This window comes from Dysidea avara, chromosome 3, assembly GCF_963678975.1.
Source record: "Dysidea avara chromosome 3, odDysAvar1.4, whole genome shotgun sequence".
Taxonomy (NCBI): domain Eukaryota; kingdom Metazoa; phylum Porifera; class Demospongiae; order Dictyoceratida; family Dysideidae; genus Dysidea; species Dysidea avara.
This window is the reverse complement of record NC_089274.1, coordinates 34,092,422-34,214,317: the sequence shown is the minus strand read 5'-3', so window position 1 is coordinate 34,214,317 and position 121,896 is coordinate 34,092,422. Positions and strand designations below refer to the sequence as shown.

Sequence of the window (121,896 nt, the reverse complement as noted above, 5' to 3'; positions counted from 1 at the left end):
ATAGACCATTACAAATATTATATACTCATTTCATGAGGCAACCATCCCTTCATTGCTTATATTATAACATCTTATATTACTGTACATGTCCTGACATTGTGATTCATAATCACAAAATACAATTAACTAATGCAGTAGAGGGGTAGAGCTGACACTCTAGATCTAGAGACTACCCCGGTAATGAGAAGATTTACAAATTTATTTTACTGGACAGATTTAGGAACTCCCCATTAGCTAGCTACTACGATACCATTGAACTAAGTGTTCTTGGCCAGTCATGATCATATACATCTCTGTCATTATTGATTCAAGAGGCCACATCCCATGTACAGTGTTGTACTCTCATGTTCTGTCAGTGCAGGAAGCCGCGGCTATATACATGGTGCGTGCAATGCATGGAGCTGTTGGCTTAAATTACCGACTCTCCAATTGCTTTTATCTCCTTGCCATGCCACCTTTGATGGTCTTCCATCGTGTGTTAGTTAATGTAGCTAGACTATATGTATCTTGTATGATGTGTTTTCAGAATGCACGACTGATCCATAGACTCCGCCGCGGGGTTCTTATATGCGTCTGCGCGATAAATCAGATGCCCATAATTCCCTACCGTCGAGTTCAGTAGTCCAGGAATCAGACACGCCTTGTTCAAGGATGGCGTCTCTTTCCAGTGCGAACAGTGAGACTGAACACAGAAAAACGTGTGTAGCTGAGAACACCAAGGAATCTATTCAGTGAGCGATCCAACTGTTGTGTTGCTATATTAAACTACGCTCGAAACTACGTGCCCGTACGTGCCTATGTTTGCAGTAATCAGTTCCGTCAACGTACGAATGGTCCTGGAGGAGTCATAGCTAAATGGTCCCTGGACAGTTCTTGTCAAAATTGACGTTGGCTACTCAGTACCGCCTTGACGACTCCTTACCCCTGTGGCCTACCAGATCAATTTATCTTTATACTTTTTGTTGATCAAGGATATACTGGGGTCCCCAAATAATATTACATAAGATATACGTACGATTTGTTTAGGTTAATAGATGTACTTCTGTCAAAATGTTGGAAATATTTTGAATAAATAATTGCTAATTGTGTGAGTTTTGGGGCAGGCAGTTTCTTTCATGCCATACCCACTTATAATGTGTGATACTGCCATGCTAATTTATCAGTAAGGTGTGTTGAAGCATGTGTCTATAATCTATGGTTGAAGTTTGTAGGTATGCACGAAGCCACATCCACTTCTAGGAAGTATATTTTGCTATCTGCATTTACATGGAACCACATCCACTGACTGATTGTTAACTGTAAAACTTACCTCTTCATATGCTTGAATGGTGATAGTACAGTGGGTGGGATCCTAGAGCCTCATATCCATCAATCAGTTTGCAAGATTGACTATTGCATTTTTATTTCTTAATGTTTTTATTTTGTTTGAGTGTTTTAATGTGACTTGTGGATGCTTTGTAGTAGTGATCAGTTAGCTGAAACCATTACAGTGTAGACTTTAGTTGAGGTCTGATATTAATAAAGATATACCAGGAGAAAGAAAGGGACCATTTTGTAGTAAAGTATTAGTTAAACTTTATAGGTTTGTTGGAAATGGTGATGAGGCTAGTTTAATAAGTCAGGCTGTGTTGGCAAGTTGCATAAGTCAGACTATGGGCATTGGGTATGTAGTATTCAGAGTAGGGCTGAGTGATACTACCGTTTTAGCGATATATCGCGATATTTTGTTATTGACTATCGTGATACCATTCCTGTACATTATTATCATTAAAAATCCATTTGTTATGCTGTACTAGGCTCAACAATCCTTGTAAGTCATAACCTGGTTATCCCTGCAGAGAGGTGTGAACACCATAACATAACTTGTTACAATAACTGTTACTGTAAACAAGGTTGACAGTGGCTAGTTTGATGCTACTTTTGAAGACTTCCTACAGGAATACTGAGCAATACACTATGTTGCACCAGTAGCGTACTGGGCCCGGATGTCAGCAATCAAGTCACGCCCACGGAATTAGCAATAGAGTAGTAGAAAAGACTATTTCACCGAATAATCGATCGAGACCTTGACAACAGTACACATTTTTTGCTGCAAAACAGCTATATTACCTTTCGTTATTGTGAAATCACTTCAAACTGCCATAAGCGCCTCTAGAAATAGTTATCGCTTCGGTAATTTAGCTACTTTAATAGCTTTACTTGTGAATACGACTTCAACTTATTGCACTGGGCCCTGGTGTCGGTACAAGTCTAGTTATGCTACTATGTAGCACCAGCTATGATTGACATATTTGTAAGTATCATGAACTATTCAGTGTCGTGAATAGTGGCTTTTGTATCGATCGTAATACTAAAATGGCAGTATCGCTCAGCCCTACCTCAGAGTAGTGCTTTATGCACCTATCAATATTATTTTCCCTACAGTAGGGAAGATTATTCCCTATGGTAGGGAATAATATTCCCTACAACCATAGGGAATATAGGGAATAATTTTGATAGGTGCTTAAACACCCCCATGACTTCAAGTAAAAACCTAATTGTTTCTTTCGCCAAGATATTTACTTTGGGAACATGTTTTATCAAGTTAATTAAATCCCAGAAATGGAATGCCTATGGGCGTGTCCACTTTAGCACTAGCGCATCTCACTATTACATGCACTAAACAGTTTATAGTAGTGAAGCTAGATTTTATTTCCTACGTGATTTATAATGCCATGCCATCATATGGCGGCTACCGGCATTAATGGGTTAATGCCTCAGGGAGTTAAAGACAGAAATGCACATTTTTCTGTGCAAAAATGGCCACCAAAGACAATGGCATGCACTATATTTTCCCCACTCTGCCCATGGGAGCACAACTGTTGGTATGGCATGACTAATATGCACTTTAGGAGACAGGTTAATTTTTATGTAGCATGTAAGTTAAGTAAATGCCAAAAATTTTGAGCAGTCAAATGTCCAACTAATGGGAAGAATTTCAGTAAAATTGGCCCTACTAATGCCTAGAAGGAGTAGCGAGGTAGTCTCGTGCCCAGCCGGGTTCGCACTAATGCGCAAACACCGTCTGGTGACAATGCTTGAGTTTCTTGGGCCCAGAATTGCGATCCAGTCATAATATTGGCTGGCCAATCAGAATCGAGGAGTTGAATAATCATTTTAAAATGCTGAAATACCATTCGAAAATGACTAGGAATAAAGTTTGAAAACGGTGTTTACCAGCTCTTCATTTATCGTATTAGTAGAGGATTGTATTTCATTTCTGGTGAAACGTCGAGTCACGATTCATAAGGTGAGACCAGAAAAAACAACTTGACAACAAACTTCTTGACTAACCTAGGAGAGTAACTTCTAATAAACTGCTTTAAATAGTCTGCTTTTTAGTCTACTTCCAATACATTCATGCGATTGTGCAACTCCTCGATTCTGATTGGCCAGCCAATATTTTGGCTGGATTGCACTTCCTGGCCCAAGAAACTTGAGCATTGTCACCAGACAGTGTTTGCGCATTAACGCAAGCCCAGCTGGGCACGAGACTAGTGGTGGGGCTCCATATTGATAGATGCATTAAGATAGTAGTAAGCCATATTGTGGGTATCCTAACTAGGTCTTGACTGCATATGAAACTATATATATATTACTAAACTAAAAGTTGAATGCATTGGGTGCTACTGTTGTTACAAATTGTTGCTTGTAGTACTTTATCACTATATGGCTCCACTTGGTCTGACCACTAATTGTTTCAAAGTTGTCAGCACTAACCATACATTGTTCCACCACTGGAAGTCATGGTTACATAGCCAAAATATGTGATTGAGTTTTAATCACTTTTATTTTAGAGTGTTTTGTGCTAACCACTGGCATGACCATAACTAGTAATCTGATATCTCTTTTGTAACTTTTATTAACTGCAAAATTCTTGGATGTAAATCACCCGTGGGCAGATAAAGTAATAGGTAATAAAGAGGATCATAACTTAGGAAAGAATTCACCTGTTGACTTCAAATAAAAACCAAATTGTTTCTTTCAGGACAATATTTACTTTGGGAACATGTTTATCAAGTTAATTAATGCCTCAGGGAGTTAAAGACAGAAATGCACAATTTTCTGTGTAAAAATAGCCATAAAGTCACCAAAGGCCAATCTGCAATGACATGTACTATATCTAAAATACATGCTGTGAGCAGTACTGTATACACCATTATTAAAATTTATTATCATTGACATCATTTCAGCCATTTCACGGCTGCCACCTTTGATTTCACAATTTTTTCACCCAGGCTTTTTGAGCGGTTTAGTCCAAATCCCATGTCTTAACTCACTGTAGAAGGCGGGAGTTATAATTTTTCGCTTCAAACTAGAACTAGTCCCACAGTTTACACCCTAGAGACTTGATTCTTTAAAAATGCATTATTGAAAATTGTACAAGCAAACATGCGTTTCTATTTTTGTTCTCTGGCTTCTCAGTTATCAGATACTCTTCTTCCGCTTTTGTGCTGGCACTACCAGTCTTCTTTACTGCCACGCCATTCCTCGCCAGAAGAAGCTATCAAATAACCACCAACGCTCTTTTAATGCATAAATATCATGGTTGCCCATCTGAAACTTTCGTGCCTATTGGGTCTAAAATGACGGACTAGTTCTAATTTTAGTATCAAGGTGTAGAAACTGAGGTGCCTGCAGCTGTTCTATGGCCACAGTTGTTTCTTATTTGCATAACCGGAAGATAATCGATCAATTACAGATTGTTATATTCAGACCACGATGAAGAAGATACTATACAACACTTACTTTGCTTCCTTCATGTATATCCTCCTCTTTCTTCGTTTGTGGCAGGTTGTTTCATCATAAAAGACATTTTCTCGTTAGGCGCGCCAGCATTAAACAAGCCACAGAATAATTAGATAATTACTGGTGACCATGGGAATCCATTAGTGAACCCCAGCTATACTAACCTCAGAAGCTATACGCGGAACTGTACAGAGCACCCTTAATTAATGGTTATACCATGGCTGCGAGGGATTTTGCTGATATATACACCCAAAGCCCAAGGACCACAGGCCCGAGGGCTGCGGGTGTATATGTCAGCAAAATCCCAAGCAGCCGTGGTATAAGTGATATATATCACTTGGGGTGCACTCACCTAATAGGTGAAAGAACTAACGAGAACTCATCCCGTTTGTTTTATACAGTAGCATCTGAAAATCAATCGTGGCTTTAATAGCGTGGGCTAATAGCCATCAAAACGTTGTCCATATGTTAAAACATCATTAATGCGTTACTATGCTTCAACACGCTATGTTAGAAAACTTGCGATTGTGGGATTGAGTTTATATTGTTATCATTTTTGTACTAAGTTAAGCCAACTAACTTCGCTATTGGGACATTAAGTAAGTTATTATATTAAGGTAAGTACTTAGGACTGTAAGTTACTAACCTATTTCAATGTAGCAGTAGTAGCTTTGCTGTTCCGTGATCTGTTCAAAGGCTGATATGCGGTGGGTAGAAATACGCATCCACAATTGCCCAAACGATTATTTTATACCTTCTTTATCATTTAGTAACAACCAACTAGTCTATCTTAGCCTCTGTACTAAGCTAAGTAACTACTACAAAAACGAGTCCCACAATGCAAAGCTCTATTTGGCTGTATTTATTTGCAATAGTGTTTTATAACAAAGTAAATTCCTACCAAGTTAGGTATATATAATTGTTAAAGATTGTACTCATTGTTGATTAGGATTTTGCATTGACCGTTCTATTAGAGTATCTTGATTTTCATGTAAAATGTGATAAGTTGCAGTTACTCAATTTTTATCTGCACCTCTTATGCTAAAATATGACTAGAATATGATTTCCAGCCTGTTGTCACAAGTTTTATTAGCAAAGCACTTGTTATGATGATTATGTTGATGATGATGATTGGCGCAAGTAGATCTTAACAGTCTTAATAGTAGCCCACCAATCTGTACCAAAATGACTATAATATCGGCTTTGATTCGATGGAACACTAGAGAAATTGCAATAGTATTGTATTACAGAGTCTATTTAATTACTTTTGTAATGTTCTAATAGAGTGCACATTTCTTCGAGGATTTCAAATAGAACACACATATTATGTTCTAGAACAGTTTAAATTTTCCAGATCTACAAAATTATGAACTTTTACTATTGAATAGATTTTTGCTAGAATTTTCATTTATAAAGTAGAAACTAAATGAAGTGAACAGCTGTAATAGCAATGGCTCAGTGATTAAGGATTTGGGTATTCAATATGGAGGTCCCTGGTTTGAATGCCAGTAAGGTTTTTCGACGATTTTCCAGCAGTGAATTTTCTATAGAGTAATTCAAGAACCCCACCATTTACAGTTGTTTGGTTGCTGCTTTGTAACTCTGTAGCTGTTAATGCGACTTCTTTAAACCACAAAAGGTTTGAGATATGATGGTTAACCTATACTCATGCCAATTTTTTCATAAACAGTTTACCCTGTAGGTATGACAACAAGTTGGCCGTTTTTACTGTAAATAATTGTTCACAGCTCTATGACTATTAGTCAGATTTGTACCAAATTTGGTACATGATTGTGCTGCAGTACGTTCTCAAAGATCAAGAAAATATTTGCATTTTATTAAGGATTTTGTAAAGTGTACAAAAAGAATAATCTAAATCCCAAGCCCCCTAAATGAAGAAGGAGAGAAAAATGAAAAAAATTAGCAAAACCTTCAGGACTCATATTTCACAATTGCATTGGTATGTGGGGTGCTGAAGGTGGAGGGCATTTGCAGTATAAAAATGATTCTAATTTGAGAAGGCAGCATGGAGCTATGTTTGTGTGAGAATCACATTTAGTTTATTCCTGCATATTCACGGTGTGACATACTGGCTTTCTTGGCCGCACTACACACTACCATGCATGTGTCTAGATATGTGGAAAATTTTGAGGTTTTATGAATAAGTACATAATTTTTTGGTGGTGCCTCTGTGCTAAAGGATGTACGTATAACAGTGAATCCACATACCATAGGTGGTGCAAATGATTAATATTCATGGAATGTAATTGTCCATATGGAATAATTAACAGTCGCTTTGTAGATAGGTTAACCAGGGCCTTTAAACAATCTACTCCACAGCTATGGAGTTAAAAGACAAAAGCAAAACAAGTGGTAATATGCTGATAAATACATACATTTTTGGGATTAGCAGGGGCGTATTCAGGATTCTTTCAAGGGGGATTCCACGTTTAGTAGTGAGATATTGTATGATGCAGGGGTCCGGCACAGCCCATAGCAGCTGACAGATTTTGAACATCAAATGCTTCAAAATTTACTAGTTTGTGCTCTATGGATTATACAAGTAATTAATATCTTCAATGTATGCTTGGTTGCTTAGCTCCCTTTAAGTCCTGTCAACTATAGCTTTTATATGACTGCATGGCCAGGAGTATAGTGATCCAATAAGCTATAGCCATTCAAATTCTCCAGTTAAAACTCAAAATTTAATGCTTCAAGCTGGTTTTGCATTCACATTATATATATATCAAAACACATGGTAGTGTGTCGTGTGGCCCAAGAAGCCGGCGCACAACACCATCAATATATTGACAGGAAGAAAGAAAACGCGATTTTAACACCTCCGTAGCTTTGTGCTGCCTTAACGAAACAATACGATTTTTGCTGTGGACACACCTGCCAACTTCAATACTCCACATACCAAATTTGAGCGAAATCGTTTCTAGCATTGCCGAGATATGCGACTTCAAAAATTGGCTTAGTTTCTTAGTTTTTTTTTCATCTTTTTGTAATCTTACAAAAACTGCCATACAACACAAACTCCATATCCAATTGTCTTGAAATTTGGCACACAGAAGGGGAGTATAAAGGCGCATCTTAGTACCAAGTTTGGCTGGAATACGATAAACAGTCAAAGAGTTATTAGTGATTATTCACAAAAAATAACACCAATATGTTGTCACACCTACAAGGTAAACCGCTCATTGGAAGAAGCTGAAAATCGGTGGGTGAATAGGTTAACTATTGAACCTCAAACCTTTTGTGGTTTGAAAGTAATCGAGTTAAAGACCACAAAGATACAACAACAAAAAACCAACAGTGTGTAGCAATTATGCAATTGAGATTAGCTAATAAAAAACAACTACTTGCCACGCCTACCAGATGGAGTAATGCTTTGATAATTGCTGTACAGGTAGAGCAATCATCTTAGAAAGGCTCTTCAGTGGTGTAAAAAAATCAGACTTAAACCCACAGACTTGTAACGTAGCAAGTGTGAGATTGAGATACTCTAATAGAGCAGTCACCTAAAGAGAATTCAAGAGATCAGCTAGAAACAAATAACCCGTATAGATACCAGCTACAAACAAATCACCCTGCAGAGAGTTCAGCTACAAGAAGTCATCTTATAGAGAGTTCAGCTACAAAGAAACCACCATGTAGAGAGTTCAGCTGCAAACAAATCACCTATAGAGAATTCAGCTAGAAACAAATTACCCTGTAGAGAGATCAGCTAGAAAAAGTTACCTTGTAAAGAGTTCAGCTACAAAGAAACCATCATGTAGAGAGTTCAGCTGCAAGCAAATCGCCTGTAGAGAGTTCAGTTACAAACAAATCACCCCGTAGAGAGTTCAACTACAAACAGATAACCCTGCAGAGAGAGTTCAGCTAGAAACAAGTCACCCTGTAGAGAGTTCATCTACAAGTAGAGACTTCAGTTACATTTCAAGTCATCCAGTAGAGAGATCAGCTGCAGTCAAGTAATATATGTATTATATATATATATATATATATATAATTTGTAAATTTACTGATAAAATCAGAAATAGTTAAAGTATTTAAAATCTACTTCATCTTTCTCTTCTTCCTGAGGTAAAGAAAAAAATAGGTTAAAAAAAAGCCCAAAGCCAGCCTATGGCCGGCGTTGGGGTATACAAATACAAAAAGACTAATTCAAAACTGATGGCTGCACTCTTTTTTTACAGCTTGGCTGTTTTGGATCCAAATTTGTTTTGGATTAGATATATATAAAGCTGAAAAGTTGTCTAACTACTGTCTGTCACACTGTTTACAAAACTTGGCGACATTCGACACAAGTAGTGCTGATAACAAAGTGCTCATCATCCGGCTACTCTAAGTTTATTATCACAAGTTCATGCGTGCTTTCGTTTGTTCTCTACAACATGTAGAAAGCCAAGGTGTAGAGAGAACTTGAGCTACATTCCTTTGGAAGCCACAACACAAAATGTTCAAGTGGTAGAATGCCTAACTAGTGTGTAGGAGGTCGTGGGTTTGAATCCACATGCTGGTCTATATTTTCATTCTAAACGGTGCCTTTTTGTGAACACCTTATTAAACTCAACTTTTAGCTCACGGTATCCTGGCATGCAAAAGACATATCGATACAGGATTTTAGTGAAATTAAATGCCCATCAGCAACTCAAGTGTTGTTGTAGCAAATCAATATATGCTGTTAAATTTTTTTTTATAGAGTGATGAAGGAACTGGTGTAGGGAAGGATCACTGAAAAGTTGAGCTACACATTCCTGTCAAAACCACAGACAAACAGCTGTGGCAATTCCTCCCTTAACTCCAAGTTATTATAACCAACCTGGGTTCAATCCCTGCCTAGGTCATAACCTTTTTTCACTTCTTGATGCACCTTTTTGTTCTAGCTGTCTGTTCCATGCAAGTCTTCATCAGGTTTTCAGCACTGGCACATAACCGCCTTACTTCATAAGGACTCTTATAGCACTTTTGTGGTAGGGCAGGTGGATTGCCAACATATCTGTCCATGCATCTGTGTGTTGGTCCAGTGTTGTTCTAGGACAAGTTCCAAACTTTTGCTTGCCATGCAGTAGTAACTATAATTGCAAAATTGTGTTGGTTGCACGAGTCAATTTCTCTTTATTGACAGTAAGGCCAGTAAACATAACTGTACCAAGTATACTGTATATACAATTTCCTTAGCTCACATACAGTTTCACTAATTAACTATGCATTCTCATTATTTCACTACGTGTACTTAAAAGGATGGCATAAGGATCATGTACTTTAACAGGGTTATCAACATAGAATATAGCTTGGTTCCCAATATATTAATTATTATGCCACATTAGTTAGTCGCACTAGCAGGTACCAATGCTAGTTTTTAAACCAGGCGTGCGTCCACAGCCAGCTGAAGGCCAGCTGTGGGCACGCGCCTGGTTTAAAGTGTGTGTTTGTGTATGTATGTATGTTTCCATATTTGTTTGTCTTTCTGCACCCGCATGAGCAAACCTTGTTCACTAAAACAGCCTTTATGTGAGAAAGAAAGGCCATAATAGAGATAAACTTCCAGACAGGTAAGCTTTGGTTTAAGGCGATTAATGTACGCACCAGCGTGAAATACAGGTGAAGCAAGTTAATAAGGACATGGTGAAGGTCTTTCCCAGTGCTCTCTACGGACGTCAAACAACACAGCTGGCCTCCTAGGCTACTGGGTAATACAAATTCCTTTGAGTTGAAAAGGAGGCGGGCCCGTACATACGTGAATGTAGATTTGAGGCTTTTCCTAACGAATATACATAAATGCTATAGCCAAACTATAAAATCGTTAAGAAGATACTTCTGTGCATTATTAGTGGGTTAAAGTGGTTTGTTCAAGGTACACCTCCTTAGCAGTGCTTAGCAACATAATTACAAAATTATAAAATATTTCATCAATTACAAAATACAAATTACTATGATTCAATTGTTTAAGTAGCAACAAAGCAAAATCCAAGCTAAATATTAGTTCCAGTTAAGTTTGTTTGCTGCATGGTGCCTGGTTTTTAGAAGTAGCACAACATCAACTTGTTAGAAAACTTATACCAGTAATCCATTATGAATGTTCTATTAGAGTATTTTTGACTGCTCTACCAGAATACACTTATTAAGATACTGTAATTTCCAACTAAAGATGCTATCCACAAACCAGCACCTTTATAGGGACACAAAGAAGGAACAGTTAAGTCCATGATGCATGAATTATCATATGCCAGGACCAAATAACATCTAACTGTGAAAACAGTAAACCCATAGCATTACTGATTACCGAATTACATGTGTGCGAAGGAAAGAAACAGTCTGTCAGTCAGTTAGTCAGTAGAAAATCTGTGTTAAATTTCTTGGATACTTATTGGAACCATTTTTGGGTCACTTTGAAGGTGCACCCAACCAACACTACCAAAGTGCTATGAGGCCTCTAGTCAATATTTTGTGGGAAAACACATATGCATAAATTTTTGTGATCTCTGCTATTTAGCAATTTAAATAATGACACCTTTATATAAATGGCTTAGTGCTGCTGATGCATATAAAGAATCTCTTGGTAAATTACTAGATGACACTTCTAGTTAGATGATATAATTCCAGGATTTTTCTTATTAACTATTAGGAGCATTATGGATACTGAAGAGCAAGAAGATAAGCAAGTTAGACTAAGTGCTCGTGATACACTGGAGAGAGTGTGTGGTATAGAAAAGGTACTTTCATGTTGTATGCAGTGGATCCTTGAATATGCAAATACTGTTGTTCCCAGAGTTTGACAAATGTTCAGATAATTAGTTTGTTTAGATAATGATGACTGTCAATTTGTATATGTAATATAGTGTGTATTAATGTGCTAAGTGAAGCAAAACAAGGGACATGATTGTATACCATATCTATATAACTGGAATAATCCCTGCTTTGGCTTGTAGTTGTAGTTGACTTAACATATACAATCATGTCTTATTTCATTACATTTTAGCCCGCCATAGGTTGACTTACATAAGTACATGACACATATCTTTACCAAGCTGTAAAGAGAGGGTGCAGCCTTTAAAAATGCAGGGTTGTGAAATTGTGATATGGAACATGTCTTGGGAGCCACCTGTATGGAAAGACCATCTTTCTATAAATAGACCTTTGAGTAATAAATTAATGCACTCCATAGTAGGTGCCTGCCTATTAAAGTCAAGAAATTTTGGCTGAAAAGGGTAACTGTCTGAAACAGGTTCCACTATAAATTTTAATAATGACAGCTTGTTTATTTCGGGATTTCCTACTTATAATTAATTTTCTGGTGTCAATTGATCCAGTGATTTTATTTCAGCCCATGCGGGGGACTCCAGAAAATACGGAACAACGGAATAACGGAATAAGCGAAAATTACATTCTTAACATTTTACTACTATATATACAGTCTATAGCATTTATACAATACTCACCTCATAACAATTCCACAGAGAATCACTAAGACGATCCTCAGGGCAATCTTTAAATAGAACTAGCACAAAATTAACCACTCCAGAGTAATCTAACTAAGCTAAAATACTTTCTAATACACTTTACTACAAAATCGCTGCAACACTATAAGTTCTTTCTGCTACAGCTGCTTATATCAGCCATCACACACGAGTAACTGCCCGAATTTATTAGTGACAACACTCCATCCTAAGAAATCTTCTCTGAAATAATCTACTTTGGCTAACCTGTTATCGCCAAACAATCTTAATGTAAATTCAAAAGGTTAAGTGCTGACATCACTTTGTGCAGCTTGATTCTAATAAATTCGGGCAGTTACTCGTGTGTTACTGCTGGTATAAGTAGCTGTAGCAGAAAGAACTTATAGTGTTGTAGCGATTTTGTAGTAAAGTGTATTAGAAAGTATTTTAGCTTAGTTAGATTATTCTAGAGTGGTTAGTTTTGTGCTCGTTCTATTTAAAGATCGCCCTGAGGATTGCCTTAGTGGATTCTCTGTGGAATTGTTACAAGGTGAGTATTGTATAAATGCTATAGACTGTATATATGTAGTAAATTGTAAGAATGTAATTTTGTTATTCCGCTGTTCGTTATTCCGTATTCCGTGTTTTCTGGGGTCCCCCCATGCGGCAGGTATGTACTGGATAATTATAGAAGTGTACATGTTTTATTTTTGAGAATTCCTCTGCTGAAGTGATCAGAGCTTCTCTTTTGTGTATCTGACCATAAAAAGACATAATGTGTCTCGAAACATCTCAGAATACCATCAAAGCCATCAAAGTGTGAGGCTATGGTTATAACAAGTGATAATATCCATGAATATGTTTAGAACTATGTAGAACATTCCAGGTATCTATTAACAGTCAAAACAACAATTTAAACTAACCTATGATCTTTTACATTCAATAAAAACAGTTGATTTCCAAGTCCATAATTATGTAGCTTAACTTCATAGTAGTCAATAAAGTAAAATCCACAGTCAATCCTTTTATGTGTCACTGTATTATAGAAGATAACAAAGTTTCATCAAAGAAATCTGAGGAAATGCATTAATGAAGTATATCAAAAGTATGCTCCCTGTTATACTACTTCTGTTTCTCGTTAATACATTCCTGAGTACTGATAGCAGTGCTATGTGTCATATGTATACACCTTATCCTCCCTTTGGTGTGTGCACCAAAAGTAAATGTGTAAATTATGGTCTTATTACAGAAATTGATAAAGAAAATTAGCAAAAGAAGTCTTGGTCTGTTGGACACAATGTTACCACTTAACCCACATACTGATGTGTGGAGGGAAACTCAACCAGTTACAAAGATCACTGACTCACTGTACCCATTTGATATTGATGGGAAGAGACCAACAAAAGATGAAGTGAGAATATTCATATACACTGTAAATAAGTTGGATGCAGAATTATAAAGTTTTCTGTTTCTAAAAAGTATTATATAGCACAGCCATGTAGTAATAATCTGATACTACAGGAACCACAGTACAAAGTTACTGAATTTTCCAATCCATAAGCCAACTAATCTGCTAGCAATCGCCAGTTGCACAGCTATTATAGTATCGCTATCTGAGGTTGCACAGTCTACCAGGAATTAATTCCAGGTCTACAATAGCTCTTCAGTGTCATACATGAACAGGAATCTTTGGCTTACTAATACACTGTTGCCACACAATGTCCCATTTGGCTTATATCTGTGTTGTAAGGAGAGGGTCTTGGCCCAAAGGAAAATTATATACACATATATATATATATATATATATATATATATATATATATGTGACTGGATCTGCAAGAATCCTATATGTTTGTGCAAGCCTTATTTTACAGTAGAATGCAATAGGAGTATTTATGAAATTGTAAAAGAATTCCATAAACTTTTAAAGCGCTTGTTTCACAATGAAGGAAGGTGAGAATGCCAAAAACCTTGGTAGCATCGTGATCCCCAAAGTAGGAGGAGTTCCAAAATCTTTGTATCGTGCCAGTACTCCCAAGGAGGCGTAAGCTATGAGCATTAGTCTGCCTTGCATTGGACGAGCGGTTCACTATCATTTTTTCTCAAGTTTCACCTTTGCCCTGGTCATAAAAAGCACCTAGAAGACAAAAGTTACCCAGCAATGGATTCGCTTTTTTATGGAGAATCCAATGGTGTACGTTGCATCTTGGTGGAGGACTGCATTTGTAAGTTATGATCGTTGAATCAAGCTCCTGTAGTTTATTTTCCATATTGTCACTGTACAAATCAATTTTTCTGTTGTTGCCACTTTGTAGTGCTGTAACTTTGAAAGTTCTTGGTTTTGAGAGCTGAAACTTTGGTTGACCATCCCTTTGTCTATCTAGATAAAGAAAATGTAATTTGAAAATGCACTAACATATAGGGTTCTTGCAGATCCAGTCACATAAATATATCTAATCCAAAACAGCCAAGCTGTAAAAAAAGAGTGCGGCTCTGAGAAAGGCTATGGTGAAAAAAGATGTGAAATCCAAGGTGGCGGCCAAGAAATGACTGTGATGGTAGGTTAATGGTAAAAATTTTAATAACAACAATTCAAGTGAATTTTGTGCCAAGACCAAGCGGCACCAAATTCACTGAATTGTTGTTATTAAAATTTTTACCATTAACCTACCATCACAGTCATTTCTTGGCCGCCACCTTGGATTTCACATCTTTTTTCACCATAGCCTTTCTCAGGGCCGCACTCTTTTTTTACAGCTTGGCTGTTTTGGATTAGATTTCACTTCTTTTTGCATTTGTATACCTATGGCCGGCTTTAGGGCTTTTTAACCTGTCATTTTTTTCTTTACTACATGAAGAAGAAAAGATGAAGCAGAGTGATTTCTTTGTAGCTGACCTCTCTGCAAGGTGATCCTTCTAGCTGATCCCTCTACCGGATAACTTGTTTGTAGCTGAACTCTCTACAAGGTGATTTGTTTGTAGCTGAACTTTCTACAAGGTAACTTCTTCTAGCTGATCTTTCTACAGGGTGATTTGTTTGTAGCTGAATTCTCTACAGGGCGATTTGTTTGCAGCTGAACTCTCTACAAGGTAGCTTCTTTGTAGCTGAACTCTCTACAATGTAACTTCTTCTAGCTGAATTCTCTACGGGTGGCTTGTTTCTAGCTGATCTCTCTACAGGGTGACTTGTTTGTAGCTGAACTCTCTACAGAGTGATTTGTTTGTAGCTGAACTCTCTACAAGGTAACTTCTTCTAGCTGACCTTTCTATAGGGTGATTTGTTTGTAGCTAAATTCTCTACAGGGCGATTTGTTTGCAGCTGAACTCTCTACAAGGTAGTTTCTTTGTAGCTGAACTCTCTACAATGTAACTTCTTCTAGCTGAATTCTCTACGGGTGGCTTGTTTCTAGCTGATCTCTCTACAGGGTGACTTGTTTCTAGCTGAACTCTCTACAGGGTGATTTGTTTATAGCTGAACTCTCTACAAGGTAACTTCTTCTAGCTGACCTTTCTACAGGGTGATTTGTTTGTAGCTGAATTCTCTACATGGTAGTTTCTTTGTAGCTGAACTCTCTACAATGTAACTTCTTCTAGCTGAACTCTCTACAGGATGACTTGTTTCTAGCTGATCTCTCTACAGGGTGACTTGTTTGTAGCTGAACTGTCTACAGGGTGATTTGTTTGTAGCTGAACTCTCTACAAGGTAACTTCTTCTAGCTGAACTCTCTACAGGATGACTTGTTTCTAGCTGATCTCTCTACAGGGTGACTTGTTTGTAGTTGAACTTTTGTTTGTAGCTGAACTCTCTACAAGGTAACTTCTTCTAGCTGATCTTTCTACAGGGTGATTTGTTTGTAGTTGAATTCTCTACAGGTGATTTGTTTGCAGCTTAACTCTTTTACATGGTGGTTTCTTTGTAGCTGAACTCTCTACAAAGTGACTTCTTCTAGCTGATCTATCTACAGGATGACTTGTTTCTAACTGAACTCTCTACAGTGTGATCTGTTAATAGCAGAACTTTCTACTAGGTGATTTGTTTGCAGCTAAACTCTTTGCATGATTGTTTCTTTGTAACTGAACTCTCTACAAGGTGACTTCTTCTAGCTGATCTCTCTACAGGATGACTTGTTTCTAACTGAACTCTCTACAGTGTGATCTGTTCGTAGCAGAACTTTTTACTGGGTGATTTGTTTGTAGCTAAACTCTTTGCATGATTGTTTCTTTGTAACTGAACTCTCTACAAGGTAACTTCTTCTAGCTGATCTCTCTACAGGGCAATTTGTTTGTAGCTGAATTCTCTGCAGGGTGATTTATTTGAGCTGAACTCTCTACATGATGGCTTATTTGTAGCTGAACTGTCTATTTGGTACCTTCTTCTAGCTGATCTGACTACAGGGTGACTTGTTTGTAGCTGAATTTCCTACAGAATAACTTACAATGTAATATAACTGAGTAAATTATAAATGCAGCTGAATGCTTTATTAGGGTGACTGTTCTATTAGAGTATCTCGATCTCCCATTTGCTGCACCTAGTTGCCTTTCGAATCATAACTCAGTGATTTGTAATCCGATTCTTCTGTACTACTGCAAGGACTTTCTATGATGATTATTCCAGCTACATACTGATTTTCAGCTCGTTGCTCTAAGCGGTTTGCCTGGTAGATACGAAAACTAATAGTTTTTTTATTCATAAAAATCCATCGCGTAATTTTGACACAGGTTGGGTTTCGTGTCATATCTCCATGGTCTTTATCCTGATTCCTTTCAAACCACAAAAAGGCACTCCTACGATGGTTGCTCCATCTACATATCAATTTTCAACTGATTCCTCCAAGGCGTTTACCCTGTAGGCGTGACAGACCTTCGACCTTATTTTACGCAAATAATCGGTCATAACTCCGTGAATGTTCATCGGATTCCTACCAAAGTTGGTACGGAGATCCGCCTTAATGAGCCCTTTAAGTGTGCCAAATTTCAGCCAAATCCGAGCACGCATTCGTGTTTTATGGCGAATTTTGCGAAGTGTGCGAAATGAAGATGAAGAAGAAGAAAAAAACAAAGAAATTAAAACGAAATTTTGTTCGCTCGTATCTCGGAAATGGCTGGAGCGATTTTCTTTAAATTTGGTATGTAGACTCCCCTAGCTGGGCGGCATGTCTCCAGCAAATTTGGTTCCAATCGGATAAGGGATCACAGAGCTACATAGGTGTGAAAATTGCGTTTTCTTTCTTCCTGTTAATATACTCACGGTGTGGCGCGCCGGCTTCTTGGACCGCACAACACACTATCGTGTGTCTTGATACATCAAATCAGACACATGCTGTGAGGTCCATTATTCATCATTCATTTGTACAGTATCTCTTATTACTATATATGTGTGTTGGTATTTACATAGCTTGATCATGCATACAAGATGGCCCTTGGCGTTCTACTCAATCCCGCCAACAATGAATACCAGAAAGAACTGGAGCCATATGTAATCCAGGTACGTGGGTCTACCACATGCAGATATTCAGATATTGTACACCAACCACATTAAAAGTGTGAATATATTGAGTGCAATGTTTAGATGTTTGGCAAGACTATAAAAGAGCATAAAAGAATGAAACAAATTGTTACTCTGGATGATATGGTAAGTTGATTATGTGTGAAAGACTGGAAATTATTTATTACCATGAACATCTATATTTAAAAATATAGCTTCTGTGTTCTGAAACTCCTTTGGTTTATTCCCACTATACAGGGCCTGGAGCTAATTATCATAGCTAATCTATTCATTCATATCTACACATGATTGTGTTCAGTGCTGTAGCTGATTAGCTCACAAGTACACAAAAATTGGAATTTTCAACTAGAGTAGCACATCGATAAGAAGTACTGAAACAAGTTGGAGTAGTACATGATATTAAATCACAGTAATAAGAAGTATTATATCCCTGCTGTGTTCAAGATACCATAACAGAAATGCACAGTAGAAATATATATAATGCTTCTTATCGTTTTACTGTGATTTAATTTCATGCACTACTCCAGCTTGTTTCAATACTTTTTATCGATGTGTTACTCTAGTTGAAGATTCCAATTTTTTTTGTGTACTTGTTTGTCAACTTTTTTTGTAAATAATAATTATTGTGACTGGTGAACCCACGCATACTGCATCAAAAGAACGAAATGGTGCCAGTTATATCAATTATTGTCTGAAAAGTGAAAATTAATATCCATTATGCTTTGTTGTCAGTTATTTTCAACCTGTTACACAGTGGTACAAATCAATAACTGTTCTAAAAGCACCTCTGCAATCAAAGTAGTCGCTATGAAAAAATGCGGGTAATTTCCACTACAAAGGGAAGCCATCATGTGCTACCACCAAATCGACACTTTTTGCTGTCAGCAAAGATGTATGAGACACAAAGGAGAACACTAGTAAGTCCATGAGGAATGCATTGTATGTACTGCAGTATGTCAAAAGGCACCTGTCAGGCCAAAGCAACGTCAAACAGTGAAAAAATCAAGCCCATAGCCTTAGTCGTTATCGAGTTACGCTTGTCTGAAGGCATCAGTCATTTACTTGGTCAGTAGAAAATTCCGTTAATAAGTTTTTTGAAAAATCCATAGCAACTTGTTGGAAACATTTCAGGTCAATCTGAAGGCTTGTTTGGGCTTAGTTTTACCTAACCAATACTGCCTCATCATCAAAGAAAACACTTACAGGCAGCTGGATATAGAATGTTTTTAAATCACCGAAACTTGGGTTTTCATCTGCCTGCCTGCCTGCCTGCCTGCCCGCCCGCCCGCCTGCCCGCCCGCCCGCCTGCCTGCCTGACCACAATTGCAAGGCTGGAGTCCAGTGCACAGCCACCATTTGCGCCACATCGACAAACTCACCAGTGGGATGTACCTTTTGGGGTCCCAACAAATGAGTACTGTCTGTGCCTTGTCTTTCCTTTTATCTTGTCTTCATCCTTCTTCGTGCAATGAAACTATATTGAGGCATTGATTTTCCCTATCAAAACTTTTTTTGAGTAGCACATTTAGGTGCTGCAAACTTATTTAAACGCTTACGCTTGTAGATACCTGTAGCTTCATGATAGGTTCAAGACCCCACCTACTAACATGATCTTGGTTGATTAATAGCAATCGAGCACCGAGATCACACCTCTTAACTAGCTATCACAATGACACACCCTGTTATTATTGACCTAGCTGTATTCATAATGCTAGTACAATGAAAATGTGAAATAGTGGCACCCCCCTGGTAGACTCATAATCCTATAATACAGCAGTTACCCTAATATAACAGTCGCACGTGTATAGCTATCTATACGCTGCAAAAAAAAGCAACAACAAAAAACTAGTATGTTAAAATTATTAATTTAAAGGGATTCAAGCGATAAAAGGTAGTGAAACAAGAGATGAATGATAGTATTGCAGCATAGCTTGGTGGGAAATCCCTACATTGGCATCAGCATAGTTCAGTGGGAAAATCCCTACTTTTGCATTGAACAAAATGATTGTTATAACATGCCAATGTAGAGATTTTCCCACCAAGCTATGCTGGAATACCATCATTCATCTCTTGTTATTAGGGATCATAAAGGTTTGGACTTTTTTGGTCAAAAATGTCACCCTAAAACCAGCCTCACAATATCTTCATAGAACCTTAGTAGTAATGGTTAGGTATAACCAAGCCCAATGGTGCCTTCAGTATGATCTGAAACACTTCCTAAATGTTGCTACGAATTACAAAAAAATATTTAGTGGAATTTTCAACTGGCTGATGACTATCTGACTGCCTTCAGAGAAGTGTAACTCAATAATAGCTAAGACTACAGGCTTGATTTTTTCACTGTTCAATGTCACATCAAGTGCCTTTTGGCATGCCGCAGTGCATACAATGTATGCTTCATGGACCTACCTGTGTCCTCCTTTGTGTCCCATTTATCTTTGCTGACAGCACAAGGTGTGAATTCACGATAGTAACACATGATGGCTTCCCTATGTTTGATGGGAATCATCTAAGTTCTTTGATACAACTGGATTGATTGCAGAGGTCCTTCTCCTCATTTGTAATGCTGTGTAATGGGCTGAACAGAGCTGAAAATGAAGTGTAATGACCACTATTTCAGTAATTGATAGTTATGGTGTATTATTATCTAATCCAAAACAGCCAAGCTGTAAAAAAAGTGTGCGGCCCTCAAAAAGGCTATGGGGAAAAAAGATGTGAAATCCAAGGTGGGGGCCAAGAAATGGCTGTGATGGTAGGTTAATGGTAAAAATTTTAATAACGACAATTCAGGTGAATTTTGTGCCACTTGGTCTTGGCACAAAATTCACCTGAATTGTCATTATTAAAATTTTTACCATTAACCTACCATCACAGCCATTTCTTGGCCGCCACCTTGGATTTCACATCTTTTTTTCCCATAGCCTTTTTGAGGGCCGCACACTTTTTTTACAGCTTGGCTGTTTTGAATTAGATTTCATTTCTTTTTGTATTTGTATACCCCAAAGCCAGCCTATGGCCGGCTTTGGGACTTTTTTTAACCTATCTTTTTTTTACCACAGGAAGAAGAAAAGATGAAGTAGATGTACTTTAAAATATTTTATCAGTAAATGTACAAATTATATATATAATACATATATTGATTACAGAAATCTCCATGGTGGTTTCTTTGTAACTAAACACTCTACAATGTGACTTCTTCTAGATGCTCTCTCTACAGGGTGAATTGTTTGTAGCTGAACGATCTACAAGGTAACTTCTTCTAGCTGATCTCTCTACAGGGTGATTTGTTTGTAGCTGAATTCTGTACAGGCGATTTGTTTGCAGCTGAGCTCGTTACAGAATGGTTTCTTTGTAGCTGAACTCTCTACAAGGTAACTTCTTCTAACTGATCTTTCTACAGGGCAATTTGTGGCAGAATTTTCTACAGGGTGATTTCTTTGCAGCTAAACTCTCTACAGGGTGGTTTCTTTGTAGCTGAACTCTCTACAAGGTAACTTCTTCTAGCTGATCTCTCTACAGGGTGATTTGTTTGTAGCTGAACGATCTACAAGGTAACTTCTTCTAGCTGATCTCTCTACAGGGTGGTTTGTTTGTAGCTGAATTCTGTACAGGTGATTTGCTTGCAGCTGAGCTCTTTACAGAATGGTTTCTTTGTAGCTGAACTCTCTAAAAGGTAACTTCTTCTAACTGATCTTTCTACAGGACAATTTGTTTGTGGCTGAATTTTCTACAGGGTGATTTCTTTGCAGCTGAACTCTCTACATGGTGGTTTCTTTGTAGCTGAACTATCTACAAGGTAATTTCTTCTAGCTGACCTCTCTACAGGGTGATTTGTTTGTAGCTGAATTCTGTACAGGTGATTTGTTTGCAGCTGAGCTCTTTACAGAATGGTTTCTTTGTAGCTGAACTCTCTACAAGGTAACTTCTTCTAGCTGATGTCTCTACAAGGTCGCTAGTTTGTAGATGAACTCTCTCCATGATGATTTCTTTGTAACTGAACTCTCTACAAGGTGGCCTCTTCTAGCTGATCTTTCTACAGGGTGATTTGTTTGAAGCTGAACTCTCTACAAGGTAACCTCTTCTAGCTGATCTCTCTACAGGGAGATTTGTTTGTAGCTGAACTCTCTACATGATGGTTTCTTTGTAGCTGAACTCTCTACAAGGTAACTTCTTCTAGCTAATCTCTCTACAGGGAGATTTGTTTGTAGCTGAACTCTCTACATGATGGTTTCTTTGTAGCTTAACTCTCTGCAAGGTAACTTCTTGTATTGATCTCTCCACAGGGCGATTTGTTTGTAGCTGAACTCTCTACATGGTGGTTTCTTTGTAGCTGAACTCTACAAGGTGATTTCTTCTAGCTGAACTATCTCTTTCCATAGTTGCATGAACTCCCTACAAGGTAACTTCTTCTAGCTGATCTCTCTACAGGGTGACTTGTGTGTAGCTGATCTCTATACAGGTTTCTTGTTTCTAGCTGATCTCTTGAATTCTCTTCAGGGTGACTGCTCTATTAGGATGACTGCTCTATTAGAGTATCTCGATCTCGCACTTGCCGCACCAAGTTGGATTTCGTGTTATAACTCCGTGGCTTTAAGTCTGATTCTTCTACACCATTGATGAGCCTTTCTAAGATGATTACTCCATCTGTACAATGATTTTCAAAGCATTACCCCAAGTGGTTTATCTGGTAGGCGTGGCAAGCGGTCGTTTTTTTTATTTTATTAGCTAATCTCGATTGCGTAATTGTTACACACTGTTGGTTTTTTCATTGTATCTTCCTGTTTTGTAGCTCGATTTCTTTCAAACCACAAAAGGTTTGAGGTTCAATTGTTAACCTATTCACCCACCGATTTTCAGCTTCTTCCCATACGCGGTTTACCCTGTAGGCGTGACAATATGTTGGTGTTATTTTGCGTGAATAATCGCTCATAACTCTTTGCCTGTTTATCATATTTCAGCCAAAGTTGGTACCGAGATGCGCCTTTATATCCCCCTTCTGTGTGCCAAATTTCAAGGCAATCGGATATGGCGTTCGCGTTTTATAGTAGTTTTTGTAAGTGTGCCACAAGAAAAAGAAATATAAGAAGGAAAAAACCGAAGAAACTGAGCCAGTTTTTGAAGTCGCATATCTCAGGAACGCGTGAAGCAATTTCGCTCAAATTTGGAATGTGAAGTGCTGCAGTTGGCGGGCCTGTCCACAGCAAAAATCGTCTTGTTTCATCAAGGAAGCACAGAGCTACGGAAGTGCGAAAATTGCATTTTATTTCTTCCTGTCAATATACTCACGGGTGTTACATGCTGGCTTCTTGGGCCGCACGACACACTACCGTGTGTCTTGATTTATTTTATTTATTATTAGCGCTTTACAGTGACCAGCACTGAAGGTCTGACAGCAACATTATGTTAGTTTAGGTGAAAAATTAAGCCTGGCACCATTCTTTCTTGGTATGCATGAGTTCAAAAGTAAGCAAACAAGTATAGGGAAAAATTAAGAATTTTGAGTCCGATTAGGGATCATAGAAATAAAAATTATGAAACAAGGGAGGCCGCGTGCACCTGAAGATATACTAGTGGACATATGTAATCCCTACTTCAGTCTATACCAAGACTGAATTAGGGATGGAATGTCCACTAGTATATCTTCAGGTGTAGGCAACTTCCCTTCACTACTTTTTATTTCTATGATCTCTAATTAATCATAAATATTAATTTATCACTGGCCTGTTCAGTGGTCATCTGCTTCATATATATATGTTGTGTGTGTTGTGTGTGTGTGTGTGTGTGTGTGTGTGTGTGTGTGTGTGTGTTAGTTTTTAATTTTCAGCAATGTACAGTTGCTACTAAGAAGAATTATTTTGTTCTAACTTTATATTTGCTGTTTTTGTTTTTTTAGCAAAGTCATCATAAACTGCATCTTACATGTAAGTTGCAGAACAGACTACATTAAAACAATTAGCTGAAATTCTGTTCGAAATAATCCTATAAGAGTGTTTAAACTATAGTATAGTACTCAGGTAATAATTCTAATTGTGCAAATACAAATCATGTAAATACCAGGTCAGGATCCTCCCCTATTCTTGTATGGCCAGGCTGTATAGTTTTTCAGCATGAGGGCTTACCACTTTTAGTATAAATACTGGTGTCTAAAAAGCAGTCTGCCATATTTTCAGCATCAAAATTGTTCTGAAAAGTCATACAAATAATAGTGTAACTTGCTGTGTCTCCAAACAATACTTCATGGTGGTACTCCTTACTGCATGCACGTATGTATACAGCTATATGCCTGTGATTGATAGGAAGCTAATAACCACCTAGGTATTGAACTCCACATACTAAGGCAGCTTCTTTGATATCCTGTTTAACTTTAACAGCATTGGTTGCCTCTCTATTTGAGTGTAACAGTGAGCACGTGTGCCTGATTTTTTGGGATTCCTCAACTTTGGTACTGCCAAACCAAATTTATTTAGGCATGGGTGCGTAATTGAAGCAGTAAGCCAAAAAATATGGTCTGGTCATGTGAGACTAGTGGTCCCCAGGTATTCAGATAACTGAGATTTGGCTGTGCAAAAGATGCACTGTTAAATAATTGTGTGCACTCACTTGTATTGACTTGAAAGTGATGGTACTGCACTTTTCCTGTAAAATAATCATATCATCATTTTTTCTTGTATTTTTGCACATGTGATGTAGTGATCAAAGGAAAAGACATGATTGCACGACATTCTTGTGGTACGTGTAGTGATATCTGTACAAGGTTGTACATACTGTATGTACTGTATGCTTTGAGTGTTTATGTTCACAGTTTTACATTGTGTAAAAGCACTATGCCCTTTTAGACTAAGGTTTCCCCATGCTTTATGATATAATGTACTATGAAACCACCTAACTTCAAAGGCAAATCCCAGGTTACATATCTTATAAACCCTGGTTGGCCATGGTACATTTAAGTTAAACCATGGCTGGCTATGGTACATTTAAAATAAACCATGGCTGGCCATGGTACATATAAATGTACCATGGCCTTAATATCTGATGAGGCAACGTTGTTTGTTTTTATAAGAATCCTGGCAGTATTTGATTGTGGGAGTTTATTATTACTCACGTGATGAAAACCATGAACCCGATTTTGCATTTTACAGCACTCATACGAAGGCGATTCGACACCCTTACCACCACCCTATGAGTTGACAAACGGAAGTTTAAGGTGAGAACTAGTGTCATGGTTAATTTACAATCACGTGTCCACATGTTTAATTACATACCACGCCCACTTTTCATATATCACGAGGTAACCACTCTACAGCGAAGCTTTGTAAACAGTGGTTAAACGATGTAGCTACTTTGAAACACTTGTTAAATCGCAAAATTGAGTGTTTCTGTGATATCCATAGAATTTGCCAGTTTATGTTAACAAACGTAACTGCAATGTTACGTGCTGCTGGCCCATAATCGAATTTTACAAGACTCTCTATATAATAAATCCAGCAGGTTGCCTCGTATTGGCTTGGGTGATTAGTTGCCCACCACAGTAGGCTATTAGCCTACATGGTACATATCAGTTGTATCACGTGCCCTCATGATTTGCCTGATATGTACACCCACGCTCTCGGGCCTAACTGATATGTACACCCACGCTCTCAAGCCTAACGGCCCGGCCCAAGAGCGTGGGTGTACATATCAGGAAAATCACTTGGGTACATGATACAACTATTACATAAATAATAGTTTGAGTAAATATTTTTCAGGCAAGAGTGACCCTTACTGCTTCATCACTATTGTCAAATCTGAACATGTTGATATGTTCAGTTCAGCTAAACCTGATGTGGTCAATATTAATGAAATAAAGCAACTAGGACTGTGCATTGCAAAAAGTAGGGTCATTCCAAAGACACTTTGTCCAACATGGAATCAGGAGTTTGTATTGTAAGTTCATCTGTGAAGTAAATATGTTTTAATACTACATACCACATATATGTGCAGTCCACTAGGACAATATCCTAAACATGATATGGTTCTCATTGAAGCATGGTAAGTTCATCAGTGTGTACTGTATGTATGTAAGGACTTGCCTACATCTATGTATTAACAGAAACAGCTAAGCTGTGAAACATAGTGCTGTCTTTAAGTAAAATTATCCAAGATTTAAAATGTGAAATCAAATGTAGAGGTCAAGAAAAGGCTGCAGTGATGTTAATGTCTATCAATATCAATAATGACAGCTTCTGCCATGTTATTGTATTAAGATTATTGCAGCTGTTCCCATCTTACAGTACCACCGTACTGTATAGTAGGAATTGTGGAGGTTTGGGATTTTTCCCAAAAAGATCATCCAAAAACCAGCATTTTTTTCCTCCATAACAGCTTGGCAGTATTGGTAAGGCATAACCAAGCCCATAAATGTCTTCAGAGTGATCCTAAACCCTTTCAACAAAATTCTATAAATTTTTAAAATGAATTTTCTACTGACTGACTGACTAGCTAACTGACTGACCGACTGATGCCTCCAGCCAAGCATAATTAAGACTATGGGCCTGATTTCTTCACTGTGTGATGTCGCTTTGACCAATCGCAGCAGCTACAATGCATGCACGCAACATGGATTTACATTTGTTCTCCTTTGTGTCCCATTTCTTTCTCTACGACTGCATAGGTGTTGATTGGCAGTAACACACCATTTACTTATTATTTTAATTTCTGTGGATTATCAGAAGCACTCCTCATACTGCACTTTGTTTGTAATGCTGTGGAACATGGCTTAACTAAACTGGAATGGCCACTTTGTGTTTCAGTTATTGACAGTCGGGCACATGTTCAGTAAAGTGGTCGCCCACAATTGTAATGATTTTTTAGAAGCTATCTTTGTCTCCATTCAGGTTTTTGAGGAAGACTATCAGCAAGTTTATTCACTAACACCTACCTCTAATCACTCCATCGTTAGGGAAATGATGTTCATATCAACCTTCATGTAGCTGTGTATAATGGTCATCATCAATGCTATGATACCCACAGAATTTGCACTAAGAACCATGAAAGCAGTCAATATAAGCTGACTCACAGTGCAATGAATATACACATACTCTACTACATTTGTTAGACCATCAGCAATTGTCATTCAAATTTTTAGCCTCTTACGATTAACCATCACAGAAAAATCTGTTCAGAAGGTACATACATGCTCAAATGCACTAATCATACAGTACGATAGTACTGTATAGTAGGAACCACAAAGGAGTAGGTGTGGCCCATGAAATAACATCACCCAAAAACCAGCCTCAACTTTCCCTGATGACGATGAGGCAGTATTGGTTAGGTAAAACTAAGCCCAAACAAGCTTTCAGATTGACCTAAAACACTTTCAACAAGTTGCTATGGAATTTTTTAAAATTATTATTATTTAACAGAATTTTCTACTGACTGAGTAAATGACTGACAGATGCCTTCAGACAAGCATAACTTGATAATGGCTAAGGATACAGGTTTGATTTTTCACTGTTCGACGTCGCTGCAGCCAGAGAGGTGCCTTTTTGGCATACCGAATGTGCACAATGCATTCTTCATGGACTTACCAGTGTCCTCCTTTGTGTCCCATTCATCTTTGCTGACAGCAAAAAGTGTTGATTTGGTGGTAGCATGTGAGGCTTCCCTTCATAACGGAAATTGTCCATATTTTCATAGTGGCCACTTTGATTACATAGGTGCTTTTCGAACAGTTCTTGATTCGTACTGCTGTGTAACAGGTTGAACATAGCCGACAACAAATCGTAATGGATACTTCACTTTTCGGACGATACTTGATATATCTGGGGCACACAGCACCATTTCTTTCTTTTGGTATGAGTGGATTGTAGAGGTGCTTTTCGAACAGTTCTTGATTTGAAATGCTGTGTGACGAGTTGAACAAAGCTGACAGTGAAGCGTAATGGATACTTCACTTTTCAGATGTAGCTGGGGCGTGCGGCGCCATTTCAGGTGCGGTATGCATGGGTTCACCAGTCATAATAATTATTTACAAAGAAGTTTACAAACAAGTACACAAAAGAATTTGGAATTTTCGACTAGATTATAACACATCGATAAAAAGTACGGAAACAAGCTGGAGTAGTGCACGATATTAAATCACAGTAAAACAATAAAAAGTGTTATATCCTTACTGTGCTCAAGATACCATAATGGAAATGCACAGTAAGCTTTTTAAGGCCGCACCATTTTTTCACAGCTTGGCTGTTTTTATGTGGATTTCACTTCTTTTTGTACTTATAAGGCCCCAAAACCAGCCTATGGCTGACTTTGAAGTTTGTTTTTACTCACATTTCTTTTTTTTTTTTTTCTATGTAGATACAATGATGATTATTGAAGACAGACGTATAAATGTATTTCATTGCATGATTTAATTCAATATTTGATAATATTATTCCAATACTCTAATAAAGTGCACATTTTTTTGAGGACTTCTAATAGAATATACATAGAATGTTCTAGAACAATCTAGTACTTCTATTGGTATTCTATGAAAAATTACAATTGTTTGATTATAGTTAGATTTCAACTAGAAATTTCATTTATAAAGCAGAAATTAAGTGAGGTGATCAGCCAAGGTAGCAGTGGTTCAGTGGTTAAGGATGCAGGTGTTAGGAGGTCCCTGGTTTGAATTCTGGTAAGTTTCTTTTTTTTCGACATTTTTTGCACACCTTTTTTACCTCGCGGTGAATGCTCTATTAGAGCATCTTGATCCCGCGATTTTACACTTGCTTGGTTTTTGCTTTATACCTTTGTCGCTGTAACTCTATTGCTATTCAAACTATCAAAAGGCACTGCTATGGTGATCAGCCCATCTACACACCAATTTTCAAGTTATTTCTATAGTCGGTTTACCCTGTAGCCGTGACAAAAGTTTGATCTTTTTTTACTTGAATAAATGCTCATAACTCCTTAAATATTCCTCAGATTCACAACAAACTTGGTATGTGAATCCACCATTACATGCTCTTCATTTGTGCCCAAGATCGAGACAATCGAGTTACACTTTTGCATTTTATAGCAGTATTTGCAAAGTGTACAAAAAGAAACCGAAGCCTCTGTACAGCATAAGAAGAAAAAAACGAAGAAATTAAAATGATATTTTGAATGCCCATATCTTGCAAATGGCTGTTGCAAATTTAATCAAATTTGCTGTGTGGCGTACCCTACCTGGGGGACAGCTATAATGCAAAAATGGTGTGCTTTGGAGAAGGGGCCATGGAGCTACGCACGCATGAAAAAGCTGTTTTCTTTCTTCCTGCAAATATACTCATGGTGTGGTCACCGGCTTTCTTGGCCGCACGACACACTACCATGTGTCTTGATGATCCCTACTTGAATGTAAATCTAAAATTTTTGATTTTCCTTCCACTTGTAATAATCAGTTTTATGCAATAAATATACATTTGACAAATCTAGCAAGAGCACCAGCTATGCACCTTGTAGAATTAATTCCCATCAACTCGTTTAATCTGATCATTATTCAAAGAATCGATCTCACCGAATAATTTACATAGGAGCTGGGGTGGTGGAGCAGTGAGGGGGCCAGGCCATCTGTAAGTTGAAGACCAAAAAAAAGGTCACAGTCTGCTGACAGTAGCTGCTCTCCACCAATTATATCTCCTTATTTATAACTACACATATGTAGCTAAGTAACTTGCTACACTGCTTCTCTGAATACTGTGACTGCTCTATTAGAGTATCCAGATCCTGACTGTTCTATTAGAGTATCTCGATCTTTTCTTGCAAACAGTGTCCCATAAAAGTGGGGGGGCCCTGGTCCCTCCGTCTCCACCGCCTATGCATAGGAGTGTGTTATCAACACCTGTAATATGAACGGAAGCAAGCTGATTAATTTTTAACACAAAAGTACAATTAGCGTTATACACCAGTTTCAGTACATATGTCACTTATCAAGTGGATATATATATATATAGTACTTTGGTGAGGATCTATGTTCAATAATTTCCACACTGACAATGTTAACCATTATCTTTGAATCGTGTGTCGTGCAGCCCAAGAAGCCGGCGTGCCACCCGTGAGTATATTAACAGGAAGAAAGAAAACGCAATTTTCACACCTATGTAGCTCTGTGATCCCTTATCCGATTGGAACCAAATTTGCTACAGACGTGCCGGCCAGCTAGGGGAGTCTACACACCAAATTTGAAGAAAATCACTCCAGCCATTTCCGAGATACGAGCGAACAAACTTTTGTTTTAATTTCTTCGTTTTTTTCTTCTACTTCTTCATTTTGCACACTTCGCAAAATCCGCATAAAACCCGAATGCATGCTCGGATTGGGCTGAAATTTGGCACACTTAAAGGGCTCATTAAGGCAGATCGCTGTACCAACTTTGGTAGGAATCCGATGAACATTCACGGAGTTATGAACGATTATTTGCGTAAAATAAGGTAGAAGGTCTATCACACCTACAGGGTAAACTCCTTTGAGGAATCAGTTGAAAATTGATATGTAGATGGAGCAACCATCATAGGAGTGCCTTTTTGTGGTTTGAAAGGAATCGGGATAAAGACCATGGAGATATGACACAAAACCCCACCTGTGTCAAAATTACGCGATCGATTTTTATGAATAAAAAACTATTAGTTTTCGTGTCTACCAGGCAAACCGCTTAGAACAACGAGCTGAAAATCAGTATGTAGCTGGAATAATCATCATAGAAAGTCCTTGCAGTAGTACAGAAGAATCGGAGTACAAACCACTGAGTTATGATTTGAAAGACAACTATGTGTAACAAATGCGAGATCAAGATACTCCAATAGAACAGTCACCCTAATAGAACAGTCACCCTAATAAAGTATTCAGCTGCATTTATAATTTACTCAATTATATTACATTGCAAGTTATTCTGTAGGGAATTCAGCTACAAACAAGTCACCCTGTAGTCAGATCAGCCAGAAGAAGGTACCTAATAGAGAGTTCAGCTACAAAGAAACCATCATGTAGAGAGTTCAGCTCAAACAAATTGCCCTGTAGAGAGATCAGCTAGAAGAAGTTACCTTGTAGAGAGATCAGCTAGAAGAAGTTACCTTGTAGAGAGTTCAGTTACAAAGAAACAATCGTGCAAAGAGTTCAGCTGCAAACAAATCACCCAGTAGAAAGTTCCGCTATGAACAGATCACACTGTAGAGAGTTCAGTTAGAAACAAGTCATCTTGTAGAGAGATCAGCCAGAAGAAGTCACATTGTAGAGAGTTCAGCTACAAAGAAACTACCATGTAGAGAGTTCAGCTACAAACAAATCACCCTGTAGAGAACTCAGCTACAAACAAATATGCCCTGTAGAAAGATCAGCTAGAAGAAGTTACCTTGTAGGGAGTTCAGCTACAAACAGATCACCCTGTAGAGAGTTCAGCTACAAACAAATCACCCTGTAGAGAGTTCAGTTACAAAGAAACCACCATGTAGAGAGTTCAGCTGCAAAAAAATCAATCACTCTGTAGAGAGTTCAGCTAGAAGAAGTCACCTTGTAGAGGGTTCAGCTGCAAATAAATCACCTTGTAGAGAATTCAGCTACAAACAAATCACCCTGTAGAAAGATCAGCTAGAAGAAGTTACCTTGTAGAGAGTTCAGCTACAAAGAAACCACCATGTAGAGAGTTCAGCTGCAAACAAATCACCCTGTAGAGAACTCAGCTACAAACAAATCGCCTGTAGAAAGATTAGCTAGAAGAAGTTACCTTGTAGGGAGTTCAGCTACAAACAAATCACCCTTTAGAGAGTTCAGCTACAAAGAAATCATCATGTAGAGAGTTCAGCTGCAAACAAATCATCCTGTAGAGAGTTCAGCTATGAAAAGATCACCCTGTAGAGAGTTCAGCTAGAAGAAGTCACCTTGTAGAGAGTTCAGCTGCAAATATATCACCCTGTAGAGAATCCAGCTACAAACAAATCACCCTGTAGAAAGATCAGCTAGAAGAAGTTACCTTGTAGAGAGTTCAGCTACAAAGAAACCACCATGTAGAGAGTTCAGCTGCAAACAAATCACCTGTAGAGAGTTCAGCTAGAAACAAGTCACCCTGTAGAGAGATCAGCTAGAAACAAGTCACCTTGTAGAGAGTTCAGCTAGAAGAAATCACATTGTAGAGAGTTCAGCTACAAGGAAACTCCCATGTAGAGAGTTCAGCTAGAAGAAATCTCATTGTAGAGAGTTCAGCTACAATGAAACTCCCATGTAGAGAGTTCAGCTGCAAACAAATCACCCTGTAGAGAACTCAGCTACAAACAAATCGCCTGTAGAAAGATTAGCTAGAAGAAGTTACCTTGTAGGGAGTTCAGCTACAAACAAATCACCCTTTAGAGAGTTCAGCTACAAAGAAATCATCATGTAGAGAGTTCAGCTGCAAACAAATCATCCTGTAGAGAGTTCAGCTATGAAAAGATCACCCTGTAGAGAGTTCAGCTATAAGAAGTCACCTTTTAGGGAGTTCAGCTACAAAGCAACCACCATGTAGAGAGTTCAGCTGCAAACAAATCACCCTGTAGAGAATTCAGCTACAATAAAATCTCCCTGTAGAGAGACCAGCTAGAAACAAGTCACCCTGTAGACAGATCAGCTAGAAGAAGTTACCTTGTAGAGAGTTCAGCTGCAAACAAATCACCCTGTAGAGAATTCAACTACAAACAGATAATCCTGCAGAGAGTTCAGCTAGAGTCAAGTCACCCTGTAGAGAGAATCCTGTAAAGAGTTCATCTACGTACAAGCAGTTCACCCTGTAGAGAGTTCAGCTACATTTCAAGTCACCCTGTAGAGAGAATCCTGTAAAGAGTTCATCTACGTACAAGCAGATCACCCTGTAGAGAGTTCAGCTACATTTCAAGTCACCCAGTAGAGAGATCAGCTGCAAATCATCCTGTGGGGATTAATTGACATGTAATAAATACATGCAAGAGTTCATAATGAACTCTTGATATATGCATTATATATATATAATTTGTACATTTACTGATAAAATCAGAATGAGTTAAAGTATTTATAAAATCTGCTTCATCTTTTTCTTTTTCCTGTGGTAAAGAAAAATATATAGGTTAAAAAGCCCCAAAGCTGGCCATAGGCCGGCTTTGGGATATACAAATACAAAAAGAAGTGAAATCTAATCAAAAACAGCCAAGCTGTAAAAAAAGGAGTGCAGCCCTTGAAAAGGCTATGGTGAAAAAAGATGTGAAATCCAAGGTGGCGGCCAAGAAATGGCTGTGATGGTAGGTTAACGGTAAAAATTTTAATAACGACAATTCAGGTGAATTTTGTGCCAATTGACCAAGCGGCACCAAATTCACTGAATTGTCGTTATTAAAATTTTTACCATTAACCTACCATCACAGCCATTTCTTGGCCGCCACCTTGGATTTCACATCTTTTTTCACCGTAGCCTTTTCAAGGGCCGCACTCCTTTTTTTACAGCTTGGCTGTTTTTGATTAGATAGTAATTTCTTTAGTATATACAACATGATATGGCTTTTAGTATGTATGTATACAATGTATTAATGTGTGTGCTGGTACTGTAGGGATGGTGAAGAGACTGTAGTAAAATTACAGGATTTACACTTGGGTAATGTTGGAAGGTAATGCAAACATTGACTTTCACAATGCATCCATCTTTAGTTATGCTTGCATATGGTAAATTTGAGATATTTCATTTTTACTACTTAAGTGTACAGTATGTGTTAAAGCTTATTAATTAAATAGTAGTAGAGATTTATTCCCTAAAAGGTAGTGAAACAAATACAGATAGCGTTGTGGCGGTATAAAATAGCTGTGTAGAAAGATTCTTGTTTGACCTACAGATGTAGCCCCCTATATATAGGGATAAGTCTATTTTGCTTTTTTGCTTTTTTTCCAGCAATTCTTTAATTATTCACGTATTATTCTCCATATTTTGCTCAAGAATTATCTATGTGCAATGTTACAATTTCACCTTAAAGTGACTATTCTATTAGAGTATTTCGATCTGCACTTGCTCTTACCAAGAAGTTAGTGATATACATATATATATCTAATCCAAAACAGCCAAGCTGTAAAAAAAGTGTGCGGCCCTCAGAAAGGCTATGGTGAAAAAAGATGTGAAATCCAAGGTGGCGGCCAAGAAATGGCTGTGATGGTAGGTTAATGGTAAAAATTTTAATAATGACAATTCAGGTAAATTTTGTGAAGCGGCACAAAAATTCACCTGAATTGTCGTTATTAAAATTTTTACCATTAATCTACCATCACAGCCATTTCTTGGCCGCCACCTTGGATTTCACATCTTTTTTCACCATAGCCTTTCTGAGGGCCGCACACTTTTTTTACAGCTTGGCTGTTTTGGATTAGATTTCATTTCTTTTTGTATTTGTATACCCCAAAGCCGGCCTATGGCCAGCTTTGGGACTTTTTAACCTATGTTTTTTTTCTTTACTACAGGAAGAAGAAAAGATGAAGTAGATGTACTTTAAATATTTTATCAGTAAATGTACAAATTATATATATAATACATATGGGACCGGATTTGCGAAAAGGGGCCTTCCACACACATCCAATTTGCCAGCTTTGACAATTGATAACTTCAGATTGGAAAGAGCTATTGCCTTGAAGTTTGGGCAGTGGTGATTTCTTTGCAGCTGAACTCTCCACATGATGATTTCTTTGTAGCTGAACTCTCTACAAAGTAACTTCTTCTAACTGATCTTTCTACAGGGTGATTTGTTTGTAGCTGAACTATCTACAATGTAATTTCTTCTAGCTGATCTCTCTACAGGGTGATTTGTTTGTAGCTGAATTCTGTACAGGTGATTTGTTTGCAGCTGAGCTCTTTACAGAATGGTTTCTTTGTAGCTGAACTCTCTACAAAGTAACTTCTTCTAACTGATCTTCCTACAGGGTGATTTGTTTGTAGCTGAACTATCTACAAGGTAATTTCTTCTAGCTGATCTCTCTACAGGGTGATTTGTTTGTAGCTGAATTCTGTACAGGTGATTTGTTTGCAGCTGAGCTCTTTACAGAATGGTTTCTTTGTAGCTGAACTCTCTAAAAGGTAACTTCTTCTAACTGATCTTTCTACAGGGCAATTTGTTTGTGGCAGAATTTTATACAGGGTGATTTCTTTGCAGCTGAACTCTCTACATGGTGGTTTCTTTGTAGCTGAACTCTCTACAAAGTAATTTCTTCTAGCTGATCTCTCTACAGGGTGATTTGTTTGTAGCTGAATTCTGTACAGGTGATTTGTTTGCAGCTGAGCTATTTACAGAATAGTTTCTTTGTAGCTGAACTCTCTACAAGGTAACTTCTTCTAACTGATCTTTCTACAAGGTGATTTGTTTGTAGCTGAACTATCTACAAGATAATTTCTTCTAGCTGATCTCTCTGCAGGGTGATTTGTTTGTAGCTGAATTCTGTACAGGTGATTTGTTTGCAGCTGAGCTCTTTACAGAATAGTTTCTTTGTAGCTGAACTCTCTACAAGGTAACTTTTCTAGCTGATGTCTCTACAAGGTGGCTAGTTTGTAGCTGAACTCTCTACATGGTGGTTTCTTTGTAACTGAACTTTCTACAAGGTGACTTCTTCTAGCTGATTTTTCAATAGGGTGATTTGTTTGTAGCTTCACTCTCTACAAGGTAACTTCTTCTAGCTGATCTCTCTACAGGGAGATTTGTTTGTAGCTGAACTCTCTACAGGTGATTTGTTTGAAGCTGAACTTTCTAAATGATGGTTTCTTTGTAGCTGAACTCTCTACAAGGTAACTTCTTCTAGCTAATCTCTCTACAGGGAGATTTGTTTGTAGCTGATCTTTCTACAGGGTGATTTGTTTGAAGCTGAACTCTCTACAAGGTAACTTCTTCTAGCTGATCTCTCTACAGGGAGATTTGTTTGTAGCTGAACTCTCTACATGATGGTTTCTTTGTAGCTGAACTATCAACATGGTAATCTTCTAGCTGATCTCTCTACAGGGTGATTTGTTTGTAGCTGAATTCTGTACAGGTGATTTGTTTGCAGCTGAGCTCTTTACAGAATGGTTTCTATGTAGCTGAACTCTTTACAAGGTAACTTCTTCTAGCTGATGTCTCTACAGGGTCACTAGTTTGTGAATGAATTCTCTACATGGTGGTTTCTTTGTAACTGAACTCTCTACGAGGTAACTTCTTCTAGCTGATCTTTCTATAGGGTGACTTGTTTGTAAACGAATTCTCTACATGGTGGTTTCTTTGTAGCTGAACTCTCTACATTGTGGTTTCTTTGTAGCTGAACTCTACAAGGTGATTTCTTCTAGCTGAATTATCTCTTTCTATAGTTGCATGAATTCCCTACAAGGTAACTTCTTCTAGCTGATCTCTCTACAGGGTGAATTGTTTGTGGCTGATCTCTCTACAGGGTGACTTGTTTGTAGCTGATCTCTATACAGGTTACTTGTTTCTAGCTGATCTCTTGAATTCTCTTCGGGTGACTGCTCTATTAGGATGACTGCTCTATTAGGATGACTGCTCTATTAGAGTATCTCAATCTCGCACTTGCTACACTAAGTTGGATTTCATGTTATAACTCCGTGGTTTTAAGTCTGATTCTTCTACACCATTGAAGAGCCTTTCTAAGATGATAACTCCATCTGTACAGCGATTTTCAAAGCATTACCCCTAGCGGTTTACCTGGTAGGCGTGGCAAGCAGTCATTTTTTATTAGCTAATCTCGATTACGTAATTGTTACACACTGTTGGTTTTTTTGTTGTATCTTCCTGGTTTTTAGCTCGATTTCTTTCAAACCACAAAAGGTTTGAGGTTCAATAGTTAACCTATTCACCCACCGATTTTCAGCTTCTTCCCATACGCGGTTTACCCTGTAGGCGTGACAACATATTGGTGTTAATTTTTGTGAATAATCGCTCATAACTCTTTGCCTGTTTATCGTATTCCAGCGAAAGTTGGTACCGAGATGCGCCTTTATATCCCCCTTCTGTGTGCCAAAGTTCAAGGCAATCGGATATGGCGTGCGAGTTTTATAGCAGTTTTTGTAAGTGTGCGACAAGAAAAAGAAAAATAAGAAGAAAAAAAAACGAAGAAACTGAGCCAATCTTTGAAGTCGCATATCTCAGGAACGCGCGAAGCGATTTCGCTCAAATTTGGAATGTAGAGTGCTGCAGTTGGGGGGCATATCCACAGCAAAAATCGTCTTGTTTCATCAAGGAAGCACAGAGCTACGGAGGTGCGAAAATTGCGTTTTCTTTCTTCCTGTCAATATACTCACGGGTGTTACGCGCCGGCTTCTTGGGCCGCACGACACACTACCGTGTGTCTTGATATTGCTTAACATTATTTTTGTGAGTGTTGTATTAGGGTATCTTGATTACCACTTGCCCTTCCTGTAACAATTAAATATGTATTGTTGATATTTTATCACACGTGACTGTTCTACTAGAATACCTTAATTTTTTGTGCAATGTTTATGTACACTTCACAAAAATTGCACCTACTATTACAACATTTTGCTTATTGCTTTTACCCACCCAGTATGCCAAAAGTTTTGCTGATGAAATCAACTCGTCTCTAGTTACATACTGTTTTGCTACTTTGGATTCCCATTCATTAATAATTTAGAGTTTGTTTACTTTTTCCTATAGTTTATCAATGGTAGATACACAGGTGACAGTTCCGTAAGAATGCCACTGCCTGGCTATTAAGGTGACTGCTTTATTAGAGTATCTCAATGTTGCTGTTTGCAACTGGCGTAAGGTGAATCTATCCCATGCAATGAATTGTTGAGGCGGTATTACCACTGGTTGCACCTACTGTGATACCCTTGATTACAGTCCATTCTTTTTACCCATGCACAGATTTTGAGATACTCATACATGTGGAAAGCCACTATTCCTTGCTCATAGAGAATTTACATCACAACAACAGCAAGCAATCTGGTACTGTATAGTAAAAAACTTTGGCAGTAAAAAAGTTTGGCGAAAACCCACTGTTGCAAAATTGACCGGAAAACTTCGACAAATGGGGCTTCACCTGAAATTTTTTTAGCTACCATGTGCTGCACTGCCCGAATGCAAAATCACTACACATGAGTGCGAGTGATAAACAACTTGCCAATTAAGGGGCATAGCCATTTCAATTGCAAGTCTTTATCCCTCACATTGCGGGATGATGACTCACAATGGAAACAGCTGCCACACCCCTTAATTAGCAAGTCTTAGTCACTTGCGTTTAGCGACATTGCATTCAAGTGGTAGTACTGTACAAGTGTAAGCATTGTTTGCTGGTTCTTGTAATGTCGAGAGCAATGTTTGGATTTTTGTGAACTCTAACCTGGCGACAATCAAAGGTAATGTTTGGAAATACCCACAATACCTGTCACGATACTTTGATACCCATACTTTCAACATGGCTAATCTGTTCATGTGATTGCTAAAAATAATTGGCGGATAAAATTGTAATGCTATTTGCCAAAGTTTTTTACTGTCTAAGTTTTTTACTATACAGTATCTCGTTTACTGGCTTTCTTGCATGGCAAAGTATGTTTCAATGTTGCAAAACAATCCTACTTTTAATTATAATGAAGTGCAGATACATGGTGTGAAAAACAATGTTAATAAAGAGAGGTATTTATAGACCTATGCTGGGTGCTTCTTTTCACTGAATGTGTATTATATAATTATGTTCTGTTTTTAGTTTCCTAAAAGATCTTGGTGAGCACAATAGTTTCATGGGAAGAGCATTCATGCCATTATCGGTTAGTGTATGTATGTACACATGCATACAGTAGTTCTATCTTACATCAAAGTAAAAAAACTAGGAGTATATGGTAAGTAGTTGAACGCTGGGAATTGAAGTTAAACCCCAGTAGGTAAGTATCATAAATATCAAGACAGCTTGATTTATACATTCAGTTGGATCAAAGGCAGCATGAATCCATAAACTAATAGCACAACAAAATTATATCCAACTTGAAGGCATGTTATAACAAGCATGATATCACTATTTCAACAACTGTCACATTGTTTAAAAGTCATGTACTTCAAAGTGTGGGATAGAAGCCAGTTGTACCACACCTGCACTCATAGGATATCTTTGTTATCAACACCTCGACTTCAGCTTGGCCTTGGGTTGATAACAACAATATCCTAGCCTGAGGGCCTATTTGTATAGGATCAAAATGCTGAAGTGCACTGTAGTTTACAATTGTAACAGATCTTTTGTAATCTATATTTTTGTATAATCAACACTTTTTATATAGGTGATTGACATATTATAGGAATCATTAGTCATTGTACCCTTTGAAACAGTCTGGTGTACGTGAATAGTGTATTACTGGTGGCTTGAGTACTATTGATCATGAACCTGTTTTGTTACATTGGTTGGTGTAGTTGGCAGGATTAAGCCGGGGTCACGCCAGTAGACTCGCGATTTACTAACCCAGAGTGTAAAGGCTGTGGTACCGTGGCATTGTCTCATTTTTAACGGTATCTGGAAAAAGTCGAGTCTCGTATCATAGTGGCTTGCTGTTTCTGTTTATTTTATTACAGTTTTCACATCGTTGGTGAGGAATTGGAGCTGCGTGATGCAAAGTGACGGATGCCAGAGTGATCAAAATGAAGTTAGGAGTGTTTGGCCGGTTGAGAGACCACTTATTCTGCCTGGGGTGTTTACCAGAGATGGAGATTTCTGTGAATGGTACCAGCACTTTGAGAGTATAGCAATTGTCAATTTGTGGGACGACATTAGCAAATTACAGTGGCTGCACATGTGTGACACTGGAAGAGCACGTGTGGCGCTCACCCGAGCTATGTGTGTGTCTTACAAACGGACCAAGGAAGCTCTTTGAGCCACCTAGTAAGAAGGAACTGTATAAGAATGAACTACAGCTTTGTGTAAAATGAGAAACGGAAAGCTGGAGTGATTTCGTGGATGAGGTTAGTCCACTGACAGAGAAGGTGTACCCGGAACTACAAGAGGAAGCCAGGGAACAATTAACTTTGCGCCGTTACTTTGATCAGCTGGAAGACTCCAGAATTGCCTTGGGAGTGCATGAGGCAATGCCACCCTAAGACTTTGTCAGAAGCTGTTGCTGTGACTCTTGAGCGTGAATCCTACCTACATGCAACACCTGCACAAGATCATGAAGGGCCACAGGAGCACAAAATTATGCAACCCGATCTCTTTGCAATGATTAGTACATTAATGGAAAAGCTAAGAAGATTAGAATGTGAAGTAAACCAGAGACCAAGTAACAGCATAGAGAAGACACATACCAACAAAAACGAAGGAGCAAATATCAGGAAGAAATCTTGGGGAAGAAAAATTTCACCCATGAGTCAGGTATGTGACAGTAACTGTCCTTCACAAAACGATGATGTGTACACAATTGCTGTAAATAGTATATCTAACTATACTATGTGTGCATGTGTGTTTGGTAATGAGATATCATTCCTGGTGGATACTGATGCAGCTGTGTCACTTGTGTCTAGTAAAGTGTGGAACTGCATTAAGCCAACTCCAGCTCCAAGAATGAACCCAGTTGGCCTGCGGCTGGTTGGTGTTGATGGTGCTCCCTTACATGTACAGGGATCGGTAACAGTTGAGCTAAACATTTTGGGCAAACATTCCAGCAAGAATTAATAGTTGTCAGAGGGCATCCGTGGTTGAACTTCCTCAAAGCTAATAACTGTGTCTTGGATCTAGCACGAGGGGGACCCTATTCACATGGGGCATGGATATCTTAGCATGCGAAAAGATTGCACAAGAATAGTATGGCTCACGTAGAGGTTGTCATACCAGAAACAGTTACAATTGCTGCTGCCAGTGAAATTGAAATTGTGGGAAGGCTGCCCCTAACCTGTGAAGGCACTTGGATGGTGGAAGACAAGCCAGTGAAAAGCCCCCGGTACTTGTAGCCAGAGCCATTGTAATACCTCAGAGTGGGCTTGTGCCTATCCGCATAATAAAACCTTGATTGTAAACCTACCACTATACACAAGGGCACTAAAATGGCAAGTGCAGAGGTTATAGATGACATAATATGGGATGTATCATCAGTAGGCAAAACTAATGGTCTACCAAGGATTGATGACACCCTTGACACCCTGGCAATTTGCAAATGTTTTCCCACTTTAGACTTAAAGAGTGGATACTGGCAAGTACAGGTTGACCCACAGCACAGAGAAAAAACAGCTTTCTGTACTCATGAAGGCCTGTTTCAATTTAATGTAATGCCTTTTGGATTATGCAATGCACCTGCAACTTTTCAATGGCTTATGGATATGGTGCTAACAGGGCTGCAATGGAACAGCTGCATAGTCTATATTGATCATACAATTGTGGTAGGAAGGACTTTTGAGGAGCGCCTGTGTAATTTGAAACATGTGTTTGAACGGTTAGATAAGGCTCATCAAAGACCAGTCGGGTGAAACAGTGGCCAACACCTACTTCAGTGAAAGAAACCCAACAATTTTTAGGATTGGCTAACTATTATAGAAGATTTATTAAAGATTTTGCTTTGATAGCATCACCAACTCACAGAGAAGAAATCTGATTTTCGATGGACAAGCCAATGTCAAGAAGCATTTGATTGTTTGAAAAGCCAGTTGGTGTCATCTCCCATCCTAGCTTTACCGGATTGGTCTAATGCCTTCCTCCTGGATACCTATGCCAGCGATACAGGAATCGGAGCTGTCTTGTCACAGGTCCAGGGTGGCCGGGAATGTGTGATAGCATATGCAAGTAGAAGTCTGACGAAACCGGAACACAATTATTATGTGACACGAAGAGAGCTTTTGGCAGTGATTACTTTTGTGCAACACTTTCGCCCTTTGATCAAAAAATGCTTGGGCCATCTTCTCCGCAAACAATTCGTACGTCTGGTTTCTTATGTGAAGGGTACATATTACCTTCTTGGAGCACCCTTCACAATACTCACAGACCATGGTGCACTCTCTTGGATACACAAGTTTAAGGAGCCAGAAGGTCAGATTGCTCAGTGGGTGCAGAAATTACAGGAGTACGAATTTTCAATTATTCATTGCCCTGGTGCCTGTCACCAGAATGCTGATGCAATGTCTCGCATACCTTGCAAACAGTGTGGTATTGTACCAGCTGATGAGGTCATAGCTTTAGCTGCTGTGACAACCCCAAACTTAGCTTTACTTTGTGAATATTCCCCTGAAGAACTGCGAGCTTCCCAGTTGAATGACCCTTGTATTTGCTTAGTGTTGACTTACAAAGAAGCTAACCAGCGCCTTAACAGATTGCCAAATACCAGCTTAGAGGACAAACGACTATGGCAGTCATGGGACCAACTTACTGTTGTTAACGGACTTCTCTACAGAATATGTAATGAACCAAAACAGAATCGACACTGGTTCAACTAGTAGTCCCCCAAGAGCACCGATCTAGAATTTTGGCAGCACTACATGAAGGGGTGGTAGGAGGCTGCTTAGGACAGGAGAAAACCTTCAGCAGGGTCAAAGAACGCTTTATTGGCCCAAGTATTTTGCAATTGGTTCCAAACCTGTGCTAGTTGTGCAACTAGAAACCCCTCCAGAAGAGCACTGCTGGGAACTGTAGCAGCTAGTCACCCTGGAGAGGTAATTGCTATGGATATTGTTGGACCATTCCCAGAGAGTGACAGCAAAAATTCGTACGTATTAGTTGTTGCAGATTTATTTACAAGATGGATGGAGGCATTCCCCATCCCAAACCACTCACAGTTGCAGAGAAATTAGTCAATGAAGTCTTTATGCGATTTGGTGTCCCACTCAGACCAAGGTCCACAGTTTGAATCAAAGTTGCTGCCTGAAGTGTGCAAGCTGTTGGGAATTCAGAAGAGTAGAACTACACCATATCATCCTCAATGTGATGGTATGCTGGAGAGATTCACCAGGACCCTACTAAACATGCTGGCTACTCATTGTAAGAACAATCCATAGAACTGGGAAGAACACTTGCATAAAGTGTGTTTTGCATACAACACGAGCATTCACACGTCAACTGGCTACTCACCATAATTATTACACTTAATCTTTGGTCGTCAACTAGTTTTGCCTATTGATGTGCAGTATGGCACTACCCAGCCACATCAACAACCACCCATAAATAAGTATGCAGCTGAGTTAGATCAAAGACTAACATCAGCCTTTGAGCTTGCTCGCAAGACATCTGGAATTCAACATGAACAACAAAAGCAGTACTATGACACAAACACAAAGACACATGGTGAAACTTATGCTGTAGGTGACTTGGTCTGGCTCCACAACCCCAAGGTACCCAAAAACAGTAGTAAGATGCATGGACTGGACCCTTCAAGGTAGTCAAAAAACTGTCCGAGTATGCTTACAGGATACACAAACAGGAAGGCCGCAGACTGAGGCAAGTAGTTTATTTTGATCGATTAAAACCATGCCCAAGAGATATCAGATTAGACAGCAGTAGTAATCAGCAAACCACAGAGAAGGATGATAACACATCAACACCAAGACATAATGATGTACCGTCAGCAGCCCCACCACCAATAGGGACTAATTTAGAAGTAGTGGATACTGATGACGATGACTTTATTTCAGCACATAACCAATGGAATGTGGGTGAAGCTCAGAACACTGACAATGTACAGACTTCCACTGAGTTGAGACGTTACCCTGCGAGGCAGCACAGACCCCCAGCAAGTTCCAAGGCTATGTCAGGTCATAATGATGAGGACATCTTCTTAGTAGAAGGGGCAGTGTAACAGATCTTTTGTGATCTATATTTTGTATAATCAACACTTGCGATTGACACATTATAGGAATTATTAGTCATTGTACCCTTTGAAACAGTCTGGTGTGTGAATAGTGTAGTACTGGTGGCTTGAGTACTATTGATCGAGAACCTGTTTCGTTACACAATGGCATCATAACTGTACTGTATCTGCCCATACAGTACATTTATGTAAATACTTGGGCAGACACTGTACAGTTAAGCAGAAAATGTAGTACAATATATGACAAAAGGGATGTTATAAAACAACCCCCACTCAGGCAGCAAGGTTGATCAAGGTTGTGTGACATCATAAAACTAGCTGTACTAGCTTGTTCTAAAAATAGAAATACTGTATATAAACACTCTGATATAGTACGATGGGCAAATACTGTAGTGGTTTTAGTGCTCGAGATGAACAGACAACTAACACCATATGTACAAAAATGCAGCAGTTGAGGGTGCCATGAAATTAATATAGCACTTGGCTTCACCTCATGCTGTATTAGCCTCATGACACTCACCCCTTCTGCTGTATTTTCTGTACACACGCACTGTAATGCTTTTACTAAAATGCATTTGCATATTATATGGACCACATATATACTGTATATACTGTACATATGTCTGCTACAGCATATGTGTAGGGTTGGGTGATATACATAAAGCTAACACTGCCATGTTTTAGAAAAACCACCATACACTATACACAGTTATTGCCATATCAAAGCACAGAGATACAGCTGCTTCTGGTTGTAGGTATATACACACTTTCACATGTTGACAATCCTATAGTGTTGTCCATCAGTGTTCCAATCTCATTGTACATACTAGTAAACAAGCCATTCTGATGTACTACTACACGAAACATTAGAGTACACATAGCTTACCAGCTGGATACATCAGGCTTGCGGGATAATGGCTTCACATAGATAAGCCTTTACAACTATATAGTCAACATTCCTATTAGATTTATATTACACTCCCTTGCATATTTCAGGTTGGCATCTTTATAGGTTAGGCTAGATTTTCCATCTTCCTTGTGCTAGTAAACTAACGTCACCCATGCAAATATATTATGAATGATTTTTAGTGGACTTGGAATGATTCATTTACGTTTGTATCACTGTCATGATATTTGCAACAATCATGATAATAAGCTCTACAGTATCAATGGAAGGAGATTTTCAGTATTTCACAACCCTCCGTATATGTCCTGCATTTTTTTTCTTTCTTTCAAGAAAATTGTATGTAATTAGTATAAATTTTTTCAACTTTTGTGTGAATATCTGTTTTCACACACTGTTTACTCATATGATGTATATGTTTTTGCCTTAGACTGTCAGCACTCTCCCAAGGGAAACCACATTGACATTTCATAGTCGCCATAATAAGCACAGATATGGACATGTTACAATAAAAGTACACCTTGTTAAGGTAAGGAAATTGTGAGTATAAATTACTGTAAATTACCTCTATACACTAGGATACAGTAGAGGAAGCTAAAGTGTTGAAGGATCATAGTCTACTTGCTGCAACTGTACTGGATTTTGAATCACACATGGTATGAGTGTAGTGACTTCTAGTTGTACATGTATGTGTTACAAGCATGCTATCAATGTTCATTAAAAATTCTTTGTTACTACACATAAAAGGTAACTGCTCAAAGAAACTAGTTTGTAATCACTGTTGAAGTGCTTTTCAGTATATAGTTCAATAAGAACGGGAATAAACCTCGGAGAGCTATAGTGTACAGTGAAACCTCATTTAGCAGCTGCTTTGTTGCAGTGACCAGGTCTAGTACATACAGATATATTTTTCAATTTTGTTTGTAAGGTCAGTGGTTACATTGTACTGGACCAAACCAATTTATTACTAATGCAATCGCTCCTTCAATAAAGCAACCAGACAGTAACTTAAGGTCATGCAAGATGCCTGCATGAGTCCAAATTAGCTACCAAAATTGTATCGAATATCATGCTCAATGCTTGAAGCAGTTTGTTGATATTACTATAGGTGTAATTGTTGGTATATGCCTATACTTTGCTTTCACTGAGGTATCCATCTACTAGCCACAGTGTACAGGACAGTAAAGTCTAAGATCAATATACGTATGTTTTGAATGCGTAAACACACTTATAAATCAAATGTTACAGCAACTAGTTACCTAGGGCAAGGGTAATAACCCACATGAGGGTTGTCCAGGTCTCATGAAGACAGGCCGTGGGACCCAAAGAATACACAATAATACTTGCACTAATTTTAGGAAACTGTATATGCACAATGTACAAAAAGTGTTAACCCATTAACGGCGGTAGCCGCCATATGGCGGCATGGCATTATAAATCACACTGGAAATAAAATCTAGCTTTGCTATAAACTGTTTAGTGTGTGTAATAGTAAGATGCGCTAGTGCTAAAGTGGACACACCCATATGGGTCCCATTTCTGGGATAACCGGATCCTTCCCGGACTAGTGCGCGTTTGTTATGTAATAGCGTAAAGTGTAACCTTTCATAATAGGCGAATTAAATCGTACTTTGAGTTGAAAACAAGTTGTTAATAACAAAGAAAGTGTTATGCATCAGGTAAAGTCAACAGTTGGCTGCTTTATCCCAGATGTGGCGTGGTGGTCACGAGTGAAGATACGCATGCACAACAGCAAAAATGGGACAAATCACGAAGAAACCAGTTGTGGAATGGATCGCACTAGAAGTAAGCTGTGTAGAATAGTTCTTTGGAGTGTAAGGCACCTTTGTAGGTAGTTAGTTGGGATTCCATTGTTTGTTTGGGCTGGTTTTTACCTATGTTTAGACTTTGCTGAGTAATAACGTCATTGCGGTTAGTATTATGTAAACAAAAACAACACAATTGAGTTCCTTATTTCATAGCGAGTATTTAGATGTATGGTTACTAAGTAGTTCCGTGTATGGTAAGGGTAATATGATGCAATTCAGCAATTTGGCTTGTAGTTGCCAGGGATTCAGCTGGCTTATTATTAATCATGTATAATGAATCTAATTCAAAACAGCCAAGCTGTAAAAAAAGAGTGCAGCAGTCAAGTGGCACCAAAATTCACCTGAATTGTCGTTATTAAAATTTTTACTATTAACTTACCATCACAGCCATTTCTTGGCCACCACCTTAGATTTCACATCTTTTTTCACCATAGCCTTTGATGGCCGCACTCTTTTTTTACAGCTTGGCTGTTTTGGATTAGATTTCACTTCTTTTTGTATTTGTATACTCCAAAGCCAGCCTATGGCCGGCTTTGGGACTTTTTTATCATATCTTTTTTCTTTACCACAGGAAGAAGAAAAGATGAAGCAGATGTACTTTAAATATTTCTGATTTTATCAGTAAATGTACAAATTATATATATATAATACATATATTTATTACAGAACTCTCCATGGTGGTTTCTTTGTAACTGAACACTCTACAAGGTGACTTCTTCTAGCTTCTCTCTCTACAGGGTGAATTGTTTGTAGCTGAACGATCTACAAGGTAACTTCTTCTAGCTGATCTCTCTACATGGTGATTTGTTTGTAGCTGAACTATCTACAAGGTAACTTCTTCTAGCTGATCTCTTTACAGAGTAATTTGTTTGTAGCTGAATTCTGTACAGGTGATTTGTTTGCAGCTGAGCTCTTTACAGAATGGTTTCTTTGTAGCTGAACTATCTACAAGGTAACTTCTAACTGATCTTTCTACAGGGCAATTTGTTTGTAGCTGAATTTTCTACAGGGTGATTTCTTTGCAGCTGAACTCTCTACATGGTGGTTTCTTTGTAGCTGAACTCTCTACAAGGTAATTTCTTCTAGCTGATCTCTCTACAGGGTGATTTGTTTTTAGCTGAATTCTCTACATGGTGGTTTCTTTGTAACTGAACTCTCTACAAGGTAATTTCTTCTAGCTGATCTCTCTACAGGGTGATTTGTTTGTAGCTGAATTCTCTACATGGTGGTTTCTTTGTAACTGAACTCTCTACAAGGTAACTTCTTCTAGCTGATCTTTCTACAGGGTGATTTGTTTGTAGCTGAACTATCTACAAGGTAACTCCTTCTAGCTGATCTCTCTACAGGGTAATTTGTTTGTAGCTGAATTCTGTATAGGTGATTTGTTTGCAGCTGAGCTCTTTACAGAATGGTTTCTTTGTAGCTGAACTCTCTACAAGTTGACTTCCTCTAGCTGATCTTTCTACAGGGTGAATTGTTTGTAGTTGAACTATCTACAAGGTAACTCCTTCTAGCTGATCTCTCTACAGGGTGATTTGTTTGTAGCTGAATTCTGTATGGGTGATGTGTTTGCAGCTGAGCTCTTTACAGAATGGTTTCTTTGTAGCTGAACTCTCTACAAGGTAACTTCTTCTAACTGATGTCTCTACAAGGTCACTAGTTTAAAGCTGAACTCTATACATGGTGGTTTCTTTGTAAGTGAACTCTCTACAAGGTGACTTCTTCTAGCTGATCTTTCTACAGGGTGATTTGTTTGTAGCTGAACTCTCTACAATGAAACTTCTTCTAGCTGATCTCTCTACAGGGAGATTTGTTTGTAGCTGAACTCTCTACAGGTGATTTGTTTGCAGCTGAACTCTCTACATGATGGTTTCTTTGTAGCTGAACTCTCTACAAGTTAACTTCTTCTAGCTGATCTCTCTACAGGGTGATTTGTTTGCAGCTGAGCTCTTTACAGAATGGTTTCTTTGTAGCTGAACTCTCTATAAGGCAACTTCTTCAAGCTGATGTCTCTACAGGGTCACTAGTTTGTAGCTGATTTCTCTACATGGTGGTTTCTTCGTAACTGAACTCTCTACAAGGTAACTACTTCTAGCTGATCTTTGTACAGGGTGATTTGTTTGCAGCTGAGCTTCTTACAGAATGGTTTCTTTGTAGTTGAACTCTCTACAAGGAAACTTCTTCTAGCTGATGTCTCTACAAGGTCACTAGTTTGTAGCTGAACTCTCTACATGGTGGTTTTTTTGTAAGTGTACTCTCTACAAGGTGACTTCTTCTAGCTGATCTTTTTACACGGTGATTTGTTTGTAGCTGAACTCTCTAAGAGGAAACTTCTTCTAGCTGATCTCTCTACAGGGAGATTTGTTTGTAGCTGAACTCTCTACATGTGGTTTGTTTGCAGCTGAACTCTCTACACTATGGTTTCTTTGTAGCTGAACTCTCTACAAGGTAGCTTCTTCTAGCTGATCTCTCTACAGGGCGATTTGTTTGTAGCTGAACTCTCTACATGATGGTTTCTTTGTAGCTGAACTCTCTACAAGGTAACTTCTTCTAGCTGATCTCTCTACAGGGCGATTTGTTTGTAGCTGAACTCTCTACATGATGGTTTCTTTGTAGCTGAACTCTCTGCAAGGTAACTTCTTCTAGCTGATCTCTCTACAGGGCGATTTGTTTGTAGCTGAACTCTCTACATGGTGGTTTCTTTGTAGCTGATCTCTATACAGGTTACTTGTTTCTAGCTGATCTCTTGACTCTCTTCAGGGTGACTGCTCTATTAGGATGACTGTTCTATTAGAGTATCTCGATCTCGCACTTGCTACACCAAGATGGATTTTGTGTTATAACTCCGTGGCTTTATGTCTGATTCTTCTACACCAGGGCTTTATGTCTGATTCTTCTACACCTGGACCCCCAGGATCCCCTGTATGCCAACAAAACTTAGACTCCATGCTCCAGCTTTGCCACCGCATCAATGCTCCCATTAAGCTGGAGAAGGTGGTAAGCCCCACCACACAGATAACATTTTTAGGCATTGTTATAGACACGTCATCTATGACCGCTAGCATTTCTGAGGAGCGAAAATCTGCCATTTTAACTGAACTTCAATCCTTCACCGATTCCAAGAAACACAAAAGAACAAAACGCCAACTGCTGTCACTAATTGGCAAATTGTCATTTGCCTGCAAGGTTGTCCCTGCTGGGAGAATTTTCTTACGTCGTCTGATAGACCTCAGCATGACAGTTCAGCACCTTCATCACCGGTTACCAATCACACAAGAAGCCCGTCAAGACCTGGCCTGGTGGCAGGAGTTCCTACCCACTTGGTCAGGTACATCCCTAATTTTAGATGACCACTGGACACCAAGTCCAGAAATGGAACTCTTCACTGATGCTTCAGGTACACAAGGCTGGGGTGCCTTCTGGAATGGCCGCTGGTTGCAATCCCAGTGGACAGTATGCCAATCCGCCATGCCCATTGTTTGGAAGGAGCTTTATGCCATCGTTTGTGCAGTCCACTCTTGGGGTCACCTTTGGACCAAACAAAAGATCCTATTCCACTGTGACAATGCAGCAGTGGTCGACATCTGGTGTAAAGGCTCAACACGCGACCAGGAGACTATGGCATTGGTGCGCATGCTATATTTAAGGGCAGCACATCACCACATCAACATCGTAATCACACACACATCTGGTACTGACAACTGTATAGCTGACTCCCTCTCTCTTTTCCAGGTAAACAGATTTCGAGCCCTGGCACCATCTGCTCACCAGAATCCAGATCACATCCCTGCATGGCCAACCCCATCCTTTGTTCAACCCTCCGTCAACTTATTTACCTCAGTGTAGCACCATCGACTAGACGCACTTACAAATCCGGAGAAACCTCATTCCTCAATTTCTTTACCACCTACAACATCCCCCCTTACCCTGCTTCTCTCTTAACACTCCAATTCTTTTGTGCTCACTTAGCAACTAATGTATCCTATAAAACTATCAAGGTGTATTTAGCAGGAATACGTTTGGCTCACCTAGAAAGAGGACACGCAGATCTAACTGATAATGAGCCTCTTCGGTTACTAATTAGAGGTGTACGTCATCTACAAGGTGAATCATCCCGCCATCGTTTACCCATCACTATTGCAGTGCTTCACTCACTTAAACATCAACTCCGTATCAGCAACCTTCCACTTCTGGAACAGCGTCTTCTCTGGGCAGCATTTACAATAGCATTTTATAGCTTCCTTCGCGTGAGCGAGTTTACTAGCTCATCACTACAGTGGTCAGACATCCAATTCACCCCTAAAATTATATCGGTGACCATCAGGCAATCCAAAACCGACCCCTTTCGTAAAGGCCATATTCTAAACCTCACGCCAACAGGAACATCAACTTGCCCTGTCAAGGCATTCCAACAGTTTGCAACTATGATCCCATTGCATCGACAAACTGGACCACTATTCTCAGCAGGGAGGTTCAATCCATTAACTAGGCTTCAGCTATCCAGAACACTCAGACAGTTACTACAACAAGCCGGTTACAACCCACAGATTTATTGCACACACAGCTTTAGAATAGGTGCGACAACCACCTCAGCAGCAGCGGGTATACCCCCTTGGCTCATCAAGACGCTGGGTCGGTGGAACAGTGACGCTTATCTGACTTATGTGCAGACTCCCACGGCTTTGATCCGAATGATACCAATCATTTTGGCACGAACCAACATACCAGAAGAAACCATCCCTTGGAACCCTGATAGTCACTATTACCCTTATTATGCTTGAACACTTTAAGATGATTCCTAATAGTCACTAACATTTCATTAAATTCAAACACTTTATACTGTGCATCATTCTGATATGTCATCAGCACACATTATCACATGGTACAGCAGCATTATCACATGGTACTAGCGCTCTTATTTTAATGTCTTATATTTCATTTGTAGTACTTGTTATTGTCATGCACATTCACATATATTTCATACTGTGCATTAACCTATAGTGTGTGTTCATGTGCATATCGTGACAGCCACTGAGGTTAGTCATGTAGTTTCATCATACAATACAGGGTATCAAGACACACAGTAGTGTGTCGTGCGGCCCAAGAAGCCGGCGCGTAACACCCGTGAGTATATTGACAGGAAGAAAGAAAACGCAATTTTCGCACCTCCGTAGCTCTGTGCTTCCTTGATGAAACAAGACGATTTTTGCTGTGGACATGCCCCCCAACTGCAGCACTCTACATTCCAAATTTGAGCGAAATCGCTTCGCGCGTTCCCGAGATATGCGACTTCAAAAATTGGCTGAGTTTCTTCGTTTTTTTTTCTTCTTCTTCTTCTTCTTCTTCTTATTTTTCTTTTTCTTGTCGCACACTTACAAAAACTGCTATAAAACTCGAACGCGTTATCCGATTGCCTTGAAATTTGGCACACAGAAGGGGGGTATAAAGGCGCATCTTGGTACCAACTTTGGCTGGAATACCATAAACAGACAAAGAGTTATGAGCGATTATGCACGAAAAATAACACCAATATGTTGTCACGCCTACAGGGTAAACCGCGTATGGGAAGAAGCTGAAAATCGGTGGGTGAATAGGTTAACTATTGAACCTCAAACCTTTTGTGGTTTGAAAGAAATCGAGCTAAAAACCAGGAAGATACAGCGAAAAAATCAACAGTGTGTAACAATTACGCAATCGAGATTAGCTAATTTTTAATATTTTTATTTTATTATTATTATTATTATTATGCTTGCCACGCCTACCAGGTAAACCGCTTGGGGTAATGCTTTCAAAATCGCTGTACAGATGGAGTTATCATCTTAGAAAGGCTCTTCAATGGTGTAGAAGAATCAGACTTAAATCCACGGAGTTATAACACGAAATCCAACTTGGTGTAGCAAGTGCGAGATCGAGATACTCTAATAGAGCAGTCATCCTAATAGAGCAGTCACCCTGAACAGAATTAAAGAGATCAGTTAGAAATAAGTAACCTGTATAGAGATCAGCTACAAACAAATCACCCTGTAGAGAGTTCAGCTACAAACAATTCACCCTGTTAAAACATCAGTTAGAAGAAGATTTCTTGTAGAGAGTTCAAATACAAACAAATCACCCTGTTGAAAGATCAGCTAGAAGATGTCACCTTGTAGATAGTTCAGTTACAAAGAAACCACCATGTAGAGAATTCAGCTACAAACTAGTGACCCTGTAGATACATCAGCTAGAAGAAGTTACCTTGTAGAGAGTTCAGCTACAAAGAAACCATTCTGTAAAGAGCTCAGCTGCAAACAAATCACCTATACAGAATTCAGCTACAAACAAATCACCCTGTAGAGAGATCAGCTAGAAGAAGTTACCTTGTAGATAGTTCAGCTACAAACAAATCATCCTGTAGAGAGATCAGCTAGAAGAAGTTACCTTGTAGATAGTTCAGCTACAAACAATTCACCCTGTACAGAGCTCAGTTAAAAGAGGTTTCCTTGTAAAAAGTTCAGCTACAAACAAATCACCCTGTAGAGAGATAAGTAAGAAGAAGTTACCTTGTAGATCGTTCTGCTACAAACAATTCACCCTGTAAAGAGATCAGCTAGAAGAAGTTACCTTGTAGAGAGTTCAGCTACAAAGAAACCATCATGTAGAGAATTCAGCCGCAAACAAATCATGTATAGAGAGTTCAGCTACAAACAAATCTCCCTGTAGAGAGATCAGCTAGAAGAAGTTTCCTTGTAGAGAGTTCTGCTACAAACAAATCACCCTGTAGAAAGATCAGCTAGAAGAAATCACCTCGTAGAGAGTTCAGCTTCAAAGAAACAATCATGTGAGAGTTCAGGTACAAACAAATTGTCCTGTAGAGAGATCAGCTAGAAGAAGTTACCTTGTAGAGAGTTCAGCTACAAAGAAACCATCATGTAGATAGTTCAGGTACAAACAAATCACCCTGTAGAAAGATCAACTATAGAAGAAATCACCTTGTAGAGAGTTCAGCTACAAAGAATCTATCGTGTAGAGAGTTTAACTACAAACAAATCACCCTGTAGAAAGATCAGCTATAGAAGAAATCACCTTGTAGAGAGTTCAGCTACAAAGAAACCATCATGTAGAGAGTTCAGCTACAAACAAATCGGCCTGTAGAGAGATCAGCTAGAAGAAATTACCTTGTAGAGAGTTCAGCTACAAAGAAACAATCATGTAGAGAGTTCAGCTGCAAACAAATCACCTGTAGAGAGTTCAGCTAGAAACAAGTCACCCTGTAGAGAGATCAGCTAGAAACAAGTCACCTTGTAGAGAGTTCAGCTAGAAGAAGTAACATTGTAGAGCTACAAAGAAGCTACCATGTAGAGTTCAGCTGCAAACAAATCACCCTGTAGAGAACTCAGCTACAAACAAATCGCCCTGTAGAAAGATTAGCTAGAAGAAGTTACTTTATAGGGAGTTCAGCTATGAACAGATCACCCTGTAGAAAGTTCAGCTACAAACAAATCACCCTGTAGAGAGTTAAGTTACAAAGAAACCACCATGTAGAGAGTTCAGCTGCAAAAAAAATCAATCACTCTGTAGAGAGTTCAGCTAGAAGAAGTCACCTTGTAGAGAGTTAAGCTGCAAATAAATCACCCTGTAGAGAATTCAGCTACAAACAAATCACCCTGTAGAAAGATCAGCTAGAAGAAGTTACCTTGTAGAGAGTTCAGCTACAAAGAAACCACCATGTAGAGAGTTCAGCTGCAAACAAATCACCTGTAGAGAATTCAGCTAGAAACAAGTCACCCTGTAGAGAGATCAGCTAGAAACAAGTCACCCTGTAGAGAGTTCAGCTAGAAGAAGTCACATTGTAGAGAGTTCAGCTACAAAGAAACTACCACGTAGAGAATCCAGCTGCAAACAAATCATCCTGTAGAGAGTTCAGCTAGAAGAAGTCACCTTTTAGAGAGTTCAGCTACAAAGCAACCACCATGTAAAGAGTTCAGCTGCAAAAAACTCAATCACCTTGTACAAAGATCGGCTAGAAGAAGTTACCTTGTAGAGAGTTCAGCTACAAAGAAACCACCATGTAGAGAGTTCAGCTGCAAACAAATCACCTGTAGAGAGTTCAGCTAGAAACAAGTCACCCTGTAGAGAGTTCAGCTAGAAGAAGTCACATTGTAGAGAGTTCAGCTACAATGAAACTCCCATGTAGAGAGTTCAGCTGCAAACAAATCACCCTGTAGAGAACTCAGCTACAAACAAATATGCAGTGAAAAAGATAAGCTAGAAGAAGTTACCTTGTAGAGAGTTCAGCTACAACGAAACCACCATGTAGAGAGTTCAGCTACAAACAAATCACCTGTAGAGAGTTCAGCTAGAAACAAGTCACCCTGTAGAGAGATCAGCTAGAAACAAGTCACCTTGTAGAGAGTTCAGCTAGAAGAAGTCACATTGTAGAGAGTTCAGCTACAAAGAAACCACCATTTAGAGAGTTCAGCTGCAAACAAATCACCCAGTAGAAAGTTCAGCTATGAACAGATCACCCTGTTGAGAGTTCAGTTAGAAACAAGGAATCCTGTAGAGAAATCACCTAGAAGTATCGCCTTGTAGAGTTCAGCTACAAACAAATCACCTGTAGAGAGTTCAGCTACAAACAAATCACCCTGTAGAGAGATCAGCTAGAAGAAGTTACCTTGTAGGGATTTCAGCTACAAACAAATCACCCTGTAGAGAGTTCAGCTACAAAGAAACTATTCTGTAAAGAGCTCAGCTGCAAACAAATCACTTGTACAGAATTCAGCTACAAACAAATCGCCCTGTAGAGAGATCAGCTAGAAGAAATTACCTTGTAGATAGTTCAGCTACAAACAAATCACCCTGTAGAGAGTTCAGCTACAAAGAAACTATTCTGTAAAGAGCTCAGCTGCAAACAAATCACTTGTACAGAATTCAGCTACAAACAAATCGCCCTGTAGAGAGATCAGCTAGAAGAAATTACCTTGTAGATAGTTCAGCTACAAACAAATCACCCTGTAGAAAGATCAGTTAGAAGAACTTACCTTGGAGAAAGTTCAGCTACAAAGAAACCATTTTGTAAAGAGCTCAGCTGCAAACAAATCACCTGTACAGAATTCAACTACGAACAAATCACCCTGTAGAGATCAGCTATAAGAAGTTACCTTGTAGATAGTTCAGCTACAAACAAATCTCCCTGTACAGAGATCAGCTAGAAGAAATTACCTTGTAGAGAGTTCAGCTACAAAGAAACCACCATGTAGAGAGTTCAGCTGCAAAGAAATCACCCTGTAGAAAATTCTGCCAGAAACAAATTGCCCTGTAGAAAGATCAGTTAGAAGAAGTTACCTTTTAGAGAGTTCAGCTACAAAGAAACCATTCTGTAAAGAGCTCAGCTGCAAACAAATCACCTATACAAAATTCAGCTACAAACACATCACCTGTAGAGAGATCAGCTAGAAGAAGTTACCTTGTAGATCGTTCAGCTACAAACAATTCACCCTGTAGAGAGAGCAATTAGAAGAAGTCACCTTGTAGAGTGTTCAGTTACAAAGAAACCACCATGGAGATTTCTGTAATCAATATATGTGACCGGATTTGCGAAAAGGGGTCTTCCACACACATCCAATTCCGTAAATGTTGGAGACCATAACTCAGTGTTCAAGTAACATAATTATTAACCTGAACATTTCACCATGTATTCAGCTATAGTGGTGCTCACCACTGCCCAAATATCAAAGCAATAGCTCTTTCCAATCTGAAGTTATCAATTGTCAAAGTTGGCAAATTGGACCCCTTTTCGCAAATCCGGTCACATATGTATTATACAGTATATATAATTTGTACATTTACTGATAAAATATTTAAAGTACATCTACTTCATCTTTTCTTCTTCCTGTAGTAAAGAAAAAAACATAGGTTAAAAAAGTCCCAAAGCTGGCCATAGGCCGGCTTTGGGGTATACAAATACAAAAAGAAATGAAATCTAATCCAAAACAGCCAAGCTGTAAAAAAAGTGTGCGGCCCTCAGAAAGGCTATGGTGAAAAAAGATGTGAAATCCAAGGTGGCGGCCAAGAAATGGCTGTGATGGTAGGTTAGTGGTAAAAATTTTAATAACGACAATTCAGGTGAATTTTTGTGAAGCGGCACAAAAATTCACCTGAATTGTCATTATTAAAATTTTTACCACTAACCTACCATCACAGCCATTTCTTGGCCGCCACCTTGGATTTCACATCTTTTTTCACCATAGCCTTTCTGAGGGCCGCACACTTTTTTTACAGCTTGGCTGTTTTGGATTAGATATAGTATATCATCAGAAGCTACATGAAATTCACACATAACATGTCACATATCTATGGTTAGACATGTCATAGCCGTAATAAATGGAAGTTATTTGTCATCAAATCTCATCATCAGTACATTAGGAGCTATTTCAATGGGGTAGCAGCACAACTCGTTGACTCATCCCGGTGGTGGTAGACATCATCTATGGTATCAACACAACCACTGCGATAATAATATACAGATCCATAGGGATTGTACCATTATTATATACATTACATCATTCATCGATTATGAAATGCACGGTTATTAAGGGTAGTTTATCATCACAGGTGGCAGTCATTATAACATAGTAATAGTCTATCAGCAAAGAGTAGTGGTGTGATAAATCAGAGTTACAGACAGAATTTTGTTACTCATGTTGTTCTATTCAGTGTATGCTTCCCTATTGTATGTGTACGGTAGTGGTATTGAAAATAAATCTGATTGTGATCCATTGATGTCACTTAGTTTCACAGAAACGTACCTCATTATGTGTTGTACTTTCGTATTACTATTAATAACTACTTTGGGGGAAATTGGGTGCAAATTGCTGAACTTAGGTAACACCTAATATAGTCCAAAGATGTGTGTGTTATCGCTGTTGCAATCCACCATTAAATATTATGTTCAAACTATGGTTATGGTTGCTGCGACTAAATGTGCCTAAATGGGGTTATGTGTTGCGATTATATGTGCTTATATGTTGCGATTATATGTGCTTATATGTTGCGATTATATGTATGATGTTTGTTGTGACTAAATGTGGTTGCATGTTGCGATTACATGTGGTTATTTGTTGCGATGTGCGTAACGTTTGTTGCGACTGAATGTTTGTAATGTTTGTTGCGACTGAATGTTTGTAGTGTGCACTGCGACTAAATGTTGGTAATGCTAAAGTGTTGTAATGTTGGGTGTAGGTACTGTAGGCTGTAAGTACTGTTGGGTGTAGGTACTGTGGGTATGGTTACAATTAGGCACAGGCACCTTTGGGCGTTGGTACTGTTGGGAGTAAGCACTGTTGGGTGCAGGTACTGTTGGGCGTTATTAATGTCAATGTTAAGTTACATCAAAGATGGCACCAAATATAGTTTGCATGGCGCAACTGCGACAGTGATAGCACACGTTGTCCCTTCAAGCAATACACGCCTCACCTGCATTGCCCTACCTCCCCCAAAGAGTTGTATGTATGTATATGCATGTATGTTGATCAAGTGAAGTGATGTTTCTATGTAGTTATCACGTTAAGTAATGTGAATAGAGCTCGGTGCGGTGGAAGGGTGGTTTGTGTAGGGCATGCCGTAACGTGCCGTGATGTGTTATGTAGGTAGCATGTTAAAAAGCATTACCCAAGCGGTTTATCTGGTAGGCGTGGCAAGCAGTCGTTTTTTATTAGCTAATCTCGATTGCATAGTTGCTACACGCTGTTGGTTTTTTTGTTGTATCTTCCTGGTTTTTACCTCGATTTCTTTCAAACCACAAAAGGTTTGAGGTTCAATAGTTAACCTATTCACCCACCGATTTTCAGCTTCTTCCCATACGCGGTTTACCCTGTAGGCGTGACAACATATTGGTGTTATTTTTCGTGAATAATCGCTCATAACTCTTTGCCTGTTTATCATATTCCAGTCAAAGTTGGTACCGAGATGCGCCTTTGTATGCCCCTTCTGTGTGCCAAATTTCAAGGCAATCGGATATGGCGTTCGCGTTTTATAGCAGTTTTTGTAAGTGTACGAAAAGAGGAAGAAAACTAAGAAGAAGAAGAAAAAAAAGAAGAAACTAAGCCACTTTTTTAAGTCGCATATCTCGGGAATGCTTAAAGCGATTTCGCTCAAATTTGGAATGTGGAGTGCTGAAGTTGGAGGGAGTGGCCTCAGCAAAAATCGTCTTGTTTCATCAAGGCAGCACAGAGCTACAGAGGTGCGAAAATTGTGTTTTCTTTCTTCCTGTCAATATACTCACGGGTGATGGGTGTTGCGCGCCGGCTTCTTGGGCCGCACGACACACTACCGTGTGTCTTGATTTAAGACTTGACAGTGACTAATAAAACGTATTCTAAGTTTTTGGACCAAAAACATTGCATGTTCTTGGATTGTTTAGAGTTGATCACATGACTAGCAGTACTAAAGTTGAAACTGAAGTCATTGGAATACAAAATTACACGTGTGCTAGTTTTGCATGACAAAATTATCTAGAAAAATGCTTCCATGCTTTTGTTCTGGATTACTGTAACTTCCTTTTGGCATGCTCTTTATGATTAAAGTGATTCACCAACCTTTGGTTCTACCTATAGTGCTTGACATCTCCGGCAAATCTGTAACCTTCTGGACACCCAACTGAATAGCGTAAGCAAAACAATTAATGAACTCAACTTCCAAAATCTCAAGTGCCAGGCAATTGTTTATGGAGTAGTCAGTGACAGCTATAGTTGGATTTCCTGATTGTCTAATTTCTATCACTCAAGTGCATCCTTCAAACATGCTGGGAATTATGTGGTGAATCATTATTTAAGCAGTTTCCAGCAAGTAGCAGTTCCAACCCTTGTTATGTAGGCTAACATAACTGTAGTTAAATGTTGATCTTCACCCATCAGTGGTTACAGTGAACAACTAGATGTCTGATGATACTGTACTACTAATCATGCTCATACATAGCTGTAATTTATATTTCCTAGCTATGGTGGTCCTATTTGATGGAGTGCACCTCAGTTCAAGCTTTTAACATGTGTCAAAATCCACTATCATTGACTGTATTGATAGGGAACACGTCCTTCATGATACGGTAGTAATTAAGTTTGTCAGGGTTCTTTGTTTAGTATATTTTTCCGAATCAATATCTAGATATTCATATCAAAACTTGTGTAAGATATTCCGGATTTTTGAATAGGTTACGCCCGTTTCGTATAAAATAACACCGTCTTCTAAACAAGGTGCCACAGCTTCCTCATACTATGACACAAGGTTTGGTTTATTGGATTCCTCTATGAAAGGCGATTTGATTAATGGTAAGTTCTTTGTGTAGTAACGAAGGGGAAGCTAAAAAGGAACCTTGTACTGTGAAATCTACGTATTCAGAATGCCTGTAAAAACACGTGTTTTTCAACATATCTCTGTAAAGTAACCTGTTCAAAAATTTATACAGTTGGAGTCTTGTTAAGCATCTTTCGCTGCATAGAATGATACCAAATTTAGCGAATTTGGTTGAGGATAACAACTTGTAAATTTGGATTTTCCCACTGAGATATTTAAATTTTCCAATAGGTTAATGTATGGAGCACGTATTATATCATCATCAGCAGTAAATAACTGTCGCTATGGCAACATTTTCCCATTTGTACGGTTGGCATTGGATAGAGAAATTCAAGGGCTTTCTTTTATTGTATTGTGCTGTAGAGATTTTGTGAGTTAAAGGTTGTAAATTAGTGTTTTTGTATGTAGCGTAAAATACATGTAATTTGCATTGGACAACAAATGACAAGGAATGAGGTTTTATAATCAGCCTGTTTTACCAAGCTGAGATTTCAAAGAAGATATTAAACAAATATTAGATTTATTTAATGCATAATTCTTAAATTTTAAGGGTTAACCCAATTACAATGTTTTGAAAACTTTTAATGTTGACTACCTGAAAATGCTTGATTTGACAAATCCCATGCATATGTTTTGATATGTGTTCATGCAATATGTTAGTTATATTCCAAGTGGCACCTTTGAACTCATGAATCTATGTAACCCCTCTTTGATTTATGTGAGGCAGGGCCGGCCTTAAGGGTAGGTAGGGTAAGTAGCTGCCTAGGGCCTCGGGGCTAAGGGGGCCCCCAAAGCTCTAAAGCTAGGGCTCCAGTTCTTAATCTACAAATTCAGTATATAAAACTAGGTAACTCTTAGAATCATAATATACAACTCGCGATCGTCGCTTGAGATACGCATAGCCAATAAGTATGAATCACGTGATGTTCTATAGTAATGAGCAACTATTATACTAGAATGCATTGGTGGCTGCACATGATATTCATTGCACATAGGATGCAGCCATGCAGATTAGGAATTCATCAAATGTCATTAGCTTTCCACTACAATCACGTGATTGTGTTGATTTAAATCGTACAATGGAAGTCAGTTCTCAAGTGGTGGTGATACTCACTTTCAATTGCTGATGGGTGTTAGTAGCCACTTTGTACACAATGAATGCACATACTGATTTTCTGGGGTACACAGTGGTGTACTGAAGCAATCATGGATACTTTGTGCTAGAGTGGGTCTATGGCGACTTGATGGCGACCATGTTGGCTACTTTGTGTGGGCTTTGTGCTGAACCAGGGACGTAAAGTTGGAGATCTGTTGGATGGATTCCATTAATATCTTAGACTATAATTTTGTAAGTAGAGACTGCTGAACAGAGTGATCACGAGATTAGGCATCACGAGATGGGCTACTCCATGTCACAGTATGTGCAGGTTGTGGTTTGATAACTGCTTGAAGTAGTGGCAAGACTCTACAAAGATTGAAGATGATCATAATAGTATAATTATAAGTTACGATTTTACACAATCACATTACGCGTATAGAATGCACTGCAGAAACAGCAGTATGCATACACGTAGATGGAAGCTATAGCTACTATCACAACAGCCCATGCTTAGCTAGTGTAGGATATTCTTTACACAACAAGTATATAAATGTATGTTGTGCATAGTCCTATATGAGTTAAACGTTTTTGTGTAGGCATGGAAAGTTTTTGGATATTTGCTTTTGAAGTCATAAAACAAGCTTGTTTCTCACACATGCGTTTAAGTGTTTTGAAATCATATAATGATTTCAGAAATCAGTGAAATCACAATGATTTTAAAATCTTGTAAATACACTATTTTAAAAGTGCTAGACTTCTTGGATTTATGTATGTGTTATAATATACAATGATGTTTACATGTTTATGCATACTCAGACTGGGAAGTATGTTCATGGATGGAATGCAAAGATTACACCACTTGGTTACAAATTAATATCACTTAATGCTGGTATGAATGGGATCACTCCAATACAACAAGTTTCAGTGTGAGTTTGTATAACATGCCGTCACTTTTGTAAGAGCACTGGATTGTGATTCAGTTCATCTATTATGTCTAGCTTAGTACTGCATAATATATGTAATATGTAATATATACTATGTACTGTATCTCAGTAAATGCCCAAGTATAGTACTGTGGTGTGTATGTACATCCCATATGGTAGTAGGTTCCCAGCTGCATCAGCTGTTAAACTTACATGCAGTGATGGTAACAAACAGTTGTAAATGTACATTCTCTTTTACTGCAGTCTGTTTCCACTTCTACACCTTTATGACAAAAATGTATGCCTCTCCATTATTGTCTACTTTGGAGTAGTGAGGAGAATTAGTCAACACCAGGACCAACTGCCTGCCTATCCAACTAGGTCACAAAAGGATATTAAACAAATATTGGAAACTTCTCCTGAATGGGTGAGCAACATTGCTAGCTACACCTATTGTTCATAGTTCATGCAATGAATTAGTCAGTGAATGACTGTAGACTTACTAGTGATATTAAGTAGGATTCCAGCAATAAAAAATGGGTGAATGATCATATTACTATGTGGGAATGCCCCTACATTGGCAAGTTACTACCATCTGTTCAATGCTAAAGTAGGGATTTTCACAATGTTGCAATACCATCATTCATATCTCTTGTTTCACTGCTTTTTATTGCTGGATCCCTACTTTACTTTTAAATAATACCTTTTATTTATAGCTCTTTGTTTACTTTTTCTGTTGCAGCATAGTGTATTAGGGTGACTGCTTTATTAGAGTGTCTCGATCTTGCTACATGGATACATGTTTGCTTTCTACAGCAAAACTGTACCTAATCATTACGAATGCAGCTAGATTGTTAAAGGGCATGATCAGTGTGCTCTGGTCATTTAAGGGCATGATTGCCACACTCTGCATTCAGGAAATCATTGTAAATCAATTTTATATCCCTCTTATATTAGTATGATTGCTCATATAGTTTTGTTGTGCTTGTGTCAATATAGAAAACTAGCTCCTTCATATGGTTTCCTAGCATGAAGTAGACAATTGTATAATTGAAGATAAACTGAAAAGAAAAGTGAAGAAGGCAGACACTCACTGGTATAGACTCAAAGTAGGCCACATTTGAGTTCGTTGTTGTGACATAAGATGGTGGTCATACATTGCTTCATTTAGTCTCTAGCCTTGTGAGCAGGCAAGTAGACAGGCATTTCAAAAATTGTGTTTTGATGATTTTGCTTTAAAATTATTGTTTGTGCTTTTAAACAGTTTTCTTGTTTTTAACTTTATATTTGATATCAGATTCTTTTTATAAAGATGTCTTTTTGTTGCGCATGATATTTCTGTGTGATAGTTTTAATGGCAATATTTAGGTAGGTGCCTACATTTGGTGTGCCCCTGCTATGCAGTGCTGTTGTACTGTATGATTAAGTTGTAACTACTACTTCAACCTAAAAGATTACAAGCAAAGCAACTTTTTGCCATGTTTGCACACTGTCTTTTAAATTTTGGATGAATAAAATTAATATATATTACCCAAATTTAGTGACATCAATTTTAAACAAGGACTGGAACAAAAGTTGAAACCTTTGGAGGTTTTGTAACCTTCGAAGGTGGTTTTGCCCTTCCAGAGCTTCATAACTATGGATACTGTCATGTGTAATCAGTCAAAAAGTCATGTACTTCTTGGAAGCATGCAAATATAATCATGGTATATCATACACTACTATCGTAGTGTATAGTAGGGACCACAAAGGAGTAGGCTTGGCCCAGAAAATAACATCACCCAAAAAATAGCCTCAATTTTCTCAGACGACGATGAGGCAGTATTGGTTAGGTAAAACTAAGCCAAAACAAGCTTTCAGATTGACCCGAAACGCTTTCAACAAGTTGCTACAGAATTTTAAAAATAATTTAATTAAACGGAATTTTCTACTGACTGACTAACTGACTGACTGATACCTTCAGACAAGCGAGGCTCGATAATGGCTAAAGCTACAGGCTTGATTTTTTCACTGTTCGGCGTTGCTTCAGCCTGAGAGGTGCCTTTTGGCATACCACAGTATGTACAATGCATTCTTCATGGGCTTACCAGTGTCTTCCTTTGTGTCCCATTTATCTTTGCTGACAGCGAAAGTGTCGATTTGGCGATAGCACGTGATGGCTTCCCTTCATAACAGAAATTGTCCGTATTTTTAATAGTGATTGTTTTGATTGCAGAGGTGCTTTTCGAACAGTTCTTGATTCATATTGTTGTGTAACGGGTTGAACATAGCCGACAACGAAGCGTAATGGGTGCTTCACTTTTCAGACGATAATTGATATAACTGGGGCGTGCGGATCCATTTCTTTCTTTCGGTATGCGTGGATTGCAGAGGTGCTTTTCGAACAGTTCTTGATTCGAAATGCTGTGTAACGGGTTGAACATAGCTGACAATGAAGCATAATGGATACTTCACTTTTCAGATGATAATTGATATAGCTGGGGCGCGCGGCGTAAATTCAGATGCAGTATGCATGGGTTCACCACAGTCATAATAATATTTCAAAAAAAAGTTGACAAACAAGTGCACAGAAAAATTTGGAATTTTCAACTAGAGTAGGGACCAAAGAAGGTTGTATACAATCACTGGACTGGACTAGTGGACTGGACTGGTGGACTGGGCTACTGGACTTAGGTATTTTCCCTTTTTTACCCAAATATTTGGGCAACTGGTTGCAAGTATGTTAGTCTCATGTAGTTAGACCACTCCCCCACACACAAACAAAAGAAAGGTGTGATCATGCCAGACTTGTCAACATTGCCCAGCTTCAGCTATGTACAGAGGTTCTAATAGTTCTTGTTTGTCAACAAATCTAAAACAGAAGTCACATGCGGTAATTATAGTTTAAAGTTCAAAATGAATCAATTTGATTGGTTGAAATCTTATGCATGTGATTTCACTTGTTATTGCCGTCATGCAAAAACTATAGAACCTTTTTTATCAGCTATTGAATAGCAAGACAGTTAACTGTCGCCACTTAATCTAGCTGACTCCATGACTATAACTTGCATGGTTACTACAACACTACATACACATGTACTGTATGCATGGTTTGTACTTCATGATAAGACAAATGGTAGTCGTACAATAGAGATTATGCCAAGAGAGAGAGAGAGAATTACACACAATTCTAAGATAACAGACAGTGCCAAGTAGACAGATTTACCTGCATATTTTACATTCAATGTAGCAATAGCTACGACCAGTTGCCCAAATATGTGCTAAAATGAAAAACAAACAAAAAAATCTGAGTCCAGTAGTCCAGTCCACCAGTCCAGTCCACTAGTCCAGTCCAGTCGTTGTATACAACCGACCAAAGAACATCGATAAAAAGTACACGATATTAAATCACAGTAAAACAATAAGAAGTGTTATATCCCTACTGTGCTCAAGATACCATAATGGAAGAGCACAGTAGGGATATAAGTTATAGTTATATCCCGGTACGAGTGTAATAACAATGATATCATCCGAGTATACGGGATATAACTATTTTATATCCCAGTGCGCGGGAGTGTGCAGAAGTTTACGGATAGTAAATTAATTTCCGGTTTGAGTTCCTGTCACTGTGCTCAATATTTCATCTGAATTGTGTGGAGATTCTACTTCGTAGCTACAAGAGAGACCTTACATACTGCCTACAAACTGTAGCGAAGGGCGGTGTTATGAAGCAGCGGTTCCAGGTACGATTCGCCTTCGTCAGAAGTTGGTATGGTGGTGTCGCGTGGTGTGCAAGAGAAAAATAAAGACCAACAAGTGGCTACCATAGTCCGAGATAGAACGATGAAGCTAGATGAAGTTAGTTCTTCACCATAGTGACCGTTGGGAGTGATTGCTGGAGCGAAAATCGTCACGGACTATTCTTGACATTTGTTAAACTATCGTATTGGTAACTTGTAGTGTTATTGTGTAAAGGATTAACAGTTTTCTTGTAAGATTTAGCTAGTTTTAAGTGCTGTATTGGTGTGTTTGTATCAGTATTTCCTTATTTGGCTCTTTGTTCCATTGGTAAACAATGCCATTCGCGGTTATTATGATGTCACGAAAGAGACTGAGTGGCTCTGCAACAGGGTGATAAGTTAGTTATCACTGGGTGATAACTAATATATCGTACAGTAGCAGCGCCGCTCTGTCTAGCTGTATGGTAGTTATAACCCAGCGCAGCGCTTTGATACTCCCACGCACTGGGATGTAACACTTCTTATTGTTTTACTGTGATTTAATTTCATGCACTACTCCAGTTTGTTTCAGTACTTTTTATCGATGTGCTTTGGTCCCTACTCTAGTTGAAAATTCCAAATTTTTCTGTGTACTTGTTTTAGTCTAAGCAGTTGTACTAGAGCCTGTACTATAGCTACAACAAAACCATATGGGTGGGCGCCCATCATTTATAACCATTAATTACTAACATTACATAATCAACAAAGGTTCGAAGGTTTGATGGATTTTTGCAAGAAGTTTTGGAGAGTAAAATTTGGCCTTTGTTCCAGCCCTATTTTAAACAAGTAGCGGTATTTAGTATATAATTCCTAATGATCAAGTGCTCTTTTGTGTATTGGTACATGTGTATGAAAAGTCATTATATATACATGTGTATGAAAAGTCATTATATCACTACCTGTTACATACAGTTCAGTGATATTCATATTATGTTCCTCAACTATATACAATTGAAATTTTTTTTTGGGCTAAACAAAGCTGAAAACAAAGCATAATGGCTAATTGGCACTTTTTAGTGATTAATTGTTGGGGCATGCATTCAAACAAAAACAAAATGTCTGGTGCCATTCTTGCTTTTAATGTGGTATGCATTAACCAAAACTCACAATCAATCATTAATGACAGTGTGCAGTGGTAAGTGGTAAAATACTAATTTTTTGTTTGCTGTATTTGTTTACAAAAGCGTGGTTTAAGGCTATGGTTGGCCTTGATACCTCTTTTTAACTCTTTTTCTCTTCACTACAGGAATCGTTGAATACTGCGTGGCTATATGTATTTAATACGAATAGGCTGCGTCTATTATACCGGCATAATTTTGAGAATAATAGGCCACTAGTTTCGTGAGAATAATTCTGGAATAATAGGATGGTTACAGGCATAATTTTAGAATAATCGAATGTCTACGCGAATAATCGGTGGAATTAAGGGGCATGTCTCTTCTTGATTAGCTAGAAGAAAGAGTTAAGCTACCAAGAGTGACATATAACTGACATTATTATATGAGTGCTGGCTGAGAAAGGGCTGAAAACCTCATGATGTACTCCAATAGAACGCTCAAATACTCTAATAGAGCAGCCAGATCATTTCATGTTAATAATCTGCAGCCAGTATCAGGAATTCAACTTCATGATTATCTGCAATTCTGAAACTTGTTTTATCCAATACTAGTGTATCTTCTTCAAGTCTTTGATAGTGATCTATCAAACTTTGTATGTAGCCATAACTATAGCTTCAATATTAAAACACTTGAATTCATACTGCAGTCTGCAGATAGCTATTCAAAGTCTGTTGTAATTACTTATGGCTAAAAAAATGATGTGTAATATGGAGCACTTCATTTATGGCCATTAATTAATTCTGGAAAACTACTTAGATCAGCATCTTGAAAACTTATGTGACTCACTACAGAAACTAAATGAGAATTAGTTTGGAATAATAGGCTAGACACAAGAATAAAAAAAATGAATAAAGGATGGAAATTTTGGGAAATTCTGGAAAGAATAATAGGTAAAATTTTGAGCATAATAGGCTCAGGCTTAAGTACAAAGAACTAAAATAAGATGAATTTTGAAAGCACGTATATCCCATGATAGCTGGACAGATTCGACTCATATTAGGAATGGGAGATTCCCTATTCTGAGGAAGTTTCCACAGCATAAATGGTTTACTACTGTTCAAGCACTATCGAGCTACGGACACATGTAAACGACATTTTCTTGGTTCCGTACAATGAGTATGTCACCCACCTGTACCGGCTGTACTTGGCTGTATGACACACTTGATATAGGCTAATTCATAATTTTGTAGTACTCTAATAGAGCACACATATTTTTCTGAGCACTTCAATACGATGCACATAGAATGTTCTAGAATAGATCTACAAGTTACCATTCTAGTGTACTAAACCAGAACTTTCATTTATAAGGTAGAAATTAAGTGAGGTGAGCAGTGGTAGAGTGGTAAAGGGCTTGGGTATATAGGTGTGGGGGTCCTTTGTTTGAAACCTGGAGAAATTTTTCAAACATTTTTTGTGCACGTTTTTTACCTCTCAGTAACTGTTCTATTAGAGTATCTCGATGCACTTTTTTCACATGTTTGGTTTTGCTTTATATCTCCTTAGCTAATGCTCTCAATACTTTCAAACCACAAAAGGTTTGCACTATGATAGTAACTTCATGTACAGACCAAATTTCAAGTTATTCTGTCAAGCAGATTACCCTGTAGGTATGACAACACATTTTCATAATTCTGTTGTTCTTAGTTCGATCTGTACGAAAATTGGGTTGTAAAAGTGCTGCATTATGCTCTTACTGTACTCCAAATGTGAAGTTAATCGACTAAAGCATGTGCAAGTTGTAGCAAGTGGAGCGAAAAGAAGAAAAGAAGCAGAAGATGAAGAAAAATGCAAAGAAAATATGACAAACTTTGAAGGCACATGTCTCAGTGATGGCTGGGTGGATTCAACTCAAATTTGGAATAGGAGGTGTCCTACCCTGAGGGAGTTTCTGCAGCAGACCTGGTTAATTTTTGTTTGGACACTATTGAGCTACGAATGCATGAAAACGATGTTTTCTTGGTCCTGTAGAATACACACTTGCCTGTCGTGCACCTGCACTAGTTGTACTTGGCCACACAACACACTATCATGTATCCTGATATATGTAACAAGTTGTGTATATTTATTGGCTGCCCACAGATTTAGTTAATCACCCTTCACAAAGGGTCTGCAATCCTACTAAAAACACTGTTTAAGAAGCTGTCATTGCTGCTTTACTGAGCTTTAAAGGGGGTTAGGGACAAAGCTGTAGTAGAATCAGCTGCCCACACAATCAATTATCTGTTATAAGAAAACTACCCCAGATAAAGCAAATAATAATTCACAATTCTGTTAATCATGTTTAGCATGTTTGTTTGTGCATTGAATCACTAATAGTAAACATTTCATTTGCTGTACATTATCAGTACAAATATTTACACACACAAAAACTTCAGGTAATGCTTATATGTGACCCAGTCTAGAAAAACCGGCCTTATCATCAATTTAAAAGTAATGGTTTTAAGTATTCAGTGTGTTGTACGTAGCTTGACAATGGTTGAAGCTCAACAATGGTTGAAGCTACGTGTACCAAATTTTCACATTTTACACTAATACCTTACCTTCCAGAGTATCCAGTGTACAAGTAGCTGACAGCTAACTTTCCCACCATTTCAGCTCGATATTGACTGAGTCAGGCGAGCTCCAAAAGGGGTGGGAAGTAGGGGCCTGGAAGAGGGCAAGAGGCTGTTTTAAAAAAATTAAAGAGGAAGGCATAGAGATGAATTAGGCCAAGTTATGGGCCATTCAGGTCTCAAAACTGGCTAAAACAATAGGACATTTACAGCACAGGTCTTTATTCAACACCATGGAGCTGTATAACGACATATAGCCATCTCCAGGTAGGCAAGAGCTCCATTAGGGTCCCAGACCAATCGTACAGATCACCACTGTGCTTGGAAAAAGAGCAAAAGCAGACCACTCAAGTCTAGCTGATTTTGATTATGAAATTTGATAGTTTATTCATGTAGCTTTGTGTTCTTGGTGAAAAATCAAATCAGCTGTCATGGGTGATAAGACCAGATCCAGTCATATATTTAAATTTTTCTCCTCCTCCTACCCTGTTATGAAGAATTTAAGAAATATTGGCATATCGGTATAGGAATGGGTGAATAATTAGTTATTGCCAAATAGGAAAATATGCATATCAGTGTAACACTAATATACATACATGATTTCAGATTTAGTTAACTCAAGTGGTAAGAAACATATGATTTACCTATGTGTATATTTCATAGATACAACTGCTGATAAAATGCATGTGGTATTTGCATGCTGTTATCATTGGAACAGTGGAAAGACATCACGAGTTGTTTAGTTTCAGAACAGAAGAAGGAATTCGTTATTTATCCCTGCATGTTGAGTATGTTATATGTGTGTGCTTGTGTATAAATGAGTGTGTACGCATGTGTGTGTATGTGTGTGTATGTCCAGCTGATCTCTCTGCAGGGTGACTTGTTTGTAGTTGAACTCTCTCTACAGAGTGACTTGTTTCTGGCTGAACTCTCTACAGGGTGACTTGTTGTTAGCTGAGCTCTCTAGGTTGGTTTTTTGTATAGCTGAACTCTCTACAGGGTGACTTGTGGTGCCTGTTTAGTAGCTGAAATTTTTACATGGTGACTTGTTAGTAGTTGAACTCTTTCCAGGCTGAATTATTTGTAACCAAACTATCTACATGGTGACTTGTATTGTAGTTGACCTCTCTACAGGATGATTATTTGTAGCTGAACTCTCTACATGGTCACTTTATTGTAACTGAATTCTCTACAAGATGGCTTGTTACTTACTGGATGTTCTAATAGGGTGACTGCACTATTAGAGTATTTTGATTGAGCATTTGTTACATGTAGTTGGTTTTCGCAGTATAACTCGGTTGATTTTTAACATGAATTCTTCTAAACTACTGAAAGGTTATTCTACAATGATTAACCCACCTATACACCAATTTTCAGCTCATTTGTATAGGTGGTTTGCCTAGTATGTAGGTGTGGCAACTAAACATTGTTTTTTTATTAGAACGTGATTGTGTGATTGTTACCATTGGTTTTTGCATTGTATCTTCATGGTCATAATCTTGATTTCTTTCAAATCACTAAAAGGCACTCCTCCCATTGTTAATCTAAAAACAAACCAATTTTCAACTGAGTCCTCAAAGCGGTTTACCCTGTAGGCATGACAGAAGTTTTATGGAAATAATTGGTAATAATTCCGTGAATCTTGATCGGACTTCTTCCAACATTGGTACTGAATTTTGCTTTAATAACCCCTTTAAGCGTGTCAAATTTCAGCTTGATCAGAGTACATGTTTGTGCTTTATTACCGATTTTGCAAAGTGTGCAAATAAAGAAGTAGAAGGAAAAAATGAAGAAAAACCTGAAACTTTGGCTGCTTGTATCTCAGAAATGGCTGGGGCGATTTCCTTCAAATTTGGCATCTGGACTCCCCTGCCTGGCAATACATCTTTATAGCAAAATTGGATCCAATCAATTAAGGATCATGAAGCCACATATATGTTAAAATCAAGTTTTCCTTCTTCCTGTCATATGGCGTGCTGGCTTCTTGGGCCGCACGACACATTACTGTGTGTCTTGATGTGCGTATCTGTTGTATTTACTTGTGTACATGCATACTTTGTTTTACACACTTCACACTCACAGACTCCTCAAGGAGATATACACTATTAGACCTCACGCGGAGAGACTGGAAGGATCTTGGAAGAATTTAAAAGTTTCTATGCATGATGCATGTGTGGTATGTATGTACACATGCTATATACATTTATAGACACATAGTTAATGTATATCTATGACTGTCTCTAGGTAAACCGGTCATATTGCTTATTCCCATGCATTAAGAAATGCCAATTTTTTGCAGTCAGATTATCTTCCAGAGTATTTTCTGTACAAGTAGCCAGTTTCAAGTTTCCTGGTATATTACACATCAGGGGAGCTCCAATCAGTAGTGGTTCTAAACCTGCTAAACTGAAACAAATTTTACAGTACAGGTTTTCTTCAACACCATTGAGCTATGTAGCTAAATCCAGCCATCTCCAGGATGACCACCGCTCCACAACAATCTCAGACCTTTTACGGTTATGGCTTGCCACAGGTCCTAAAGTGGTCAACACAAGGAGATTAGTTGTTTTTGCATGTAGCTTTATTTGTGGAAAAATCAAACTTGCTGTCATGGGCAATACAACTGGTTTTGCCAAAGCTTACTCACATAAAAAAAGATAACTCTAAATAATTTCTCAGGTAGCCTGCAAGAGATGGTGTGACAATCTGGTGGCTGTGGTTGTTCCAGTAATGGGGGTACAGTTAACTGCATTGTGGTTGTGCTGTTTACAATACTTACACATCTCCTAGGATGAGAAAAAACAGTTGCTTTGTTTTCTTGAAGTCATCAATCACACCATTCAACATCTTCATAATGCAGTTAGAGTCAAAGATATTTTCAAGGAGTAAGCTAAATTCATTTTACTATTGTCAGAGTTTTCACTATGAATACTTGCTTATATACATAATTATTACATGTGTGAGTATGTAATATGTATGTATGTATGTATGTATGTATGTATGTATGTATGTATGTATGTATGTATGTATGTATGTATGTATGTATGTATGTATGTATGTATGTATGTATGTATGTATGTATGTATGTATGTATGTATGTATGTATGTATGTATGTATGTATGTATGTATGTATGTATGTATGTATGGGTCATTCCGTGTCAAATCAACAAGGAATTTAGGGTCACCTCTCGGATTTTGACGAAACTTGGTGTGTTTGTAGTACCTGTGGTGCTTATCACTCATGCAAAGTTTTAGCTCCATACATTCCATAGTTTCTGATTTATGACCACAAATATTTTGAATATTTCATGAAAATTTGGTCCATCTCTAGTTACAAAATCAACTGCAACTTTGTACTGTGTAAATATTTTTAAACACAATTTTCAGTGATGGAAGACTGTTGATAGACCTTTCTAGTGATCCCTAAATTATGGGATATCTACTTAATTATGGTTCAAAAGTGCTTCATTGAAAACTTTAATCCTTTATATTTTGAAAAATGCTGCATGAAATTTTTCGAATTCTTTAGTGAATAATGATTGGGTCATAGTCTATGTTTGATAAAATTTTTGTGGTGGGACCACAATGGGCTCAAGAGATATAATGAATTATGTTGTGGTATACGGTGGAATTTTCAGTCTATTATTGCTGTATTGGAGTGTACACCTCCAATAACCACTCACAACAAGGCCATGCCAAGTTTGTCTTACAGAATGAAGGTGTCTAGGTGCATTGCAACCTGTGTTAATGACCACCTGTATTGAAAGACCATCTATGTGCTGCAGTTAAGTTATACTTTAATTGGATATTAATGTATAGCACCAAAGCATCAACCCTTTCTAGCAAATCCAAAAATGGTCCTTATTAGACAGGTTGACTATAAATGAGATTATCATGCGTCCATAAACACATAATGTTGTACCATCTCTTCAGTTATACCTTATTTATTAAGTAAAATCTCACCGTAGTGCACTCATATACATATCCCCACTCTACACTATTCAAGTTACGTACATGGCTACATAGGTACTCCTCAAAAAGGATACCTGGGTACCTTAATAGCCTCATGATCTTACTTTATAATTGTACATACATTTTGGACCCAAGACAAGTCTGTGGTTTCTCAAAAATGAACACTTCATCAATGGTCCAGGGAATAGAATAGTTACACTATATACGGTAGATGCATTACTTGTACCAAGAGTTTTTATATTAGTAATACTTGCTTGCACCTCAATGTGTGATTTATAGCACTGTAATTACTAAAATGGTTTTTCAAAGTATTTTGGGTTGACGCTTTGAAGATCAGTACAGGCAAATGTTAAGTATGTGGTCAGCATGTCCTATGTGAGTAAGTGTATGAGTTTATGACTTGATCTTCAAAGTGGTCATGAATGTAAAGTAATGTAGCAATTAATTTGACACATTGAGGTACAAGTAATGCATGTATATGGTAAAACCCCTCCATTGCTAGGACCATAATAAAGTGCTCATATTACAGAAGCCACAGAAGTATCTTGGTCTAAATGTATGTGCACCGCTAGAGTGGGAGTACAGTGTATAAACAGGTGTCCTGGTTATCAAGGTACCCAGGTATCCCTTCTGAGGAGTTCTGTTCTATGTACCTATGTAGCCACGTATGCAACTTAAATATGGCTAAGTCCACTACAGTGGTATTCAACTTAATAAAGAAGGTATTTGTGAAGAGATGGTACATTTACATGATGTTCATGGACATATGGTGGTCAGATCTGTAATTTACAGTCAACCTGTATAATTAGGACCATTTTTGGATTTACTAGAAAGGGTTGATGCTTTGGTGCTATACATTAAAGAAGTATAACTTAACTGCAGCACATAGATGGCCTTTCAATACAGGTGGTCACTAATATAAGTTGCAATGTACCTAGACACCTTCACTCTGTAAGACAAACTTGGCATGGCCTTGTTGCGAGTGGTCATTGGAGGTGTACACTCCAATACAGCAATAATAGACTAGAAATTCCACCGTATACCACAACATAATTCATTATATCTCTTGAGCCCATTGTGGTCCCACCACAAAAATTTTATCAAACATAGACTATGACCCAATCATTATTCACAAAAGAATTCGAAAAATGTCAAGCAGCATTTTTCAAAATATAAGGGATTAAAGTTTTCAGTGAAGTACTTTTGAACCATAATTAAGTAGATATCCCATAATTTAGGGATCACTGGAAAGGTCAATCAACAGTCTTCCATCACTGAAAATTGTGTTTACAAATATTTACACAGTGCAAGGTTGCAATTGACTTTGTAACTAGAGATGGACCAATTTTTCATGAAATATTCAAAATATTTGTGGTCATAAATCAGAAAATATGGAATGTATGGAGCTAAAAATTTGCATGAGTGGTAAGCACCATAGGTACTACAAACACACCAAGTTTCGTCAAAATCCGAGAGGTGACCCTAAATTCCTTGTTGATTTGACACGGAATGACCCGTATGTATGTATGTATGTATTATTAGTATTACTGTGCAGGAATCAATGACAGATTATAACGCGCAGGTGTTATGCATATAAGTATCTAAGTTAATACAAAAATCATTAAGTGTGGGAGAATCAACTACAGGTGGAGGTAAACTATTCCATAATTTAATTAGGAGAATGAAAAAATGAAAATTTGTAAGAGTCAATTTTTGTAGAGAGCTGGATATAGTATCCTCCTCGAAGTAAACATTGTTTAGGTAAAAAGTGGCTGGCAGGAATCTCTATAAGATCTTGAACATCATAATACATTTACTTCTCTTTCTCCTTTGCTGTAGAGTAGGTAAACTGAGCTGGTTCAACATTCTAGAAACACTGGAAAGTTTAAAATAATTATTGTAACAAAATCTTGCAGTAGTTCTTTGGATACTTTCTAGTAAGTTAATATTTAGATGGGTATGGGGTCCCAGATGGTAGAGCCATATTCAAGTATTGGGCGCACCATGATCTTATAGATGTTACATTTGACATGTGTAGGACAGTTAGAAATATTGCGACGTAAAAATGCATTAACTTGCCTTGCCTTATTGGTTACTTTCAGAATATGTTCATTCCATGATAGCTTTTCATCAATCGTAACTCCCAGATATTTAGCATGTGTTACTTGTTGTATGACTGCATCACTGATGGAGTACTGGTATGTGATAGGATTCCTTTTATTAGTGATCTGTAAAAATTCACACTTGGAGGGATTAAATTCCATTTGCCACATAATAGACCATTGATGTAACAATTTCAAATCTTTTTGCAGGCGGACACAGTCCACTGTATGTATGTATGTGCAAGCATATGCCTGGTTTCCTGAAATTGTTTTCCAAAAAACATTTCTGCACCCATGTGACAAAATGTGACTGGATCTGCAACAGTTTAAAGCATTGAATACAATGGGTGAAATATTTGCATATTATTGAAAAACATTCTGTACATTATTTGAATGCCTTTTTCTTAGTGAAGGAAAGGACTAACAATAAAAACCTGGATATCATCTTATTCGTCTACTCAAGAGGAGTTGGAAAGTCTTTGTTTTGTTGCAGTAGACCCAAGGATATGCAGGTTATGAGCATTTGTTTACGTCACATCGAAGCAATCGTATGCAATTGATTTTTCCTCACAAATTTTGCCTTTGTATACAGTGAATAAAGGCGATAAAAGGACACGGCAAATACAATGGGGAAAATTCAGCTCAGTGTGTCAATCCGTTCATAAGTTACAGTAAGCACCTGTAGTTTATTTTCCCTTACTTGCTGTACAAATTGATATTTCTACTGTAACTCCGAAAGTTATTGGTATATGAAGCTGAAACTTTGCTAGAGGGCATACTTGGCTAAGTAGATTATAAATATTTAATAAACAGGAATTCGAAAAACGCGTGATTGTGTCGGGTTTTTGCAGATCCGGTCACAAATGGTATATGAAAACACCATGAATGTGAGAAATGAAGTTAGTATTAACCTTACAGGTAGGTTAGCTTTTACTTTAGAATAGTTTATTGATATATAGATAATTTCCAGCTTAATATACGGGTAAAGTGAGTTTCGTGAATACCTACTACAATGCACTATGCATATGGGCATAAGACAACTGAAAAATGGCATATTTAGCCTCGTAGGTTACCAGGAATAACTTATTCCTTCAGGTAATAAGGGACATGTCCCATACTTGTGTGAACAAAAATGAAGGGCAACCTTGAGGCTTTCTCTAAAGAGTTTGAGTGAGAAAACATGACAGACACACTGTAATGAAATTGAAAAGATACTTCTGTGCATAATTTGTGATTTAAAGTAGATTGTTCAAGTTATGCTCTTTAGCAGTGCATGGCAACACAATTAAATAATTCATGAATTAATTTACAATATTTACAAACCAAAATTTAATTAGCAAATTAGTAATAGCATAGCATTAATATACACTAAATTATGTGCATGGTTGATTAATATGCTGTATTGCTAGAGAAAGATAGTATTAACTGCATGGATGCCTGTCTTTTGGAAGTAGCACAACATCAACTTGTTGTCTGTGTGTCTTTGCATTACTAATGAAAATTTCATACAAATGATGCAATACATACAATACATAAGTTATGTATTAATGTTTATCTTATTGTGTTGGTTTAGAGTTGGCATTGACTATTACATAATAATGTTTAAAACTTTAGACCAGCAGGTAAGCAACTTATGGGTGTGTGTGTGTGTGTCTGTCTGTCTGTCTGTCCGTCCATCTGTCTGTAGTACAGTGCATCTGTGTCTGTGTGTGTTATGAATCTTTCATGTTCTGCTGAAGAAATTTGTGCTTAGTTTTGTAGTATGTTAAATGATTAATGTAGGTTAGAGTGCAAAACAGATTTCCTTGAGCATTGAGTTTTTGTAAACAATCAATTTTCTCTATCGCACTATATGTAGCTGTCACCTCAAATTGTTAAATACACTACCAGTTATGTTACTGGAGGAGAGATTGCATCTTACCGGCTCTACCTAAGCATCAGTGAACTTTTGTTGCTAGCTGAGAAAATCCCTTCAAAGTACAGGTAATAAGTAGCACTTTGTGTCCATCCTTAATACTGCTTGTCTTATTTGCAGGCGACAATTGCAGCTCAATCAATACCACGAGTGGTTTAAAGATTTTGTTGGTGTCTGGATTAATGAGGCTTTCAACAAGTGTAATGATGAAATCAAGAGAGCAGTTACATTGATTGATGAAGTAAGAGATTGGTATATTCACATACCTCACATGTGTGCTTATCTCTGTGTGTACATTGTTACATGCTACTGTGTGTACATGCTATTTCACAGGTTGGTACTGTCACTGAAAATGTGAAGTTTTCTCAATCTGCTTTAAGTGCTACTCTTTCCTTTAAGAGGGTATGTATGTACAATATATACTGTATCTATGTATGTGAAATTCATGCAACTTTGAGCAGTAGAGCAGTGGAGGGAGGAAACTTTAGCAATGAAAGTTACAAGCAACAGACATGGTTGCCATTTTGAGTAGAGGTGTACCGATATAAGAAAACTAAACCGATCCGATACCAATCCGATATGAAATTAATCATTTTGAAACTGATACAATACCAATCCGACATACCGATCCAATATACCGATATAACTAAGTGTAGCAATTTATATTTGAGGAACCACATATGCCATGTTCAACTTTACTGAAGACAGTTTTAAGATTATTGGCTATGCTCGGTTACCCATGGTGGTGTGGCCTCTATTGACAGCTCAGACTATAAGGCACCCACAAATATTTTAATACATGCCCCTGCCAACAGATTGCTCAGCATTTTAATGGTTTGCAGAGATGGCTGGTTGTTTTATGCTGTGCTCTTGGTTCATTTTATTGCTGTTTCCCCAGGCTCACCACTGTGAGTGTTTTTTGTATGATTGGTAAGCTTTGTGACAACAAAACAGTGATTATGTATGCACTTAGATGGCTTTGCGTAGCATACCGCTTTTGCACAAGGAAGTTAACTACTGTTTTCCACCCTTGTTAGCTAAATATTAGGGTTTATAATGTGGCTTGATCATTGGACAGTGTCCTCAAGATAGTTCAGTTGTATATCGGTGTATCGTATTGGTTTGTAGCAGCAATATCAGCTCCCACCGATATAGTAGAAATTTCTATATCGGCCACCAATACGATATGTTTTGGTATATCGGTACACCTCTAATTTTGAGAGTCTTATCTCCCCAGAAAATTTTTCAGATTTATAAGCTCAAATAGAAACATATCCACACAAAACAGCCAAGATGTGAAAAAATGATGTGGCCTTATGGCTGTTAACATTTATTAGCATTAACATCATTGCAACCATTTCTTAGCCACCATCTTTGATTTCACAGCCTTTTCACCCAGGATTTTTTAACGCCACACTATTTTTTCACAGCTTGGCTGTTTTTGTGTGGATTTCACTTTTTTTTGTACTTTATTAAGGCCCCAAAACTACCCTATGGCTGACTTTGAGGCTTGTTTTACTCACATTTCTTCTTTTCTATACAGGTACAATGATGATTATTGAAGACAGACTTATAAATGCATTGTATTGCATGTTTTACTTCAATATTGGTAATATTATTGTAATACTCTAATATAGGGTACATATTTTTTAGGACTTCTAAAAAAACATGCTCTAGAACAATCTATTGGTAGATAGAGATAAGGACCCGCCGATTATGCTGGCATAATTATGAGCATAACAAGTGCCTGAAAGCATTGAGCATAATGCTAGCATAATAGGCAGAGTACTTGTGCAATACTATAAATAAAGGTCTTGCTTCTCAAAAACATATCGCAGTAAAAGATTGATATATTCTAATAGAACAGTCACAGAACAATCAGTTTTCTGACTGTTCTATTAGAGTATGTTGATCTTTTCTGTGACATGCAATTTGACAAGCAAGGATTTATAGTCTGTACTTCAGCCACTGTATAGCCTGTGCTTCAGCCACTGTATAGTCTGTGCTTCAGCCACTGTATAGTCTGTGCTTCAGCCACTGCATAGTCTGTGCTTCAGCCACTGTATAGTCTGTGCTTCAGCCACTGTATAGTCTGTACTTCAGCCATTGTATAGTCTGTACTTCAGCCACTGTATAGTTTGTACTTCAGCCACTGTATAGTTTGTACTTCAGCCATTGTATAGTTTGTACTTCAGCCATTGTATAGTCTGTGCTTCAGTCACTAATTATTTACCCATAAAGTGCAAATTTACTAGCAAAAACATGAGAACTGAGGCATAAATAATGAGAGCATAATAGGTAAAGTTTTGAGCAGTATAATAGGTAAAATAAAAGGCATAATCAGCAGGTACCTATTGGTAGAGCTTTACTTCAATATTTGGTAATATTATTGTACTACTCTAATAGAGTACACATTTTTTATGAGGACTTCTAATGGAACACACACAGAATGTTCTAGACAAATCTAGTACTTCTGTTGGTAGATCTATAAAATTACAAACATTTATTTATAAGATATGTAAACTAGAATTTTCAGTTATGATGCAGAAATTAAGTTAGGTAATCAGCCAAGATAGCAGTGGTTCAGTGGTTAATGATGGGGTGTTAGGTAGGAAGGAGATCCTGGTTCAAACTCTGGTAATTTTTTTTCATTTTTGTGCATCTTTTTTACCACGCAGTGACTGCTCTATTAGAGTATTTCAATCATGCAATTTTACACTGGTTTGGTTTTTGCTTTATTATAACTTTGTAGCTGCAATTCTATTGCTATTCAAACTATCAAAAGACACTGCTACAATGATCAGCCTATGTACACACCAATTTTCAAGTTATTCCCATATTTGGTTTATCCTGTAGCCATGATTGAAATTTGATCTTTTTTATGTGAATAAACACTCATAACTGCTTAGATACTCATCAGATTCATTGGTACGTGCATTCACCTTTATACATCTTCATTTGCACAAAGATCGAGGCAATCGAGTTATGCGTTTGCTTTTTATAACGATTTTTGCAAAGTGTGCGAAAATAAATTGAAGCCCCTGATGGCATAAGAAGAAATTAAATCAAAGTTTTGAATGCCCATGTCTCACTAATGGCTGCTGCGAATTTAATTAAATTTGCTGTGTGGCCTACCCTACCTGGCGGACAGCTATAGTGCAAAAATGGTGTGCTTTGGAGAAGGAGCCATGGAGCTATGCACTTGTGAAAAGGCTGTTTTCTTCCTGTCAATATACCCACGGTGTGACGCGCGGGCTTTCTTGGCCACACGACACACTACTGTGTGTCTTGATAATGTGGCCGTTCTATTAGGGTGTTTAGCTGCTATAGTAGAGTATGTCGTGTCTGTCTACTTCCGTGTGTCAGCAGAGAACAATAAATGAATGGAATCACTTAGCTGCAATGCTAATTGAGATTGATAATTTATAGCTAATTTACGAACACTCCCATAGACCAATTTGTTAACAAATACTATATAGTAGCTACCTAATATCTGTAAATTCTTATATTTCTTTTTTTCTGGGCATATATATCAGCTGAATTGACTGCCAAGTACCAATGAATAAATAAATAAAAGATCTCCTCCCCCTCCAATTTTTACTTCCCATGTACTCAGCCATAAGGCAGGGTGTATGTATTGTACTTGTACCTTACCTGTAGTGATCTGAGTTTTCTTATAGTTAATAACATTTTGGAATAATGTACATTGGCCAAGAGTGTCTGAATGTTATGGCTTTGTTATTGGAATTGTTCAGGTATGTATTTATGTGTGGATGGTATTTTGCGTGTGTACAATTGTGTGTATAAACTAAATTACATTATGTATACACATGTATGTATGTATGTATGTATGTATGTATGTATGTATGTATGTATGTATGTATGTATGTATGTATGTATGTATGTATGTATGTATGTATGTATGTATGTATGTATGTATGTATGTATGTATGTACGTATGTTTGGGTGGAAAAGTTTTGAAATCAGAAGTGGCAGTCAAATACATTTTGATTATGGCTGTGTGCTTTATTAAAATTTATTAACGTTAGCATCATTGCAGCCATTTCTTAGCCGCCACTTTTGATTTCACAGCTTTTTCACCCTGGCTTTTAAAGATTGTACCCAGCTTGACTGCTTTTGCATGGATTCTGTTTTGGTGTAAAATGTATTGAAATAAATCAGGTAAAATACACATGCCAATATGCATGTTTTAGTCACTTTGGTATGCAGTAAACCTAAGCTCAAATCAATGAAGCGTATAAACCATCAGATTTGCTTGTCCATGGAGAGTAAGAAAATCTTCGTGTCATGCTCGTACCGCAGAAGACACATGAGTTATGGATGCGGTAGTTTACCATTGTCATTCTTTGTTAAATGGTCTTCTTCTTTGTGCACACAGAGAAATATATGGAAAACACTATACCTTGATGGATTTGCCAGTTCATGGTGAATAGACTGAGCCAAGTCCCATCTCCATTGCTTGTTTCAGTCATGAACTATGATTGATCAATTTAGCACCTGTAATTTATTCACCATATTGCCGCTGTACAAATTGAATTTCTTGCTGTTCCAACTATGTAGTGCTATAACTCCAAGATTATTCATCATAAAAGACTGAAGCTTTGGCAATCAATTCCTTCTTTAAAAAGTAGACAACCAAAAATAAGGAATTTTAGGAATGTGCAAAAACTACCAGTTTTAGCTCAGCCTTTGAGCAAGAAAACGAAAACCTTTCATGATCCCTACTATACAGTACTACTGTACTGTATGATAGTTTGTGTATCATGTTTTCTAATAAAAATTCTCTAGACTAAGCCTCAAGGCTGTTCTTTATTCCCACACACAAGGAAGGCTTTAATTTAGTGCATAAACAAATGTACTGTATTTGTTCAATGGTTCGAAGGGTGCATTATTCAAATGACATAAGTGAAGTTTGAACATGCACTTGTGCAACCTGGCTCATATTGGCAAAAGAATCTGACTGCTCATCACACCGTGAACCATTTTCACTGTGGATAGTTACACTTGAGACGCTAGAAAGTGATTGAAAGTGGTTGTACATAAAACTATTAACTGTCTGACAAGTAAATTAGACAAGTGACCATGCCGGATGTTGCTGAACAAGCTGTAGAGGAAGAATTTCACGAGTTGTGTACTACTGTTGTAGTTGTAAGGTCTTTTAGCAGCTTGTTTTGTGTTTTCTCCAGCTGCTAAGGCCACTCTTAAATAAATTCTCTGTTTCCCATCCTAGGCTGAGGCATATTTGCATGTGAATGGGCCATTATAAGATTGGCAGCTTTCCAAGCCATTATTTGTGCTGTATAAAAGCATGCTTAATGCTTGCACCTTCTTTTTTTTATACAAAATAACACAAACATGAATTTGTGCCAGCTTGATAGCACACTGACATGTGAGCTGACACCATTACAAGATCACTTTTACTGAGCCTGTACAGTATGCAAGAATAACCAGAAAATAATGGAAGAATACAAGAATAATGGGATATTTAGAGCTGACAATAACTAGATGTGGGGAGGTGGACAGAAAACAGAGAATTTATTTGGAGTGACCTCACCTTGTCACACAGGCGAATTATAGTGTCAATGTGAGAAATTCTATTTGCTAAAGGGAGCCAAAATGACAACTGTTGTTTAATGAATTAAGCTTCAATACACTCTAAATTATGCCATTAGCTACCAACTACATAACATGTAGCTAACTGTAGCTATAACCAAGAGTTCATAATATAAGTAAGAGAAATACAGGTTTTAGATACCCACTATAACCTGTATTTTCTACCAGCACAACCTTAGAACAAAGCTTACTATTGTATGGGCTCTTCATTTCTTGGGTACTGGATGCTTTTAGCATAACTATTTTACTCACGTGCATGAGGGTGGACAGACCTAGAACAAAGCATACAATTTGTTATGAGGTGGTGCCAGTATGAAATACATATGTGACTGGATTTTGGAAAAACAATCCAAATCGCACATTAGAAGTTCGGGATAAACGGTTTTAAAGAATTCAAGTCAGCATAACTTGCCAAGGATGTAAGTACGCATATGAAATTTACACAAAAGATGCATCAATCTATTACCTTTCAGGCCGCTTCCAGTACTTGTAGCTGCTTGTAGAGTTTCCCACCAAATAAGATTGAAAATCTGAGTAATTGGATGAGCGAAGTAGTATCATGAGCGCTCACAAAGGGGTGGAGGGTGGCGGGGTTGGCAAGGGATAGACTTCAAAATGGAGGCAGACCACGATTGGAGTCCAGACACAAGATTACAGGGCTGGGCTGGCTCCTTAGTGGCTGATATGTAGCAAAATCAACACAAAAAACGTCTGGCCAACATTACAAGGCTGTCCACCTGTAAACCAGTGATTCTTGCCAAGCCAGATCCTTCACAAGATTGAAAACCACCATTCAAGCTCTACACACCACCCAGAAAAGACATCTGTTGAAACCAGCCCCGAGTAGTTTGAGTAGTAGTGAGGGTAAAAACTATTAGTACGATAGTGTAGCTATCCACTGGTGGTGTTAGTTTGATTTTGTCTGATGTGTGATTTGGATCGGTTTTGTAAAATCTGGTCACATAGTTTAATGGGTTTCTAAAGGTGCTCTGAATGGACACACTGTGTGAAGCTAAAAAGTATATTGGAACTGACTTGAGACAATTACTAATTGAGGAGTACTGTATTGAACAATTATGCAATTGTTTATTGTTTATGGTAACACGTTACGATCAAGGTTACTGTTTTAATGATAATTAATGGTATTTGTCTGGTATCTTGAGAACAATTCAACAGTAAACCTTATGCTTGTAGACAGATAGTCAGCTAACAACTTATCTGACAATATAAATGCAAATTCATGAGAGGTCTTGCGAATACACATTGAGTTCCTTTGCAAGGCTTTTCTTTAATGTGATTCATTATTGCAATGAATAATTTATCTAATCTGTCAACTAACATTATGCTATAAGAATACAAAGGCCTAAGACACTTGCTTTGCTCTGATGTAAACTTTAAAAATTCTAAAACTCTCTAATAGAGCATTCAATGATGGCCTCCGTTTCTTGTAATGACTGTAGCTTATCTAAAGACTTCCTGAAAAATCTTTTAATCATTCTATAAATTGTGTGCACTGCTGGCTTTTGCACAGCCAGTAGTAAATCAGTTCCTCAACGTTGTTCTTGTGTTGCTCCAGTGGCTGATATTCTAACAGCCATAACAAAGTTATATATGTGATTCAGTAGAGTGTAATGACTTGCTTTTTGTTATGTGATGAGAAATAGTGTGTGGACTTACATAAATATTTAATTTCTGTTAAACAGTGCCCTTCTGATCTTAGGTTATTACTGATGCAGCCAAACTTTTTGTAGAAGAGAATCACAATAGATTGAAGAAGAAGGATTTTTTTCATGATACCAGTTCTAAAGAATTCATAGTCACTAAACAGGTAATCGCCATTAAATCTCTATATTACCTTCTAATATGTACATAGTTGTGCATATGTCTAAATGACATTGAGTATGTTAGAGAAGAATTGTCAAACATACCAGAAGCTCTTCAATTTGATGCGCTAATTTCAAGACTAGCTGTGGTAGAAGGAGATGAGCAGGCTGCTGAATCTCATCGAACTCTTGGCAATCTGCTAAGCAGTGCTAAGTGTGATGTAAACAGTCGTATTTCTGATGTGGTATCCAGTGTTGGTGAAAAGGTGAATAAAAGACAATTGTGTGTTTGTCTTGTTGAATAGTTTCCTTGTGCATACATACATACAGATGTCCAATGATATCACTTACCATATAAACGTTATTCAAAGTGAATTGAAGGTGACCAAAAGTCTAGTGAAGGTAAAAATCTGTGTATTCAATTTATACACACTACAATGGTATATTTCACAATAGGCCATTGATCCACTGATGCAATACTTGACAAAGAACTTGACAAGATTTTATAATTCACTCTCACCTCTTGTTTTGGAGTGGTGGGTAAACTTGTATAGTATGTAACAAAGCATGATGTGTATTATGTATGTGCATAATAGCATGTTAGAGAAGGTTTGGAACATTACAGTTCTAGGTGCTTTACAAAATGCCAACAACACTCGAGTGAAGCAGGTTAATATATACACTGTGTTGATGTATTGTCATACCATGCCGTTTTCAGGACGTAGCTGAAATCCTCTTGAAAACTGTTACAGTAAGTAATACTAATCCAAAACAGCCAAGCTGTGAAAAGGGATGCAATGCAGTCTTCCACTGTTATGAAAAAGATGTGATATCAAAGATGGCGGCCAAAAAATGGCTGCAATGATGTTATACTGTCACTTAATTTGTGACATACAAATTAATTGACATAATATCATTGCTGCCATTTCTTGGCCACCACCATTGATATCACATCTTTTTCATACTAGCTTATTTTGGAAGACTGCACCCTTTTTCACAGTTTGGCTGTCTTTATTAGATATCATTTCTTTTTGTATTTGTATATGCTGGAATTTTCCTACAGGTAATCAAAAGAACTAGATTTTAAGAGACATTTGTACTAACTTTACTTCATATTAGTTGCTGTATATTGCATGTATATTGCATGTATATGACTGCTCTATAGCTATAAAGAGATCTCAAAATTTGTCTGGTATATGCATGTATGGTTGTTTTCAGCACGTTATCCGATATTTAAACAGATTTCAATTACATTACTGAAGGTTTGTACCTTGATAGTTACCTGACATGTGCAAGAAAATTCAACTAGTTTACATAAGAGGTTTAGCCAGTAGATAACAAGTCACAACAAGGCTGACTGCTCTATTAGAGTATATTGATTGCATGACTTCAATGTATGTAATATTTTTTGTACTCTAATAGAATACACATTTTTTCTGAATGCAATACACACAGAATACAATCTAGAGTTTCCATAGATTCTGGTATAGTACACTAGAGCTTCCATTTATAAGGTAGAAATCGAGATGAGCAATGTCAGCAGTGGCAGAGTGGTACAGGGTGTAAGCGTCTAGGTGTGGAGGTCCTTGGTTCAAACCCTGAGCAATTTTTTCCAACATTGTCTTGCACTTTTTTTTACTTCTCGGTGACTGTTCTATTAGAGTATCTTGATCGCACTTGTTTCACATGTTTGGTTGTTGCTTTATATCTCCTTAGCTAATACTCTCAGTGCACAAAAAGTTTGCAGTATGATGGTGAGCCTATCAGCATACCAAGTTTTAACTTGTTTTTGTAAGTAGTTTGGTGACAAAAAATTGCACTAGTAATTTTTGAAAATTACTCATAACTTTTTTGCCACTTTTAAGATAAATATGCTTTTTGTACTCACCAAATTTAGAAAGAATTTAATAAAGCTTGTGTGACTTATGGTAATTTTTGTAAGTGCATGGTGCCAAAAGAAAAAAATTAATGTAGAAGAAGATAAAGAAAATACAAAGAAAATAAGACAAACTTTGAGGAGCGTATCTCAAAGATGGCTGGATCGATTTAGTTCAAATTTAGTATGGAAGATGTCCCACCCCAAGAAATGTTGCACATGTACAGAAAAATGGGCTATTTCTGTTCAGCCGTTACTGAGGTACAAATGCGTGAAAATCGCGTTTTCTTGACTCCTATTAAACACACACTTGTTTGTTGCATGCCTGGACATATTGGATTTCCTTGGCCACACGACACACTATCATGTGTCCTGATTTACTGTGTACTAGTGTTACAGGTCTTATGTGTCCCATAGGAGTTAGAGAGATTTTTCCATGCTAATGGAGATGGATTACCACTGGAGAAAATGGAATCTAATGAATATAAGGTGTGTATTAAGACTATTTACTGACTTGCACGCATGTAGTTTGATGAATAGTGTTAATTAGCCTTGATTGAGTTTTCAAAGTTAGAGGATCTATAATTTACTAAATGTCTTGTAATGTGTTTCAAGGTGTGTTGGTATATTGTCTCCTTCACAAAGTTGACTATTGGACAGAAAATAAATTAGCCAACAATTTGTACAAAAACCTGCATGAAATGTTAATATTTGTGACCAACTGAGCAAAAACCGGCCACCTCAAATTCTTTCTCTGTTATTTATAGTAACAGAGGAGTGGACAGTCAAAGTTTCAACCTTTTATGTTGAATAGTATAGTTGGAACAGCAATAAATTTACACCAACAATATGGCAAATAAATTGCAGGTGCTGATTATAACTCACAACTGAAACAAGTTACGAAGACGGGACTTGGCTTAATATATCCACCATGCTCTGGCAGATCCATTAAGGTATTGAGCTTTCCATGTACTCCTCTGTGTGGACAAACAAGAAGGCCATGCATTCCAACAAAGAAACAATGATGGTGAACTTTATTTCTACCGTGTCATAAATAAGCATCTAAAGCTCATGAGCCTTTTGATCTGCAAACACAAAACAAAGATTTTCGTACTTTCCATGCACAGACAAATCTGATGGTGTATAAGTTTTATTGATTGAGCTTTGCTTCAATGCATACCGCAATGATTAAAGCGTGCATAATTTTTTATGTACTACACCTATTTTTTACCCAGTTTATTTCAATACAAAATGTAATTTTGGGAAAACAGCCACAACCAATCACATTTCTACTTATAAAATGACTGTAACTTCATCACATGATGCTCAAACAACACTTACATGAGTCACATATACATCACAGTGAACCAGCTGGTATATTATATACATTATATAGTTACATGATTTCAACAAAGCAATGTGGAAGGCAGATATGTACTAGAAGCAAATGCTTCTGATCTGTGCATTTTGGATTGATCTGAAGGTACTTTTGGGCTTGATTTTACCCCCAACCAATACTACCATGTCATTGTGAGGGTAAATCAATTCAGGTGATATTTTACCTTGGGTCATGCCCAAACCTTGCTCGTCTCTACTATACATTACTATCTCAAATAGTTGATTTGCACTCTCTGCTTGACATCTTTGAGTGCAAGTGGCTGTCTTGAATCAAGCATTCACTGAAACTTGTGTGAGTGCTCAGAAACCCTATAAGAGACTGTATGTAGCGAAATCTAGGACGTGTTGTTGAAATTAAAACTCTTGACATAGGTCAGGAGCATAATTGTGGTTGCTTAACGAGGAATCCATTGCCATGAACACAAGGCTCTACTGGCTACTAGCAGCAAGTTGTTGCTTCAATCTATTGTATTTGCTACAGGCATTAAATTGTGAACTTACATTCCTAGACAGACAGTGAACAGGTCACATGGCCAAGTAACGGTTGAAAGCAAAACTTCCACATTATGGTTATGAATGCATTTACGAACTCACCCTTGTTCTTCATATGGCTAACCAGGGATGGCTTTACAGTATATTTAGACAAATGAAATTATGATTTGCAAAAGTGCACTGATTTGCAAAAATGTAATTATAATAGAGCAGTCAATTACCCTAATAGAACAGTCACATTTTGTATATCTTAAACGATTAGTAGATACTTAGTTTACCTCTACCGTGTAAAAATAGTTTATCTCAGAGTGAATGATATCCATGTCTGTTGTATGCTTCAAACTTTACATTGCTTCACACCTTTACTATTTCGCCTGCTCCTACCAACAGAAGTAAGTACAAGTAGCCTATATTAATAAGTACCTAACATATGTGTTAAAATGTCATTTTTTGGTGAAAATTGCTACCAGATTCAATATCAGACAAAAATTTCCTCAGGGAGCATGTCCCTAGATCCCCTTGGATTTAGGTGTGCGCTATGATGCAACAGGAAGTTTGGAAAACAAAATTCCTGGACTAACCCATCATGGCATGCTAACCACCCTTATTATAACCAATATTAAATTAAAATGCATACAAATATAACACCACTTTTTATAACAAACAATAACATGTAACAGGAGGCCATAAAAACCACAAGGTGCAGCACTTATGGGCACCTGTGTACAGTAATAATAAATTACAATCAAATACGAATACTGACTGGATACTAAAGAAGCAGCAGCTACTATCAAGCTCAGCAGTCAGCAGGGGCATAGCTACACTCTGGCATGCTTGGGCATTTGCCAGGGTATCAATTTACTTTGTAAAAGTTTATAGTTATGGTGGCCACCTACCGAAATACTGCATTTATCTCTGTTCACAGTCCATTAATTAATGTTTCAGTCTGCCACAGTCGCATACACACTGTTGCCAACTCTAGCAACTAGTGTTCTATAAAAATAAGAACTGCACATTTGAGCAATAGCCGCAAGCTACTGCACTACAATACAGCACATATATCCAGAGTGCCTAGTAGATCACAGGTTAAGTGGAGATATGCCCACCCAACAAATTAATCATGATGTGTTACAAGTTTGTAAGTGTATTGAAGTAATGGTAATGGTTGTTTGCCATTTACCTACTAATCTGATGGCACTTATAAATATGATGTTTGGGACTGCTACTTAAACTGATTAATCAGTGCCCAAGATTATTCTGATGTGCAATGTGCATGAAAGAAATGTATGCACTGCTTTATAAAGTATTCTGGGAGCCAGTGTGCGGGAGAGCTCATCTGTTATAGTGGCTGGATCATTTTGATATCATCTAGACTGGCCTGTTTAGTCAAGGCACAAGTCAAGATCTTCAAAAGAGTAGTTTACCATGGTGTATCAGTTTAGTTGGTTTGTTGGTCAATATAAGGATCTGTAGAAGGATCCGTAGAATGTGAAAATGTTGTTGGAAAATTCACAATTGAAAGCTAGTAATCATGCATTGTACGTAGCTAGTGCAGATTTTATATATATTGTTTTATAAATTATACATACACCTGTAGCTACACATTTAAACACAGCATCATGATGAATACATGCATACATATGAACTCCCTTCCACAAGGTTTGTCACTGGATTAGGTGTGTATTAGACTTGCCTGGACACCTGGACTTCACACCTAGGCTAGATAAATCCCTGGCAGTCAGCCAGCAAGCAAAAATTGTTGCAGACTTGACTAGAACATCAAGTATTATGGTACTAAACTGTTTGCATGCGAGGGGTATCATGCTTGTCAGTGATGGCTTGCAAGATGGACATTGCTTTAAATCTGTGCCGTTTAAGGCACTGGATCTCCTAATTGTATATACAAGTTTTGTGCTATGCTTACTTATAAGGGCTTAAAGTCCATTGCTGTCTATATGATAAACTTTATTCATGATGCAATTATTACACAAACAATACCTAACTCACTTAGAAATTGCTTGCGAATTTGAATGTATGGGCTGCAACTGACGATGACTTGATAGATAACCATCTGATGTGTCTGGCCAATTGGAGTGTAAGGATAATAGTATATAGTGTGGTCATTGATGTAGTGTTGTGTACAGAGAAGTGGTGACAAGGATAATGGTGTATTGGCCTTCAGTGTTGGATACATTCAAGACAAACAAACTCTGGAAATTACTGGTAAGGAAATGCTATGCTTGCTAAATTTATTCACCAACATGGTACTGTATATGTATATGCAAACAGAGTTGTTGTGATTTGTCACTCATAGTGTATCTAAATACATACATTTTGTCTTTTAATATTATTTTCATTTGGTTACAGTGGTCAAGGCAACAAATTTGCCAGCTTTGAGTTCTCATGGTATGTGTGTGATGTACTGTAAATGTTTACTCTGTGTATAGTTGTGAGTGCATTATATATATATGGTGTGTGTATGTGCGTGTGTGGGTACATGTGTGTGTGCGTGTGTGTGGATGTGGCATGTGTGCACAGAGTACATAGATACTGTAGTATGTAGTGTGTGTGATTGCACGCTCGTGCAAATGCAAGAGAAGGTGGTTGCAAGCACTCCATGTAAGTAATAGTTATAACACACCCATGAGGTTTACATCTGATTTGTAAACACTATGCTTGAGGGCTGCAGGCCCCAAGGCAAAGTGTTTACAAATTAGGATACAAACTGAATGGGTGTGTTATTACTGTTTGGTGGTATGGGATGTACATGGATCAAAGGCACCCATTTGTAGCATGTGAGGTAACACGGAAGGAGTAAGAATGCTAATAAGGCTATTCTAACATTTACTATTGGCAAAAACTGTGTCCAAGGAACACTGTTACTGTCTTGGTGGTTCACTATTACATTGGTAATTAGTTAATCATATGAATGAGCACATAGTGTATTGATGCTGATTCAACCCAGCTATTGTACTAAATGGGAAACAGTACAATGGATGGGGCAGACTATGAGGTATAAAGTCTTCCTTAGCTAAATGTATTGGCTAATTCATAGTTTGTGTTGTGACTTTCTGTGGTGGCAAGTGTATGGTTTATTTGGTGCCTTTGAACTAATTAGTGACCATACCATGTGGCGTTAATGTATGCTAAGCCATGTCACAACCATTTGTATACTGGTATAGGTAGTTGGAAAAGGCGGACATGATCAGACACAGACACGAATTCGGACATGGACATTTTCAAAATACCCACACCTAACATTATATTCTGTATAGTATACTTTCAGGTTTGAATATCATCTTCACATAGCTAGGGCATACCACCTGAATTACATAACTCTGTATTAGTTTTCTAGAGCATGTGTACCAACAGTGTATGGTCTATAGTACTCTGTAGTGTGCTAGCCAATTCTCTGCACACAGCCTTAAATGGATAATGGATAAAGGCTATGCGAAGATGATGTCTGGGTCTGGAAGCAAAGACTACTGTGCATAACAATGTTTGGTATGAAAAATAACTGTTAAAAGGTAATTTTGAAAATGTTTGTGTCAGCGTCCACATCTGTAACCATGTCCACCTTTTCCAACTACCTGTACATATACAGCTTGTAATAGTAGAATTTAATTGACTCAATTTTTGACAACACGTGTTACAAGTTCTAATTACAGCCAGTTAATAATAATCTAATCCAAAACAACCAAGCTATAAAAAAAAGTGTGCGGCCCTCAAAAAGGCTATGGTGAAAAAAGATGTGAAATCCAAGGTGGCGACCAAGAAATGGCTGTGATGGTATGTTAATGGTAAAATTTTAATAACAACAATTCAGGTGAATTTTTGTGCTGCTTGGTCTTGGCAAAAAATTCACCTAAATTGCCGTTATTAAAATTTTTACCATTAACCTACCATCACAGCTATTTCTTGGCCGCCACCTTGGATTTCACATCTTTTTTCACCATAGCCTTTTTGAGGGCCTCACACTTTTTTTTACAGCTTGGCTGTTTTGGATTAGATTTCATTTCTTTTTGTATTTGTATACCCCAAAGCAGGCCTATGGCCGGCTTTGGGACTTTTTAAACCTATCTTTTTTTCTTTACCACAGGAAGAAGAAAAGATGAGTAGGTGTACTTTAAATATTTTATCAGTAAATGTACAAATTATATATATAATACATATATTGATTACAGAAATCTCCATGGTGGTTTCTTTGAAACTGAACACTCTACAAGGTGACTTCTTCTAGATGCTCTCTCTACAGGGTGAATTGTTTGTAGCTGAACGATCTACAAGGTAACTTCTTCTAACCGATCTTTCTACAGGGCAATTTGTTTGTGGCTGAATTTTCTACAGGGTGATTTCTTTGCAGCTGAACTCTGCACATGGTGGTTTCTTTGTAGCTGAACTCTCTACAAGGTAATTTCTTTTAGCTGATCTCTCTACAGGGAGATTTGTTTGTAACTGAACTATCTACAAGGTAACTTCTTCTAGCTGATCTCTCTACAGGGTGATTTGTTTGTAGCTGAATTCTGTACAGGTGATTTGTTTGCAGCTGAGCTCTTTACAAAATGGTTTCTTTGTAGCTGAACTCTCTACAAGGTAACTTCTTCTAACTGATCTTTCTACAGGGTGATTTGTTTGTAGCTGAACTATCTACAAGGTAATTTCTTCTAGCTGATCTCTCTACAGGGTGATTTGTTTGTAGCTGAATTCTGCACAGGTGATTTGTTTGCAGCTGAACTCTTTACAGAATGGTTTCTTTGTAGCTGAATTCTCTATAAGGTAACTTTTCTAGCTGATGTCTCTACAAGGTCACTAGTTTGTAGCTGAACTCTCTACATGGTGGTTTCTTTGTAACTGAACTTTCTACAAGGTGACTTCTTCTAGCTGATCTTTCTACAGGGTGATTTGTTTGTAGCTGAACTCTCTACAAGGTAACTTCTTCTAGCTGATCTCTCTACAGGGAGATTTGTTTGTAGCTGAACTCTCTACAAGGTAACTTTTCTAGCTGATGTCTCTACAAGGTCACTAGTTTGTAGCTGAACTCTCTACATGGTGGTTTCTTTGTAACTGAACTCTCTACGTGGTGGTTTCTTTGTAACTGAACTCTCTACAAAGTAACTTCTTCTAGCTGATCTCTCTACAGGGTGATTTGTTTGTAGCTGAACTATCTACAAGATAACTTCTTCTAGTTGATCTCTCTATAGGGTGATTTGTTTGTAGCTGAATTCTGTATAGGTGATTTGTTTGCAGCTGAGCTCTTTACAGAATGGTTTCTTTGTAGCTGAACTCTCTACAAGGTAACTTCTTCTAGCTGATGTCTCTACAGGGTCACTAGTTTGTAGCTGAATTATCTACATGGTGGTTTCTTTGTAACTGAACTCTCTACAAAGTAACTTCTTCTAGCTGATCTCTCTACAGGGTGATTTGTTTGTAGCTGAACTATCTACAAGATAACTTCTTCTAGTTGATCTCTCTATAGGGTGATTTGTTTGTAGCTGAATTCTGTATAGGTGATTTGTTTGCAGCTGAGCTCTTTACAGAATGGTTTCTTTGTAGCTGAACTCTCTACAAGGTAACTTCTTCTAGCTGATGTCTCTACAGGGTCACTAGTTTGTAGCTGAATTATCTACATGGTGGTTTCTTTGTAACTGAACTCTCTACAAAGTAACTTCTTCTAGTTGATCTCTCTATAGGGTGATTTGTTTGTAGCTGAATTCTGTATAGGTGATTTGTTTGCAGCTGAGCTCTTTACAGAATGGTTTCTTTGTAGCTGAACTCTCTACAAGGTAACTTCTTCTAGCTGATGTCTCTACAGGGTCACTAGTTTGTAGCTGAATTATCTACATGGTGGTTTCTTTGTAACTGAACTCTCTACAAGGTAACTTCTTCTAGCTGGTCTTTCTACAGGGTGATTTGTTTGTAGCTGAATTCTGTACAGGTGATTTGTTTGCAGCTGAGCTCTTTAAAGAATGGTTTCTTTATAGCTAAACTCTCTACAAGGTAACTTCTTCTAGCTGATGTCTCTACAAGGCCACTAGTTTGTAGCTGAGCTCTCTACATGGTGGTTTCTTTGTAACTGAACTCTCTACAAAGTAACTTCTTCTAGCTGATCTCTCTACAGGGTGATTTGTTTGAAGCTGAACTCTCTACAAGGAAACTTCTTCTAGCTGATCTCTCTACAGGGAGATTTGTTTGTAGCTGAACTCTTTACAGGTGGTTTGTTTGCAGCTGAACTCTCTACATGATGGTTTCTTTGTAGCTGAACTCTCTACAAGGTAACTTCTTCTAGCTGATTTCTCTACAGGGAGATTTGTTTGTAGCTGAACTCTCTACTTGATGGTTTCTTTGTAGCTGAACTCTCTGCAAGGTAACTTCTTCTATTGATCTCTCTACAGGGCGATTTGTTTGTAGCTGAACTCTCTATGTGGTGGTTTCTTTGTAGCTGAATTCTACAAGGTGATTTCTTCTAGCTGAACTATCTCTTTCCATAGTTACATGAACTCCCTACAAGGTAACTTCTTCTAGCTGGTCTCTATACAGGGTGACTTGTGTGTAGCTGATCTCAATACAGGTTTCTTGTTTCTAGCTGATCTCTTGAATTCTCTTCAGGGTGAGTGCTCTATTAGAGTATCTCAATCTCGCACTTGCTGCACCAAGTTGGATTTCGTGTTATAACTCCGTGGCTTTAAGTCTGATTCTTCTACACCGTTGAAGAGCCTTTCTAAGATGATTACTCCATCTGTACAGCGATTTTCAAAGCATTACCCCAAGCGGTTTATCTGGTAGGCATGGCAAGTAGTAGTTTTTTATTAGCTAATCTCGATTGCGTAATTGTTACACACTGTTGGTTTTTTTGTTGTATCTTCCTGGTTTTTAGCTCGATTTCTTTCAAACCACAAAAGGTTTGAGGTTCAATCGTTAACCTATTCACCCACCAATTTTCAGCTTCTTCCCATACACGGTTTACCCTGTAGGCGTGACAACATATTGGTGTTATTTTTCGTGAATAATCGCTCATAACTCTTTTCCTGTTTATCGTATTCTAGCCAAAGTTGGTACAGAGATGCGCCTTTATACCCCCCTTCAGTGTGCCACATTTCAAGGCAATCGGATATTACGTTCGCGTTTTATAGCAGTTTTTGTAAGTGTGCGAAAAGAGGAAGAAGAAAAAAAACGAAGAAACTAAGCCAATTTTTGAAGTCGGGAACGCTTGAAGCGATTTCGCTCAAATTTGGAATGTTGAGTGCTGAAGGTGGAGGGAGTGTCCACAGCAAAAATCGTCTTGTTTCATCAAGGCAGCACAGAGCTACAGAGGTGCGAAAATTGCGTTTTCTTTCTTCCTGTCAATATACTTATGGGTGTTGCGCGCCGGCTTCTTGGGTGATAGTCAGTCACAAATTTACAATATTACACAGCTTATTTGTAACACTCTCAGCAGCCTTTGATCAGCTTATGTACCATACTACAATTACTTTTGTTTCAGCATGTACAACCTTTTCCATGCATTCTTTAGGTCCATGTAACCCTTATGTACAAATATCACTGATGCCTAAGGGTAGATTCGACATTGGAGCAGTTAAGACACAGCACAAAACTAAAGATGTGAACCCTGAATATTACACAGAGTTTAATATGTAAGTATCAGCTGTACATGACTTATGCAATGTATAAAATTGTGAGTGCTGTATGAGATGTGTGATTGTGGATATGTATATATAATGTGATCAGATGTTTGCAATACATATAACTCACCAACCTTGATATTAAACCTGAAGCCAATCATGGCCTTTAACATTATTTGGTCACTCCAGTGTCCTTCCTAGAGCAGTAGTGTCAGTTACACACCTATACAAGCCCTTCTCACAGCAAGCAGACCCAACATGGTTTAGTTTACTCAGATTAGTATGGTAATACTTAATAGTGAGGAAGTTATTTGCTACTTGGGTCCATTTTGGCATACCACTAGAGTGCATGTACATTTACCTTTCTTTGCATTCTCAGTTCTAAGCATGTCGCAAACGTAATTAAATCAGAGTTATCAGTAATTTTAGTGCAACACCTGCAGTTGTCAAACCAAGTGGAATAGATGCTGACATGCATGCATAGTTTGCATCAGTGGTGGATCCAGGTGGTGTAGAGGGAGCAAGTCCACTCCCTCTCTTAATTAACTTATAACCCTAAAATGCATTATAGAGCCACTCAAAATACTTTAACATTGTATGATGTTCAACAAAAGCAAATAAATGAGGGGGCACAGGGGGTATGTGCTCTTCCCCTCATCCTTTTCATCTTCAAAGCCAACATACAAGATCAAGCTACTTTATAGAACAATATATCTCTAATGAGCAGTCATTGCATGCAAACCATTTTACAAAGGAAACCAAGTGTATGTGTCTATACCAAGGCCCATGGCATGGCATTGCAAATTTTATTTAGCTGAACAGTGTTTATCCTTTGTATACCATACATTAGAGATGCAACAATATATCGATATATCGCGTATCGTATCATTTTAAGACAATATCGCTGTATCAATACAAAGTCAAACCATATCGAAATATTGCATATCGTGATATATTGACATATCGTGGCTTGTTAACATGGCTGACAATCAAATTATTGTACATTGTGGTTAAATTGAGTAGTATGTAATGCTTCTCAAAGAAAATTTAGCTCACTTGTTTCTCTTAAAAAACAAACATTAAAAACAACATATACCATTGCTTAGACTCCACTTTGTATCGCACAATATATCGCCGTATCGTGATACATCAGAGGCAATATATCAATACGTCTACACACTGTATCATTGCATCTCTACTATACATAGGTGGCTTCAGGAATTTTGGTGATTGGTTTCAGGAATTTTGGCGATTGGTTTCCAATCCAGATGATGCCGGGGGCCTGGCCATTTAGTTTTGTAGTTAAAATTATGTAAAAAGGAAGAAATACACCTGTACCATTGCATGAGAAGCACTAGGGGGTTCTGGGGTGCTCCCCCAGGGTAATTTGTGAAAGCTTGATTGATGGAAATGATTGTCTGAAGTTAAATCTGAAAGAGTACGCTTGACTGTTGTATTATGGTGACTGCTCTATTAAGGTATCTTGATCTTGCTGGCCGGTTTCTTGAAACCTCAGAAACCCTGCCGGAGCCAACCCTACCTGAACTACAAGGCACAAATTACTTCAGTTCATAAATTATGTATAGAAATCACTGTCACTGATCCATAAGACCATGCACTCAGCAAGCATAATTTATTGTCACAATTTATTAAACATTTGTGCACTAGCTATATATATATATACCATTTTTTTGTTGTAATGTTGAATTTTTTTTTGTAAAATGACTAGCTTCTGGGGGGCTGTTCCCCCAGACTCCCTACTTATCTACAAGGGTGGCAGAGAAACGGGGGTGGAGAGGGGGTCTATAATCCTGTCTAAAAATACCTCTAGCTGTCATTCATTAAACGTTAACAAAAAAATTGTGGTGATTATATTCTATAAACTAACACTTAGATTTCAGTGCCCACTACAAATGCATCAAGATCAATACTTCCTAATAGAGCAGTCACCCTAAAACAAGTAGTTATTCTGATATCTCGATACAGTTGACCAAGGGATCTGGGAGTATGCTCCCTCTCTCCCCTTCCCTTGGAAATTTTGAGGATGATTTCAACCTAATACAACAGTCAAGCAAATGTTAATAGCTTTCTAAAAAATGTGAAAGCCACTCTCCTCAGATCAATTTCAGAAGGTCTTAGACTAATTTCAAAAGTTTCCTGGGGGGCCTCAGACATACTAAGGTGTGCCCTCACTCAAGCTCTTACTCTACTTAGCTAATTTAGTGTTATGTAGCTAGGCCCCGGCATAAAAAAGTCTGGCCTAAATCCTCCCTTCCTTAAAAATTCCCTCCTCCACCCCTGCTGATACACCTACTAACCTAGTGCACCTTCTCTTTCCAAACCTTGAATCCACTCCTGCTTCGTGTACTATTCTGCATAATAGTTAGAACATAGCTGAAAACATAGCTATAAAATAACTTGATATTCACTTCAGTATTGCCTACTATGCATGTAGGCTTTATTTTTATTATGGACAGTTGGTTTATTTTAGTCATGCTACTATTGATAATAGCAAATTTTGTAATAAAGTATAACATAGCTACTTATTCACTGTAAGGATTTCACTACATTAGTACATACTACATGTATGCATACCTTGCTAATATTGTACTGTAGCATGTGAACGTGGTCTGTATTACATATGCAACATCCTTAAGACTTTATTTGTTGTCTTTTTTAGTAAAGTTGAAGAGAATTTTTTGGACATGTCTGGATCTGTTCTCACACTGAGCATTTATAATCATCATCTCATTAGTAATGAGTTTCTCGGGATAGCTATAATTGATGGTACAGAAATCCCTCGACTTCCCAGTGGATCCTCCAACATTGATGATCCTAATGCTCCACAGAGAAAGACCTATGAACTCCCTCTAGTTGTAGACACTATGACTCCTGCATTAGAGGAACTAGCAGAACGAAGTCACAAATATGTAAATAAGTTTCATCAGGCAAAAAAGACTTAGCCTATACAAGACCTTTTTACTATGGTTTGTTTATTTATTGTACTTTAAATTTTATAGCACAATTTATAGTTTTGTAACACAGTATACTAGAACAGTCTCCAGTTGTCAGTACCCATGCAAAATAAGACTATGACAATTTTATGCCATGCATAAAACAGTGTATTACCTGTATTATCTCTATACTGTCACAAATCATACTTTTTGGTCTTGAAATGTGCAGTGTATATGTAGAGGGTTTCTCCATTTGAAAGTTTTATGGATAAGTTAATAATACAAGTCACATGCTTCCATTGCATTTCAGTCACAGCCATCAATGCAGTCTAAAACTAAATACATAGCTAAACATCTTCCTCTTTGATGGTGATGATTGCATATGTGTAGTGTATAATAGGTATTGACTAAAATGGCATACTTTAAAGCATGTCGCTTCTTCACATGTCTGTTTTGGTCCACATAAGCAGTCATCATGCAATGAAATGGAAATTGGTGGAAGCATGGACAAAGACAATGAAATGAACAAGTTAAACTTAGCAGTAAATTTTAAATGTTCCCATATATAGGTGATTGTGAAGATAAAAAAAGTGAGAGGAAGGGTACATACCCCTGTGCCCCCTCTTGTTACACCACTGATTTGCTTTTGTTGAACATACAATGTTAAGGTGTTTTGAGTGGCTATATAATGTATTGTAGTTATAAGTTAAGAGGGGGTAGACGTGCTCCCTCTACATGCATCCACCACTGATGCAAACTACGCTTGCATATATTGTAACTTGCTTTTGGTCACTGTTTTTAAATTTTTTACCTTTTCAGTTTGCAGGAAGTCTTACAGTTGCTTTGTTTATAGTAAAAGTTATTGTAGCACATGCTCTGACTCTGACTCTGAGCTTATGTTGTGGTGTTCACACTTCTCTGCAGCAGTAATTTCCAGGTAATATAAATATAAGTGGGTGCCTGGAGTTGATTCAGTAGAATCAAGAGTTTATAATGGTGCTATAAACTCTTGGTAGAATATATAACAGTGACTGTGTGGAATTAAGATAATTCACCTAGTGGTCACATCTTTCACCTACTATGCAATTTAATGTCTAAATTGCTACTATTTTGCAATTGTAGTTTAGAGTGTATTGCCAATAGGATGGTCTTATCAGTTGATCTAATTTTGTGCCACGTGATAGAAAAGTCAGAGTGAGATTCAGTTAGTACCCCTAAGCACGCAGCTGTACAAAATTAATAGGACATGTCTATGAAAGTAAAAGAGCTGTATCTGGTACAGTTTATTCTTATTGACCATGCTGTCTTGCTGCTTCTCTAATTGCAGGGCTAGTAATTTGGCTGCACCAGATTATGCCAGTACAGGAGCAGACCGGCTGGGAGGACAACTTCAACAATCAATTTTACAAAATAGAGTTACAACAGATATGAATGTTATTGGGGCTCTAGGGGCTTGCCCCCATGCAGGACAAAATTTCATATTCGTTTTAGAAGTTCTATTTATTTACAGAGAGAGTATTTTATATGATTCTGCCATGCCATTAAGTTACTACGTACTTTTAAAAATGCAAAAGCGACTGTTCTGTTACAGTGGCGGATCTAGAAATTTTCAGAGGGGGTTTCAGGTCTAGGAATTTTCAACACTACTGTCAGGGGTGAGGCTTTGGAGTCTCCAAAGTCTCCAAAAATGGAGTCTCTGGAGTCTCCAAAGAATAACTGACTAATCATTTAAAGATGTAGCTATGGAGTCTCTGAAGTCTCTGAAGTGGAGTCTCTGAAGTCTCCAAAAATGGAGTCTTTGGAGCCTCCAAAGAGTCTCCAAAGCCAAAGTCTCCAAAGCCTATCCAATAAATATTAAGGAGTCTCCAAAGAGTCTCCTTAATATTTATCGGATAGTAATACTTGGGTGTATTATTTGATGAGCATTTAAATTGGAAACATCACATTGCCAACGTCTGTACTAAAGCTAACGCAGCCAAGTCTTTCCTGAGAAGAAACATTACTTACTATCCGATAAATATTAAGGCCAATTGTTACAAATCCTTTGTAAGACCAATTTTAGAATATGCACCCTCTGTATGGTCACCACATATGCAAACTGACATCAGTTCAACGATTCAACGCAGTGCTGCACGTTATGTATTGAATGATTACTCATTGCACAGTAGTGTAACTAATATGCTCTCCAATCTTAAATGGCCCTCTCTAGATCAACGTCACTCCTATAACAAATTACTGATATTTTTTAAACTTGTCGAAGGATTCCAACCCTACAACTGACATCAACTACCAGGGGACATCACCAACGATTCAGAATCCCACAAGCCAGAATTAACCTTTACCTACATTCTTTTTTACCATCAACTGTCAAGCTTTGAAACAATCTACCTAATCATTTAGTTGAGATTTCATCTCTAAATTCTTTTAAAGAACAACTGACTAGTCATTTAAAGATGTAGCTATAATCAATATCTGTGATTGTATACTCTACATGAGTTTTACACAGTAACCATAATAATAATAATAATAACCTACACGAATCGTAAATAAATTAGGGGCGCGCGCTGTTTTCAGACCAACCCTCCCTGTATACCGTATAGCCTAAATATTTCGAGTGGGGAATTTTCGCTGATTTCGTGGTTTGGGGGGTTGTCAGCGATAATTTTAGCCTTGAAATATTTAGAGTCTAATACATTTTGGGGGTGTTTGCAAATCCGCGAAATTAGAGGTCAAGGGTAGGTCAAGGGTAAAATTTTCGCTGATTAGAGGTCAAGGGTAAAATTTTCGCTGATAACACCCAAAACCGCGAAATCAGCGAAAATTTCCCCCCTCGAAATATTTAGGCTACACGGTATCCGCCACAGAGCAGTTGACTTAGTCTCGCGTGGCCAGACCACTCGAAACTAGTTGACTGCTCTATTAGAGCATCTTGCAAGTGTAAAGGGGGGGTATTTCCATGCTCCACCCCTTGTCCTAGTTTCGCGTGGCCAGACCCTACTCTCCGCGCCGCGATTATTGATTGAGATAATTATAAGCGACTCTCGCAGCTAGGCGCTTATAATTATCAATCGATAAGGCCATACCTATTTGAAAAGTTGTTGCTCGGACCCGACCGACCCTCTTTTTATAAAAGACCAAAAAAAAAAAACTCAAGTGATTGTTATGTTGGCGGACTTGTAGCCGAAATGGCGGCTAATGCGTGGTTATCTGTTATAGCGAAGAAAGGAGCTGTTGTTGTGTACCCTCGTACAATTCGTTGTCAACAATGGAATGACACGTTTGGAATGGGTTTTTTTTTTAAATATGACGGTTTTTTGTTTTTTTTCCCCCGACCTACCGACCCTAACTTTTCCTTAAAAAATCCGAGCAACAATTTTTCAAATAGGTATGGCCTAAGCGCCGCGCGAAGAGTGGGTCTGGCCACGCGAGACTAGTAGCCTAAATATTTCGAGGGGTAGACCTGGTTGAGCAATATTGAAAATTTTCGAGGATTTGCAAACACTTCCAAAATGTATTAGATTATATGGAGGTTTAACTATTTCAAGGATAAAATTTTTGCTGGTAACCTCCAAAACCGCGAAATCAGCAAAAATTTTCCCCTCGAAATATATAGTATACGTACCCTTGTTCTAGTCTCGCGTGGCCAGACCGCTTTTTTTCTCTTTGTCATTGGGTAGGGAGAAAAAAAGGGTCTGGAACAGTTCGAATCCCACAATCGTCTTGACACGTCACGAATCTACGTCACAAGTATGTAACCCATGCGCTTAAATTCCATTGTAACAAGAATGCTACAGCACAACAATAAACAAATAACTTACCTAAACAACTAACAACCGATTCAATCTATTATCGCCTCGAAGGCAGCTTTAGATGCTGATAGGTTTATAAATACGCGCTTAAGGTCCCCATATGACATTGTTACGCGAATATAACAATGTCATATGGGGACCTTCTTACACACTTGACAATCAAAAACTTGAAAGAATGCAGCGTAAAGCAACCAGAATGATTCCATCTATCAACCATTTATCATACTACGACAGATTAAGATATCTGAACATACCATCTTTACAACACCGTAGACAAAGGGGTGATTTGATATATTTGTACCAAATTCTCAAAGGCAGTTATGATATAGAAAATCATTTATTTACCCCATCCACTTCTACTGTAACAGAGGTCACACAAGGAAATTATTCAAACATCACACTAATTCGTATACAAGATCTAATTTTTATAGTAACAGAGTAATCAATGACTGGAATTCATTACCCCAATCTATTGTTGATTCTCCCTCTGTCAATGATTTTAAAACACTGCTGGACAGACACTACAGTAATTGCTTATTTGATTTTGTATAGTAATTAGAATAGCTAAGTACATAATAATTATTAATTTTGTTTATGGATGTACAGGCATAAGCCTTTATCCTTAAAATACAAATAAATAATATAATTCATTGACGCAAGCGGCTACTATTTGAAAACGCATCACGTTTCTTTGGTTAACACCCCCCAATTATCCGGGGAGTGCTAAGACGAGTGTGGGATTCGAACTGTTCCAGACCCTTTTTTCTCCCTACCCAATGACAAAAAGAAAAAAAAAGCGGTCTGGCCACGCGAGACTACCCTTGTTCAAGGCCTATGCGCCAGCGCTAATACAGAATATTTCGATCGGATGTACCGGTATCGTATGAAAAAATTAAGAATCACGTGCTAAGTCAACCATAAACTAAAAATATATTTGGTCGAGAGAGGCACAGAGAGCCTGGCGAACTGCTGACGTCCGGATTTGCGCATTATTATGAAGATGATCGGCATATCTTCTGGTATAAGCGTGTTGAAATCCTGGCAAGGAATTGTGGAAATCTGTTTACGAGTAGCTTGCACGGTGAGCCGCTAGCTATGCGGATATGATATGATATGCATCTACAGTCAATTATGTCTGTGACTGTCCTGGCACATGTACAATAGTGATGATAATTATATGTGTACGTATAGTGTGGCCAAACCACATAGCTCTATATGTCTGCTCTTCACAGCTTTTTCTATTAGCTATTTTCAAGAATCTACACTAGCTATATGCAGATTAAGAAATCTATAGCTTATATTTTTTCCATGTGACCGACACCCTGTCACAGTGATATATGTTTCCCCGGGTAACGTGTTTCCCGCACGCATATCCCTAGGGATCCGTGTTTCCCCGCACACATATCACTAACTCGCTAGCGACCTACAAGTCACAGTGATATGTGTTTCCCCGGGTAATATGTTTCCCCTTTATAAAGTCATGTGCAACGTACGTAGTGTTATAGCATATAGGCGCGCATGCACTTTTAATAATCATAGCTAGCAGCCATACCTATACAACTAATAATGCTATAATTATACATGTTGATGGAGGAAATCCACTGGCATTCAACTATAACAGCTAAACTGTGCTGTGATTTGGCTATGTAGCTATAGCATCAGTTTAATAAAACAGTAGCTACAAATACATGTATATACAATAAAATACTATCTCTAGCTATATAGAGTAAATCATGTGATTGCAGCTATGTATAACTAATCAATGTAGCTAAAGCTTTGGCATGCAGTCAGTCATTATCTACCCCCTTGCCGGTTCTATCTGGGGTTCCCCAAGGGAGTATTTTGGGACCTCTACTCTTCATTATTTACATGAATGATTTACCGTCTTGTGTTACCATCAGTAAAACTTTACTATTCATTGACGACACCAAGATTTATAATACTGTTTGTAGTCCTGGAGATATTTCACTGTTTCAAAATGATTTAGACTCAGCAACTTTGTGGAGTACGAGATATAATATGTCCTTTAATCCAAAAAAGAGTGTCCACTTATATTAATGCAAAAGTCATCACTAATTACAAAATAGCTGACACACAAGTTTTAACAAATAGTTAACATAAAAATCTCGGAATTATAATATCATCAGACCTATCTTGGGATCAACACTACAAAAACATAAGACCTACAGAATGCTAGGACTGCTCCATCGCAGCTTTAGCAAGCATCAAACAATGACAGCCAAGAGAACTTTGTATATTTCCTTAGTGAGATCGCAAGTTATATATGGTTCAGTGATTTGGAAACCTAACCATATCAAGCAGAGGGGGGGGGGGCTGAAGCCCCCCTTCATATTTAGGCTTTACTTGATCAATATGCTGAGAATTATAATGAAATTTTGTCTTAGCATAATTATATGATCACTAATAATAAAAATACTCATAAAACCACCTTATAAACATCTTTCCAAGGTATTATCAGTGGATTTATGCTAAAGTTTATGCAACAAGGACCTGGATCAGCATTGGAGGTGTACAAGATCGAGATACTCTAATAGAGCAGTCAGCTAACTACTCTAATAGAACATTCACTGAAAACATGTAGTTGGTTCTGTTATGAAATTTTTCCAAATCTGCCTACACCTATACATACAATGAAGTGTATTGGTCTGTTTAAAGGGCTTCATTCATCCACTTGTGTAGTTAATATGTATGACAATACTTAATTCAGGTACACAATTTCCATTGAAAATGCTCTCAGATTCAATCTTGTATTGTTCAAATTTCAAAATTTTCCACTTTCAACATTATTATTCTAACATGCACCTATTCAGTGTTGTGCAATTGTGAGAGGGGTGCATCATGTACTTGGTTGTCTGTACCTACCCAAACTTTTCCATTAGCAAAATGCTTCAGAGAGCCATACCTATAATCTGAAGGCAGTATATATAATCTACAGGCAGAAAATATTATGAATTTTATGTGGGAATGTCTCCAAATTGCAGTATTTTAGCATCTATTTTTCAAAATTTCCTGGGGGAGGGGGGCATGCCCCCAGGCCCCTCTAGTTCCAGCATGCTTTCGCTGAGCCCCCTCCCCTTTATAAATCCTAGATCCGCTCCTGTCAAGGACATCACACTTAATGAGCAGGTCCAGAGAAGAGCAACAAAGTTTATTTTAAATGACTATAGTTCTGATTATTAGTATAGCTAGCTAGTATAATTATTGTATTAGCTTATATAGTAGCTATATAGCTATAACTATAGCTATATACATGCAATATGCATGGGTGTCTATTAGCTAGATATAGCAATATATCTACTGAATGGTTGGATCGCGTACTGTTTGCAACTATAACCATAGGACCTTGGAGTTACTGCACGATGGCTATATCTTAGTGGGAAACACGGATCCCTGGTGATATATGTTCGGGGAAACACGAATCCCTAGGGATATGTGTGTGCGGTGAAATATTAAAAAAATCGCTACGGGAAACACATATCACTGACAGCTTTTGGTGGGAAACACGGATCCCTAGTGATATGTGTGCGGGGAAACACGGATCCCTAGGGATATGTGTGCGGGAAACACGTTACCCGGGGAAACATATATCACTATGACACCGACACCAACAGATATAGCTACATTCTAAAATCCAAACGCCCTTGCATCTAGTATTGAATTAATATGATGATAACGTCATGCTGTTTTCAGATAAAATATACAATACAAGATAAATTACAGGTGATAATTTGGGCATAGAGACTCACACTGTAAAAATTACTAGTTTCTGACACAATACTCACTATTTTTGTGTAGTGACCCTCACTACACAGTAGTGAATGTCACTACATGGCACAAAATAGCCTTCTTCAGCTGTAGCAATTGCAAGCTCAAAGAAACATTATAATTTTGAAGTTCTAGGAGTAATGGACCATAATGATGATCTTTTCTGGAGCTAGCAGACAAGAAGCTTAAGTGGTGTGGTATTAGTAGCTATTGACAGTTCTAGTAAAATAATGGAGTCATTGAAAACATTAAATTATTAGGGCTGCAATGAGTTAAAGATTGGTTATGCTGTTAAATTAAATCAACTTGTTAACCAGGTGCGGGGCCCCAGATTCTTGAGAAAATTGTGTGGGTGTCTGTGTCTGTATATAGCATGCAGCCTTGCTAAGTTATGTTCCAATGCATGACACAACAAGTAGTGAAAAAAAGGAATGAACGCTCCTGTTGATCCTTATAACACATTTGTCCTCTGCAGTAACCTACACACCACCAACAAAACTACAAGCATAGTATGAAAGACATCCTGCAGTAGCAGTATCAGCACATATGTCTCGGTCTGGATTAGCTATACACCTCAGACTCAATCCCACATTGATCTGCAGTCAAGGCAGAAGAGACATAACTGTACAATAGGCTTGAGTTTAATGTGTTTTCCTACTGCATATGCATTCTGGAATCACCAGCAAAATCAATCTTATACAGTATTTCCATTTCTTATAGTCTCATTGTGCCGCAACTTTTATTTTACGACATGCTATGAGAGATCAGTCAAAGAAGACAAGTGAGATAAATAAAATTTCTGCCTGTTCTGTATACAGCTGTTCTTCCAGCCACTAGCTATATGATCCAAAAAGCTGATATGTGTAGACATTGGCTTTTTAACAGGAAATCATGCACTATGAACTCCTAAAGTCATTTTGTAGCCCTGGTGGTATATAGCAACAATACAGTATTAGTTTATACCACTGAAAACACATCGTTATAACAATGTAAGTAATACCAGTGTTTCCTTGATAATTTAGAAGTATAATAGAATATAGAAAGGAATGAAATGGGGTAATTCCAAGAGTTCATAATATTTGTATACAAATATTTACTGAATGGTTCCAATGCAGCTTGAAAAAGGTTGACTATAAATTTTACTGAAACCAAATTAAGTTTAGTTGAAACACAGCAGTATTGTTCACTTAATGGGATGTTGATCTTTAACTACTATTGACAAGCTTTCATTTTACCAATAACAGATATAGAGATTAAGTGATTCATGCATAGAAATGATATAATTCAGAGTTTACTTTGACATCTGGCTAACAACTTTAGAACACAATGCAGCAGCTACAAATGAGGAACTATACATCAATAGAACAAGTACACATGCACCACCGAACATTAAGTTTAGTATCTCTTTAGCTAAGAATAAGGCTGAGTTGTGGGTTTGATTGTAAGTTTTTGGTTCTGTGCATGCCAGTGATGCAGAATAGATGTATAAACTCATCTAAGAGTCTCATACATTATTGATATGTGAGATTCAGCCTATTATAATGTTGATACACTTAATGATAATCATAAATGATTGTAAGGCTGCATGTTTGAGGCACCTAATAGAATTCTCTCTAGATCTATTTTTAGATGCAGCAATTCAGCATATTTACATATTTAGATATTTCAACATATGTACATGTAATAATACCACTCAGGTGTCCTGCATGTGTGTTCAGGGATATATGTCCTGTATAATGTATCCTTTTAGGGGTTGTACTTTATTATCTTCTCAAGCTCCCATTACTATTTCAAAAAGTAATCTAACCACTGTGGAAGTCATGTCATCTTCCATACTCAGTCGCTATAGTTCAGTAATCATATATAACAGTGAAAAATTAGTTCCCCATATGTGACCGAATTTTGGAAAATCACTCATATGGGCACATTTGACACCTAAAATATTTAATGATCAAATCACAAACTTTATAGTGCAAATCTACTTGTTGATGGTTTCAAGCCATTCTCAATACCTTAAATTGTAAGAAAATTGTTGAAATATTTTCAAAACTGTGTTCTGCGCTTATTAGCAACCCACTATATTAGCAACCCACTAATCATGAAAATTCTAATTATTTCATGCACACCCATATGGGTGATTTTCCAACGTTCAGTCACATATATGTAGTGACCAACTGGTTGTCCCATATACAGCTAAATATATATTAGTCTAGGTGTCCTATCTGAGGATTCCTTTACTAGTGCCTGGATAATTCTAGTTACATTGCTGGAGGGCTACTGTATCATTCCAAACAAATACAGGCATTCTTTAATGTGCCAAGCAATTAGATAATTGGCCATTACTATATAATATTAAGTAGTTAACATTTTAATATCATAGACATGACAGCAAGTATGTAATATTATACAGGTTGGTTCTACATGCATGGCCTTACTTTATGTCTATGTTAATTGTTGTCTTAAAATACATTATTATCACATATATGTCATAAAGTCAAGTACTCATGCTGATCCTTCTCTAATTATAAACTATAGCTAGCAGGTTTCATTTACAAGACAATAAATAGTTTGATAGATAATTGTGTGCTATTATATATTTTGAACCTTTTTAAATTTCACTTGCAGGTGTTGTGCATTATAGTACTGATTTGTGCTGCTGTTGCACTAGCTACCATTAGAGGTAATCATGACATTGCTAATGACAAAGATGCAGATTTGTATGCATCTGGTCCTGGGTGGTTGATATTTGTGGCTGTCATGTGCATGATCATTGAACCAGCAATAACAGTGGTACGATTTCTTAACATCTCTATTGTCAACCAATACTTTCTGATTTTTACATTTTCGGTAAGTGATAAAACTTCATTGGTGTATAAATGTGCATTATTGTGAAGGTGCATGTTCACTTGTAGATGAACAGCAGTTTAGGATGTTGGATACACATCTAGCTATATAGTAGCAGTTTTTATATAGTGTCCTTAGGAAAATATCGGTGTATCTCAAGTTGCATAAGACAGTTTGCTTAACAGAATGCACACATCCCATCAGGGTTGCATGGGGTAACCCATGCAGCCCTGATGGGATGTGTTCTTTAAAGTATATCAGTGCAGGGAACACAAACAGCTGCATATGTGCAAAATTGCTTTGTTTGGATACAGTTAAGGACGCATTTGTCATTTGTATATTGTACCCATAGGTGGATCTGAGGGGGGGCAAGGGGGGCTTGGCCCCCCTTGACCCTTCTCTTGCCCTCCTTAGACTTACAGGACAATATGGGCACCAGAAACAGGAATCATGCATTCACACTGTATTCAGAAGTACAGAAAGCCAACAGGCAAATAGAAGACAACAGTTATAAATGCACTTAATAGTTATAAACTGTACACTGTGAAGAAAATGAGGCAAATAAGTTCGAAATTTTGTGTTTATGATAGAGATACTCTAATAGAGCAGTCACTACTCTAATAGAACAGTCACAATTCAAATGTCATTAACTGACAATTTTTGTAACAATAGCTACTACCTTATTTTGTTTAGTACACTTTACCATCAAACAGGTTTATCTAACCAATTTTATATGCCTTGCAAAGCAAGCATTTTGTTAGCTAAATAAAATGCTCCCAAATTCAAACCTAAGAGGTCTAATTTTAAAAACTTCTCAGAAGATATCCAACTAGAGTCTTAGAAAGTGTGTATTCCCTTCATTCATCCAGCTAGCTATACCAGCCAAAGTTATGCAAATGAATAAAACTTTCAATTGTGCACTAGAGTTCCATTATTCTCTTAGTGGAATGAGCACTGTTTTATCCTATAACTTCTTGCACCCCCACCCCCCCTAGCAGTGTCTCCTAGATTTGCCTATGATTGTACCAAATTCTTGGAGTGCCTTGCTTCCTACTTTTCCTGCTTTAGCTACTTCTGTTGGTTTGTCAAAGTACATTTTTTATGGCTGCATCTAATACTACACACTTTTAAATAACCACCATCTACTTAACTACTTTGAATCAAACTTATAAGTAGTCTTTTTACTTGAATCCATAATGATATAGCTGCTAGACTTCATATGTAGTAAGCTGTAGCCATTTTAACTTCATGATGACCAGAATCAAATTATAGGTGCAATTTGAAGCATTTTAACAAATCAACTCATTCAACTGTAAATATTTAAAACAGGCTATTACAGTCAATGAATAACTGTTTTGATAGAGTTACTATATCTCTGCAGGGTTAAAAATTCATACAGCATTTATGAAACAATAGAAAACAAATCTTAAATGCTTGAAAACAGTTGGTACAGCGGTAAGAAATACAATTATCATGTGTAAAGTGTTGATTTCCAATAAAACTCAACATTCTATTAGAATGTATTAATTTTTTGCAATTTTCAGCCCTAGTTAATTGTGGAGATATTCTGAGGGGGTTAGCCCTTCCTTCCCCCCAAAATGCATAGGGGAGCTTACTTAGCCCCCTTTCTGCCACCTATTCCTAAAGCTGTAATTAATTTAATCAAGAACATCTTCCAAAACTACGTATGTAAGTGACACTATAATTGCTTATTACTTAGAGCTGGAGGGTTGCATATATCACACTCTCCCTCATTACTGTATTTCTGAACACTGACAGCTTCAGACATTTATGCAGTACATTTTCTCCTCCCTTTAAAAATGAGGTGTGTAAGCAGTACATTGTTAATCCAGGAATAGTTAAAGTACATATTTATTAGTCACTATCCCACTAGGCTAGTGTAACAGGAATCATATATATGTATAGTATATATGTATGTATGTATGTATAATGACCTCACAAACGTTTAAAATTGCTAACTGCATACAATATATTCATTATCTAGGACATATTCCTTAGTGGCATATTTGCAGTGGGCCTGTTTGCTGGAGGAGTAGCTAATGCAGTCTATGCCAGTAGATTTGCTAATGATTACGATGACTTAAAGCCTTATTGCAAGCGTCATTATGTTCATAAAGATACCTGTGATGATCTCAAAACAATAAGAGATGCTGAAGGAGCTGCAGCAGTAAGTTGCGCATTGTCATAGTTGTGCATGGAAGCTGCCTTAGAGCCTTCAAATAGTCTATCACAGCATACTACACTAGTACTAGAATGACAGTACACATAAGCTCCACATAAATTAGGTGTATTGTATCCAATTATTAAACATGTTCAAAAAGTACCATGCAAAAGCAGCCAAGGTGTATAAAAAGGGTGCAGCCTTCAAAAGCCTGGGTGAAAAAAGTCGTGAAATCAAAGGTGGGGAGCCATGACATAATGGTGAGGGCTTTAAAGATGGGCCATCCCTACTGCTTGCTGTGAGGTGCCCACTGCTGCTTTTGTGATTTGCAGGTAGGTCTGTGTAGTTTGTTTATTATTCATATTTAGGCTCCAATCAGACACATGGAGATGAAACCCCATTACAATTCTAGGAACTGTTAGCTAAACACACTACAAAGTTCAGAGATCTTAACCCAAAGTTGTAGCTGACAAATACTGTAATGCTATAGTACGAGATAACTAGCTACTGTAATTAGCAATTTTAGTGAATTTAACAGCTCTATGTAGTACTAGTGTAAAAATGAAATAGGGTTCATGAGTGAAACAAGTTAGTGATGGTATTACAACATACATGGCTTTGTGGGATAATTCCTACATTAGCATGTTACCTCCATCTCTGTTCAATGCCAAAGTAGAGATTTTCCTACATAGCTATGCAAATACCATCCCTCATATAACTGGCAAGATATCTTGCTTCACTAATTTTTATTATTGAACCATAATTCATTTTCTAAAGTATTCACACTAGTTTATAAACATTTCTACGATATACATGTTTGGCTGTTCTGTTAGAGTACATCTAAGGGTGATTGCTTTATTGAGTATCTTGGCCTTACTGTTTATCTTGAGTGAGCTAGCTATGTAATAGATTAAGGAGTATACATGGTTGCATGCCTTTTTTTCTACAGCAAAACTTCAGCCAATCACAGTTAGATCACTGAGCCACATGACTACTGTGTTCTGATTGTTTAAAGCTGTAGCCACTGTGCTTTACAATTGATTATTTAGAGCCATGGTTACAAAATGTACAATATGCATGATAACATATGAGTACGCTGCTCTACAGATACAAGTGCTTCACATAGTTTGTGTCATCTAAATGTGCTCCTCTGAGGAAAGTGTCAATACAGAAAATCATCACATCAGTATGGTCTCTTCACATTATGAAGAAGAATACGAAATTGTAGATATAAAAAGGAAAGGTAAAGCACAGAAGACAGACAATCATCACAACCAGAAAAGACAATGCCAAATTTTTTTAGCCTCTAGCCTTGCAACTGCAGGCAGGCAGACCAAAAATTGAGTATCGTCAAATTGAGAGAAAAAAAAGACTGTTTTCTTGCTTTTACAGCTGCATTTGATTTTAGAGGCATTTTGATGGTTATTAAAGACAGTACTTTCCATTCAATTTTTCATACTACTGCTATACACTGTTTGATTAATTTGATGGATTGGTGTAACCATGAATATCATGTCTCAGTCCGGGCTATAATGACAGAAATTGAGCCCATTTACCAACCAATACGGTTTATTATCACATATTATTGCTGGTAAATAAATTACATATGTAGTACTAAATGACCTCCAATGTAATGAAATTCTCTTAGATTTGATTTCAGGTAGTCAAGCTCCATGTTACTAATAATTAAGACTTATAGAGTGCTAATTAGTCAGCTCCAGAATCACTTAAACCTCTGACATGGTTTTGTATACTAGTGTTGTTTGTACAGAAAACATATAATGCAATTTGACAAAATATAAAACCTATGAGTCAAACGTTTGAGGAACTAGCTAAAACTAGGAAAGAAACCTTAAACTTTTGAAGAGACTATTTAAAATTTTGTGACCAGTGGTGGATACGAGTGGTTTTGACTGAAACCCAGGCCCTTTGAAAATGCACTATCCCAAAATCTGTTTACAGGTGGGTGGGTGATACTACGTAGTTTGCTGGCTAGTACTAGATTAGATGCTGAGCTATCAAAAAACTATAGGCAGTGGATATTGTGCTGGTACTGATTTTGAACATGAGATGGCTATTTTACTGGCAATACCATCATTTAACACTATCAAACACACTAGTTGTATGAAGGTAAGTTTATGGTGAGTTTGAGGTGATCTATCACTGTCAGGTGACAGCTTCTGGGGGACACAACCCTCCAGACCCCTGTTTCATATAACTATTTTCTTGATGTACTTCCTTGCTAATTTCTGTTGGCTAAAATCACAACAGGCAAGAAGATACCATTGTGTGTGTACATACTGTGATACAAATATTCAGATCAATATCACTTGTTCCAGCTAGATATAATGCGTATATACTGAAAAGAAACAATGGGTCACTTGATATAATACTGAATCATCAAATACTCCTTCAAATTTAGATTGCTTGTTTAGGAATTAGTTTCTGGATGATTTTTAGTGTGTAGGAACCTTCAACATACATTACTGTACTATATATTGGGAGGATATTTCATTGCAATAACATGATTGTTTCATTATATCATGTATAGATAGTTTGTTTCCCACCACCCATAGCCTGTACTGTGTTAAGAGCTATATGGATTTATTATAATAATGTGTACTGATAGCTAGTTTTAATCACTAACCACATGTGTTGCATATTTCGTGTTTTTCCCAGGCATTCTCCTTTTTTGCAATGGTAACATTTGGAACATTAGCAGGCATCATGATTGTAACATGGTTTCTTATGCGACAACGCTCATCAGAAGAGGATATTTAACTGTTTCTGATAATAGACATAAAGCTGCTGTATATCCACTAACTTTGTAGTGTTGCAAAGACAACAGTAGCATTGTATTACAATAGTGTAGTTGATTTGTAGCAATTAATTGTTATATTAGTGGATATTCTTTCAGGAGTTTTCTGTATATACACACACAGACTCTTCATAAGCATTTACTACAAGTTTACTACAAGTTTACTACAAGTTTACTTTTATTTTACATGTTCATGATTGTCTCAAATTGATGACTGGTTCTTAACAGTGGCAGTCATTAGTTTAGTGTGCAGTGGCAGATCTAGATGGGTTTCTGTGGTTTTAACAGAAACCTCCTTTTTAAATTTAGCAGTCTAACTGGCTTCATTATTGTTGTATTGACAATTTTTCAGAGCAAACAACTAATGCACGCAGTTGCACTTAACTAACATCATTTACCCTCAGCAACACTTCAACAATCAAGATATAGAGTAGACTCAAGTAACTACTCTAACAGAGCAATCAAAGCTACAGCTTAGTCACAACTTTTGCTCTACAGTATTTACAGTTTAAAGTTAACTAAATGTAGCCTAAAATCTGATCTCAGACATAGCGAAACTGGAAGCATATACGGATATATACAAAACAGTCATTTTCAGACGTATACGGAGAATATACAGACAAATACAGAGACGGAGCAAGATGGCAGGCCGTATACAGGTGTATAGCTTGCTAATGAACGACGTTACATATACGTGAACGCCTTCTTCTGTTCACATAATTGTGGTCAAGACTGACTGCATTGTGTGAAACGTCGTCAGGGGCGAATCCGCGCTATTGTGACAAAGAACCAGCCGCAGCTACTGATTGACCGGCTGACGCTCGAGTGGCAGTATGGTGCAGCCGAAGCACAGATGGTAGAAGTGACTGATGTTTCGAGTGAGTACTAGTTTGTATTTACAAATATAACAGCAGTTAGCTGCCGTCCTTGTTGAGCTACCAGCGGCCCAACGGGAAGGAAGAATGACTGGTCGAGTTTTGCCCACTTTTGGGTAACTCAGGCACCCTTGTTCGCTTGTCCCTTTTATTCTTTTAGTCAATGGGTCGGAAAAGAGAATGAACAACGGATGAAAAATCATGCGGCTAGCTACACTCAGGAAAAAAAGTCTTTGGGTAACATGCTGCCACAAACAGTGTCATGTAGCTACAGTCTCGGTGGACATGGAACAGACTTAAATGCTACAGATCGTATATTACTTATAATTATTTTCAGTTTATATGAATTTGGTTAGACAATATGAATTCCTAGCCACTCTTTACAAACTTTAGCCAGAGAGATTCTTTGTGATGTACGAAATAGCGTAAGTGACCGATTATCGAACAAAGTTTATACTTCACTTCATAAATATCTCCAGGAAAGTAGTATCAACCTCGACTTTTCACCAGGAGGTAGTGCCTTTCTTGTAGAATACCTCGCGTAAGTTTGAGTAATAGTATCCGATTAGTGTCCGTGTTATAAGTGGATTTCTGCATTCCGTAAAATATGAATTATCGAACACCAATACCTATTATCGAACGCCCATTAATTTGCGTTAATCAATTATCGAACGTTTTGCACCTTTTTTATTGTGGTGACTTCAGTGCACCCTACACACTCTTAATTATTATATCAACGTGTTATCTGAAGTACCATGATACTGTAACTGAAGTATAGTTTTGATACAAGCATGCACTTGTGAGTTACAACAGCGAATCGTTTAGTGTAAAATACGTACAGTGAAAAATCAGCACATTACGACCAATAACACAGTCTTATTATCCTTGTTTACAACAACCCTTTCTGTACAGTCTTCGTGGATACATCTTTTACTCAGGTAAATCACAAACAGTCAGCCCAATTCCGCCGCCAAAGTCACGCTCGAGTTGTACTTCTTTCACGGCGATTCCTGTGTTCTTTTTCTTCATTTCTTCGTCAGTGGTGATGAGTATCAAGACTGCTGTGATGTCCACACATAAACTCTAAAGGATGGAAAGCTCATTAAGAATAGGCTACACTATTGGAATTCTCCATATAAACACCTTACGAGTATGCGGAAAACTTCCGAATACGTTACGTGATTTTTATGTTCGATAATAGGTACCGTTCGATAATAGGTCACTTACGCTATCAGCATCATGGTATTAGTAAATTTGATTCAAGGTGCAAACGTTAGCAGATTCTTGATGGTAGATATTTAGTAGTGGCCCAACACCGCTTCACATAGTAAAACATCTGTTTCTTTGCTGACCCAATGACAAAACAGTGCTCTGGCTGTAGACTAGTTGCTCACCTCCAATCCATATATGGCAGCACACTTCATCTGTTGTCTGAAGAGAAAGTGGCATGGCCACAACAGACTAGTAGAGTCAATCCAATGGTCCCAGCGTAGAATCTGGGCTGGCCTGATTTCTGTGGTCCTGGAACAAAGGTGTAAAATTCCGAGTGGGTAAATGAAGGTGAATCCATGGCAGAATTAAATTTTGTTGAGTCAGTCTGGCAATGCTTACCCCTTCAAAAAGAACAACAGAAGCTTTTACACACGCAGTAGTACACACGGGATTGCTTGAGTGTGGGATTGTAAGGGGTCACTCTTTACACGTACTCATAAAACTGTTGACACGCTTTACTTACCAGTTCTACTCGTCTGGTCTCTTGCATGGGAATTCTGTGGAATGCTCTGCATCTGTGGGAGCTGGTACAATATATTAAGAGACTCATCTGTATCAGATGAGTCCCATACAAATATTAATTATTGTGATATTCCTGTAGTGTGCTTTATTTTAAATCTCTGTACCATGTATTATAAAGTTCCCAGCTAGTTATTAATATAATAACTACAAAAGTGTAACTGTTGCATCTTTGTCTCATCTCTCTTGGGTGTGATGCATGTGACTGGCCTAGCCCAAGCCCAAGACAACATGTGGCCATATATACCCCTTAGCTTTGTGTGCTAATAGTATTGGCAAGAATAAATAATAATTTACTGTAGGTATTGGTATGAATTTTACTTGTGTATACCATGTCCTGTGTACAATATCCTCTACTTATATAGCTGCATGTGGGTCTCAAGAATGCCAAATGATGACACAGGTAATTTTAACTCTTAGGAAGGACGTTGGTGAGCTGTGAAGTCAGATGACCAACATGAAATTGCAGTAAGGGAAAGTCCATGCAGTAAGCCATTATCAATCAGCGTTATTATCACAAGTTTTTAATTTACAACAACTTCATAAATATTATAGGTTTTTTGACTGTTATATTCAATTACTTGCTAACGATTTACGCAAGATGAGAAAGAAAGCTGATGACTATTTTCTTAAGTTGTAGTTTTGTCTTATATCTCTAATTCTGTTCACAGAGCAGCACATCGACACTATGACACCAGCGTTTACAGCGTCAACCATGAAGGAGTGAATGAATCGCACAAACAGTTAAAAAAGAGGTGCACATAAACTACAGATAGTCAGATACTGTAATGTCCAAGCTGTATTATGTTGACTGCATATGTCCTTTCATAGAAGAATTACATGCAGGACATGGACCTAAGAGAAGAGGGACAATGAAAGTAATCAGGTGTTACATGTCCTACTAACCACTGTGGAGATCTGACAGTATGTGTATATGTGTACCCTATAATAATTGGTGACTGTGCACTTATGCAATATAGACTTTGGACTGCCTACATTTTTGAAATGCTGGAACATTGAATAAAGCATTGAAGGAAAGTGGATATTGTCTACTCCTTTGTAAACTCTGTATGATGTACCTGCTTGGGTGATTCAGTAAGTTATTTGTGCTGCACTGACCCTGTGATTCTAGCAATCTTGAATCTTCAAGGTGCACAAGGGCTGAATATCACAGCATGGTACGTGGCGCACTTCAAGAGCATGCAGTTAGTTTGAGAGATACTGATGTGAGTATAGAGTTATACTGTATGGTTTTGCTAATTTTTATCTGCTGCACTACAGCAGTCCCATCAATGACTCCACAAGTTCAATGCACCTACTCACCTTGAAACTGGCGTTGGTAAGTATATTTACAACATGCGAAGTATGAACATTAATGTTAACTATTTGCAGATGAAGAAATGATGTGATTGTTCTCAGTATGAAGAAAGCAAGGATTGTGCTACACAACTCATGCAGTGATGATCAGGCAGAACAGTTATAACTGAAAACTCATTGACTATGAGGTTGTTTTACCTTCATTTTTTTTTCAGTTTCATTATTGTACAACTGTACTTTGTTTTGGCTCACGTGAAATAGCAACAATAAATCAGCGACGTCATTAATTAAAAGGGTATTTCGGAAGGGATATGGCTCGGGATATGGGCTGTTTTGAGGGCAAGGTGTGGGTCTATAGCAGAAGCGCATACAGCCGTATAGAGGATAGTATGCAGCCGTATTGAGGTATGTGTGACTCTGTGTGGGTCTATAATACGATTATACTCGTGACATTTACGGAGGTGCCGTCTAAGTTAAGAGTCCAGATTCGGGACAGACTGATCTAGCTATACGTTTGGGTTGACGCTATACACGTATGTAATCAGTCTTTGTTTATATACGTGTTGTAGACGCTGCTATATACTGATCAGTCCTACTCTCATGATGCCTCTCGTTGCGCTGTGTATTGATAACTTGATTGTTTCATTATATCATGTATAGATAGTTTGTTTCCCAGCCAGGGCCACCGAGAGGATTTGGGCCCAGGGCAAATTTAGAATGTGGGGCCCTATAACCCATAATTTTCAATAAAGAAAAAACAGACAAAAGGATACTGCAAGAACAAGCATAGCTAACTACCTGACTACAACTAAGGCCATACCAAACAAATCTTATGTTTCATGGATTATTTTCCCCCTCAAAGGTGACCCGGCAGGTCGAAAAATAAAAAAAAAGGAAAAAAGAATGGTGCCTGTCAAGTTTATAAACTAACGGAATTAGAGTTTATGTATAATATTGATTTTATCATATGCTGTAGCCTCAAGTGGATCATGAGCACATGGAGTAAATAATAAGGCTATAGGGATGACAAGTACAATGATGGCATCAAGAAAACAGTTCAGATTACATTGTATAGCTAGAAACATAATTATACTGTTTATCGAATATAATATTATGTAAGTTAGATCCATCCATGTGTGGAATTAAGGGTATTAACAAATTCAAGTTTAATATAAGTTAACATCACATGTCAGAACACATCATGTACAAAAAGTCAGCATGCATCATGTACAAAAAACATCAAAGCACATCATGTACAAATGTAAGAAAACAACAGTCCACCCAACGTTCAAAGTTTCCAGAAGGCCTGTACCACGAAAGATGAAATATGAAACAACAGGCAATAAACTTTACCTATCAAATCATTTTCCAAATGCTGGTCACTCCTCAACTGCTTTCCTTCAGGGGGACTAGTATAGAAGGTAGGTGGAGTTTTCTAGCATTTTCCATTAGTAATGAAAAGGCATTCTTTTTTGGGACTTGGACAACACTTTGCCTGACGTGGAATCAGCACTTTCGAAGTATATACAGCAATGTTTACAATTAAATAACCTACAAACACTGATAGGTGCCTCCATAGCTACTTCGTGGACGTCAACAAACTTTTCATCTGCAGAAATCACCACCCTTTTCACTAGTCTCGCGCCCAGACCGCTTTTTTTCTTTTTGTGTGGGGGCGGAGAAAAAAAGGGTCTGGTGGATCTCCAATACATTTTTTGTGCAGCCGGATCTACAACTTTTGGGGATCGTTGATTAGTGGTGATGAATAGCAAAGGCCTGTTAACGAAGCAACAATAGGAAATACGGCGCGCGTACCCAAGGATGTAGCCTTGCAAAGCAAACGCGCGCCGTATTTCCTATTGTTGCTTCGTTAACAGGCCTTTGCTATTCATTATTATTATTATTATTGGGGGTACAGGTAAGGAGGCAAAGCCTGTAAAAACCTGATCTAAACAATCAAACTACTACAAAAATAACTATACAATATCATACTGGTAATCATAATAAAATCTATCGAGGTGTGTCTTAAACAAATTGGTTGAATGAACATTAACTGAATCATATGGGAGTCCATTCCAATCATTTATAATTCTTACTGAATAAAAGTGACGGCGTGGCAAGCAGGTAGCGTGTGGTTTGTAGATCTTTAAATCATGACCTCTTGTTATAGAAGATGATCGAAGGGTAAATAAAGATGAGCTATCCATGTCCAGCATGTTATGAAATAGTCTGTATGTGTGAATTAAGTCCCCTCTACGACGTCGATATCTGAGAGATGGTAAGTTTAGGTGGTTTAATCTGTCAGCATATTGCAAGTCTTTAATTTCGCTCACTAACTTGGTAGCCCTTCTTTGAATTTTTTCAACTGACTGCTGATCAAGTATGAACTGTGGACCCCATATAATATTTCCATATTCTAATATGGGACGAACAAAAGATTTGTACAGTTGGAGTAACACGTTGGTGCTCAAGTACTCAAACGATTTATTAATCACAGCTAGTATACGATTAGCTCTTGCAGTTACTATAGCAGTATGGTTATGAAACTTCAGAGAAGAGTCAACGATGATTCCCAAATCTTTGACTGACTCAGTAGATGTTATAACATTACCGTCAATACAATAATTTCCATAGGAGTGGGTGAGACCTAAATGCAAAACATAACACTTGCTAATATTAAAATTAAGCAACCAGTTTCTCGACCATTCAAACAATATATCAATATCCTCTTGAAGTTGTAAGTAATCGGCTTCACATCTAATTGATCGAAAGATCTTGGCATCATCAGCAAATAGTAAGATTGGGCTGTCCACAGATAACGGAATATCATTAACATATAACAGAAAGAGCAAGGGGCCAAGGACTGAACCTTGGGGAACCCCGCTAGAGACTGTGGACCAACCAGAGTGATCACCATTAAGCACAACTCGTTGCCTTCTACCAGAAAGAAAATTCTGTACCCATCTTAGTAGAGACCCGCCCATGCCATATGCCTTCAATTTCATCAGTAGTCGATTATGAGGGACAGAATCAAACGCCTTTCGGAAATCTAAATATACAACGTCAACAGGATAGCCATCATTAAGTGATTGGGTCCAGTAGTCCATTGCTGTAAGAAGCTGTGTTGTGCACGACCTGCCAGCAATGAAACCATGTTGGCTTGGAGAAAATAAACTGTTAGTGAGCATGTGGTGTGTGATATGATCTTTAATGATTGACTCCAATATTCGGACTATAGGTGACGTTAAACTTATTGGACGGTAGTTATCAGCAGCAGAACGATTTCCCTTCTTGTGAATTGGTGTGACATGGGCGTGTTTCCAACTACTAGGGAGACAGCTACTACTAAGTGACTTTTTAAACAGTATACACAATGGAACACTAAGTTGTAAAGCAGTTTCCTTTAATGAGAGTAGAGGCCAACCGTCAGGTCCTGATGATTTGTTTACATTGATTTTCTCTAACCTGTCAAGTACAATGGATGGTGTTATATCGACATCATTAAGTGTTGGTACTGTGTGATCAAGATGAAATGAAGGTACTGAGGATATATCCTCTCTAGTATATACACTGGCAAAATGATTGTTGAAAACATTAGCCATCTCAGTGTTGGAGTGTGTCATGGAGCCATCAGCATGTTGTAGACAATTGATACTAGACTTTGATTTTAATCTGGAGTTTACATATTTCCAAAATACT

The 121,896-nt window shown here is 37.8% G+C and overlaps 2 protein-coding genes and 1 long non-coding RNA gene across 10 annotated transcripts; all 3 read left to right on the top strand.

Moving 5' to 3' along the window:
• The first annotated feature begins 584 nt into the window (after positions 1–584).
• On the top strand, positions 585–98,997 carry LOC136250807 (protein unc-13 homolog 4B-like). 6 transcript variants are annotated; one of them, XM_066043107.1, is made up of 36 exons: positions 585–731; positions 11,423–11,510; positions 13,483–13,644; positions 17,629–17,718; positions 17,803–17,865; positions 23,633–23,660; positions 24,430–24,468; positions 25,485–25,662; positions 25,720–25,767; positions 33,285–33,341; positions 38,416–38,476; positions 44,812–44,910; positions 44,960–45,037; positions 61,455–61,564; positions 61,826–61,988; positions 69,653–69,777; positions 71,072–71,165; positions 71,669–71,725; positions 71,780–71,874; positions 76,638–76,686; positions 76,923–77,047; positions 77,100–77,220; positions 77,313–77,381; positions 80,660–80,734; positions 84,334–84,441; positions 84,487–84,702; positions 84,767–84,838; positions 84,893–84,972; positions 85,033–85,105; positions 85,155–85,187; positions 86,730–86,801; positions 90,214–90,297; positions 90,347–90,425; positions 90,570–90,608; positions 95,713–95,833; positions 98,502–98,997. In XM_066043107.1, the coding sequence occupies exons 1-36, from the start codon at positions 652–654 to the stop codon at positions 98,782–98,784; spliced, it is 3,414 nt and encodes a 1,137-aa protein (XP_065899179.1). In that variant the 5' UTR covers positions 585–651; the 3' UTR covers positions 98,785–98,997. The 6 variants fall into 6 exon arrangements, with proteins under 6 accessions (XP_065899179.1, XP_065899180.1, XP_065899182.1 ...); XM_066043109.1 differs by lacking the exon at positions 11,423–11,510 and adding an exon at positions 12,736–12,783 and having other exon boundaries at positions 609–731; XM_066043108.1 differs by lacking the exon at positions 71,669–71,725.
• A 4,499-nt stretch (positions 98,998–103,496) lies between these two features.
• Positions 103,497–114,384, top strand: LOC136251921 (uncharacterized). Its single transcript, XM_066044312.1, has 4 exons — positions 103,497–103,665; positions 108,996–109,217; positions 111,220–111,402; positions 114,076–114,384. The coding sequence occupies exons 1-4, from the start codon at positions 103,579–103,581 to the stop codon at positions 114,175–114,177; spliced, it is 594 nt and encodes a 197-aa protein (XP_065900384.1). The 5' UTR covers positions 103,497–103,578; the 3' UTR covers positions 114,178–114,384.
• A 448-nt stretch (positions 114,385–114,832) lies between these two features.
• On the top strand, positions 114,833–118,480 carry LOC136250798 (uncharacterized). 3 transcript variants are annotated; one of them, XR_010698726.1, is made up of 8 exons: positions 114,833–115,092; positions 117,301–117,367; positions 117,436–117,635; positions 117,712–117,804; positions 117,861–117,975; positions 118,031–118,106; positions 118,162–118,219; positions 118,273–118,480. It is a non-coding gene; the product is annotated as an uncharacterized lncRNA (long non-coding RNA). The 3 variants fall into 3 exon arrangements; XR_010698725.1 differs by having other exon boundaries at positions 117,246–117,367; XR_010698724.1 differs by lacking the exon at positions 114,833–115,092 and having other exon boundaries at positions 115,128–117,367.
• The last annotated feature ends 3,416 nt before the right edge of the window (positions 118,481–121,896 follow it).

Excerpts from the sequence above, each read along its gene's own strand:
- LOC136251921 (XM_066044312.1), top strand. The coding sequence starts at position 103,579 with ATGAAGATGATCGGCATATCTTCTGGTATAAGCGTGTTGAAATCCTGG. Across the intron at positions 103,666-108,995 it reads GTTTACGAGTAGCTTGCACG|GTGTTGTGCATTATAGTACT; the intron begins GTGAGCCGCTAG and ends TTTCACTTGCAG. Across the intron at positions 109,218-111,219 it reads TTCTGATTTTTACATTTTCG|GACATATTCCTTAGTGGCAT; the intron begins GTAAGTGATAAA and ends TTCATTATCTAG.
- LOC136250807 (XM_066043107.1), top strand. The coding sequence starts at position 652 with ATGGCGTCTCTTTCCAGTGCGAACAGTGAGACTGAACACAGAAAAACG. Across the intron at positions 85,106-85,154 it reads ACAACACTCGAGTGAAGCAG|GACGTAGCTGAAATCCTCTT; the intron begins GTTAATATATAC and ends TGCCGTTTTCAG. Across the intron at positions 90,426-90,569 it reads ACAAACTCTGGAAATTACTG|TGGTCAAGGCAACAAATTTG; the intron begins GTAAGGAAATGC and ends ATTTGGTTACAG.